The sequence below is a fragment of the Meles meles genome, chromosome X (genome assembly GCF_922984935.1).
Source record: "Meles meles chromosome X, mMelMel3.1 paternal haplotype, whole genome shotgun sequence".
In the NCBI taxonomy this organism is placed as follows: Eukaryota; Metazoa; Chordata; class Mammalia; order Carnivora; family Mustelidae; genus Meles; species Meles meles.
Window position 1 is genome coordinate 98,820,239 of NC_060087.1, and position 139,171 is coordinate 98,959,409.

At 55.2% G+C, this 139,171-nt stretch overlaps 2 protein-coding genes across 3 annotated transcripts; one reads left to right on the forward strand and one right to left on the reverse strand.

Annotated features, from left to right (window-relative positions):
- Window positions 1-1,700: 1,700 nt before the first annotated feature.
- LOC123934933 (translation initiation factor IF-2-like) lies at window positions 1,701-61,421 on the reverse strand. Of its 2 annotated transcripts, none has more exons than XM_045995173.1 (3): window positions 60,697-61,421; window positions 54,533-54,642; window positions 1,701-2,091 (listed from the first exon to the last, which is right to left on the reverse strand). In XM_045995173.1, the coding sequence occupies exons 1-3, from the start codon at window positions 61,419-61,421 to the stop codon at window positions 2,057-2,059; spliced, it is 870 nt and encodes a 289-aa protein (XP_045851129.1). In that variant the 3' UTR covers window positions 1,701-2,056. The 2 variants fall into 2 exon arrangements, with proteins under 2 accessions (XP_045851129.1, XP_045851130.1); XM_045995174.1 differs by lacking the exon at window positions 1,701-2,091 and adding an exon at window positions 2,798-3,117.
- Window positions 61,422-63,739: 2,318 nt separating this feature from the next.
- LOC123934729 (collagen alpha-1(I) chain-like) lies at window positions 63,740-71,982 on the forward strand. Its single transcript, XM_045994814.1, has 8 exons — window positions 63,740-64,287; window positions 64,602-64,791; window positions 66,155-66,452; window positions 66,899-67,056; window positions 68,069-68,664; window positions 68,979-69,168; window positions 70,532-70,829; window positions 71,276-71,982. The coding sequence occupies exons 1-8, from the start codon at window positions 63,740-63,742 to the stop codon at window positions 71,980-71,982; spliced, it is 2,985 nt and encodes a 994-aa protein (XP_045850770.1).
- The last annotated feature ends 67,189 nt before the right edge of the window (window positions 71,983-139,171 follow it).

A 139,171-nucleotide genomic window follows, 5' to 3' on the forward strand; every position in this document is an offset into this window, starting at 1 on the left:
TGCCCGCGGGCTGCACCGCCGCCGCCGACCTTGGTGTGTGGACGCTCGGAGGCCTCGGGGTCAGGCTGGCCTCTCGCTGAGTCCTGACTGAGGCCGGGCACGTACCTGTGGGGCGTGGCTGGGGTTCTGGGCCCCGGACCAGAGGAGCGTGTCTTCCCGGGTGTCTTGCAGAGCCGTGCGGGCCAAGATGGAGCCCCCGATGGGTTCGCGGCCACTGCCGGGAGCCTCGGTGACCCTGGCTGGGTCTTGCTGAGCTTCGCCCTTGTGTTTTGGATGCCACCCGGTCACGAGGACCTAGAGAGGAGCGAGGCTCCCTGCTCCCTGTAACCCCACAGGCTCCGCCCATGAGAGCCAGAGGAGGAGAAAGATGGAGGCCGCCATGTTGGAGCCAGGGTAGAGACGGCTTGGCCTTTTTTCTTAGGTGAAGGGAGGAGGAGAGGCCCTGGAGGAAGGGCCCCTTTGCACAGGTGGTGCTCTACTGCCATCAAACGGAAGTCATTGCAGATCTAGTTAGCATTGCTGTGGCTTTAAGTGGATAGCAGTGAATTATTCGAGGATTTTCTGGTTGTTCTAGTTGGGTCTAGAGACAGGGGTTTTGTCTTACCCTGTTTACTTGAGGTTTAGAGCTCTTATCTACCACTCCAGTATCCTGTTGAAAAGGGGCACAAGGGAAGCATCCTCATCACGTTCTGTTTTGGGGAAAGATGGTTTCGGTAGCTTGGTAATGACATTTTTTTTTCAGTCATTAAATATTTCATGTTTAGTGTGGGTGATGTAAAATGAGGCATTTTCAAGGTTGATATTTCTTTTTTATAAGAAGTGCTTAAATGTGTATGGTAATTGTCTTGCTATCCATTTTCTTTGTTTCAGTCCATTTTCATTCCCATTATCCAATGTAGTTTTGCAGTAGTTTTATGTATCACAAGCTGTGATTTTAAACAACATTCAGAAATATTTGTATATTTTATAAGAAATATAAAAATATTAAAATATATTTATAAATATATTTTTTATTTAGGTCATTTCAGTTGAGGGTGGATTGATTTTCATTCTTAGGTTGCATGTTTTATGAAGAAACTGCAGATATTATAGAATACACATATGCATTTGCAGAGAAACCAAGTTCTTTATTTCTTCGTTTTTCAAGCTGGAAAACTGTATTTTTGGAATATCCTTTGTAGGATAATCAGATAGCGTAAATGTAGTGTTGCTTTCCCAAAACTGCATTGTCTTTTTGAAGAATGGCTTATTCCACCAGTGAGTTCACAATCGCTTTAAATTATGCCATGTGAATAGTGTGTCTGGTTTACAAGAAGGTTTTGCTGTTAAATTGCTAAGTATACTTTACTATGTTGTGTTCACTTTTGCACACTTGGTGGCAGCAGATAGGTTATTAGTTGTTGATGGACACCATCTTCTGTGAATAGTCCACACTGACTTGGCAGTGTGCTCACATCACAAAAATAATAGAATCATTTCTGGGCACCAACTCTCACACATCACTTGGATGGAAAAAGATGTGTCAATTCCATACATTCAAATGCTACATGATCTTACTCTGGATTCTTAATTATCTTCAAAACTACTTCAGGTCATCAGCTGTTTGCACCCTGAATTTGTGTAAGACCTGAACCATGAGGTCACAAAGCAGTGTAAGTTTCCTGGAATTCAAGTCAGGGGGTCCATTTCAGCCAGCACATTCTTCTGTTTTGTATATAAACTAAAGCAACGCAGCTCGGTTCAGGGCACAGTCTACCAGAAAGCATCAGGAGATTCTGGTGAGCCATGTCCAGGCCCTCTCCCCAGAGTCACATCCATTCTTCAATAACGCAACTCATACTTGTCACAGTTTCATAGCTCAGCCATCTTCCTACCTTGATGGCCTCCAGACTAAGTCTTCAACCTCTGTTCTTCCTTCTTGCCCCAAGTCCAGGCTGCTTGGGCATCCTATAGTGATTTCTATTATACCGTTTGCTTCCTGAAAATTCATGAGGCTCATATCTTGTCTGTGTAAACATGCTATTAAAGCTTCACTACAGAAAATGACATTTTTATTTTAAATTTTAGGTGAAGTATCAATTTTCTCATTATCTGTGAATAAAGACAGAAAAGGATTATTCTTGTACCCACAGTACTATAATCTTAATAAAATATTAACCATGTTTTCTTCTAGCTGTTTTATAATTTTGCTTTTTATATTTAGGGCTTTAAAATAATCTGCATTAATTTTTATATCTAGTGTAGTATAAGTGTCCAACTTCTTTCTTTTATATGTGGATATCCAGTTGGCCAAACACTACTTGTTGAAGAGACTGTGTTTTCACCCTTGGGAGGTATTCATATTGTTGCTGAAAATGATTCGCTCATATACATGACTGTTGTGCGTCTGGCTCTGGTCTTCTCCATTGTTCTATATATCTGACTTCATGGCAGTTCCATGCTGTTTTGATTATTGCATAAAAATTTTCTAGCAAATTTTAAAATCAGGGTCTGTGAATCCTCCACCTTTGTTCTTTTTCAAGATTGTTTTGAGTCTTTGGTGGTCCCTTGAAATTCCTTTATGAATTTTTTTAAAAAGATTTTATTTATTTATATGGCAGGCAGAGAGGCAGGCAGAGACAGAGGAAGCAAGCTCCCCGCTGAGCAGAGAGCCTGATGCGGGGCTCTATCCCAGGATGCTGGGATCGTGACCTGGGCTGAAGGCAGAGGCTTTAACCCACTGAGCCACCCAGGCACCCCAAAATTCCTTTATGAATTTTAGGATGATTTCTATTTCTGCAAAAACACATCATGGTATTTTAATGGGGATTGCACTGAATCTGAAGATAGCCGTGGGTACTGCTGACATCTTATCCCACAGTACGTCTTTCCATACATTTGTGTATTCTTTACGTTTTTCATCAATATTTTGTAGTTTTAAGTATTCAACTTTTCTCCTCTTTGGTTAGGTTTATTAAACCATTAGTATTATTTTTGATGGTATTGTAAATAGAATTCTCTTCATAATTTCCTTTATAGAGTCTTCCTTTAGCCTAAATTTTAATTTCTTTAGCAAGCATCATTGTTTCATTAATTGATAAAGGGCATCCTCATTTCAGATCCTCCTATCTCACAGATCTGTAAAAAGATGAAAACATAAACAACTATTATTGTTATCACTTGCAGAAGGACCCAGAGAATTCTAGGGTTTTCATGTGTTGTTGCTACACATGGGAAAGAAGCTATAATTATTTTTGTTAAAAAATTCATTTCTGTGTTATGTTCTCTTAGGCAGCCATTTTCTTAATACAATGCTAATTTAAAAGTCATAATTAAAATTCCTTGTTTGTGTACCAGAAAAATGTCCCAGTATGGAGATCTGCCTGAAAGAACTTCCTCGAAATCCTATTGTCCAGTAGTAAACATAATGCATAGTCTGATCATTTAACCTTTTTTTTTTAACCATGTGTAAATGACTAAGAGGACATAGATATCTGGATATACATGCAAGAAACAAATATATGTGCATAGAGTAGACTTTTGTCCTTTATTTGTATAAATGTAATGATATAACCTACACTTTCTTCAGATTTGCTTAGAGCTTGAAACAAACATGAACTTTCTCATACATAACCAAATAAACACAGCATGGATTTATATTGAAGGGAGGCAGAATATGCAACCTCCAAATGTGCCACTTTGGTATAAAGACTATTGAGTTGAAGGCAATTAAGCAGACGCCTATACAAGCAAAGCTCCCAGCTGTCTCCCCATTTGCCTAAAAGTAGGGCATAAATTTAAAAAAGATGTCCTCTCCTCTATCTCTACCTGGAAGGAGAAAATTTATTCCCTGGAGAAAACATTAGTCCCTTAGCCTAGAGAGAGCACTGGAGAAATCTACATAATGGATTTTACCAGCTAACCCTTATCTACCATTAGTTTCTGATATATTTGCCTTCTCACAATTTATTGTCCTGGAGACTCAATGTCTTTTTCTATTATCATGTAATTACTCTAAAAGTTTGTTCCTCTGCTAAAATACTATGTAAACTCAAGTTGTAACCAAGCCTTTGTGTTGCTCACCTCTGGGGACCCCCAGGTGTCATAGGGAGGATACAAAGGTTAATAAACCTGTTTGTTTACTCTTGTTCATCTGTCTTAGGGTCCTGGGATCGAGCCCTGCATCAGATTCCCTGCTTCTCCCTCTCCCTCTGCCTACCCCTCCCCCCACTCATGCATGTGCTTTTTCAAATAAAATTATAAAATAAAATTTTCAAAAACAAAACAAAACAGGCATTTCTTGAAGCCCATTACCTCGTGCGCTTGATCTTGGTGTCATGAGTTTGAGCCCAATGTTGGGGTAAAGTTTACTTAAAAAAAAAAAAAAAAGCAAAACTCTTAAAAAAGCTTTTGTGCAAATAAAGGAAACTAACAAAACAACAAGGCAACATGCTAAATGGAGGAAGATATTTTCAAGTGATATATCTGATAAAGGGTTGATATCTAAAATATATAAAGAACTTAAACAACTCAACACCAGAAACCCAAATAATCTGATTAGCAATGAGCACAAGACCCGAATAGACATTTTTCCAAAGACATACAAATGGCCAACAGACAAATGAAAAGATGAACATCACTCATCAGCAGGGAAATGCAAATCAGAGCTACAATGAAATATCACCATACACCTATAAGAATGGCTACAATCAAAAACACAATAAATTACAAGTGTTATCAAGGATATGGAGAAAAAGGAATCCTGCTGCACTGTTCGTGGGAATATCAGCACAGGCCCCTGCCCACACTATGTCTCCTGAACAGAGAGTTCTGTAGGGCTTCAGTTCTGGTGTGGGTGGTGACTGGCCTCATTTCACAAGCAGACCAGAGCACAGCTAGTTAAAACTTGACATATTTAGGACAGGGGCCAGACACTGCCACCAGCAGGCAAGGAAAGCATCTGCAGATGATTGGCCTGAAGAACAGAGCGAGAACACAACAGCAGAACACATGAAGAACACACTGGAAACATTATTACCTGGAGCACCAGGACCTGGGAAAGACATGACCTCTTATTATTACTTTCAGAACTAGGAGACATGACTGGCTTTTCTAACACAGAGAAGGATGCAGAGACTTAGGGGGAAAAAAAGCAAACAGGAAAAAAAGAGGAATTTATCCCAAATGAAAGAACAAGATAAGGCCACAAGCAGAGATCTGAGCAAAACAGAAGTAACATGCCTGATGGAGAATTTAAAGCAATGATCATAAGGATGATCACTGAACTTGAGAAAAGAATGGAAGACATCATTGAGACCCTTACCATAGAGACCAAAGAGTTAAGAATCAATCAATCACAGATGAGTTCAATCAATGAGATTAGAAACAGGCTTGATGCAATGAACAGCAGGCTGGAAGAAGCAGAGGAACAAATTAATGACCCAGAAGACAACCTAATGGAAAGCAGTGAAGCTGAACAAAAGGGGGGAAAAGCATTATGCAAAATGAGACTAGACTTAGGGAACTCAGTGATTCCATCAAACGAAAAAACAGTTGTATTGTACGAGTCCTAGAAGAAGAGAGAGAAAAGAAGGCAGAAAATTTGAAGAAATAATAGCTGAAAACATCCCTAACCTGGGGAAGGAAACAGACATCCAGATCCAGGAGGCACAGAGAACTTCCAACAAAATCAACAAAAGCAGACCCACAGTAAGACATACTGTAATTAAATTCACAAAATATAATGATAAAGGAAGAAAACCTATTCTTTAAAAGATTTTATTTATTTGACAGAGATCACAAGTAGGCAGAGAGGCAGGCAGAAAGAGAGGGGGAGGCAGGCTCCCTGCTGAGCAGAGAGCCCAAACCGGGGCTTGATCCCAGGACTCTGGGATCATTACCTGAGCTGAAGGCAGAGGCTTTAACCCACTGAGCCACCCAGGCACCCCCAAAAATCTTTTTTTAACAAAGAAAAACCTTAGGGGTGCCTGGGTGGCTCAGAGGGTTAAGCCTCTGCCTTCGGCTCAGGTCGTGATCTCAGGGTCCTGGGATCAAGCCCCGCATCGGGCTCTCTGCTCAGCGGAGAGCCTGCTTCCCCATCTCTCTGCCTGCCTCTCTGCCTACTGTGATCTCTCTCTAAAAAAAAAAAAAAAATCTTAAAAGTAGGAAGACGAAATAAGTCAGTAACTTATAAGGGAAAACCCATGAAGCCAGGAGATTTTTCAAACAAACTTTGCAAGCCAACAAGCAGTGCCATGATGTATTCAAAGTGCTGAATGGGAAAAATCTGCAGCTAAGAATACTACATCAGCAAGGTTATCACTGAGAATAAAAGGACAGATAAGGAGTTTCCCAGATGCAACAAAAATTAAAGGAGTTCATGATCACTAAACTAGTCCTGCAAGAAACAGTAAAGAGGACTCTCTGAGTGGAAAGGAGACCAAATGTGACAGTATAAATGTAGGAAATACTAAAGAAGTAAAAACGAATATTTCTTTTTTTAAAGGAATATTTCTATAAAAAATTAAGGCAAGTAACTCACAGATAAAGGACATAAAAATATATACCTAAAACATGAGGAGGAGAGAAGAAAAGAATGGGTTCAAATTTAAACAGCCATCAACTTAATGAAGACTCTTAGATGCAGAAAAGGTTATATACAAACCTAATGGTTACCATATAGCAAAAACTACCAAAAAACATGCAAAGAACAGAGAAAAAAAATCCACATAGATCACTAAAGAAAATAAGCAAGACATGAAGGAAACACAAAAAAGGATCAGAGAAAATGTCCAGAAGCAATAAAACAAGTAATAAAAAGGCAATAAATATGTATATATCAATAATTAAATTGAATGTAAATGGACTGAATGCTCCACTCAAAAGACAAAAGGTGTCAGAATAGATAAAACAAACGAGACCCATGTATATGTTGCCTGTAAGAGGCTCAGTTTAGAACTAAAGACATCTTTAGATTGAAAGTGAAGGCATGGAGAAATATGAGTCATACAAATAGATGTCAAAAGAAAGCCAGAGTAGCAAAGCTTATGTGGGACGAACTAGACTTTAAAACAAAGACTGTAGAGCAAGAGACAAAGAAGGGCACTATGTAATAATAAAGGGGACAGTCCAACAAGAAGATATAACAATTGTAAATATATAAAACAGTAATAAACATGACGGAACTCATTGATAATACAATAATAGTAGAGGACTTTAACAACTCACTTACATCAATGGAAAGATAATGTAAACAAAATAAAAAAGGAAACAATGTTTTTGAATGACACACTGGACTAGATGGACTTAACAAATATACTGAGAACATTCTATCCTAAAACAGTAGAATACACATTCTTTTTAAGTACACATGGATCATTCACTAGAGTAGATCACTTATTAGGTCACAAAAGAGTTCTCAACAAATAAAAAAAGACTGAAAGGATACCAAGTACCTTTTCTGACCACAACACTATGAAACTAGAAATCAACCACAAAAAATCTGGAAAGACCACAAACATATGGAGGTTAAACAACATGCTATTAAACAATGAATTGGTTATCCAGGAAATCAAAGAAAAAAAAATTTTTTAAATACATGGAAACAACTGAAAATGAAAACAAAACAGTCCAAAAACCATTGGGATGCAGCAAAAGCAGTCCTAAGAGGAGAGTACATAGCAATATAAACCCTACATCAAGAAGCAAGAAAAACCTCAAATAACCTGATCACACACCTAAAGGAGCTAGAAAAGAACAACAAATGAAGCTTAAACTAGCAGGAGGAAGGAAATAATAAAGATTAGAGCAGAAATAAATGATACAGAAACTAAACAAATAATAGGTCAATGAAACCAAGAGCTGGTTCTTTGAACAAAATTAATAAAATTGAGAAACCTCCAGCCAGACTTATCAGAAGAAAAGAAAAAGGATCCAAATAAATAAGATGACAAATGAGAGAGGAGAAATTACAACCAACACCACAGAAATACAAACAACTCTAAGAGAAAATTAAGAAAATCTGTATGACAAATTGGAAACCTAAAAGAAATGGGTAAATTCCTAAAAATATATAAATTACCAAAACTGAAACACAAAGAAATAGAAAACATAAACAGACTGATAACCAGCAAAGAAATTGAATCAGTAATCGAAAAACTCCCAAAAACAAAGGACCAGTGCCAGATGGCTTCAGAGGCAAATCCTACCATTTTTTTTATTGTGTTACGTTAGTCACCATACAGTATATCATTAGCTTTTGTTGTAGTGTTCCATGATCCACTGTTTGTGTGTAACACCCAGTGCTCCATGCAATCCATGCCCTCCATAATACCCATCACCAGGCTTACCCATCCCCCTCCCCCCTCCCCTCTAAAACCCTCAGTTTGTTTCCCAGTGTCCATAGTCTCTCATGGTTTGTTCCCATTCTGATTTCTCCCCATTCATTTTTCACTTCTAACAAACGTTTATTTATTTTCTTATTTTTATTTGACACAGATCACAAGTAGGCAGAGAGAGAGAGAGAGGAGGAAGCAGGCTCCCCACCGAGTAGAAAGCCCAACAGGGGGCTTGATCCCAGGAGGTTGGGATCATGACCTCAGCCGAAGGCAAAGGCTTTAACCCACTGAGCCACCCAGGCGCCCCTCTACCAAACATTTAAAGAAAAGTTAATACCTATTCTTCTTAAACCATTCCAAAACATAGAAAAGGAAAGAAAATGTCCAACTCCATTCTATGAGACCAGCATTATGCTGATCCCAAAACCAGGTAAAGATACTAAAAAAAAAAAAAAAAAAAGAAAGAAAAGAAAGAGAGAGAGCAAGAGCAAGAGAGAACACCAAGGCCAATAGCTCTGGTGACAAAAATGTAAAAACTCTCAATAAAATACCAGCACACCAAATGTAACAGTAGATAAAAAAAAAAAAAAAAAAAAAAAAAAAAAAAAACATGCACTATGATCAAGTGGGATTTATTCCTGGGTTGCAAGGGTGGTTCAATATTTGCAAATCAATCAATGAGACACATCACACCAATAAGAGAAAGGATAAAAACCAGGTGATCAGTAGATATAGAAATAGCATTTCACAAAGTACAATATTCATTGATGATAAAAACCCTCAACAAAGTTTAGAGGGAACATACCTCAACATCATAAAGGCCATTATCATGCTAAATGGGGAAAAGCACAGCTTTTCCTTTATGGTCAGGAATAAAACAGGGATGTCCACTCTCAACACTTTTATTCAACATAGTAAGGGAGGTCCTAGTAATGGCAATCAGACAACAAAAGAAATAAAAGTCATCCAAACTGATAAGGACAGAGTAAACCTTTTACTATTTGCAGATGTCCTGGTACTATATACAGAAAACCAAAAGGACTCCACCAAGAAACTGCTAGAACTTATAAATGAATTCAGTAAATTTGCAAGATACAAATCAATATATAGAAATCTTGTATTTCTATACACCGATAATGAAGCAGCAGAAAAAGCAATTAAGTGATGAATATCATTTACAACTGCACCAAAAACAATGGAAAAAGATGACTACAAGTGACATAACTGATACAGGGTTAGGTTCCAAAATACATAAAGAACTAATAAAACTCAACACCCAGAAAATGAATATTCCAATAAAAAATGCGCAGAAGACATGAATAGAAATTTTTCCAAAGAAGACATATAGATGGCCAACAGACACATGAAAAGATGCTCAACGTCACTCATCATCAGGGAAATGCAAATTAATATTATAATGAGTATCTCCTCACACCTGTCAGAATGGCCAAAATCAACAACACAAGAAACAGGTGTTGGCCAAGAACCATAAGATACCTGGGAATAAACCTAACCAAAGAGGTAAAGGACCTGTACTCGAGGAACTACAGAACACTCATGAAAGAAATTGAAGAAGACACAAAAAGATGGAAGACCGTTCCATGCTCTTGGATTGGAAGAATAAACATTGTTAAAATGTCTATACTGCCTAGAGCAATCTATACTTTTAATGCCATTCCAATCAAAATTCCACCGGTATTTTTCAAAGAGCTGGAGCAAATAATCTAAAATTTGTATGGAATCAGAAGAGACCCCGAATTGCTAAGGAAATGTTGAAAAACAAAAACAAAACTGGCGGCATCACGTTAACCGATTTCAAGCTTTACTACAAAGCTGTGATCACCAAGACAGCGTGGTACTGGCATAAAAACAGACACATTGACCAGTGGAACAGAGTAGAGAGCCCAGATATGGACCCTCAACTCTATGGTCAAATAATCTTCGACAAAACAGGAAAAAATATACAATGGAAAAAAAAACAGTCTCTTCAATAAATGGTGCTGGGAAAACTGGACAGCGATATGTAGAAGAATGAAACTCGACCATTCTCTTACACCGTACACAAAGATAAACTCGAAATGGATAAAAGACCTCAAGGTGAGACAGGAATCCATCAGAATCCTAGAGGAGAACATAGGCAGTAACCTCTTTGATATCAGCCACAGCAAGTTCTTTCAAGATATGTCTCCAAAGGCAAAGGAAACAAAAGCAAAAATGAACTTTTGGGACTTCATCAAGATCAAAAGCTTTTGCACAGCAAAGGAAACAGTCAACAAAACAAAAAGGCAACCCACGGAATGGGAGAAGATATTTGCAAATGACAGTACAGACAAAAGGTTGATATCCAGGATCTATAAAGAACTCCTCAAACTCAACACACACAAAACAGATAATCATATCAAAAAATGGGCAGAAGATATGAACAGACACTTCTCCAACAAAGACGTACAAATGGCTATCAGACACATGAAAAAATGTTCATCATCACTAGCCATCAGGGAGATTCAAATTAAAACAACATTGAGATATCACCTGACACCAGTTAGAATGGCCAAAATTAGCAAGACAGGAAACAACGTGTGTTGGAGAGGACGTGGAGAAAGGGGAACCCTCTTACACTGTTGGTGGGAATGCAAGTTGGTGCGGCCACTTTGGAGAACAGTGTGAAGATTCCTCAAGAAATTAAGAATAGAGCTTCCCTATGACCCTGCAATTGCACTGCTGGGTATTTACCCCAAAGATACAGATGTAGTAAAAAGAAGGGCCATCTGTACCCCAATGTTTATTGCAGCAATGGCTACGGTTGCCAAACTGTGGAAAGAACCAAGATGCCCTTCAACAGATGAATGGATAAGGAAGATGTGGTCCATATACACGATGGAGTATTATTCCTCCATCAGAAAGGATGAATACCCAACTTTTGTAGCAACATGGACGGGACTGGAAGAGATTATGCTGAGCGAAATAAGTCAAGCAGAGAGAGTCAAGTATCATATGGTCTCACTTATTTGTGGAGCATAACAAATAACATGGAGGACATGGGGAGATGGAGAGGAGAGGGAATTGAGGGAAACTGGAAGGGGAGATGAACCATGAGAGACTATGGACTCTGAAAAACAACCAGAGGGTTTTGAAGGGGCGGGGGTGTGGGAGGTTGAGGAACCAGGTGGTGGGTAATAGGGAGGGTACATACTGCATGGAGCACTGGGTGTGATGCCAAAACAATGAACACTGTTATGCTGTAAATAAACAAATAATAAAAAATAAAAAATAAATAAAATAAAAAAAGAAACAGGTGTTGGTAGCGATGTGGAGAAAGGGGAACCTCTTGCACTGCTGGTAGGATTGCAGACTGATGCAGCCACTGTGGAGAACGGTAGGGAGGTTGTCCAAAAAGTTAAAAATAGAACTACCCTATGATTGATCTAGCAATTGCACTACTAGTATTTACCCAAGGAATACAAAAATACTAATTCAAAGGGGTATATGCACCCCAATATTTACAGCAGCATTATCTACAAAAGCTAAAATTATGGAAACAGCCCAAGTATCCATTGACTGATGAAAGGATAAAGAATTAGTCGTATATAAACATGAAGGAATATTACTCAGCCATAAAACTAACGAAATCTTTCCATTTGCATAGACATGGATGGAGCTAGAGAAGATTATGCTAAGTGAAATAAATCAACAGAGAGGGATAAATACCATATAATTTCACTCATATGTAGTTTAAGAAACAAAGCAAATGAGCAATAGGGAAAAAAAGAGGGGCAAACCAAGAAACAGACTCTTAACTGTAGAGAACAAACTGATGGTCACCAGAGGGAGAGGGGTGTGGGGTACAGGGGCTGGGGATTAAGGAGGGCACTTGCTGTGGGGAACACAAGGTATTGTATGGAGGTGCTGAATCACTGTATTGTACACCTCAAACTTCAAAACTTAAGAAGAAGGGATTAAGAGTACACTTATCTTGATGACCACTGAGTAATGTATAAAATTGCTGAATCATTATAGTGTATCCGGAAACTAACAGAACAGTGTATGTTAATTATACTTCAATTTAAAAGAAAAAGGAATGCACACCCTGCATGAACCGCAGAGCAGCACAACTGGCCTGTTGTCCACCTCTAATGTCACTGAGTCTCCTACCTCCATTCCACTCTTACAGAGGACCTGCACAGGCTCGGTAACCCACCCCATGACTGGTGACATGGGGTTCCTCCTAGCCTTGGCTCTGGCTCTGATTCACAGCCCTTTTATATACCCATTTCCCTGCTTTTTGAGCAGAAGTGGAGGGGAATTTCCAGGGCAGCAGGGAAAGAACAAAACTGGAACCTTGTGAGGTTTTTCCTGGCCAGACTTGCAATTTTCCATTTCAGGTCAATACAGAGAATCTCAAAAAACCCAGGTATCTTCTGAAAAGATGAAGAAAATTGATAAACCTTTAGCCAGACCTATAAGGAAGGAAAGATCATGCAAATAAATAAAATCAGAAATAAAAGAAGTTACAAGCGACAGCGCAGAAACAGAAAGGATTGAGACTACTACTCAAAATTATATGCCAACAAATTGGACAACCTAGATGAAATGGATAAATTCTTAGAAACACACAATCTTCCAATACTGAATCAAGCACAAACAAAAGATGTGAACAGACCAATTACTGCCAACCCAAATGAATCAGTAATCTGAAAACTTCCAACTACTAATTATATGTTGATTTGGTCATCAAAATGCTCCCAACACACAAAAGTCCAGGAACAGATGGCTTCACAGGTGAATTTTACAAAATATTTAAAGAAGAGTTAAGACATATCTTTCTTAAATTCCAAAAAATAAAAGAGGAAGGAGCATTTCCAATTTCATTCTACAAGGCCAGTGTTACCCTGGCTATAAAACCAGAGAAGGACACTACAAAAACAAAATTATAGATCACTATTCCTGATGAACTTAGATGCACAAATCCTCAGCAGAATGTTAGCAAATCAAATTTAACAATACATTAAAGAGATCATTCATCACAATCAAGTGGTATTTATTCAAGGGACGAATGAATGGCTTAGTATCCATAAATCGATCAACATGATTTAGCACATTAATAAGGAATAAAAATCATATTATCATCTTATTAGAAGTAGAAAAACATGACAACAGTCAACATCCTTTTTTTTTTTTTTAAAGTGGGAGCAGGACGAGGGGCAGAGTAAGAGAAAGTAAGAGAATCCTCTTTTTCTTTTTTAAAGTGTGTGTGTGTGGTTTTTTTTTTTAAAAAAAAAAGATTTTATTTATTTATTTGACAGATCACAAGTAGGCAGAGAAGCAGGCAGAGAGAGGAAACAGGCTTCCTGCTAGGCAGAGAGCCAGATGCAGGGCTCGATCCCAGGAGCCTGAGATCATGACCTGAGCCGAAGGCAGAGGCTTAAGCCGCTGAACCATCCAGGCACCCCAGAATCCTCTTCTTAAAAAAGACTTTATTTCAGAAAGAGAGAAAGAGAACCAAGTTTTGGTTGAGGGGGAAGGAAGAGAGGGAGAGGGACAAGCAGACTCTACACAGCATGGAGCCTGTTGCAGGGCTTGATCTCAGGACTCTGAGATCATGACCTGAGCTGAAATTAAGAGATGGATGTTTGGGGTGACTAGGTGGCTCGATCAGTTAAGCGTCTGCCTTCAGCCCGGGTCATGATCCTGGAGTCCTTGCATCAAGCCCCAAATCAGGCCCCCTGGTCAATGGGGTGTCTGCTTCTGCCTCTCACTCTGCCCCTCCCCCTGCTTGTGCTCTCTCTGTCTCAATTAAATAAATAAACCCTTAAAAAAGAAAAAGAGACACTTAACTGATTAAGACACCCAGGTATCCCTCAATATCCATTTCTGATAAAGAACTCAACAAAGTGGGTGTAGAGGGACCATATCTCAACATAATAAAAGCCATTTATTACCCACAACTAACATTGTACTCAATGGTAAAAAGCTGAAAGATTGGGAACAAGACAAGGATGCCCAACCTCACCACTTTTATTCAACACAGGACTGGAAGTCCTAGCCGCAGCATTCAGACAAGAAAAATGAAAGGCACCCAAACTGGTAAGGTAGAAAGAAAACGTTTACATTTGCAGATGACATGACACTACATATAGGAGGCCCTAAACTCTCCACCAAAAAATATTAGTATTAATTCAGTAATGCTGCAGGATACAAAAATCAATATACAGAACACTGTTGTGTTTCTATATGCTAACAGTGAACTACTGGAATGAAAAATTAAGAAAACAACCCCATTTACAATTGCATCAAAAAGAATAAAATGGGGATGCTTGGGTGGCTCAGTCGGTTGAGCGGCTGCCTTCGGCTCAGGTCATGATCCCTGCATCCTGGGATCCAGTCCCACATTGGGTTCCGTGCTCAGCGGGGAGCCTGCTTCTCCCTCTGCCTCTTCCTGCCACTCTGTTGGCCGGTACTCTATCTCTCTGACAAATAAATAAAATCTTAAAAAAAAAAAAAAGAATAAGATGCCTAGGAATGAATTTATCCACAGAGGGAGAGCTTTGTACTGTGAAATCTGTAAGACACATAAAAGAAATTAAGGATGACACAAATAAATGGAATAATATACCATGCTCATGGGTTAGAAAATCTTTGTTAAAATGCTCACATTGCACAAAGCAATCCAAAGATTTAATGTAATCCCTATCACAATACTAATTGTACTTTTTACAGAAATAGAATAATCCTAAAATTTGTATGGAAAGATAAAGATCCTAAATAGCCAAAGCAATCTTCAGAAAGCACAGAGGTGGAAGAAACACAACTCCAGATTTTAAACTATACTACAAAGTTACCATAATCAAAACAGTATAGTACTTGCACAAAAATAGACAAATAGATCAATAAAACAGGACAGATAGGCCAGAAGTAAACTTATGGTCAATTAATCCATGACAATAAGGCAAGAATATACAGTGAGGAAAAAGCAGACTTTGATAAATGGTGTTGGGAAAACTGGAAAGCTACATACAAAGCATGAAACTAAACTGTCTTATACCATACACAAAAATAAACTCAAAATGGATTAAAGCCCTAAATGTAAAAACTGAAACCATAGGGGCGCCTGGGTGGCTCAGTGGGTTAAAGCCTCTGCCTTTGGCTCAGGTCATGGTCCCAGCGTCCTGGGATCGAGCCCCGCATTGGGCTCTCTGCTCAGCAGGAAGCCTGCTTCCCTTCCTCTCTCTCTGCCCGCCTCTCTGCCTACCTGTGATCTCTGTCTGTCAAATAAATAAATAAAATATTTTTAAAAAAATGAAACCATAAAACTCCTACATGAAAACATGGACTGTAAACTCTTGGACATTGGCCTTTGCTATAGTTTTCCAGATCTGTTTCCCCAGGCAAGGGAAACAAAAGGAACAATAAACAACTGGGACTACATCAAACCAAAAAGCTTTTGCACAGCAAAGGAGATCATCAACAAAACACAAAGACAACCTACTAAATGGGAGAAGATATTTGCAATGATATATCCAATAAGGGTATAATATCCAATATATATACAGAACTCATACAACTCAATAGCAAAAAACTACTAATCCAATTGAAAAATGGGGTAGAAGACCTGAATACACATCTTTCCAAGAAGACATACAAATGACCAATAGGCACGTGTGAAAAGATACACAACAACACTCATCATCAGGGAAATGTAAATCAAAACCACAATAAGATATTATTCCTCACCAGCCAGAATGGCGAGTATCAAAAAGACAAGAAATAACCAGTGTTGGTGAGGATGTAGAGAAAAGGGCACCCTTGTGTACTGTTGGTGGAAATGCGATGTCATGCAGTCACTATGGAAAACAGTATGGTGGGTCTTGAAAACATTAAAAACACAAATACCCACATGACTCAACAATTCCACTTCTGGGTATTTACCCACAGAAAATGAAAACACTACTTCAAAAAGATGTTCAGTGCCCCATTATTTACAACAGTCAATATTTGGAAGCAATCTCAGCATGCACTGATAGATGAGTGAATAAATAAGATGTGGGCTATTACTATTATAAAAAAAAAAAACTAAATGTTACCATGCACAACAACATGGATGGGTATTGCAAAGTGAAATAAGTCCAACAAAGACAAAAACTGTATCACTTCATTTCCATGTGGAATCTTAATAAACCAAAAATGGAAAGAGACTCATAGTGGACAAACTAGTGGTTCCCAGAGGGGAGAGCCACTAGTTTGAGAGGCCAAATAGTGACGGGGAAATAAGAGATACTAACTTCCAGTTATGAAATAAGTCACGAGGATGACATGTGCTGCCTACGGAATATATGGTACATGAAGTTGTAGTAAGTCTGTATGGTGACAGATGGTAACTACACTTAACATGGTGAGCATTTCATAACGTATATAATTGTTGAACTGCTATGTTGTACACTGGAAATCAATTTGTCAACCATACTGCAATTTAAGATGAGAAAACAAAAACAAAAACAGAAAACCCTCCAAAGCTGTCTTCAACGGGGGCGGGGAGCCCATTGGGGGAACAGGAGAACAACAGGGGAAGAAGCTCTGCTAGATGTCCCGGCCTTCTGGACAGTGGAAAGTGAAAAGCCCTTCCGCCCCAGGTAGAATTACAAGACACAGCCTGCAGCCATGAATCTCCACTGTCCCACCCGGGATTCCTCCTTGTTTCTCTTGTCCTTCACTTTAGCTAATCACTGCTATTTCACTCATGCAGAGCTCCAAGTTCATGCTTGTTTCCCCTTTCCCTATTCCACGGCCTGACACATTTCATGAGTATTCATTGTGTGAAGTAACGGAGGTCCATGGAGATTAAGTGGCTTTGCCAAGGTGAAGCGGCTGCCACGAGGATGGACTCACACACAAGGCTCCTGGGCTGCATATCCATTACTCTTTAGGGGAGGATAAATATCTTTTTACTGTATGCTTAATTCTCCACTGGGACTCTAGTAACAAAAGACAGATGAGCAAGAGAAAAGAAATCAGATTTATTTAATAATTTAAATGACTTGGGTGTTATGAGAAAATGAGAACCTTAAGAATGATTAAAGCACAGTGTTTTTATGCTATGTCTGATGAAAAGCTGAAAGTCACAGAAAGTTATGATAGGACACAGTATAACTAAGTGTAGTAAAATGGGGGAAACATAGCAATCCCTGTTCATATTCAGGTTCCTCTCTGTGTCCCTTCTAATTCAGAGAGAAGGATGCTCCTTTCCTCCAGGTATGGAGGGCACCTCTCATATAAGGGATTCAGCAAAAGGTCAGAAAGTCCTTTGTGCATATGCAATTTCTCAAATTCCTTCAGCTTAAGAAATGCAGTATGCCAAGGGTAGTATGTCTTGAAACACTAATAAATGTAAGTTTAAAAACACCAATAAATATAAGAAAGGATGCTCAATATTTTTAGTCATTAGGGAAATAGAAGTTAAAAGTACATGGAAATACTACTTCATTTCTACTAGGATGCCGATAATAAAATTAAATAGACATGTTTTCACGTGACATTAGGGAATAACTAATATTTGTAAGATGCAGTGATGGTTTTTTTTTTTAAAGATTTTGTTTATTTAATGGAGAGAGACACAGCAAGAGAGGGAACACAAGCAGGGGAAGTGGGAAAGGGAGAAGCAGGCTTTCCGCTGAGCAGGGAGCCTGACCGGGGCTCGATCCCAGGATCCTGGGATCATGACCTGAGCCAAAGGTAGACACTTAATGACTGAGCCATCCAGGTGCCCCCAATCATGGTATTTTTTTTTAAGATTTTATTTATTTATTTGACACAGAGAGAAAGAGATCACAAGTACGCAGAGAGGCAGGCAGATAGAGAGAGAAGGAAGCAGACTCCCTGCTGAACACAGAGCCCAATGTGGGGCTTGATCCCAGGACCCTGAGATCATTACCTGAGCCGAAGGCAGAGGCTTTAACCCACTGAGCCACCCAGGCGCCCCCAATCATGGTACTTTTTTTAAAGCATTTTGTGTTAGAGTGTATGATACATTAGATTATATGGAGTATATATAATTTAGCACTTATAGGTGATATCAATATGCTTTGAAATAATACAGTAAAAATAATAAAAAAACAGAAAAATGGTGATTATTTTTGAAGCTGCTTTCTTGGTGGTGAAGATATTCAGAATATGCACCCCAAAATATGCCTGTTTGGCATACGGATTATTTTGAGCTAAAGACAATCAAACTATTAGGCACAAGAGAAACTCTACCTCTTCTAAAAGAAATTTACATTTTAAAAGGGAATTTCCATTAATAAAAATATCTGTGCTAAGAGCATTGCTCCTAGAGACTTGTGAAACTCCCCTTCCTCTCTGTACATAATTAAAATTGTTTTACTCTTCTTATTCTTAATTCAATTTGAGTTTTAAGCCAGCCACAGAAAATACAAGGGTAGAAGAAAGTGTTTTTACAGAGGGTAAAGGGAATTTTTGTTATGTTCTGTTTGCTTTAAGTATCCATATTAATGAGTAAACAATAATTACAAGAACAACTATGCCAACCCAAACTGATAAAATCAAGCCAGTATCTGCTGGCCTGCAAAATTTCTGCTGAAAGATCAGATGATAGCTTTATGGAAGTTCCTTGGTCTGTAGCTAGTTGTATTCTCTTGCTGCTTTTAAGATTCTTTATCTTTAAATTTTCACATTTTAATTATTATATCTTGTTGAGTACCACCTTGGATTCATCATATTAGGGGCCTCTGTGCTTCCTGCACCTGTTTCTGTCCCAGGTTAAGGAAGTTTTAAGCTATTATTTCTTCAAATATGTTTCATGCTCTTTTCTTTTTTTTCTGGAACCCCTACCAATAAATGTGAATGTTAATATACATGATGTCCAGAGGTCTCTTTAAAAAGAAAAAATAAAGTATCCTTACTTTAAAAAAGAAATTTACTGTTCAACTTCGATGATTTCTACCTAGTGGTAGATTTCTACCTCAGGAATGATTTCTACCTCAGGAATCTAAGCTGTTAATCTTCTCTGTTGAAGTTCTCACTGAGTTCATCCACTCTTCTCTCACTTCCAGCATCTTTATGACCATTATTAGGTAGATTGCTTATCTCCACTTCGTTTAGTTCTTTTTCTGAGGTTTTGTCTTGTTCTTTCATTTAGACATGTTCCTCTGTGCCCTTTTTTGCCTGACTCTCTCCTGTGTGTTTGTTTGTTTTTTGTTTGTTTAAGTAATCTCTACCTCCAGTGTGGGGCTCGAATTCACAACCCTGAGATCAAGTCACATGCTCCACTGACTGAGCCAGCCAGGCGCCCCTCTCCTGTTTGTTTTCGTGTATTAGGCAGATTGACCATGTCTCCTGGCTTCAAGGAGTGGTCTTATGTAGAAAGCATCCTGTGGGGGCCAAAAGCACAATCTTCCCTGTGCACCAGAACCAGGTGTCCCAGGGGTGTCCCACGTGGGCTGAATGCACCTATTTGCTGTGGCCATGACTGCTAGGGGTGCCCTGGGCCATGAGGCCCATTTATGCCAGTCATGGACACACTGGTGGTGAGTGCTGCCCCCCACTGTCCTGGGATAGGAGGTGTTTTGGAGGGCTGTCAGTCCCAGCCAAGGCTGCCCACCAGATGCTTCAGAGTGGCAGGTGCATTGAGAGGGCTGCTCTCCCAGCCAGTTACTGATGAGTGTGATGGGGCAGAAGCTGTTTTGGAGGTGCCGCTTTGGGCAGGGTGTGCAGTTCCAACAAGGGAGATGGAGAGTGGTGCCCATCCATTTCGGGCCAGCTAGGCAGGAGGCAAAAAAAAAAAAAAAAAAAAGGCACCCACCAATGCTCCCATTCTTGGCGAAAGTACCTACACATCCCTGTCCCTTTCACAAATACCCTCAAATTTGTCAGTAAACCTCCTTCACATATGGCCCAGGCACTTTTCAAAGTGCTGTCTCCCTGCTGGGTTTTGGAGTAAGTGAGTTTGTGCATGGGTCTTCCTTTTAAAAAGAAGAGTCACGTCTTCCGACCACCCTGTGGTGCACCCAGAGTGAAGTCCCACCCATGGCGTTAAGCACAGCTGATTGCAAAGACAAGTATTATGGGGCCTCATCTTTTTGTTCCAGGTCCCCAGGGTGTGTGTGTGGTGGGGGGGTGCCTGATGTGGACCTTGAAACCCTTGCTCTTCAGGGAGGACATGTGCAGGAGTGATTTCCCTCTCAGTGCCCCTCCCACCCTTCCTGATGTGGCTGCTTCTTTATATCTTTAGCTGTGATTAGTTCTGCTCCTGCTCAGGTGGCTCTCTGAGGGAGATGCCCTGCATGTAGTTGTAGCCTTATGTATCCATGGGAAGAGGCACGTGCTGGATCATCTTACGCTGCCCTCTTGATCAAGATTCCCAACTGAAATGGATAAAGAAATCATGGTTTGACTACTTATCTGAGGACTATGAGAGAAAATACAAAAACCACGAGTTGCGGGGCACCTGGGTGGCTCAGTGGGTTAAAGCCTCTGCTTTCGGCTCAGGTCATGAACCCAGGGTCCTGGGATCCAGCCCCGCATCTGGCTCTCTGCTCAGCAGGGAGCCTGCTTCCCTTCCTCTCTCTCTGGCTGCCTCTCTGCCTACCTATGATCTCTCTCTCTGTCAAATAAATAAATAATAAAATCTTAAAAAAAAAAAAAAAAAAGAAAGGGCACCTGGGTGGCTCAGTGGGTTGGGCCGCTGCCTTCGGCTCAGGTCATGATCTCAGGGTCCTGGGATCGAGTCCCGCATCGGGTTCTCTGCTCAGCGGGGAGCCTGCTTCCCTCTCTCTCTCTGCCTGCCTCTCTGTCTACTTGTGATCTCTCTCTGTCAAATAAAAAAAAAAAAAAAGAAAAAAGAAAAAAAAACACGAGTTCGTGACGGTTAGGTTTATAAGGGCTGTAATTGCTTCTGTCTTTAATTCTGACTGGAGACACGATATTTAACGCACTGAGGAAATATTCAAAATCTTAATTGATGTGAATGGAATCTATTTAGAAAGGGCTTTTGTGGGAGAATGCAATTATGTGGTAGGAGAACCTGAAAGGTGCCCACTACGCAATTAACAGGGTCAAGTCTGCAACGGCAGGAACTTTATGGCTGATGGCCAAAGCTGAATCATTTGCTGTTCTAATGTGTGCCAGACACTACTTTTTTTTTTTTAAAGCGATTTTTAAAAAAATTTTTTTTTTATTTGACAGACAGAGATCACAAGTAGACAGAGAGGCAGGCAGAGAGGAAGGGAAGCAGGCTCCCCGCTGAGCAGAGAGCCCGACGCGGGGCTCGATCCCAGGACCCTGGGATCATGACCTGAGCCGAAGGCAGAGGCTTTAACCTACTGAGCCACCCAGCCGCCCCCAGACACTACTTTTAAGAATAGAAACGCAGGCATTAAAGAGACAAAAACTGTCTGTGCTCACATGGGGCTCACGTTCTAGTGGGGGGGCATGAAAAAATAAGATCATTGAGACTCATGTCTATATCATGATGGATAGTGATCCAGCCCATGCACCAAGCTGAGTCAGGGGGTGTTAGGGCATAGGGAGGCCGTGGGAATTTGCACCTTTACGTAGATGGGACAGCAAAGGCCTCATTGAGAAGGTGACATAAGAGGTTCAGGGGTAGGGGGAGAGCCCTGGGGACAGCTGGGGATGAAAGCTGCAACAGGAGGGAATATCCTGTAGCTCTTACTGTTTGACCAATCGTCGTTTTCCCTCTAGTTTCGATGCAGCAGGGGCTGTGTCGTATTTTGGCAGCATGCAAGTGGGCAGATTTAGGGTCAGGATTACCTGGATGGTTTATGTAATCAAGATAGGGTTCAAGACCTTTGCTACTTTGAATAAACTGAAGCTCTAGCCTTGCGTACTAAGCATGTAGCTACTATAAATTGGGTCTTTCTCGAAAATGCATATAAATTGTTCCTTGCTTAGCATCTCAAGTGACTCAATTCAGTTTTATCTTATTTTTTTAAAAGATTTTATTTCTTTGTCAGAGAGAAAGCGCACAAGCAGGGGGAGCGGCAGGCAGAGGGAGAAGCAGGCTCCCCGCTGAGCAGGGGGCCTGACCTGGGACTCCATCTCAGGACCCTGGGATCATGACTGTAGGGGTGGGCCAGGCCAGCTAGATGGAGACGGCCAATCAGTGGGGCATGCATATATTTACTGAGGTGAGTTGCAATCCCATTGGCCGGGCTCAACCACCTCTATAAAGGCTGGTCTGTGAGGCTGCAGGGGTGGGGTAGCAGGAGCCCTTAGAGTAGCCATTAGGGGAGCCATTGGGAGCCGTTAGGGTAGTGGTAGGAGTGGTAATGTCGGGGTCGTGGAGAGTGACAGCGCCCTTTTCGTCATTGGGACCGTCGTGAGCGGCCTCGTCAGGAGCGGCCTCGTTGGCAGCAGCGCCGCCACTCGTGCTGTCACGAGCCCGGGGAGCGGCCTTGCCGCCCGGAGCAGCAGCGCCACCAGGGAGCAGCCTCATCAGGAGCCGGTGGTGGGCCTCGTCAGGAGCGGCCTGTGGTACAGTGAGGGTGAGGCAGGGAGCTTCCAGGAGGGACCCCAGGGCAAGGAGGTGGTGGCCCCCAGCAAGGCTCAGGCACCTACCGGTCAGTTTGGTTTCTAATGCATGGGGCTCGGGTACCTACCGGTCAGTTTGGTTTCTGATGCATGGCGCGAAATAAAGCTTTGCTTGATTTTCACTTTGTGTCAGTCTCGGACTGACAAAAGTCTTTGATCACGGACCCTAACAATGACCTGAGCCAAAGGCAGATGCTTAACCGACTGAGCCACCCAGGCGTCTCTCAGTCTAGTTTTATACAGACTGTTCACAGCTACTTGTGTGACAGTGCTGTGCAAAATCCAAACTGTCCCCTCCTAGTGCCAGGATATTCATCCCTCACTGGAACCATTAAATAGTGAGTGGGGAACAGTTCTGTATCCGTGGATATGGGGCTAACAGGATATTTATTTCATTAATCTCAGGGACAGTGGCTTAAATAAGCAGAGGGGCTGGTCAGTATCTTTGGCCACTGAATCCCAGCAAATTACAGTGTGAAGTCATGAAATGGTCACAGTGGATGACAGCACAAAAGGCTTGCAGGGTCTCAAGCCCAGACCATCTCTAGGTCCAGGCTTATTTCTCCCACGGGTGTGTGGTGACTGGAAGGGTTTCTGTTATAGGGCTAGTAAAAGACTGGTATATTTTCCTCTTTTTCATGCAGAATCTTTACTTGGAGAAGTTCATTTGCATCCACGGAAAGGGTAATCAAAAATCCTTTTTTTCCTTTTCAGGTCACAGTTTTAGAAGAAAACCGAAGAGGGTGATCTACAGTGCCTGCTGCGGACCCCGGAGTTCAAGTTTAGACCAGGAGCAGACGCTGCCCTCACACTTCTGATAGGTAAGTGAGTTGTCTCAGTTGTACCCCGATGCTGTGCTGTCCTTCTGCACATATGCTCCTTGGTCGAAGTCGGCCTCTCACTGACCTTCCTCTGTTCATATCTGGTTAGCACCATGTTCTCGTACGCTCAGTCTCTCTAATGGTTCGTTATGATGATCGTGAGAGATCACGAGCCTGGGAGACTGGAACTATTAACCCATCTGGTAAATTCCAAACTCAAAGCCCAGAAGAGGCCATGATTCGACCAGAGCTGATTTCATGCACCTGATAGGCGTGGAATGTAAATTATACCTTGTGTTTTATCCCCTTGATATTTGCAAGTGTGACTTTCTGAAAAATGCTTTAATCCAGTTTATCCTGATGCCAGGGAAGTCTTGGAGGAATCAGGTGTACATCAGACTTCAGTTAATATTATAGCTCAGTTTTTAGTGCTCAAGGTTGGGCAAAGAAAGGCAATGTTCTTTCAGTAACTTGAGACCTTCTAAAGGTGTTGGAGTAGCCTGATAATACTTGCAGTAACCCTAGAAGTAGGGAAGATTTGAGGTGATCCTGTTGTAAGGACCTATTTAGCCAGAGCGACTCCATCTTGGTTAAAAAGCCATTTTGTTGTTTGTGCAGTAAAACTTAAACCTACCCTACCCTCCACCCCCGAGAAACTTACTTAGAAACAAGTCTGGGAAACCAGTAAAATATGGTCAGCCAGTTCCTAATAGCAGAGCCCAGAATACAAGGCCAGGTCGGCCAGTTCCTGATAACAGATAGCAGAAGACAAGGACGAGTCAGGCCAGGTGGAGACATCCAATCAGTAAAAAGCACATATATTATCTCCCTAACCACCAAAAGAACGTAAACCCCACCTTTTGGGCGCCAAACTTGAGCACCAATTCTGACCAGAGTGATAGGTTAGTCAAATACTACTATAGGGGGAATTGTAATTCAACTGGCCACCTGCATGTGGCTTAACATGACTATGTAATCTTACAATCTCGTTGGCCACCTATGTGTGGCCAGGCTTTTGCTCTATAAAAGTTAGTCTGTGACAGCTATATGTAGAAGAATGAAACTCGACCATTCTCTTACACCATACACAAAGATAAACTCGAAATGGATAAAAGACCTCAACGTGAGACAGGAATCCATCAGAATCCTAGAGAAGAACAATGGCAGTAACCTCTTCGATATCAGCCACAGCAAGTTCTTTCAAGATATGTCTCCAGGGGCGCCTGGGTGGCTCAGCGGGTTAAAGCCTCTGCCTTCAGCTCAGGTCATGATCCCAGGGTCCTGGGATCGAGCCCCGCATCGGGCTCTCTGCTTGGCTGGGAGCCTGCTTCCTCCTCTCTCTCTCTGCCTGCCTCTCTGCCTACTTGTAATCCCTATCTGTCAAATAAATAAATCTTTAAAAAAAAAAAAAAAAAAAAGATATGTCTCCAAAGGCAAAGGAAACAAAAGCGAAAATGAACTTTTGGGACTTCATCAAGATCAAAAGCTTCTGCACAGCAAAGGAAACAGTCAACAAAACAAAAAGGCAACCCACGGAATGGGAGAAGATATTTGCAAATGACAGTACAGACCAAAGTTGATATCCAGGATCTATAAAGAACTCCTCAAACTCAACACACACAAAACAGATAATCATATCAAAAAAGGGGCAGGGGCGCCTGGGTGGCTCAGTGGGTTAAAACCTCTGCTTTTGGCTCAGGTCATGATCTCAGGGTCCTGGGATCGAGCCCCGCATCGGGCTCTCTGCTCAGCGGGGAGCCTGCTTCCCTTCCTCTCTCTCTCTCTGCCTGCCTCTCTGCCTACTTGTGATCTCTGTCAAATAAATAAAATCTTTTAAAAAAAATGGGCAGAAGATATGAACAGATACTTCTCCAACAAAGACATACAAATGGCTATTAGACACATGAAAAAATGCTCATCATCACTAGCCATCAGGGAGATTCAAATTAAAACAACATTGAGATATCACCTTACACCAGTTAGAATGGCCAAAATTAGCAAGACAGGAAACAATGTGTCTTGGAGAGGTTGTGGAGAAAGGGGAACCCTCTTACACTGTTGGTGGGAATGCAATTTGGTGCAGCCACTTTGGAGAACAGTGTGGAGATTCCTCAAGAAATTAAAAATAGAGCTTCCCTATGACCCTGCAATTGCACTGCTGGGTATTTACCCCAAAGATACAGATGTAGTGAAAAGAAGAGCCATCTGTACCAGCAATGGCCACGGTCGCCAAACTGTGGAAAGAACCAAGATGCCCTTCAACGGATGAATGGATAAGGAAGATGTGGTCCATATACACGATGGAGTATTATGCCTCCATCAGAAAGGATGAATACCCAACTTTTGTAGCAACATGGACGGGACTGGAAGAAATTATGCTGAGCGAAATAAGTCAAGCAGAGAGAGTGGAGTATCATATGGTTTCACTTATTTGTGGAGCATAACAAAGAACATGGAGGACATGGGGAGATGGAGAGGAGAAGGGAGTTGAGAGAAAATGGACGGGCAGATGAACCATGAGAGACTATGGACTCTGAAAAACAACCTGAGGGTTTTGAAGGGGCGGGGGGTGGGAGGTTGGGGAACCAGGTGGTGGGTAATAGAGAGGGCACGTATTGAATGGAGTACTGGGTGTGGTGGAAAAACAATGAATACTGTTGCGCTGAAAATAAATTAAAAAAAAAAAAAGTTAGTCTGTGAGGCTGGGAGGGGTCACTCTCTTCGGCGGCGGCCCTGACCGGTCAGTCAGTCAATTCTTGAGCCTGTAAGCTGGGGGTGGTCGCTCTCTTTGGAGACGGCCCTGGCTGATCAGTCTGAATTCTAATGCTTGGCACAGAATAAAGCTTTGCATAACTTTAACTTTGTTTCAGTCTCGTTCCCCTGGCCAATCAGTCTGACTTCTAAAACTTGTCATAAAATAAAGCTTTAAATAACTTTCACTTTGTCTCAGTCTTGTTTCGTTTAACAACGGACCTAACATTGTTTGTCTCCCTGGACTGCTGAGGAAAAGAGCTTCTGTCATCTTCTATGGGATTGAAAGGATGATGTTGAAACTTTCCCTGTGAAATAGAAGTCTGCTGGAGCATGAACTCGCTTGTCATTTCTTTCTAAGATGAAAGCTACACTTGTGAATGCCAACTCTATGTTCTTCTTTTGGTCTGTGACACAGGGCAGGCTCACAGTAATAGCAAAAGATGAGTAGCTTATGATAATGATATATTCTGTGATTTTAACAGTAACACACATGTAGGTGATTTAGAATGTTATATAAGTTTTTAAAAGATTGATTTACTTGAGAGAGTGAGGGAGCAAGAGAGCACAAGGAGGGGGAAGGGGCAGGGGGAGAAGCAGACTCCCCACTGAGCAGGGAGCCCGATGCAGGGCTCCATCCCAGGACCCCGGGATCACAACCTCAGTCAAAGGCAGACGCTTAACCCACTGAGTCGCCCAGGTGCCCCTCGTTCTACAGGTCTGATGAAGGAGTTCTAAGAGACTGTTTTCTAATGCTGGTACAGGTTTATCACCTCTTACGGACCATACCCTGGGCAGTCTCTCCTGCTGACATGGTGAGCCGTCAGGGTTCCACAGACACCGGCTTCATGTACCGTGTGTCAGTTCCTGAGCTCTGTGAACCCGCAGCTGGAGCAGGGAGAGAGGAGAGCACGTGGGGAGAGAGGGAGGCAGGACCCAAATCCCCCTGTGAGCTCCTCAACCTGCCAGCTCTGATTTTGAACAAATCTCTTTACTTCTTCAGGTTTTGATCTTCAACTAATATGTGGGGCAGTTAAATGAAGAGTTCTTAAAAATGCGTGGTCACGGATCTTTCCAGGATACTGATGTATATTGTGGAAATTAATTTTTAAAAGCGGACATGTGCAGAAGTTAGCAGATACCACAGGAAGTATAAAGGAAACTCTGGATTTCTTTTAGAAATTTTTTAATTGTATAATTAAAATGCAGTGTTGTATTAACTTTAGGTGCACAATATAATGATTCAACAATTTTATACATTACTCTGTGCTCAGCATGATTAAGTATAGCTCACCATGTGTTACCAAACATTATTTAACTCTTAGTGACTACATTCCCTATGCTATACTTTCATTTCCATGACTTATTTATTTAGAAGTCTTTCCCTCTTCATCCCCTTTATCTGTTTCTCCCACCTCCCAACCGACTCCCTTCTGGCGACCACCAGTTTGTTCTCTTTACTTAAAAGTCTAGTTTTCTGGGGCGCCTGGGTGGCTCATTAAGCATGTGCCTTTGGCTCGGGTCATAGTCCCAGAGTCCTGGGATTGAGCCCCACATCAGGCTCCCTGCTCAGCGGGAAGCCTCTGAGAGTGGGGAAAGAGAGGGGGAACCCTCTCCCACTCCCTCTGCTTGTGCTCCTGCTCTCACTGTCTCTGTCAAAAAATAAAATAAAAATCTGTTTGTTTTTCTGTTCATTTTTTTCTTAAATTATACATATGACTAAAATCATATGGTAGTTGTCCTTCTCTGATTTTTTAAATAATTTTTAAGAAAGATTTTATTTATTTTATGAAGAGAGAGGAACACAAGCAGGGGGAGTGGGAGATGGAGAAGAAGGCTTCCCGCTGAGCAGGGAGTCCAACACAGGACTCAATCCCAGGACCCCGGGATCATGACCTGAGCCGAAGGCAGACGCATAACGACTGAGCCACCCAGGCACCCCTGTCTTTCTCTGATTTTCTTATCTCAGCATAATATCCTCCAAGTCCATCAGTGTTGCTGCCAATGGAAAGATCCCACTTTTTAATGGCTGGGTAGTAATTCATTATATATATACACACACAAACACATATAAACTCACACACCACATCTTTATTCTTTCATCTATGGATAGACACTTGGTTTGCATCCTTATTGGGGCTGTTGTAAAATAATGTTGCAATAAACACAGTGCATCTATCTTTTCAACTTAGCATTTTTGCTTTCTCTGGGTAAATATCTTATAGTGGTAGTATTGGATCACATGGTATTTGTATTTTTTAATTTATATTTTAGATACTAACCCTTTATCAGATCAATCATTTGCAAATATCTTCTCCCATTCAATAGGTTGTCTTGTCATTTTGTTGATGGTTTCCCTGGTCATGCAAAAGTTTGTTTGTCTTAAGTATAATCCCAAGAGTTTATTTTTGTTTTCCTTGTCTGAGGAACATTAATTTGAAGAAACTATGTTTTCCCCATTTTGATAAGGGGTTAGTATCTAAAATATATAAAGAACTTAAAACTACACCAAAAAAAAAAAAAAAACCCTCTCAAGTAATCCAATTAAAGAGTGGGCAGAGGCTCTGAAAAGACATTTTTTCCAAATAAGGCATACAAATAGCCAACAGGCACATGACAAGATACTGAACATCACTCATCATCAGAGAAATACAAATCAAAATCACAGTGAAATATCACCCTACACCCATCAGAATGCCTGTTATCAAAAACACAGGAAATAACAAGTATTGCCAAGGATATGGAGAAAAAGGACCCTGTTGCAGTGTTGATGGAATGCAAAGTGGTGTACCTGCTATGGAAAACAGTATGGAGTATTCTCAAAATTAAAAAATGTGTCATGATGTAGACCTCCTTAGGCTCATCATGTTTTGAACTGTGATTCTTGGATTTGGATGTCTAATTCCTTCCCTAGGTTAGGGAGGTTTTCAGTTATTTCTTCAAGTAAGTTTTTAACACCTTCCTCTCTTCTTGTGGGACACCTGTAATGCAAATGTTTGTTCTATGTTGTCCAAGAGATCTCTTAACCTATCCTCATTTAAAAATTTGTTTTCCTTTTTGCTGTTCAACTAGCGTGCTTTCCATTGCCTACCTTCCAGATGGCTGATACATTCTTCTACAGCAGCTACTGTGTTGTTGATTCCTTCTAGTGTTTGTTATTGTATGCTTCAACTCTGATGGGTGCATTTTTGTATTTTCTACCCATTTTGAAAGTCTCATTTCATTCTTCCACTCTTTTCTCCAGCTCAGTGTCTTTACAATCACTACTTTAAATTCTGTTATCAGGCATATTGTTTATCTCTGTTTCATTTAGTTCTTTTTCTGAGGTTTCCCTTTTTCTTTGTTTTAGAGAATATTCCTCTGTCTCCCCATTTTGACTTTTTTTGTTTGTACGGATTAGATGGAACAGATACTTCTCCTAAACTTGAAGGGAATGGCCTTGTGTCTGGTGTCCCAAATGTAGACTGTGTGCCTGGTGACTTTTGCTGGCTGACTGGAGTTGTGGCTGTATATGCTAGTTGTTCCTTTAAACCAAAGCTTCTTATAGAAAGTAAAAATAATAACGAAAATGAAAAATAATATAGTTTGAGAAAAAGGAAAAAAAAAGAATAAAAACCAAAGAAGAAGAAAAATAAAAACAAGACAGGTTTAAAACAACTGTGGCTTACTTTCTGTGCCCCAGCATTACAGGGGCTGGTGTGGGCTTGTGAACTATGGACTCGCTAAGGTTGCAAGCTCCCTGTCAGCCAGATCCTGTTCTGGTCTGGGGTTTTAAGGTGAAGGGGAAGAAAGTATTCCTGCAAGTTCTTCTGGTCTTTTATTTATATTTTTTAAGATTTTACTTATTTATTTGACAGAGCACAAGCAGGGGGAGAAGAGGGCTACCTGCAGCCTGCTGCGGAACTCGATCCCAGAACCTTGGGATCATGACCAGAGCTAAAGGCATTCACTTAACCAGCTAAACCACCCAGGCTCCTCTCTCCAGGCCTTCTAAACTGTGGTTTTTTGTGTGTGTCCCAGCATGACTGGGACTGGTGAGAGCTTGTGACCCTGGGCTTTCTGATGGCACAAAATCACTGTACCAGACTTGTCCGTTATGGCATCTGGGCCCTGTTCCCATCTGGGTTTTTAAGGTAGAAGGGTAGAGCGTGTTTTATGTCTCTTTGTTTAAGGTCTCCCTGAGATCCCCACTCTTCTAAAGTCCAGTGAGTATGTTTATGACCATTATTTGGAATTCTTTATCAGATATATCACTTATCTCCATTTCAGAATTTAGTTCTTCTGCTAGGATTCTGTCATCTTCTTTCATTTGGGACCTATTCTTCGGTCTCATTTTTTTTTTTAAGATTTTATTTATTTATTTGACAGATATCACAAGTAGGCAGAGAGGCAGGCAGAGAGAGAGAGGAGGAAGCAGGCTCCCCGCTGAGCAGAGAGCCCAATGTGGGGCTCAATCCCAGGACCCTGGGATCATGACCTGAGCTGAAGGCAGAGGCTTTAACCCACTGAGCCACCCAGGCGCCCCCCGGTCTCCTTATTTTGTATGTACTTGTTTCTATGTATTAAGAAGGTCAGTTGGGGTGCCTCGGTGGCTCAGTGGGTTAACCCTCTGCCTTCGGCTCAGGTCATGATCCCAGGGTCCTGGGATTGAGTCCCAGATCTGGCTCTCTGTTCAGCAGGGAGTCTGCCCCCACCCCACTGTCTGCCTCTCTGCCTACTTGTGATCTCTGTCAAATAAATAAGTAAAATTTAAAAAAAAAGAAAAAGAAAAAGAAGGTCAGCTATGTCTCCTGAGCTTGAAAGTAGTGCGCTTATGGAGAAGAGGGCCTGTGGTGCTCCGTAGCACAATGCCCCATGGTCACCAGAACTGGGCACAGCAGTGGTGTCTCCTATGTGGGTCGACTGTGCCCTACTATTGTGTCTGAGCCACATTTGCTATTTGCATGCTTTGCATTTGCAGTTTTGAATGCTATGGATGCACCTGGTAGGGTTGTCCTGTGTTGTCGAGGGTTCTGAGGCCACCACCAGCTGGTGATTTGGCAGCGTCAGCATTCACGCTTGCTCTCCACACTTAAAGTCCATGTGCTACAGCTGCATGCACACCAAACTGCAATGTGCTCCCTGAGCTGCCCCTGCCCCCGAGGCTTTCATTGGTGGGTGTGGCCAGCAGTCAGACAGGAAGTCTGTCCCCAGTCTTTCTGCAGGGGCCGGCCTTTGCACCTGACAGCAGGGCACTCTCCCTGTGCTGCCAGCTAAGGGACTTGGCTGCTGGAACTTAAGCATGTTGGCTTGTGTGCTTATCTCTGCCCCCACCCAACCCAGGGCAGGAATCACTTTGGGTGGCATCAGTCCTCAGCACCCGGGGCTCCCTTTGGGGTGTGTCAGGGCAGCAGCCTATTTGGGAAGATGCCTGAGAAGTTGGGTGGCTCTTACAGGGTAGGTCTGCAAGGTAGCACAGGGGCAGGGTTTGTAGTCCTAGCAAGACAGGTGGAGTGTTTGCGCTGGTCTGAAAGCATCCCGCTACCTAGGATGGGGTAAGGGCAAAGAAATGCTGTCTGCCAACAGTTTTGTTCCTGAAGACATCTCCTAAAGCTCCCTATCCATCCAGCACATGCTTTGAGATGAGTAAATAAATATCCATCATGTATACTCAGGTGCTTCTCACACTCCTGCTTTTGTGTTATGTCTTGGCGCTGTTATTTGTTAAAGGTGGCTCTTTGAGGGCGGGGACTCAGTTTCCTGTTGTCCTCTGGCTCTCCCTAAGCGCAATAATTAAAATACACCAATTAAGACAAGTTAAGCCCCTCCTGATTTTCAAAGCCAAATGTTCTAAGGACTTGTCTTCCCCGCATGGGTCTGTCAGGCCTGGGGTGCCCAGAGCAGGTCCCATCCTCTCTTCTATGCTTGTGGTGTCTGTCCCATTTGTGGTTAGTCTCACCAGGGCTTTGGTTCCCTTTGACTTTGTCTTTCATCACTCAAATCATATAGACCCCTACTTGAAACTCTGCAATAATGTCGCATTAAAATTAGAATCATAGTAACTCACAAGCATGGTCAGCAACAAACAAGATCTGGTTGACAGGAAGCCTGCAACTTCAGTGAGCCCACAGGCCACAAACTCACACTAGTCCCTGTAGTGCTGGGGCACAGAAAGTAAGCCACAGTTGTTGTTTTTGTCTTCGTCCTGATCACTTAACCACCTTCCTCCTTGGTTGCTTTGCCCCAGATATACAGGTTTGGGGCTTTTTTCTTAACTAACTGCTCTATTTTAAATGTACAATCAATAAATATTGACATTACACCTGAGAAATGATCACCACCATCAAAATAACACATCCATCACATCTGAAAGTTCCCTCAGTATAATATACATAGTAATGAAAACTACAGTTTACTCTGAAGTGAATCTCTAGTTATTTGTTTCATCCTAACTAGCGATTTATTAAGGTGATTTCATATGTATTTTTAAAACATGCACCTGTTGTATTTGCACGTATAGGTTTAGTGCTTTCTCCTCCAGATCAAATATTAAGGGGATTTTGAGTCTTAATCATCATGTCTTTGGCACATTTGCACCCATAAAAAAAATCACCGAAGAAATTTTATAGAATTATAAAATTGCAGAAGTTTAAGCATTTGGAATCCTTTAAAGTGGTTAAGAATGTGATCAAAATATATACTGTGGATGCATAGTTATGGTACTCGACAAGCCTAGTGTTGTATTCAGGAAGTCAGCTAATTAAAGAGTATGTGTTAACTTATGCTTTGTGTGTGGTATAGTTCAATTTATCTTTAATAGCAATAGACATAGAATGAGATGACCTATAAAATTGTAAATTTCGGGGCGCCTGGGTGGCTCAGTGGGTTAAAGCCTCTGCCTTCAGCTCAGGTCATGATCCCAGTGTCCTGGGATCGAGCCCCGCATCGGGTTCTCTGCTCAGCAGGGAGCCTGCTTCCTCCTCCCTCTCTCTCTCTCTCTCTCTCTCTGCCTCTCTGCCTACTTGAAATCTCTGTCAAATAAATAAATAAAATCTTTTTAAAAAATTGTAAATTTCATGTTATGTATTTACGAAAGGAAAAAGCTTTCCTCAACTTTCTTGGGGTCCGTGGCTGGGTCTGAAAATAAAACTGACAAAGACATGTTAACAGAGCTTTTTTACAGATTTATTTAAGTTTCATATGATACAGGAATTCTGTAAGGAATTGTAGAGTTGTATATTTTTATGCTGGGTCTGATAGGTCAGGGCGCATGAGGTAATTGAAATAAACGGCGGTGGGGGTGGTAATTCTTGGCAGCCCTTCTTACTTAGAGATAATGATGCTTCTTGAGACCTGTTTCTGGGAAGCAAGGCAAGGGATGTGGGCGAGGTCAGAGACCAACCTGTTTCTGCCATTTTCTCAAACTTCTTCCTCTTCAAATATTCAATACGCCATGGTTCCATATTTTGGGGTGACATGTTTTAAGGCCCATCAGTATACTGTGCTGCAATAAAACAATACCCTGCATAGCAGAATTACAGGGATGGAAGCTACCTAATGCGTGGGATCTGATGGGATCATTAGTAATCACTTTGTTTAATTTAAATCAGTTCTTGTGCAGACTAAGCAAAAGGTAAAGCAAGCAAGCAAAAACAGCAGTTGGAATTTCAGGAGTGACAAGGCTCATTAAATGTTAGATAAAATAGCTTTAATTTAATCACACATCCTCTCCTTTTTTTTTTTTTAAAGATTTATTTATTTGACAGAGAGAGATCATGAGTAAGCAGAGAGGCAGGCAGAGAGAGAGGAGGAAGCAGGCTCCCCGCTGAGCAGAGAGCCTGATGTGGGGTTCGATCCCAGGACCCTGAGATCATGACCTGAGCTGAAGGCAGAGGCTTAACCCACTGAGCCACCCAGGTGCCCCCCTCTCCTTTCTCTTTTGCAAAACCTTTGAAATACTGTTTCCATTAGAGAGTACTTTATTTCTGGACCCCAAACACAACTCTGAATATTGATGTTTTTCCTAATAAGCTTACTATAATCTACTGTTGCTTCCTCATCACCTCTACTACATATGGGAGAAAAACACCAGCCTCACTAAAGAAATTATTTGGTTGCAGGAAGGATCTGGTTAGAATCAACGAACTTCTGAAAATCCCCACTGCCTTCCTTCAGTCTTCCCTTCCTGATAACAGGATTTTGGTGGAGAACGGTGGGGTGGCCACCTAGTTCTATACTTCATGGACTCGATTTTTTTTTTAAGATTTTGTTTATTTGACAGAGAGAGATCACAAGTAGGCAGAGAGTAAGGCAGAGGGGAAGGGGAAAACAGGCTCCCTGTTGAGCAGAGAACCCGATGAGGGGCTCAATCCCAGGACCCTGAGAGCATGACCTGAGCCGAAGGCAGAGGCCTAACCCACTGAGCCATCCAGGTGCCCCTACTTCATGGACTCTAAAGTTGGTCTTCTTGATACCAACAAAACCCAAACAGCAATCACACCTGTTCTCTGCTTAAAGTGAACTCAATTAACTTCTTTGGATTTTTTAAAAGTTCTGTATTTTAAAGATGTTATTTATTTATTTGACAGATCACAAGTAGGCAAGGAGGGGGGAAGCAGGCTCCCTGCTGAGCAGAGAGCCCAATGAGGGGCTTGATCCCTGGACCCTGAGATCATGACCTGAGCCGAAGGCAGGGGCTTAATCCACTGAACTACCCAGGCGCCTCTTCTGTGAATTTTCTACTTCACTTTTTAAAAATGATACTCCTACTTTGTAGAGGCTTGGTGAAATATGAGGGTGCCTTTTCATACCATGTTAGTGTCTCAGATGAATGTCTCTTTGAAGAAATGCCAGCTTTTTGAGTATAATGTTATTTACATTTAGATTGTCACTTATTTCATATAAGCTGCAATTACATAAGGTGCTATCCAGAGTTCCATTCTTTTGCATTGTAGAATCCTTAAAACTTTGGTATAGTTCTTTCTTTCCTGTTGGTGGGAAGGATGAAGGATTGAAGCACAAATCAAAACTAGTTTTCAGACTTCTGATAGGAAGGAAGATAAAGTACTTACTTACATACAGGAATTTAAAATACTCTTCAAAATGTATTTTTCATGGAGATGAAATAATCACCTTTCCTACTCACTCCTTACATTACAGAGCATCACAGAAATTACTTCAGGGCTTCTAAAGAAATGTCTTCACTCTTCCTGTTATTGGAACAGATGCTAAGAGCTTGAGCATAAAATGTTTGTGGGAAGCTGTCAGTTTCATTGGTGATAAAGTATGTGTCTAATGGTCTAATATTCTTGTTTTAAGTAGTAGCACATTCAAAATTTCCTTTGATAATTCATAATCCACTTAATTTGGGGCTGACATTTTCACTAGATAATCACAATGTGACCTAATTGTACGTATCTATCTACCAAAGCTTCCTGTAAATGTATATTTTGGCAAAAGCAGCACTAAAAATAATCAAGAGATTTCAGTACTCTCCTCACCAACATTTAGAATGTGTTGATCAATGAAGGGCAAAACCGCAATAAAATGTGTATGTTTCCTTGGGGGGGGTGGTTAGGGTTGTTTTTAAAGATTTTATTTATTTGCGAGAAAGCAAGCATGGGGCTGGGGGAGTGAAGCAGAGGGAGAGGGAAAAGCAGACTCTCGCTGAGCAGAGAGCCTGATGCGGGGCTTGATCCCATGACCTTGGCATCATGACCTGAGCCGAAGGCAGACACTTAACCTACTGAGCCACCGAGGCGCCCCAAGGTTAGGGTTTTTAAAGCAAAAGTTTTGAAGCCATTTTGAACGAAATGTGACTGGTGTTGGTATAGCTACAAGTTGGACTAATCTGTACATGATTGATTGTTATAACTAGTGCTAGGCAGAAAGTCCTTTTGGACCATTCTACCAATGCCATAGATGCCTTGGCTTTTAGTTAAGGTCAGCAACAATTCTGAGAATCTGAGACAGGAGACCTAAGTCCTACTTCCTCAATGTCCTCCTGGTTCCATTTTTAAATACCCCTCTTAGCAACTCCCAATTTATTCTCTCCATTATCATTTCCCTCTTCTGATCAAGATCGTTCTTTATGTAAGAAAGCATCAATGATCAACCTTGGCTTTGCAGCCCCATTGTGATCCCTGATTGGCCAAAAGCCTACTCAGGTCCATCAAAATCTCCGGGGTGGGGGTGGAAGTGGAGGAGTCTCCTGGTTGGGAGATATTTATCAAGCCTGCTGTGTGAGTCTTAAGGCTCCGTCTGAGCAAGAAGGAGGTTTAAGAAAGTGGATCTTAGGCTATGTCAACTGAAGTCTCACTTGTCATTGTTCCTGAGTGGGTCTGATGAATATTTTCCGATCTTTGAGCAACCATTATTTTGACATTTTGAGTAGAACGACAAAGGGAAAGGTGTAGCATAATTTGGTGATAATAAGTTGGGTACAAATTAAAACAACAACAATACAATTTGTAGACCTATTCTAGTTAAATTCTACAGTGTGATCTCATGTTAGAAGGTACCAACCTCCAGCCAGAAAAAGAAACCTCAAAGGATACAACAGTCACTGATAATTGATGGAGAAGCCTGCAGGGGATCACAGCTATTATCTTCATAATCAGAAGGATCTTCATCAGATAATCTGTTATGGATAAGTCTCTTTTCTTCATGTGATGGGAGATCAGATGGGATCTGAGAATTGTGAGGAGGAAAATAAGGAGGCCCAAAAGGCCTTGGCCAGTAATTCTCCAGCTATTTAAATGATCAAATGACCAAAGAGTGTTGGCATATGCACAAAGATGTATACTATGGGGGGTGCATGGAATGCCAAGGTCTCATTTTTGTAAAGGAGAAGGGGGAGAGCATCTAGCCAGGGATCAGAGAACTCTGAAGGTCCAATGGTTTGCTTAAAAGAACATATTTCTTTTAAAAGAGCACCACTGAGCTGCTGAAAGATAGCATGAGGTTTGGTGCATAACGGGTTGTTACATTCAAGTAGGAATATCTAAAAGACTTGACATAATGGCGATGAACAGTTGAAAAGGTTTCTGTTAGACTAAGTGGAAGATACACAATTTGTATAGAGGAAATCATAGGAAGGGAAGGAGTGGGTTTCCACTTTTTTTTTTTTTGTAATCAAAGTTCTATTGACCCAGGAGGTGCTCTTTAATTTAGGGGGAGTGAAGGGCACCTAAGTGGCCCAGTTGGTTAAGTGTCTGCCTTCAGCTCAGGTCATGATGCCAGGGGCCTGGGATTGAGCCCCACCTGGGGCTCCCTGTTCAGTAGGGAGTCTACTTGTCTCTCTCCCTCTCCCTCTGTGAGTGGGTTCTCTCTAGCTGGCTCTCTCAAATAAAATCTTTAAAAATAATGTAGGGGGAGGGAGCATAAAGCATGGAGGATTTTCTTAAGGCAAGAATATCTTGACATGAAAAGTGATAGAGGGAGGTGGTTTGCTGTAACTAATGGAAATATTTGGGACCATGGAAAAACTATACATAGGTAACATTATGGGACATTATTATCAATAAAGGACCCAGGGGGAGCATGGTAACAAATCCAACACAAAGGTCTCCAAAAGTAGCAAGGAATTTGGACATTTGAGTTATAGCATTGTTTTCCCAATCAGACGCTGAAATGAAAGGGAAGAGAAATAGGCCTCACAAGAATTGGTGTGACCTATCTTATGAACATAATACTGGCCTGACCCCGCCTACATCTCGTGAGGGCAGTCTACGCAGATGTCATCTGCTTCCTTTTCCAAGAAGGGGTTAGTCTGAGGTCGAGTTAGATGTTGAAGCCTTTTTAAAATAAGAAAAATGAGGGCACCTGGGTGGCTCAGTGGGTTAAAGCCTCTGCCTTCAGCTCAGGTCATGATTCCAGTGTCCTAGGATCAAGCCCTACATGGGCTCTCTGCTCAGCAGGGAGCCTGCTTCCCTTCCTCTCTCTGCCTACTTGTGATCTGTCTGTCAAATAAATAAATCTTAAAAAAAAAACAGAATAAGAAACATGAACCGACAAGTACATGCCTTCTACTTCAGCAGCACAATGACTGGCCAATAATACCTGCTCGGGTCTCCTGTAGCCAGACTGGAGGGAATCTTTATGGTGGTCTTTTCTAACAAACAATGTTTCCAGCCTTCAACCTGTTGATGTTCGAGATCTTTATCGCCTAGGAGTGCACTGTGAAAAGACTGTTTTATCACTCTCTCATTTCCTTGAAGGGTTTATATCTATACCTTACAAGAAGTCATCATCTTACCTTTAAGTAAAAGCTGGGTTCATATGCACCGTGAGCTAACCTCACTGGTCTTCCAGTTATTATTTCAAAGGGTTAGTGGATCTAAGATTCAGTCATACCAAGGGAAGAGCTTTTGGCCATTCAAGTGGGAAAAATCCTACTTGGGTTTTTATAATGCCACCAGCTCGTTCTAAAATGTTGGAGGATTAAGGATGGAGAGGCAATATAGAAATGTTGCATAATTAGCTAAATGTGGCAAATGGCCTGCAATATCTATCCAGTGAAATGGGTCCCTCCCTAGCTATGAAGTTCCAAGGGTATTCTCCAGGTGGGAATAATCTTTTCTAATAGGATTTTTCCTATTGCTGATAGTGTAGATCTGTGATAAGGGAAAGCTTCTACCCAGTGAGAAAACATACAAACCATTACTAAAACACATTTCTATCTTTGCAATGGTGACAGCTAGATGAAATGCAATTGCCACATCTCAAAGGGTCCAGAGGGTAAGGAAAAATGACCCCTAGAACTATGAAGGGGTTTCCAGGGTTATGTTTAGGGCAAGTCTGACATTTCTCATAAATTTGAGGGGCTCTATTTTTTTTTAAGATTTTATTTATTTGACAGACAGAGATCACAAGTAGGCAGAAAGGCAGGCAGAGAGAGTGAGGGGGAACCAGGCTCCCTACTGAGCATAGAGCCTGATGCGGGGCTCGATCCCAGTACCCTGGGATCATGACCTGAGCTGAAGGCAGAGGCTTTAACCCACTGAGCCACCAAGGTGCCCCTGAGGGGCTATTTTTAAAATTTTTTTTTGAGAGAGAGAGCATAAGCAGTGGATTAGGGGGAGAGGGAGAGAGAATCTCCAGCGGACTCCCCACTGAGCATGGAGTTCAATGTAGGACTCGATCTCGTGACCCTGAGATAATGATCTGAGCTGAAATCAAGAGTGTGATGCTCAACTGACTAAGCCATCCAGGTGCCCCTTGAGGGACTATTTTTAGAGATGGTTTCCAAAAATGTTGTTTTCCCAAAAGACCATCTTGCCAATATTTGAATGGGTAAGTTCATGAAGATAATTAAGAATTTGTTCTCTGACAGGAAACAACGTGTGTTGGAGAGGATGTGGAGAAAGGGGAACCCTCTTACACTGTTGGTGGGAATGCAAGTTGGTGCAGCCACTTTGGAGAACAGTGTGGAGACTCCTGAAGAAATTAAGAATAGAGCTTCCCTATGACCCTGCAATTGCACTGCTGGGTATTTACCCCAAAGATACAGATGTAGTGAAAAGAAGAGCCATCTGTACCCCAATGTTTATTGCAGCAATGGCCACAGTCGCCAAACTGTGGAAAGAACCAAGATGCCCTTCAACGGATGAATGGATAAGGAAGATGTGGTCCATGTACACGATGGAGTATTATGCCTCCATCAGAAAGGATGAATACCCAACTTTTGTAGCAACATGGACAGGACTGGAAGAGATTATGCTGAGTGAAATAAGTCAAGCAGAGAGAGTCAAGTATCATATGGTCTCACTTATTTGTGGAGCATAACAAATAACATGGAGGACATGGGGAGATGGAGAGGAGAGGGAGTTGAGGGAAACTGGAAGGGGAGATGAACCATGAGAGACTATGGACTCTGAAAAACAACCAGAGGGTTATGAAGGGGCGGCAGGGCTGTGGGGGGGGTGGGAGGTTGAGGAACCAGGTGGTGGGTAATAGGGAGGGCACGTACTGCATGGAGCACTGGGTGTGATGCCAAAACAATGAACACTGTTATGCTGTAAATAAACAAACGAATAAAAAAAAAAAGAATTTGTTCTCTGAGGCAATCAGGGAGGACTGGTCTGCTCTTTGACCCATACCAAGATTTCACTGAAGATCAAATCAACAGCCTTGATGAGACCATTTTTATCCTTTCCTGAGTCAATTTCTTGCGCCTCTCTACGTGTTTCTTCAAGCTTTTTGTAAAGTCTGCCAGTAAAAGTGGATTATAATTTCCAAAGGTGGCCTGTTGGGTGGCCACATTCCCTTTTGCTTCCTCCATGGTTGCCACTGAATGATCAGGAATTTTGATAATGGCTAAAGCCTTAGGGTTTTGTATAGAATCCAAGCCAAGAGTTCCAAGACGTAACTATTTTTTTTTTTTTGAGGACCCCTCCCCAGCACCACTACCTTCTTTTTTTTTTTCCATTTTATTTATTTTTTTCAGCGTAACAGTATTCATTGTTTTTGCACAACACCCAGTGCTCCATGCAAAACGTGCCCTATTACCCACCACCTGTTCCCCCAACCTCCCACCCCTGACCCTTCAAAACCCTCAGGTTGTTTTTCAGAGTCCATAGTCTCTTATGGTTCGCCTCCCCTCCCCAATATCCATAGCCTCCTCCCCCTCTCCCAATCCCATCTCTCCCCAGCAACCCCCAGTTTGTTTTGTGAGATTAAGAGTCATTTATGGTTTGTCTCCCTCCCAATCCCATCTTGTTTCATTTATTCTTCTCCTATCCCCCTAACCCCCCATGTTGCTTCTCCATGTCCTCATATCAGGGAGATCATATGATAGTTGTCTTTCTCTGATTGACTTATTTCACTAAGCATGATACGCTCTAGTTCCATCCACGTCGTCGCAAATGGCAAGATTTCATTTCTTTTGATGGCTGCATAGTATTCCATTGTGTATATATACCACATCTTCTTTATCCATTCATCTGTTGATGGACATCTAGGTTCTTTCCATAGTTTGGCTATTGTAGACATTGCTGCTATAAACATTCGGGTACACGTGCCCCTTCGGATCACTATGTTTGTATCTTTAGGGTAAATACCCAGTAGTGCAATTGCTGGGTCATAGGGTAGTTCTATTTTCAACATTTTGAGGAACCTCCATGCTGTTTTCCAGAGTGGTTGCACCAGCTTGCATTCCCACCAACAGTGGAGGAGGGTTCCCCTTTCTCCGCATCCTCGCCAGCATCTCAAGACGTAACTATTTTTAATCTGTTGTCACAGAGGTTAAAAATGCTCTTTGTTTCCTAAGCATATCAAAATCACATTTAATACCAAAAGCACAGTGGCTGTTAACATAAATGTTAGTGATCTGTCCTTCTGCCAATGTCAGGGTGGCAGCAGGGGGAGGGGCTTAGGTTGAGGCAAATAATTCAGCCTAATAATTCAGGTCATGGTCTCAGGGTCTTGGGATCAAGCCCCATGTCACACTCCTGGCTCAGCGGGAAGCCTGCTTCTCCCTCTCCCGCTCCCCCTGCTTGTGTACTCTTTCTCTTTCTCTCTGTCAAATAAATCAATACCTTTAAAAAAAGATATACTTATTTCAGAGAGAGCAAGCATGAGTGGGAGGGGAAGAGGGGGGCGAGAATCTCAAGCAGACTTCCCGCTGAGTGCGGAGCCCAACACAAGGCTTGATCCCATGACCATCACAACTTAAGCCAAAATCAAGAGTTGGACGCCTAACCGACTGCACCATCCAGGCGCCCCAGAACAGTAGGATTTAAGGAATGACAGCATGCAGGAGTATTTGGGGGTGAGAGGTTCATCTACTGGAGGATTAGTGCTGAAAGGGAACATATATAGTCAGAAAGGAACCCAAGACAATTTCTTCAGTGTTCTCAACTAATTCAGCAGGGGCAGGTGTAAGCTCTCATGTAGGGTGGCAGTCCCTTGGCTGTGGAATCCAACTGTTGGCAATAGGAGCCGAGAGGCCTGTACTGGTCCCCACCTCACTGCCTTAGAACGCCACGGGCATTCCCTTCTCTTTCATGCATGAAGAGAAAGAACAGTAGGTCATAGTTTGGGTGTCCCAGGGCTGGAGGAGTCAAGAGGCCATGCTTTATTTTTATGAGGGCTTCTTGACTTTCTTGGTCCCAAGTAAGGGCGGGTCAGGTTGGTCAGACTTGAGGAGAGAGAAAAGCGGTTGGGCCAGGGCTGAAACATTAGGTATCCGATTTCTGCAGTATCTAGCTAAGCCCCTAAGTCTGCACAGCTGGTATTTGGCGGTAGGCAGGACAACAGTCCTTGGGCTCTGTCTGGATCAAGGAGTAATCCCTGATTTGAAATAAGGTGTCCCAAGTATTTAACCTGGGCCAAACAAAATCACAGTTTTTCTTTAGACACCTTTACTCCTTTTTAGCCAGGGCCTTTAGAAGATGAAGGCTATCTTTGGTACAAGTCTCTTGAGAAGGAGAACAAAGGAACAGGTCATCCACATATTGTAAGAGGGAAGAGCCTTCAGCGAATTCTAGATCTAAAATGTCTACTCTCGGGGCGCCTGGGTGGCTCAGTCAGTTAAACATCTGCCTTTGACTCAGGTCACGATCCCGGTGGTCCTGGGATCAAGCCCCACGTCGGGCTCCCTATTTGGCAGAGAGCCTGCTTCTCTCTCTCCCCCTGAAGCTCCTCCTGTGTGTACACCACTCTGTCAAATAAATAGCAATCTAAAAAAAAGAAAGTCAGCTTTCAGCATTTGGAAAAATAAGTGGTGTAGCCCTGTGGCATAAATGTTTACGCATACTGCCCTTCCCAGATGAAATAAGAACGGGCTTTCAGGATCACCAGGTATGCTGAAGGCACTGCAAGGGTCTAACCTGGTAAAGGTTTTGCTGTTAGGAGGAATGGTTGTGAGCAAGGTGTGAGGGCTGAGGAATAACATTATTATTGCTTGCCCCGAGATCCTGTATAAAATTCTACCCTCTTCCATGTGGTTTATGGACAAGGAGGATGAGGGTGTTACAGGACTAACAACTAATCTTTTCTGTAAACAGTCCTCAATGGTAGGTTTAATTCCTCGGATGACCTTAGTGTGTACTTTTCATCAATTTCCATTTTGATGGGCAGTGCAGAATGAATGGACCTGATACTGGTCATATCTCAGGGACAGAGCCAGGTGAGGTTCTGGGGCAGGAGTTTTTGAGCAAGAATGGGGACAGATATTAAGGTTTTGGGATTTTCCTGAAGATTTGGATTTCAGGGTTCCGTATTTAAAAATATTTCCCCCTTTTGTGAAAAGGAGATGTGTGCCTGATGGGCTTCAAGATAATCCTGATCTAGTGAGTGAATGGGAGCCAAAGGTGTTGGGAGAAATGGATAATATTTCTGAATAGGTCCCTGCTAGATAGAATGGGATGGGAAAAGATGGTTAGAGCTAAAACTGATAAGTAAAGCCCTAAGAGAGACGGGGGATTTTTCCTCTCCTCCAAACCAATACTTTGGGGGAAACTGATGTAACTGTGGTGAGGGGAAAGGAATAAAGCCGCTTCTGTTAAGTCCTCAGAGCAGATCTACTGTTGAGATTGGTGAAAGGAGTACTTGAAATGGAAACGGGGAAAGCTGACTAACCTTGCCTTGAGTCAGTCTTATCAGATTTAGGCAATCTGTTTTTAAATGTTCCAGTTTTTTTATAGTAATGACAAGTACCTTTTGGAATAGTGCCACAACCCTGAAGTGGGGGTTTACTTTGGTTAGCTCTTAACTATTGGAATTGAAGGCTCATAATCTAGGTGGTTTTCTTTTTATTAGTCTTTGAATAAGTTCAATAGTGGATTTGCAGATTAATGTAGGAGTTTGCATAGTCTGCCAACTTAAATGAGTTTTCTTTATGAGGAATGGTAATAGTTCTTCAACTAAGCCATCAACAAAGATGGGATTAAAAATGGTGTAATTGGTTTGATCAATAGCAGAAAGGTCAGAGTTGTTGGCAAAGATCCTCTCTAGTTACAGTAATTGAGAACAGATTCTTCAGGTTTTTGAATACATTGCTGAACTTTTTTTTCCCCCCTAATCTATGGATTCTGGGAAAGCCTTAGGAATAGTTTCAGACTCTTTCTCAGTTTAAGGGCTTCTGTTCTGTCAGTGGCTCTCCATTTGGAGAAATCGTCTAGTGTTACCCCAATGGGCAAGATGCATGCAGTTCTTAGCCTGTCCTCCATCAACTAGCATTATGATTAGTTGATATAAATCAGAAAAAAAAAAAACAGGTTCATATTGGACCACAATGGCAAATTCCTCAGCAAATTTATGAAGATCTTCAGTGGCTTTGGGGAATTCTTTAGCCATGGTCCATAATTCAGCTTTTGACCAGGGAGGGAAGGAAGTCTAGGCAACTCCTGCTTCCCCAGGCTTAATCTTAAATGGGGCAGCAAGAAAGGGAGGGGGTAAAGGGGAGCTTTAGGTCCCATAGGATCTGAAGAGGGGTGAGGAGGGTCTCCAGCATAGAAGGGGAGTTGAGCTAAGGATGGATATAGAGGAAAAGGAGATGGTATAGTGCATGTGTGTGAAGGAAGGAGTTTATGAGGATTTGGCCTATTTTTCTAATTTTGAAAGCCTCTTGGAAAGATCTGAGTTGGAAGCTAACTGCCTGTGAGGGAAGCAAACTTCTGTTTTTCATTTTAAGGCCTCTAGATACCAATTAAAAGACGTTTTCTACTGGCTTTGTTTGGCTTTATAGCCTTTTCCCAATTGTGCATGCAAGTGAGCTAATTTTTACTCCATCTTTAGCCAGTGGAGTTTTTTTTTTTAAAGGTTTTATTTATTTGAGAGAGAGAGGGAGGCAAGAGCACAAGCAGGTGGAGAGGCAGAGGGAGAGGGAGAAGCAGACTCCCTGCCCAGCTGGAAGCCTGACATGGGACTCTATCCCAGGACCTGGAGATGATGGCTCGAGCTGAAGGCAGACCCTTAACCATCTAAGCCACCAGGCACCCTGCCAGTGTAGTTTTAAAAATCACCCCAAGGTAATAAGAATCCAACAGGGCAAAAATTTACAATAGTAAGGACAATATTCTTTAAACATAAAACCTGCAGGAGCCCCAGAAGAGGGTTGGTCATAAAAGCCTTTCTTAGAAGCAGGATTTCCCATGAATTAGTACTCAGAAGACTACTAAACAGGAATATTCCACTAGGAAACATGAGGACAGAATCCTCTCCTCAAATATGAGTGAGGATGGAAGCCAGCAAGACAGAACACCCAACTATAGGCCTGAACCGGAGGGAGGTTCAGGATGGAGAGGACTTAACCACCATGACCCAAAGCCACTGAGGAGACCAGTGAAATAGACTCTTGTAGGCACCTCACTCAAATCCACAGCGGTGCCAGAGATGGTGACTGGTCACTTTTGACGTCACTCCTGATGCCATGTAATAACTGAAAGGCAGAGCTGCAATCTGCAAAATAAAATTGGTACGTTTACTGGGGGTCTTAGGGTTTACAATCTGGGAGACACAGAGTCAACTGAAATCAAAAGTGTGCTCCAGGGCACCTGGGCGGCTCAGTCTTTAAGGTCTGCTTTCGGCTCAGGTCATGATCCCAGGTTTGCTTGGTGGGAAGTCTGCTTCTTCCTCTCCCACTCCTCCTACTTACATTTCCTCTCTCTTTCTGTTAAATAAATCTTTTTTATTTTTTTAAATGTGTGCTCTGAAGAGACAAAGCTAAAGGTTTTTAAGGAGGAAAGAGGGAATTTATGTAAGTTGTTTTGAATGAAATGTAACTGGTTGTTGAGAGTAGTGCCAGGAGGAAAGTCCATTTATGTTCAAGTGTTTTTTTTTTATTTTATTTATTTGACAGAGAGAGATCACAAGTAGGCAGAGAGGCAGGCAGAGAGAGAGGAGGAAGCAGGCTCCCCGCTGAGCAGAGAGCCCGACGCGGGGCTCGATCTCAGGACCCTGAGATCATGACCTGAGCTGAAGGCAGCAGCTCAATCCACTGAGCCACCCAGGCGCCCCTGTTCAAGTGTTTTTTAAAGATTATATTTATTTATTTTAGGGAGAGCATGTGCCCACGTGTGAGCAGGGTGTGGGAGGGTCAGAGGGAGAGAGAATCTTAAGCAGGCTCCATGCCCCCAATGCAGAGTTTGATCTCACGACGCTGAGATCATGACCTGAGCCAAAATCAAGAGCCAGACACTTAACCAAAGGAACCACCCATGTGCCCCCATATATGTTCAATCTGAACATGCAACAGACGCCTTGGCTTTTAGCTAAAGTCAGTGACATATTTTCTGTCTCAAACTCCCAGAACTAAGTCCCACTTTTTCAGTGTCCTCCTGGCTCCATTTAAATAACCTATAAGCTTGTGACTATCTGTATTCCTTCTCTTATTCTGAGTCCTTTAAAGAGGCGATAGAAAGTAGTAATAAAATAGTATGAATTCATTGTAAAATCTGAGCTCAGCTTTGCCACCAATTGGTTGTGGTTTTAAGACATTTATATTTCTTGGATCTTAGCTGCATCACTAAGGAGAGAGGATAGGATTAGTGGACTTCTAAAGACCTCTTTCCGTTCACATAGGACTTGTATGGTTAATTTTTAAATTACAAGTAGATTATGTGCCTCTCCACAAATGTAGCAATAAACCATTACAGAAGGAAATTGTGGACAGTGTGTTTGCTTGGGCACTATGCTCAAAAAGCACACAGGAGGGGCGCCTGGGTGGCTCAGTGGATTAATAAGCCTCTGCCTTTGGCTCAGGTCACGATCTCAGGGTCCTGGGCTTTCTGCTCAGCAGGGAACCTGCTTCCTCCTCTGTCTCTGCCTGCCTCTCTGCCTACTTGTGATCTCTCTCTCTCTGTCAAATAAAACCTTAAAACCACACACACACACACACGGAACTAATTTTAGGAGGGGAAATGGGAATATGGATTCAGAGAAATCTTTTATTTTTTTTTAAAGATTTTGTTTAGTCATTTGTCAGAGAGAGATAAAGAGAAGCAGGCTCCCAGCTGAGCAAGGAGCCCAATGCAGGACTTGATCCCAGGACCCTGGGATCAGACCCAAGCGAAGGCAGACACTTAACCCACTGAGCCACCCAGGTGCCCTGGATTTAGAAAAAATTTAAACATGGATAGCAGTGAAGCTGCTGACCAAGCTCATATCTTCTCGGTGAACCCAGAATCAAGGTCACTGACCATGAAGACTTTGGGGAGTGTTTGAAATTTCAACATACTAGAAAAGATTGGGATAAGCCACAGTGAGATATTTTCCAGGGTCCTGGAATTGAGTACTACATTGGGCTCCTTACTCAGCAGAGAGCCTGCTTCTCTCTCTGCCAATCCCCCTGTTTGTGCCCACTATGACAAAATATTTACAAAATAATAATAAAATTATTTATTCTGGGGATCTAATGTACAGCATGGTGATTGTAAAGTTGCTAAGAGATCTTAAAAAGTTCTCACCACACACAAAGTTAACTGTGTAGTGGTGATGCATGTTATCTAACTCTATTGTGGTAATCATATCATTAGATGTACATTTACCTCTGATGTATGTATATCAAATCTCATGGTACACCTTAAACTTAGACCATGTTACATGTCAATTAGATCTCAATAAATCTGGGGAAAAAAGGGGTGCCTGGGTGGCTCAGTGGGTTAAAGCCTCTGCCTTCGGCTCAGGTCATGATCTTGGGGTCCTGAGATCGAGCCCCACATCGGGCTCTCTGCTCAGCAGGGAGCCTGCTTCCTCCTCTCTCTCTGTCTGCCTTTCTGCCTACTTGTGATCTCTGTCTGTCAAATAAATAAATAAAAATTTTTAAAAAAATCTGGGGAAAAAAATTAAATAGTAATAGTCTTCCTCTCCCTGGTGAGGGAGAGAGAAATTCTTTACCAATAGAAATTTCCTTTATGAAAGAAAGCTTGTGTCATTTTTGGAAACTTTCCTATGTTGGCTGTTTCTCAACAGCCTTTAGCTTAGAACAGTCCCTGTTCCAAAGAGACATACTTTGGAGTGGTATATTCTGGAACCTGTCCTGGAACCTGTCACCCCCATCAGATGCTCCCTCTGGCCTAGTACTGTATTTTAACCTCCCACCTTTATTCTTATAACATTTCATACAAGTGATTTGCCTCAGCCATCTCAGAAGACATAACTATTTTATACACAGTTGCACCTCTTTTTGGATGCTAGACAATGAAGGCTGAAGTAGAAAGATTCTAATTTGCATTAATGTCCATTCATTTGAGCATTCTATCAGTACAATCTCTTTTCAAGGTTATACAGTAAAGAAATTGAACTGCTTGATAGTTCTTTAAAAAATTAATAGACTGTTTTTCTGAGTAGTTTCAGGCTTATAAAGAAATGACTAGAAAGTGCAGTGTTCACAGATAATCCCTCACCTACTCGCTCTTTCTAATTTCCTCTATTACTAACAGTTTGCATTACTGTGGTCCATTTGTTACAAGGGGTAATGAAGTCCACAGTTTACAGTGAACTTCAACATTTTCGGTGTATTTCTTTGGAGTTTCACAAATACATAAGGATATGTATCCACCATTACATTATCATATAGCAGAGTTCTACTGCCCTAAAAAAAAAAGTTCCTGCTTCCACCAATTCATCTCACCCCCACTGTGGAATCCCTCATAACTACTGGTCTTTTAAAAATATTTATTTGAGAGAGACTGCATGAGAGGAGAGGGAGAAGACGACTCCCCGCTGAGCAGGGAGCCTTATGTGGGACTCAATCCCAGGACCCTGGGATCAAAAACTTAAGCTGAAGTCAGACACTGAACTGAGACACCCAGGTGCCCTGTATCTTTTTGTAGCTTGATTGTTCATTTCTTTTATTCCATTTACATTCCATTGTCTGGAGGTACCACCATTCATTTATCCACTCACCTACTGAAGGACATCTTGGTTGCTTCCATGTTTTGGCAATTAGGAATCAAGCTGTTGTAAACATTTGTGTACAGGCTTCTGTGCAAACAGGTTTTCAACTCCCTAGGGTAAATACCAACAAGCACAATCGCTGGATCTTATGGTAAGAGGATGTTTACTTTTGGGTACCTGGGTGGCTCAGTCAGTTAAGCGTCTGCCTTCAGCTCAGATCATGATCCCAGGGTCCTGGGATCAAGCCCCACATCGGGCTCTCTGCTGAGGGGGAAGTCTGCTTCTCCCTCTGCCCTCCCCGAACTCATGCTCTCTCTCTCAAATAAAAAATAAAACCTTTGTAAAAGGTTTTGTATGAGAACTGTCTTCTGAAGTGGCACTGAGCATTGCCACTGGGAATGAATGAGAGTTCCTGCTGTGCCACAGCCTTACCAGCATTTGGTGTTAAGGGCTTATTATGAGGATTTGCTTTCTAATTAAGTCTTAGAAGTACAATCAATTTTCAACAGCAGAACAATAAATGTATTCATGCTATATAAAGAAAAACTACTCTGTCCTCTCATTGTTTTGTTTTTATTTTCCAGAAGTGAGAAGTGGTTTTTCACCTGAAGTTAGGGGCACAGTTCATCTTGCTACCACGGTGGCCACCAGCCCTGCCTCCGCAGAGAACTGTCATGAAAATAATCAGGAACGCTGAACTTCTGAGTGTCTGAGACTTCAGCAAGCAAAAAAATCCTCCATTTATTTAACATGGAATATTATTTAAGGCCTTCCTGAAACTATGTGTACATTCATAGTGGTAATTAATGCATAGAAGTGAAGAATTCAGAACCTGACCGCAAGTTCAAGATGAGCTGCAAGGAAAAAAAATTCAAAGGCCTTGGAACAGAATTCCAGCAACATCAGACCAAAGTAATGAAGCTACATAGACTTTTTGTCTTGTCACACTGAGTTCAATGGTAGAAAATAATCTAGAGGTGCCTGGGGTAGCTCAGTCATTTAAGTGTCCGATTTTTGGTTTTGGCTCACGTCATAATCTCAGGGTGGTAGGATCAAGGCCCATAGGGCTCTGCACTCAGTGGGGAGTCTGCTGGAGGTTCTCCTCCCTCATTTCCTGCCCGCTGCACCTCCCCCCACCCCCCCCTGCACACTCTCTGTCTCAAAATAAATAAATCTTTTTTAAAAAAAGAAAATGATCTTGTCAGAAGGAAAATGTGACCACAAGCAGACTTACTGGCATTTATGCATTTTAGTTTCAGTAACTCTATAAATAAGGTTTTTTCAAAACAATGTATCTTTCAGGTGGGGAAAAGCTCATTAAGTTGCCCTGGATATTGTGACAGAATAGGTTATAGAAGCAAAACTATTGAGAGGAAATTGTCATGATGATCTGAAAAATTGGGTCCATGGTATTTACTTGCAAAAAGAAACGGTAGGTTGGTATGTAAAGTTATCTATGCCAAAGTATCCCATTACGCTTAAAAAATCTTTATTAAGAAATCTAAACTTTAAAACTGATTAAATCCAAGACATTCCATCAGTCATTTAAATTTCTAGAGTTTGGTAACTCTTCTGTAAGTAGAGTTCTGAGATCAAACTACTTTTCCTAACGACATTATGGAGTTCTAACGAGGATCAAAAATGCAGAAAAAATTTTGATAAGTTGTAATGTTACTTATTATAATGTTATTGGTATTAGAAAACAGCTCAGTCCCCACTGCTATAAGACGGACTCTTGGTGCTCCGCTCCCTTGGGATCAGCCCATGACCTTGTTTTATCTATATGTGAACCAACTAGTCTAACAGTCCAAGGATTCTCCTTTGCATAGGTTTATCATGAAATCTAAGTTTTCATTATTTTGCAGTACTATTTCACAAGACCTTTGATAAAGAAGCCAACTCTCTTAGGATCAGAGTGCTAGCAGAACTAGTCATTGTGTAGTGTTTAAAGTGCTCATCAAATATCTATACAAGTCCTTTGCAAGTACCGTTATGTCACTGAATGCTGATAAATTAATATGCAGTATATAATCTATAAAAAGTTACAAGTGTCTACTGCTATGCACTCTGGGCTGCATATTCTATTAAAAGTATTTAAACACTGAATTATTTATAACATAGGAACATGGACTTGGATTTGAAGGTTGCTCATAATATTCCAGGACCTCTCCGCTACACCCAAAGGCAGATAGAGGGCCCTCCCACCACCAGCTCTCCTAGCACCACTTCTGCCCATAGGAATTGCTCCTCCTCTTCCAACTCTTTTACCTCTGCTAACTTGTAATATTATACCCACCACCATCACCTTTGTTCAGGGATGTCCTGCTCCATAGTCAGAGTCTCTGCTCTAAATTATGAAATGAAGCAGAAATAAATATATAAACCTGAACTCCATGTATTGATTCTTGAAACAGCAGCAACAGATTCTCCGGAGAGTCAAATAATCAAAGGCAAAAACCCTGACTAGAGGTTTTCCCACAGAGTCAAATGACCTAAGGGCACCTTCTAGGCACTGGTTGTCATTATTTGCACATTAACTGCATAGGTGTGTACAAGTACGGTATAATGTTAAAAGAATATGACTGCTGACTCTTTCCCTTTCCTTTGTGAACTCACCACCTTATGTATCTAAATAACTGGAAACACCATAGGGAATATGAAATTCATGTAGAAGATAAAAGGGAATTGAAGTGGTATAAGGATAATTTTATTAGTTTCTTAGGACTGCCATAACAAATTGCCACAAACTGAGTGATTTGTAACAACAAAAATTTCTCTCTCACAGTTTTGGGGGTCGAAGTCCACTATCGAAGTGTTGGTAGGGCTATACTCCATAGAAGCTACAGGAGACCATTTTTTTCTTGCCTTTTCTACCTTCCAGAACTTTTGATATCCCTTGGTTCATGGCCACATATCTCTGTTGTGTTTTCACACTGCCTTCTCTTTCTTGTGTCTATGTGTACACTTTCCTCTGCCATAAGCAGAGATGGCCAACACAAGTGATGTCTGCATATTGATCTTAACATTCTGCACCTTTGCCAAATTCATTAAGTGTGTGTATGTATTCTTGGGATACTTAATGTTATCTGCAAAAAGACATTCCAATTTGGATGGCTTTTATTTTTCTCACCTAATTTTGCTATGGCTAGAATTTGGAAGAGGCAATCATGGGCATCCTTCTCTTCCTCATGGGAAAGATTTTAGTCCTTCACCATTGAGTATGACATTGGCTGTGGGGTTTTCACATATGCCCTTTATTGTGCTGCAGAAGTTCCTAATTTTGTTGTTCTCATAAAAGGGTATTTTGTTAAGGAGTTATTCTGCATCAATAGAAATGATCAGGGGCGCCTGGGTGGCTCAGTGGGTTAGGCCTCTGCCTTTGGCTCAGGTCATGATCTCAGGGTCCTGGGATCGAGCCCCACATCGGGCTCTCTGCTCAGAAGGGAGCCTGCTTCCCCCTCTCTCTCTGCCTGCCTCTCTGCCTACTTGTGATCTCTGTCAAATAAATAAATAAAATCTTTTTTAAAAATTAAAAAAAAAAGAAATGATCATGTGGGTTTTCACCTCCATTCTATTTATGTGTATATTACACGGATTAATTTCTTCATGCTATCCACCCTTGCATTCCTGGGTAAAACTCACTTGTTCCTGGTATATAATCTTTATATATGCTTGGATTATGTTTGCTAGCATTTTGGAGAAGATTTTTGTGTATAGTCAGACAAGATATGGGTCTGTAGTTCTCTTGTACTATTTCTGCCTGGCTTTGGTACCAGGGTAATGCTAGTCTCAAAGAACGACATAGGATATTAAGACAATTAATCTTATGTGTTAATGTGGCTAAGCCATGGCACCTAGATATTTCATCCAACACCAGTCTAAATTGTGAAGAGAAGGTATTTTTAGATGAGATTAATATTTCAGTCATTAAATCAGATTACTATCCACAAGACAGGTGGGCTTTATCCAATCAATTGAAGGTCATACAAGGAAAATGACAGAAGTCCCACAAGGAAGACAGAATTCTACCTCCTCTCTGCTGTAACACTCCTATCTCATGGATCTCAAGCATGCCAGTCTACCATGCAGATTTTGTACTTCCCAGCCTCAACTACCACATGAGCCAATCTCATAAAATAAATCTCTCTGCCTCTCTATCTGGCTCCATTTCTCTGAAGGACCCTAATACAGATGTGTTCCTGATTTATTAGAAAATTTGAGGATTAGTGCCAATTCCTCTTTAAGTGGTAAAATTTCCCAGTGATGACATCTTGTCCTGGAATGGTATGTGATAGGAGATTTTTAACTACTTAATCAAAATATGGAACTGCTACAGGTCTATTAAGATCATCTATACCTTCTTGAGTCAGTTTTGGGTAACCTATATGTTTCTACTAATTTTACCTTATTATTTAATTGTTAGGTACAGTTGTTCATAATACAATCCAATCACCCATCTGATTTCTCTGGCATAGATAGACCATAATTTCCCCCTGCCTTACATTTTTAACTTCAGTTATTTCTATTTTCTCCATTCAGCCTAAAGATCTATCAATTTAATCAATCTTTCCAAAAAACTGATGTTTAGTTTCCTTCTCCTATTCTGTATTTCCTTTATCCTTACCTTATTTCTGCTTTTGCTTTGTGTTAGTTTGCTGATCTTCTGATTTTTAGAAGTGAGCAGGTTGTTGATTTAAGGTCCCCTCTTTTAAAAAAATACATGTTCATACAATTCACTTCTTTCAAGTGAACAATTCAATGGTTTTTAGCATATTCAGAGTTGTATACACATCAGCAAAATCAATTTTATAACATTTTCATCATGACGGAAAGAACCCCTCTATCCCAGACTAATTACCAGGTTTCCCCATTTCCCACCAGCCCAATTTTATTGCCAAACGATATGGACATTTCAAGCCCTAAACACTGGCCCACAATGATGAAGGCCATTTTTCTTTGGAACTGCCTTACAAGCTCTATCAGCCGAAGGCTTATTTTCTTCTAGGTACCACTCTCTCTGCCTAACTTACCTAATAAGCTTTAAAATAAGACCTACACCCCTAGTCCCCTATCAATGGCATATCCTGACCCAGAGAATTCAGAGTCCTGTATCCTTAGGATCCTCTACACATCGATCCTCAACTGACCAGCGGCTCGTGTAACATGGGGAAATGGGCACCAACTTTCTCCTCTCTGGCCCAAACAGACGCACCACATTGACTTTCTGGTGATAAAGGCATTTACTCTAGGATGTGGCTGACTTACGGTTTGACAAACTGATTTCTTCTGGGTGGACACTGACACTGGAAAATGTATTCCGGTCACACACACTCAAACTCTGGTAAAGACACCTGTACGCAGCCTCAGAGCCACTCCTGTCATAGAAGAGGAAGAAAAGAGAAATCGAATGTCCAAAGAGAAGAGACACATGAAATAACTTCTCTTCCTGCCCCCCACAGGCATCCTACCCAGGTAGTTTCTTTCTTTTCTTAGAAACTAAGAAACAAACAGGGGTGCCTGGGTGGCTCAGTCGGTGAAGCGTCTGCCTTCGGTTCAGGTCATGATCCCAGGGTCCTGCGATCAGCCCCAGGTCGGACTCCCTGCTCAGCAGGGAGTCTGCTTCTCCCTCTTCCCCTACTGCTTCCCTAGCTTGTGCTCACTCTGGCTCTCTTTAAAAAGAAAAGGACAGGTTCCAGCAGAATAGGGCGTTTACTTTGGCACAGATGTGCCAAGACTCCCTATATGCTCGGACAGCAGCCAAAAACAAAAGAATGTTATTATTCTGTGAGCACTGTGGGAACAAAAAATGGTGAAATGTAGATGGCCCTCTGTGTCTCATTGTTGTCCATGGCATTCAATACTAAAACATACACAATGAAAAATGACAAGATGTTCCCGGTGCAGAAAGGGAATTAGAACACAGATGGACAAATAGGGAATGATTACCAAGCCATGTTAAAAGTTTTTGCTTTGACTGGGAGAAATTTCTACCCATGGTAGCCTCTCTAAGGCAGTTACGGAAAATAGAGGACTTGGAAATACATATTTCCATATATGTGTACATATTTCCACATATATGTACAAATAAACAAATGACTAGGGGTTTGATGGTAGAGTACATTCTCTCAAGAACAGTTTCTTAGAAAAGGCTGCTGAACAAATGATCCTTACTAAGGTCATAACTGCGGAGCCACGGGGCCACTGTCCCATGGACCCCTACCCACCCACAACCATCCTGGGGGCACACAACGGCTGAATGACTGCCTGAGGCTCCTGGAGGTGAGCCTGGGCAACCCATCTCCCCTTTTCTAACCAGACCTGGACCCTGTAATTTCTTCCTGCTGCCACAATGGCCTACACATTCTAGGGCCTGCTCCTGAGACCTTAAGTCAGATACAGTACCAGCGCCTGCTCCTGAGCCCTTAAGTCAGATACAGTACCTGGCTGAGCACAGAAGAGAGGCAATACCTCAAGAACAGGGGATCATCCGGGTCATCACGACACCTATTGCTATAAATCAGTGTCCTTGGAAAACTAGGATTCTGCCCCAGAACATCCACATGGATCTCCATTCAATAAGAATACAGGGAAAACAGAGTCCCTTTTGCCAAGAAATGCAAGCTTAAAACTCTGAGATGTGGTGATATGTGTATTCCTTTAGTGTCTCTATGTATATTCCTACTGCCAGCAAGAAACCCAAAGGAAAAAACCAGGACCGCCTTAACAGCCCAGGAGAGTCAACCCCATTTAAAGAGCATGGACAGCTTTTAACAGGAACCCTCCCCACCCCCGCACCCTTTTTCTGATTCTTGAAAGGCTGAGAGGCCACACTTGGAAGCTTGTGCTGGCATTTCCGGAGCAACAATGCCATCAAGTGGACACTTTTTGAGTGAAGCTTGGAGATGCTGTCTGTGGCTCTCTCTTGAAATCTTGATAGGAAGATGGGTGGGATTGGGGCACAACAGAACATTCTGGATCAGATGCAGCAACCTGACAACCTCCAATATCAGTGAGAAACAACACAGGATGGAGAGAGCCCAGCTCCAGCTGCAAAGAATGCAGGGCTCCGAGGCTATGGGGGCGTGGCCTCAGCAGCCGCCATGTTAGGAACCCAGGCGCTGAAGCTCATAGGCCAGGTCATCTGGCCTGTGGATCCCCACTTTCAGTCCAAAGCAAGTTCGGCCTGTGGAGTCCTTAGGGTCTCAGGGCAACAAGGAACCGAGGACTGGTGTGTCCAGGCCAAGACACCACAGGAACAAGACAAAGGGGAGGCGACAGCCACCTTGTCAGGGCAGCATTCTACAGACAGAATAAAGAATTTCCTGATGATTTTGGTACTAGACGCAGACAAGGCAGAGTAATGCTGGTGCACCACAAGTTAGAGCTAGAGTTTTTTGGTATACTTTGGTTCCCACTAAAAAGAATCTGAGTCCCAGGCCCCATGGCATCCCAGATAGCCCTACCTGCCCCATATGACAAAGGGTGTGGCTATGCACTAAGAAGGGGAGGGAACAGGAGCAAATGTGACCAGGATTGGTACCTTGAGGTGGACATCATGTCCCACAATGAGAGAATCCAGGTATTCTCCTCACACTGTTCAGGAACTTTGCAGCCCAGAACACCATATTCCACGGCAACCTCCCAACATATAGGTATATGAACTGGATCCTCTTTGTGGACACTCCTGGGGTTTCCCATGTCGGGTCTAGTGCAGCCATCGGCCTGCAGCAGGAGCAGACAGAAACCACTTTACTTTTCTATTATATTTTATTTATTATCACTCTTTTTCTAGAAAGAGCATGAGAGAGAGCAGGAACGGGTGGGGGGGGGGGGTAAAGAAGAGGAAGAGAATCTTATTAAGCAGGCTCTACACCCAGGAGAGCCCAACATGGGACTCGATCCCCCGACCTGAGATCATGACTCGAACCAAAAATCAAGAGATGGACCCTTAACCAATTCAGCTGCTCAGACACCCACAGAGAGTCTAAATGGGAGACATCTAGCAGCTAGACACGTCGGTGTGCAGCAGCCCACTGTCTCTGACAGTGGAGTCAAGAGGAAGATGAACCACCCCATAGCAAGAGACAACGGACAGGGCATGAGGACCTAGTTCTTCTTCAGTGATGGCCCCCGCGTTCTGGAGTGGACGGTGACACACGCAGGCCAGATGGGAGGGCAGACTGACACTGTACCACAGATGCCAAAGCCCCAGGTTGAAGAGAGAAGAGTAGCAAGAAAGAAAGGAGAACCTAGTGTCCAAAGAGAAAGAACAACTAAAATAGCCTATGCCTTGGCCCCCAGGAAGAATCCAATGCACTGGAAATATAAATGACAACACGGCATTGGCTTTGTACAGATGTGCCAAGACCAGGGGACTTCTAGGCTATGAGAGCAGTCAAATGCAAAAAGTATTATTACTACAGGAGCTTTAGGGGGTGAGAGCAATGGAAATGGAGAATGTCCTCTATCTATGCACTTCATTATTGTTGAACACAAAAAAATTTCATGACAAAAATTACATGGTCCCCACTGTCCCACCGTGGGGCAGAGGATCAAAGAGGAAGACAACTTGGGAGTGGTCATCACACAGGGGTAAGGATTTCTCCTTTGATTTGACTGCCTGAGGCTCCCGGAGGTGAGCCTGTGCAACCCACCTTCCTTCTTCTAACCAGACCAGGGCCCTGTCATTTCTTCCTACTGCCACAATGGTCTACACCCTCTTGGGCCTGTTCCTGAGCCCTTAAACTGGATGAAGATGCTGGAGGAGCATGGAAGAGACAGGCAATACCTCAAGGAGAAAAGGGGACATCAAGAACTTGTGCCACCTATTGCCTTGAAGCCATGTGCTCAAAAAGCAAGGATTCTGCCCAAACACTGCCACATGGAGGTCTATTCACAAGCGTACCAAAACAATAACAAAAACCACAGGGTCCCTGTTACCAGGAAATGTGCACTTAAAACTCCTGGAGAGATGTCGAACTGGATCCAAACGTGCGTGGATTCCTTTGGATGTCATTACAGGTACCTTCCTACTGCCAGTAGGAAGCCCAACAGGAAAAGCCACTACCTCCCAACACCCCAGTAGAGCAACCCTATTTGGGATTAGATGGCTTTGGGGCCTACATGAGCCCTTTTTCCTACACAAGGGAGGAGGGCAGGCCCCACAGCAACCAAGAATGTCATTTCTGGAGCAACAGTGCCATCAAGTGGAATCTTTTTGAGCAAAGCTTGCAGTATCTGTCCCTGCTGCAACCCAGAAAGGCCAGAAAGACCCATAAGATTCTGGACTGGACACAGCGAATGGGCATGCCTCCAGAATTGGTGAGGGAAGTGACACAGGGTGGATGCAGCTAGGAGGCTCACCCAACAAGGAGACCCAGTGTACCAGGTTGCCTACCACAGGCCTCCAGCCTCCCCACACTGCATGGGCATGGCCTCAGCAGCCACCACGTTGAGGGAACAAAGAGCTGAGGCTCCTACTCCCAGGACATCTGGCCTGTGGAAACTTGCCTCTGATGAATAAGAGGCAAGCATGGTCAGTGTGGGGTCTCAGGGCCATGGGAAACCCAAGCCTGGAAGATCCAGGCTCAAAAACCACATAAACCAGGGAAAGGCAGGAGGTGGTCACCCTTTCCGGGGCAGCACTTCCCAGGAAAGATGATGAATTTGATTATTTGGTACTAGACCCAGACAAGGAAGAACAATTCAGATTGCAGGTTAGAGCTAGAGTTGTATTTTTTGTATTCTGTATTTTGTCTCCCACTTAGAAGAGCCTGGATGCCATGCTCAACAGTATCTGATAAGGCCTAACTTGTCACATGTGACACAAGGTGTCGATACCCACTCTGGATATGGTGGGATGGCACAGAAAATGGGACAAGTTTCACTACATCATATTCCCGACTGGGTGGATCTAGGACTCTTTTGTGCACTAGCTATCAGAAATGTTATAGTCCAGAAACACCCTATTTCTTGGCCTCCCTCCCAGTGTAGGGGCATATGACACAGGTCCTTTTCTTTGGGGAAGACACACATGGTCCATGTTCTGTGGGTGCAGCTATCAGCCTGTGCAGAATAGCACACTTAGACCATGTTTTTAAAGCTCTCCACCCAATGTGGGGCTTGAACTCACAACCCTGAAATCAAAAGACACATGTTCCACTGACTGACCTAGCCAGGTTCCCCAAGGCCACTTTGAACTGGGACCAGTCAGCATATGTTGGGACCTGGATCCAAGGCTTGGTAAAGAAGGTTGACCCCCAAAGCATAAGCTCACATAAGAATACCTAGACACATGTTCAAGTGACTCACAAGTATGAAAGGAAGGGGCAGGGAGCAGGTTTCAACACCCAACAAGGAGGGTTGAAACCAAGGGGTGTGTGTGAAAGGAGAAACTGAGCCTGGAGACTTGCTCCCCTACTAAAACCCAACAGGTAAGAGCTAGGCAAAGAACACCAGCCACCCCAGAGGGTTTTCCAGAAGTGGACAATAAGGACTGTCAGGGTCTAGAAGAAAAGGCTGTGTGTGTGCCTGGGAGGATGCACCTGAATTCTGTCCTTGACAGACAGTCTTCATCTGTGGCCCAACTCAGAGAGAGAAGGACTGGGTTCCCTCAACCCAACAGCTCTGAGTTTTAGGGAGTGTCTTCAGATCTCTTGGTGATTCCCCAGTGGTGGGGCAAGCATGGGGTTGAGGCCTGGAGAACCAGGTGTGAATGGAAGCCAGGGCCATGCCTTCTCCAGATGAGAGTCTCGGGAATTCTTGGGGGAAGGTGGCTAAGAAAGGTAAAGAATGCAAATGACTGGCCTTGATGTCCTCAATTCTCTGCTCCTCTCCTGCCCTCTACACTGAGAGAACTAGCTCAAAGAGCTCTGCAGAAAGGCCTGAGCCAGAATCCTTGGAGACCCCAGGATATGGCACCTTAGTTACTGAATCTATTTCAGGCTCAGAAGAAGGCCTCCTTCAACCTGACTCCTTGATCCTGAGGGTAGTTCTCTTCTGGACTCTGAGGGGTCTCATTCTGTGTCAGATCCCTTTGTCACTGGGTAGTCAGGAACCATCTCTAATCATGAGTACAACTAACGTTAGTCACTTACCCAGTCTCTGTAACAGCAAGAGAAATCCCACTCTATATAGCACTTAGTACTCTTTGCATTGGCTTTTGGGCACGAAGAGAAACATCAAAAGCACTGCAAACAAAAAGGGCAAACCTACTTTTACACTGAGAGAAAGTTGAATGTGGTCAAAGACAGAAAAAACACTATCCAGGACACATTCACAGAGAATTCCTAGAGAAAAGGAAAGATAAAGCAGCCCCAAGATTCCGATTGCTTGGCTCCCTAGGAAGACCGAAAAGAACCCATGCTATGTGATTATGTTTAAGATTATACGGAATTTCCAAGACTCCACAAGACTTTGGGTTTCGTTACCTCCAGGGCTCCCCAACCAAGTCAAGGAAGAGGCAGAGGCGACCCTGACCGACCGTGGGTCGCTCTGGGACAACGTGGCTGGGCCCGCTGCCCAGGGGACCAGGCTCAGCTCCCAGCAGCCTCAGAACGCGGAATGCTCCGCACCACCCCGCCAGAGTGGGGCCGAGGCGCGGGAGCCACCTTGCTGGGCGCAGGGAGGACGGACACTGGCCTGGCCACTGGGTTTTGGTTTTGCTTTTATTTCTTGCCCCATTCTGGCGTGGCCTTTTTCCTTCGGCAAAGGGCGGAGGGAGAGGCTGTGGGGGAAGGGGCGGTTGGCATACGTGGTGCAATACTGCCATCAAGCGGAACTCCTCGGCGGACCCGTGAGCCCCGCGCTGCTGGGCCTTTCCGGAGTCGGGAGGCCCAGGAGTGACGTGGGAGTCCCAGGCGGGACGGGCGACGGGCCCACCGTCGGCCTGTCCCCACAACGGCCCCGCGCTGCAGCGATCCCCCGCGCCCTGGGCAACCTGGGAGGCTCGAAGACGAGCAGCGGGACAGAGCGCCAGGCCCGGGGGCCCTGCGGGTCGGGCACGGGAAGCCAATGCTGGGCACCCTGGTGGCCGCCATGTCTGGGCGGGACCAGAGGAGTGGAAGCCCGCCCGGAGCGGGAAGGAGCACCCAGCCGGCCCGGGGCGCCGGGCCTTTGGCCCGGGGACGGGCGTTCCCTGGCCGCCGGGCCCCATCCCCAAGGAGCTGGAGCAGGATGGGTTGGGTGGGCCCAGGGCCCTGCAAGCCTCGCCAACCACCAGCACGGGAACGGGGAGGGCTGCTGCAATTGTCGGTGGGGACGGAGGAGGGACCCTGATGTCCCGTCCCCGTGCCCGCTTCTGGGGATCGGGTGTGGAGCCCGGCCACCCGGTGTCGAGGGACCTGGAGGGTGCGTTGGTCTCGGGAGGCGGCGGGGGAGATGGTGGTGGCGCCTGCCGAGAGGAGCAGAGTCTAGGAGGGACAGGCCCCCACCCGGGTACGAGACAAAGTGGAAGCAGCAGCACCAGCCTCCTTCCTCACGCACGGCAACACCCCTCCCCCCGCCAACCAGATCTGGGCCCAGGAAGCCGAGGCCCGAGACACACGGGGCAGGTGCAGTGCCAACTCTCCGGGCTTCCCTGCCTCTGACGTCCGGCGGAGGCCTGGCCCCAGGGCTCCCCGACCCGAGGCGAGGCAGAGCCGTCCGCCCAGGGCCTCCGAGTCGGAGTTTGCACACTTCACGTTCTGGGCCGCCTTCGCCAACAGCTCACCGGAGCGGGCGGGGCAACGACAAGAGAACGGCGCCGGCTGGCTCCCGCCTCCGCGTCCCAATGCCACGCTAGCTTCGGGGGTTGGTCACCGAAGGACCGGTGTGCAACTGCCTGCCCAGAGGGCCAGGCACCTTGGGATCGCAGGGCCCCTTCTGTCCCGCCCGGGACGCCCACTTCCCTCCCAGGCCGGCCACAGCCGGGGGCTCCCGGGATCGCAGAAGAGTTCCGCTTGATGGCAGTATTGCACCACGAATGCCAAGTGGCCCTTCCCCCAGGGCCTCTCCCTCCGCCCTTCGCCAAAGAAAAAAGGCCAAGCCCTGTCCACCCTGGCTGCAACATGGCGGCTCCCAGGTCTCCGCCGCTCTCCTGGGGGAGACCTCCCGCTTCTCAGGTTGGCTGGAGCGGGGAGCCTCGTCTCCTCTGGCTCCTCGCAGCCTGCCCAAAAGCAAGCACGAGGCTCACGAGGCCCAGCGAGGGTCAGCGAGGCTCCCGGCCCCGGCCACGAACCCATCCGGGGCTCCACCTTGGCCCGCGCCACTCTGCAGGACACCCGGGGACACGCGCGGTTCTGCTCCTGGGCCCGGAGCCCCAGCCACGCCCCGACGGCCGGTGCCCGATCCTCAGTCGGGACCCCCCCGAGGCCTCCGAGGGCCCAGGCACCAAGGTCGGCGGCGGCCCGCGGGCACCGGCCGTGGGGTCAACAGTGAGGTCCCACCTCCCGCGGCCAGACTCAGAGGGGTCCCGGACACCGGGACCCTCGCCACCGCCTCTCCTGCCGGCCCAGGCTCCAACTCTGGACAGCTCCCTCCGGAGGGGCAGGCCGGGGAGGGGCACCCCCCAGGGGCGCCCCTGCGCCTCCGGACCCGGGCCGTTCCCAGCCGACCGGGACACCAGGCCCACGCACGACACTGCTGCTCCTCTTCCCCGTCCATCGGCTCAGATCCCAGAGTGGACACCTCCCCGGTCACATCCACTGCACCCTCACGACCGGCCTCTCGGACCTGGGGCACAAGAGAAGGGAAAACAAGCGCGCGCGCAGAGATGCCACACGCGCACACACGCTACGCACGCTCAAGAAAACGCACTTGAAATCACACAGACCCACGCTCGTGCGAATTCACTCCAACGCACGCACGCACGCACCCGCTCACAGAGGCCGCCGTCCCCCGGAAAACGTGGCAGACCACAGCCAGATGTCACCCTTTCCCAACCCTCAGCTGGTGGCCCACACGCCCCACGGCACGCGCCGCTAGCGGTCAAGGACAGGCGTCCCAATCGACCCCAGTCCCTGCGCCCAAGGCCCTTACAGGGTGCTCCTTTCAGGCACGCGGAGCCCTCTGCCTCCTCGAGAATGGCACGAGACTCGACGCCTTCAACCCTCGGGGAACATTTTTGCTTCCCGCCCCGCAAACAGGAGAGGCTGCTTCTCCCGGGCCTCTGGCCCGAGAGGCCCAGCACCTCACTCTTAACAGGGCATGAAGCTGACGCTCGGTCCCTCCGGTGGTGAGCAAAAGCCCTGACTCGCAACACCCCCACCCCAAGCCCCGGGGACAGCTCCAGCTCCAGCTCCAGCTCCAGCTCCAGCTCCAGGGGGTCCTTCCGGTCCCTTCCCTCGCTTCGGTCCTACGAACGCTGGCTGAATGACACCCTGTTGGATACACACCCCCACCCACCGCTCCCCCCCGCCCGCCCCCCCCCCCCTCCCGCGCCCGCAGACTCCCGTCCCGAGGCCTGAGGCCCGGTCTGGGGATAGGGGGAGAAAGATGACGCACCCGTCGGCCTCTGCTCTCTCAACCCGGTGCCAAGCGGCCCCGCAAAGAGACACGTCCTCCCAAGGACGGCCGGGCACGGGCCATGTCTGTCGTGGCCCCGGGGCACCGGTACGGGCACGCACGCCCGCCTGCCTGCCTGCCCGTCTCCCGGGCCCAGGGCAAGGGAGCCAGAGCGGCCGGAGCCCCTCTCAGGGGTTGCCAGCGCCCGCGCGCTACTCCCCTGACAAGGGCCTGGCCCGGGCCGCCCTCAAGTCCCAAGGGTCATCCCGGACACTCTCACCTGCCCGGCCTTGCAAGCGGGCTGACCGACAGTTGCCCACCGGCACCCCCAACTCCGCCGCGCCCCGGCGGAAACCGCCAGTCTCCATTCTCCGGGGCCTGCCACCCGTTGCAGGGATCCCCTCCCGCCCACAAAGTGAAGGCCTGAGCACCCTCGGAGCCGCAGACCACAGCCACGGGAAGACCCCCAACGGGGATGCGCCGCCCCGGGAAGGAAGGGCCTGGCTCCAAGAGCAGTCACCTGCCCGCACGGTCCGACGGTCGGGGTGGCGACAAGGGAGGGTAACGGGGCGGGGGCTGGGGCATCAGCTGCGTTGGGCTGGCGGTCGGCTCGCCAAGCACAGCCCGGGCACGGGCCCCACGGGGCCCCACGGTACCCCGCGGCGCCCTTCTCGGCACCTGCCGCACAGGCTACACGTACCCTGCCCGGGCCCTGCCCCAACCCTCAAGGACCTCCTCCTGCGGTGTCACCGCAGCGACACCCACCCTCCCCGCGTGCAGTCAAGACGAGGCCAGCGAAGACCGGCTCCCCGGCCTCGGGCCCGGGGTGACCCACTCGCTCCCCTCCGGGTAGGCCCCTAGGGGACGGCAAGGCAAGCACGGTGGCCGACGGGTCCGGGGACCCAGCGCTCCGCGGGGGACCCCTGTGGGCGCCGCGGCCCAAGCCGCGCGGATGCCGCCGGGCTCGCGGGCAAGGGCTGGGGGACAAGGAGATCCAGGTTGTCAACACCCCGGTGCCCCGGGGGGGTCTGGCCAACAAGCAGGTGAGCCTGCACAGCCACTGGCTCTCCCCTACCCCACCCCAACCCCCGCCCGCCACCGAAGCACACAAATACTGAGGGCCTTCCTGGGAGCTGACACCTGTGAGGACAAGAGGCACGAGCCCCCACTTCAAGCACGCGTTCGGGGTGCCGGTGTGCGGCATCGTGTGCGGATGCTTGGGGACACGTGTGGAGGAGGAGAAGGCATGACCCATCCCGGGCCCTCTTGCACACGTGGGCTACCGGGACAGCCGGGGGCCTCCGCTATGCTCGGTCCCAGTGATGCAGACCGTGAGCCTCCTTCGTGGCCCCGGCACACCGGTGACCGACCGTGGGTCCCTCTGGGACAACGTGGCTGGGCCCGCTGCCCAGGGGACCAGGGGACCAGGCTCAGCTCCCAGCAGCCTCAGAACGCGGAATGCTCCGCACCACCCCGCCAGAGTGGGGCCGAGGCGCGGGAGCCACCTTGCTGGGCGCAGGGAGGACGGACACTGGCCTGGCCACTGGGTTTTGGTTTTGCTTTTATTTCTTGCCCCATTCTGGCGTGGCCTTTTTCCTTCGGCAAAGGGCGGAGGGAGAGGCTGTGGGGGAAGGGGCGGTTGGCATACGTGGTGCAATACTGCCATCAAGCGGAACTCCTCGGCGGACCCGTGAGCCCCGCGCTGCTGGGCCTTTCCGGAGTCGGGAGGCCCAGGAGTGACGTGGGAGTCCCAGGCGGGACGGGCGACGGGCCCACCGTCGGCCTGTCCCCACAACGGCCCCGCGCTGCAGCGATCCCCCGCGCCCTGGGCAACCTGGGAGGCTCGAAGACGAGCAGCGGGACAGAGCGCCAGGCCCGGGGGCCCTGCGGGTCGGGCACGGGAAGCCAATGCTGGGCACCCTGGTGGCCGCCATGTCTGGGCGGGACCAGAGGAGTGGAAGCCCGCCCGGAGCGGGAAGGAGCACCCAGCCGGCCCGGGGCGCCGGGCCTTTGGCCCGGGGACGGGCGTTCCCTGGCCGCCGGGCCCCATCCCCAAGGAGCTGGAGCAGGATGGGTTGGGTGGGCCCAGGGCCCTGCAAGCCTCGCCAACCACCAGCACGGGAACGGGGAGGGCTGCTGCAATTGTCGGTGGGGACGGAGGAGGGACCCTGATGTCCCGTCCCCGTGCCCGCTTCTGGGGATCGGGTGTGGAGCCCGGCCACCCGGTGTCGAGGGACCTGGAGGGTGCGTTGGTCTCGGGAGGCGGCGGGGGAGATGGTGGTGGCGCCTGCCGAGAGGAGCAGAGTCTAGGAGGGACAGGCCCCCACCCGGGTACGAGACAAAGTGGAAGCAGCAGCACCAGCCTCCTTCCTCACGCACGGCAACACCCCTCCCCCCGCCAACCAGATCTGGGCCCAGGAAGCCGAGGCCCGAGACACACGGGGCAGGTGCAGTGCCAACTCTCCGGGCTTCCCTGCCTCTGACGTCCGGCGGAGGCCTGGCCCCAGGGCTCCCCGACCCGAGGCGAGGCAGAGCCGTCCGCCCAGGGCCTCCGAGTCGGAGTTTGCACACTTCACGTTCTGGGCCGCCTTCGCCAACAGCTCACCGGAGCGGGCGGGGCAACGACAAGAGAACGGCGCCGGCTGGCTCCCGCCTCCGCGTCCCAATGCCACGCTAGCTTCGGGGGTTGGTCACCGAAGGACCGGTGTGCAACTGCCTGCCCAGAGGGCCAGGCACCTTGGGATCGCAGGGCCCCTTCTGTCCCGCCCGGGACGCCCACTTCCCTCCCAGGCCGGCCACAGCCGGGGGCTCCCGGGATCGCAGAAGAGTTCCGCTTGATGGCAGTATTGCACCACGAATGCCAAGTGGCCCTTCCCCCAGGGCCTCTCCCTCCGCCCTTCGCCAAAGAAAAAAGGCCAAGCCCTGTCCACCCTGGCTGCAACATGGCGGCTCCCAGGTCTCCGCCGCTCTCCTGGGGGAGACCTCCCGCTTCTCAGGTTGGCTGGAGCGGGGAGCCTCGTCTCCTCTGGCTCCTCGCAGCCTGCCCAAAAGCAAGCACGAGGCTCACGAGGCCCAGCGAGGGTCAGCGAGGCTCCCGGCCCCGGCCACGAACCCATCCGGGGCTCCACCTTGGCCCGCGCCACTCTGCAGGACACCCGGGGACACGCGCGGTTCTGCTCCTGGGCCCGGAGCCCCAGCCACGCCCCGACGGCCGGTGCCCGATTCTCAGTCGGGACCCCCCCGAGGCCTCCGAGGGCCCAGGCACCAAGGTCGGCGGCGGCCCGCGGGCACCGGCCGTGGGGTCAACAGTGAGGTCCCACCTCCCGCGGCCAGACTCAGAGGGGTCCCGGACACCGGGACCCTCGCCACCGCCTCTCCTGCCGGCCCAGGCTCCAACTCTGGACAGCTCCCTCCGGAGGGGCAGGCCGGGGAGGGGCACCCCCCAGGGGCGCCCCTGCGCCTCCGGACCCGGGCCGTTCCCAGCCGACCGGGACACCAGGCCCACGCACGACACTGCTGCTCCTCTTCCCCGTCCATCGGCTCAGATCCCAGAGTGGACACCTCCCCGGTCACATCCACTGCACCCTCACGACCGGCCTCTCGGACCTGGGGCACAAGAGAAGGGAAAACAAGCGCGCGCGCAGAGATGCCACACGCGCACACACGCTACGCACGCTCAAGAAAACGCACTTGAAATCACACAGACCCACGCTCGTGAGAATTCACTCCAACGCACGCACGCACGCACCCGCTCACAGAGGCCGCCGTCCCCCGGAAAACGTGGCAGACCACAGCCAGATGTCACCCTTTCCCAACCCTCAGCTGGTGGCCCACACGCCCCACGGCACGCGCCGCTAGCGGTCAAGGACAGGCGTCCCAATCGACCCCAGTCCCTGCGCCCAAGGCCCTTACAGGGTGCTCCTTTCAGGCACGCGGAGCCCTCTGCCTCCTCGAGAATGGCACGAGACTCGACGCCTTCAACCCTCGGGGAACATTTTTGCTTCCCGCCCCGCAAACAGGAGAGGCTGCTTCTCCCGGGCCTCTGGCCCGAGAGGCCCAGCACCTCACTCTTAACAGGGCATGAAGCTGACGCTCGGTCCCTCCGGTGGTGAGCAAAAGCCCTGACTCGCAACACCCCCACCCCAAGCCCCGGGGACAGCTCCAGCTCCAGCTCCAGCTCCAGCTCCAGCTCCAGGGGGTCCTTCCGGTCCCTTCCCTCGCTTCGGTCCTACGAACGCTGGCTGAATGACACCCTGTTGGATACACACCCCCACCCACCGCTCCCCCCCGCCCGCCCCCCCCCCCCTCCCGCGCCCGCAGACTCCCGTCCCGAGGCCTGAGGCCCGGTCTGGGGATAGGGGGAGAAAGATGACGCACCCGTCGGCCTCTGCTCTCTCAACCCGGTGCCAAGCGGCCCCGCAAAGAGACACGTCCTCCCAAGGACGGCCGGGCACGGACCATGTCTGTCGTGGCCCCGGGGCACCGGTACGGGCACGCACGCCCGCCTGCCTGCCTGCCCGTCTCCCGGGCCCAGGGCAAGGGAGCCAGAGCGGCCGGAGCCCCTCTCAGGGGTTGCCAGCGCCCGCGCGCTACTCCCCTGACAAGGGCCTGGCCCGGGCCGCCCTCAAGTCCCAAGGGTCATCCCGGACACTCTCACCTGCCCGGCCTTGCAAGCGGGCTGACCGACAGTTGCCCACCGGCACCCCCAACTCCGCCGCGCCCCGGCGGAAACCGCCAGTCTCCATTCTCCGGGGCCTGCCACCCGTTGCAGGGATCCCCTCCCGCCCACAAAGTGAAGGCCTGAGCACCCTCGGAGCCGCAGACCACAGCCACGGGAAGACCCCCAACGGGGATGCGCCGCCCCGGGAAGGAAGGGCCTGGCTCCAAGAGCAGTCACCTGCCCGCACGGTCCGACGGTCGGGGTGGCGACAAGGGAGGGTAACGGGGCGGGGGCTGGGGCATCAGCTGCGTTGGGCTGGCGGTCGGCTCGCCAAGCACAGCCCGGGCACGGGCCCCACGGGGCCCCACGGTACCCCGCGGCGCCCTTCTCGGCACCTGCCGCACAGGCTACACGTACCCTGCCCGGGCCCTGCCCCAACCCTCAAGGACCTCCTCCTGCGGTGTCACCGCAGCGACACCCACCCTCCCCGCGTGCAGTCAAGACGAGGCCAGCGAAGACCGGCTCCCCGGCCTCGGGCCCGGGGTGACCCACTCGCTCCCCTCCGGGTAGGCCCCTAGGGGACGGCAAGGCAAGCACGGTGGCCGACGGGTCCGGGGACCCAGCGCTCCGCGGGGGACCCCTGTGGGCGCCGCGGCCCAAGCCGCGCGGATGCCGCCGGGCTCGCGGGCAAGGGCTGGGGGACAAGGAGATCCAGGTTGTCAACACCCCGGTGCCCCGGGGGGGTCTGGCCAACAAGCAGGTGAGCCTGCACAGCCACTGGCTCTCCCCTACCCCACCCCAACCCCCGCCCGCCACCGAAGCACACAAATACTGAGGGCCTTCCTGGGAGCTGACACCTGTGAGGACAAGAGGCACGAGCCCCCACTTCAAGCACGCGTTCGGGGTGCCGGTGTGCGGCATCGTGTGCGGATGCTTGGGGACACGTGTGGAGGAGGAGAAGGCATGACCCATCCCGGGCCCTCTTGCACACGTGGGCTACCGGGACAGCCGGGGGCCTCCGCTATGCTCGGTCCCAGTGATGCAGACCGTGAGCCTCCTTCGTGGCCCCGGCACACCGGTGACCGACCGTGGGTCCCTCTGGGACAACGTGGCTGGGCCCGCTGCCCAGGGGACCAGGGGACCAGGCTCAGCTCCCAGCAGCCTCAGAACGCGGAATGCTCCGCACCACCCCGCCAGAGTGGGGCCGAGGCGCGGGAGCCACCTTGCTGGGCGCAGGGAGGACGGACACTGGCCTGGCCACTGGGTTTTGGTTTTGCTTTTATTTCTTGCCCCATTCTGGCGTGGCCTTTTTCCTTCGGCAAAGGGCGGAGGGAGAGGCTGTGGGGGAAGGGGCGGTTGGCATACGTGGTGCAATACTGCCATCAAGCGGAACTCCTCGGCGGACCCGTGAGCCCCGCGCTGCTGGGCCTTTCCGGAGTCGGGAGGCCCAGGAGTGACGTGGGAGTCCCAGGCGGGACGGGCGACGGGCCCACCGTCGGCCTGTCCCCACAACGGCCCCGCGCTGCAGCGATCCCCCGCGCCCTGGGCAACCTGGGAGGCTCGAAGACGAGCAGCGGGACAGAGCGCCAGGCCCGGGGGCCCTGCGGGTCGGGCACGGGAAGCCAATGCTGGGCACCCTGGTGGCCGCCATGTCTGGGCGGGACCAGAGGAGTGGAAGCCCGCCCGGAGCGGGAAGGAGCACCCAGCCGGCCCGGGGCGCCGGGCCTTTGGCCCGGGGACGGGCGTTCCCTGGCCGCCGGGCCCCATCCCCAAGGAGCTGGAGCAGGATGGGTTGGGTGGGCCCAGGGCCCTGCAAGCCTCGCCAACCACCAGCACGGGAACGGGGAGGGCTGCTGCAATTGTCGGTGGGGACGGAGGAGGGACCCTGATGTCCCGTCCCCGTGCCCGCTTCTGGGGATCGGGTGTGGAGCCCGGCCACCCGGTGTCGAGGGACCTGGAGGGTGCGTTGGTCTCGGGAGGCGGCGGGGGAGATGGTGGTGGCGCCTGCCGAGAGGAGCAGAGTCTAGGAGGGACAGGCCCCCACCCGGGTACGAGACAAAGTGGAAGCAGCAGCACCAGCCTCCTTCCTCACGCACGGCAACACCCCTCCCCCCGCCAACCAGATCTGGGCCCAGGAAGCCGAGGCCCGAGACACACGGGGCAGGTGCAGTGCCAACTCTCCGGGCTTCCCTGCCTCTGACGTCCGGCGGAGGCCTGGCCCCAGGGCTCCCCGACCCGAGGCGAGGCAGAGCCGTCCGCCCAGGGCCTCCGAGTCGGAGTTTGCACACTTCACGTTCTGGGCCGCCTTCGCCAACAGCTCACCGGAGCGGGCGGGGCAACGACAAGAGAACGGCGCCGGCTGGCTCCCGCCTCCGCGTCCCAATGCCACGCTAGCTTCGGGGGTTGGTCACCGAAGGACCGGTGTGCAACTGCCTGCCCAGAGGGCCAGGCACCTTGGGATCGCAGGGCCCCTTCTGTCCCGCCCGGGACGCCCACTTCCCTCCCAGGCCGGCCACAGCCGGGGGCTCCCGGGATCGCAGAAGAGTTCCGCTTGATGGCAGTATTGCACCACGAATGCCAAGTGGCCCTTCCCCCAGGGCCTCTCCCTCCGCCCTTCGCCAAAGAAAAAAGGCCAAGCCCTGTCCACCCTGGCTGCAACATGGCGGCTCCCAGGTCTCCGCCGCTCTCCTGGGGGAGACCTCCCGCTTCTCAGGTTGGCTGGAGCGGGGAGCCTCGTCTCCTCTGGCTCCTCGCAGCCTGCCCAAAAGCAAGCACAAGGCTCACGAGGCCCAGCGAGGGTCAGCGAGGCTCCCGGCCCCGGCCACGAACCCATCCGGGGCTCCACCTTGGCCCGCGCCACTCTGCAGGACACCCGGGGACACGCGCGGTTCTGCTCCTGGGCCCGGAGCCCCAGCCACGCCCCGACGGCCGGTGCCCGATCCTCAGTCGGGACCCCCCCAAGGCCTCCGAGGGCCCAGGCACCAAGGTCGGCGGCGGCCCGCGGGCACCGGCCGTGGGGTCAACAGTGAGGTCCCACCTCCCGCGGCCAGACTCAGAGGGGTCCCGAACACCGGGACCCTCGCCACCGCCTCTCCTGCCGGCCCAGGCTCCAACTCTGGACAGCTCCCTCCGGAGGGGCAGGCCGGGGAGGGGCACCCCCAGGGGCGCCCCTGCGCCTCCGGACCCGGGCCGTTCCCAGCCGACCGGGACACCAGGCCCACGCACGACACTGCTGCTCCTCTTCCCCGTCCATCGGCTCAGATCCCAGAGTGGACACCTCCCCGGTCACATCCACTGCACCCTCACGACCGGCCTCTCGGACCTGGGGCACAAGAGAAGGGAAAACAAGCGCGCGCGCAGAGATGCCACACGCGCACACACGCTACGCACCCTCAAGAAAACGCACTTGAAATCACACAGACCCACGCTCGTGCGAATTCACTCCAACGCACGCACGCACGCACCCGCTCACAGAGGCCGCCGTCCCCCGGAAAACGTGGCAGACCACAGCCAGATGTCACCCTTTCCCAACCCTCAGCTGGTGGCCCACACGCCCCATGGCACGCGCCGCTAGCGGTCAAGGACAGGCGTCCCAATCGACCCCAGTCCCTGCGCCCAAGGCCCTTACAGGGTGCTCCTTTCAGGCACGCGGAGCCCTCTGCCTCCTCGAGAATGGCACGAGACTCGACGCCTTCAACCCTCGGGGAACATTTTTGCTTCCCGCCCCGCAAACAGGAGAGGCTGCTTCTCCCGGGCCTCTGGCCCGAGAGGCCCAGCACCTCACTCTTAACAGGGCATGAAGCTGACGCTCGGTCCCTCCGGTGGTGAGCAAAAGCCCTGACTCGCAACACCCCCACCCCAAGCCCCGGGGACAGCTCCAGCTCCAGCTCCAGCTCCAGCTCCAGCTCCAGCTCCAGGGGGTCCTTCCGGTCCCTTCCCTCGCTTCGGTCCTACGAACGCTGGCTGAATGACACCCTGTTGGATACACACCCCCACCCACCGCTCCACCCCCCCCCCGCGCCCGCAGACTCCCGTCCCGAGGCCTGAGGCCCGGTCTGGGGATAGGGGGAGAAAGATGACGCACCCGTCGGCCTCTGCTCTCTCAACCCGGTGCCAAGCGGCCCCGCAAAGAGACACGTCCTCCCAAGGACGGCCGGGCACGGGCCATGTCTGTCGTGGCCCCGGGGCACCGGTACGGGCACGCACGCCCGCCTGCCTGCCTGCCCGTCTCCCGGGCCCAGGGCAAGGGAGCCAGAGCGGCCGGAGCCCCTCTCAGGGGTTGCCAGCGCCCGCGCGCTACTCCCCTGACAAGGGCCTGGCCCGGGCCGCCCTCAAGTCCCAAGGGTCATCCCGGACACTCTCACCTGCCCGGCCTTGCAAGCGGGCTGACCGACAGTTGCCCACCGGCACCCCCAACTCCGCCGCGCCCCGGCGGAAACCGCCAGTCTCCATTCTCCGGGGCCTGCCACCCGTTGCAGGGATCCCCTCCCGCCCACAAAGTGAAGGCCTGAGCACCCTCGGAGCCGCAGACCACAGCCACGGGAAGACCCCCAACGGGGATGCGCCGCCCCGGGAAGGAAGGGCCTGGCTCCAAGAGCAGTCACCTGCCCGCACGGTCCGACGGTCGGGGGTGGCGACAAGGGAGGGTAACGGGGCGGGGGCTGGGGCATCAGCTGCGTTGGGCTGGCGGTCGGCTCGCCAAGCACAGCCCGGGCACGGGCCCCACGGGGCCCCACGGTACCCCGCGGCGCCCTTCTCGGCACCTGCCGCACAGGCTACACGTACCCTGCCCGGGCCCTGCCCCAACCCTCAAGGACCTCCTCCTGCGGTGTCACCGCAGCGACACCCACCCTCCCCGCGTGCAGTCAAGACGAGGCCAGCGAAGACCGGCTCCCCGGCCTCGGGCCCGGGGTGACCCACTCGCTCCCCTCCGGGTAGGCCCCTAGGGGACGGCAAGGCAAGCACGGTGGCCGACGGGTCCGGGGACCCAGCGCTCCGCGGGGGACCCCTGTGGGCGCCGCGGCCCAAGCCGCGCGGATGCCGCCGGGCTCGCGGGCAAGGGCTGGGGGACAAGGAGATCCAGGTTGTCAACACCCCGGTGCCCCGGGGGGGTCTGGCCAACAAGCAGGTGAGCCTGCACAGCCACTGGCTCTCCCCTACCCCACCCCAACCCCCGCCCGCCACCGAAGCACACAAATACTGAGGGCCTTCCTGGGAGCTGACACCTGTGAGGACAAGAGGCACGAGCCCCCACTTCAAGCACGCGTTCGGGGTGCCGGTGTGCGGCATCGTGTGCGGATGCTTGGGGACACGTGTGGAGGAGGAGAAGGCATGACCCATCCCGGGCCCTCTTGCACACGTGGGCTACCGGGACAGCCGGGGGCCTCCGCTATGCTCGGTCCCAGTGATGCAGACCGTGAGCCTCCTTCGTGGCCCCGGCACACCGGTGACCGACCGTGGGTCCCTCTGGGACAACGTGGCTGGGCCCGCTGCCCAGGGGACCAGGGGACCAGGCTCAGCTCCCAGCAGCCTCAGAACGCGGAATGCTCCGCACCACCCCGCCAGAGTGGGGCCGAGGCGCGGGAGCCACCTTGCTGGGCGCAGGGAGGACGGACACTGGCCTGGCCACTGGGTTTTGGTTTTGCTTTTATTTCTTGCCCCATTCTGGCGTGGCCTTTTTCCTTCGGCAAAGGGCGGAGGGAGAGGCTGTGGGGGAAGGGGCGGTTGGCATACGTGGTGCAATACTGCCATCAAGCGGAACTCCTCGGCGGACCCGTGAGCCCCGCGCTGCTGGGCCTTTCCGGAGTCGGGAGGCCCAGGAGTGACGTGGGAGTCCCAGGCGGGACGGGCGACGGGCCCACCGTCGGCCTGTCCCCACAACGGCCCCGCGCTGCAGCGATCCCCCGCGCCCTGGGCAACCTGGGAGGCTCGAAGACGAGCAGCGGGACAGAGCGCCAGGCCCGGGGGCCCTGCGGGTCGGGCACGGGAAGCCAATGCTGGGCACCCTGGTGGCCGCCATGTCTGGGCGGGACCAGAGGAGTGGAAGCCCGCCCGGAGCGGGAAGGAGCACCCAGCCGGCCCGGGGCGCCGGGCCTTTGGCCCGGGGACGGGCGTTCCCTGGCCGCCGGGCCCCATCCCCAAGGAGCTGGAGCAGGATGGGTTGGGTGGGCCCAGGGCCCTGCAAGCCTCGCCAACCACCAGCACGGGAACGGGGAGGGCTGCTGCAATTGTCGGTGGGGACGGAGGAGGGACCCTGATGTCCCGTCCCCGTGCCCGCTTCTGGGGATCGGGTGTGGAGCCCGGCCACCCGGTGTCGAGGGACCTGGAGGGTGCGTTGGTCTCGGGAGGCGGCGGGGGAGATGGTGGTGGCGCCTGCCGAGAGGAGCAGAGTCTAGGAGGGACAGGCCCCCACCCGGGTACGAGACAAAGTGGAAGCAGCAGCACCAGCCTCCTTCCTCACGCACGGCAACACCCCTCCCCCCGCCAACCAGATCTGGGCCCAGGAAGCCGAGGCCCGAGACACACGGGGCAGGTGCAGTGCCAACTCTCCGGGCTTCCCTGCCTCTGACGTCCGGCGGAGGCCTGGCCCCAGGGCTCCCCGACCCGAGGCGAGGCAGAGCCGTCCGCCCAGGGCCTCCGAGTCGGAGTTTGCACACTTCACGTTCTGGGCCGCCTTCGCCAACAGCTCACCGGAGCGGGCGGGGCAACGACAAGAGAACGGCGCCGGCTGGCTCCCGCCTCCGCGTCCCAATGCCACGCTAGCTTCGGGGGTTGGTCACCGAAGGACCGGTGTGCAACTGCCTGCCCAGAGGGCCAGGCACCTTGGGATCGCAGGGCCCCTTCTGTCCCGCCCGGGACGCCCACTTCCCTCCCAGGCCGGCCACAGCCGGGGGCTCCCGGGATCGCAGAAGAGTTCCGCTTGATGGCAGTATTGCACCACGAATGCCAAGTGGCCCTTCCCCCAGGGCCTCTCCCTCCGCCCTTCGCCAAAGAAAAAAGGCCAAGCCCTGTCCACCCTGGCTGCAACATGGCGGCTCCCAGGTCTCCGCCGCTCTCCTGGGGGAGACCTCCCGCTTCTCAGGTTGGCTGGAGCGGGGAGCCTCGTCTCCTCTGGCTCCTCGCAGCCTGCCCAAAAGCAAGCACAAGGCTCACGAGGCCCAGCGAGGGTCAGCGAGGCTCCCGGCCCCGGCCACGAACCCATCCGGGGCTCCACCTTGGCCCGCGCCACTCTGCAGGACACCCGGGGACACGCGCGGTTCTGCTCCTGGGCCCGGAGCCCCAGCCACGCCCCGACGGCCGGTGCCCGATCCTCAGTCGGGACCCCCCCGAGGCCTCCGAGGGCCCAGGCACCAAGGTCGGCGGCGGCCCGCGGGCACCGGCCGTGGGGTCAACAGTGAGGTCCCACCTCCCGCGGCCAGACTCAGAGGGGTCCCGAACACCGGGACCCTCGCCACCGCCTCTCCTGCCGGCCCAGGCTCCAACTCTGGACAGCTCCCTCCGGAGGGGCAGGCCGGGGAGGGGCACCCCCCAGGGGCGCCCCTGCGCCTCCGGACCCGGGCCGTTCCCAGCCGACCGGGACACCAGGCCCACGCACGACACTGCTGCTCCTCTTCCCCGTCCATCGGCTCAGATCCCAGAGTGGACACCTCCCCGGTCACATCCACTGCACCCTCACGACCGGCCTCTCGGACCTGGGGCACAAGAGAAGGGAAAACAAGCGCGCGCGCAGAGATGCCACACGCGCACACACGCTACGCACGCTCAAGAAAACGCACTTGAAATCACACAGACCCACGCTCGTGCGAATTCACTCCAACGCACGCACGCACGCACCCGCTCACAGAGGCCGCCGTCCCCCGGAAAACGTGGCAGACCACAGCCAGATGTCACCCTTTCCCAACCCTCAGCTGGTGGCCCACACGCCCCACGGCACGCGCCGCTAGCGGTCAAGGACAGGCGTCCCAATCGACCCCAGTCCCTGCGCCCAAGGCCCTTACAGGGTGCTCCTTTCAGGCACGCGGAGCCCTCTGCCTCCTCGAGAATGGCACGAGACTCGACGCCTTCAACCCTCGGGGAACATTTTTGCTTCCCGCCCCGCAAACAGGAGAGGCTGCTTCTCCCGGGCCTCTGGCCCGAGAGGCCCAGCACCTCACTCTTAACAGGGCATGAAGCTGACGCTCGGTCCCTCCGGTGGTGAGCAAAAGCCCTGACTCGCAACACCCCCACCCCAAGCCCCGGGGACAGCTCCAGCTCCAGCTCCAGCTCCAGCTCCAGCTCCAGCTCCAGGGGGTCCTTCCGGTCCCTTCCCTCGCTTCGGTCCTACGAACGCTGGCTGAATGACACCCTGTTGGATACACACCCCCACCCACCGCTCCCCCCCGCCCGCCCCCCCCCCCCTCCCGCGCCCGCAGACTCCCGTCCCGAGGCCTGAGGCCCGGTCTGGGGATAGGGGGAGAAAGATGACGCACCCGTCGGCCTCTGCTCTCTCAACCCGGTGCCAAGCGGCCCCGCAAAGAGACACGTCCTCCCAAGGACGGCCGGGCACGGGCCATGTCTGTCGTGGCCCCGGGGCACCGGTACGGGCACGCACGCCCGCCTGCCTGCCTGCCCGTCTCCCGGGCCCAGGGCAAGGGAGCCAGAGCGGCCGGAGCCCCTCTCAGGGGTTGCCAGCGCCCGCGCGCTACTCCCCTGACAAGGGCCTGGCCCGGGCCGCCCTCAAGTCCCAAGGGTCATCCCGGACACTCTCACCTGCCCGGCCTTGCAAGCGGGCTGACCGACAGTTGCCCACCGGCACCCCCAACTCCGCCGCGCCCCGGCGGAAACCGCCAGTCTCCATTCTCCGGGGCCTGCCACCCGTTGCAGGGATCCCCTCCCGCCCACAAAGTGAAGGCCTGAGCACCCTCGGAGCCGCAGACCACAGCCACGGGAAGACCCCCAACGGGGATGCGCCGCCCCGGGAAGGAAGGGCCTGGCTCCAAGAGCAGTCACCTGCCCGCACGGTCCGACGGTCGGGGTGGCGACAAGGGAGGGTAACGGGGCGGGGGCTGGGGCATCAGCTGCGTTGGGCTGGCGGTCGGCTCGCCAAGCACAGCCCGGGCACGGGCCCCACGGGGCCCCACGGTACCCCGCGGCGCCCTTCTCGGCACCTGCCGCACAGGCTACACGTACCCTGCCCGGGCCCTGCCCCAACCCTCAAGGACCTCCTCCTGCGGTGTCACCGCAGCGACACCCACCCTCCCCGCGTGCAGTCAAGACGAGGCCAGCGAAGACCGGCTCCCCGGCCTCGGGCCCGGGGTGACCCACTCGCTCCCCTCCGGGTAGGCCCCTAGGGGACGGCAAGGCAAGCACGGTGGCCGACGGGTCCGGGGACCCAGCGCTCCGCGGGGGACCCCTGTGGGCGCCGCGGCCCAAGCCGCGCGGATGCCGCCGGGCTCGCGGGCAAGGGCTGGGGGACAAGGAGATCCAGGTTGTCAACACCCCGGTGCCCCGGGGGGGTCTGGCCAACAAGCAGGTGAGCCTGCACAGCCACTGGCTCTCCCCTACCCCACCCCAACCCCCGCCCGCCACCGAAGCACACAAATACTGAGGGCCTTCCTGGGAGCTGACACCTGTGAGGACAAGAGGCACGAGCCCCCACTTCAAGCACGCGTTCGGGGTGCCGGTGTGCGGCATCGTGTGCGGATGCTTGGGGACACGTGTGGAGGAGGAGAAGGCATGACCCATCCCGGGCCCTCTTGCACACGTGGGCTACCGGGACAGCCGGGGGCCTCCGCTATGCTCGGTCCCAGTGATGCAGACCGTGAGCCTCCTTCGTGGCCCCGGCACACCGGTGACCGACCGTGGGTCCCTCTGGGACAACGTGGCTGGGCCCGCTGCCCAGGGGACCAGGGGACCAGGCTCAGCTCCCAGCAGCCTCAGAACGCGGAATGCTCCGCACCACCCCGCCAGAGTGGGGCCGAGGCGCGGGAGCCACCTTGCTGGGCGCAGGGAGGACGGACACTGGCCTGGCCACTGGGTTTTGGTTTTGCTTTTATTTCTTGCCCCATTCTGGCGTGGCCTTTTTCCTTCGGCAAAGGGCGGAGGGAGAGGCTGTGGGGGAAGGGGCGGTTGGCATACGTGGTGCAATACTGCCATCAAGCGGAACTCCTCGGCGGACCCGTGAGCCCCGCGCTGCTGGGCCTTTCCGGAGTCGGGAGGCCCAGGAGTGACGTGGGAGTCCCAGGCGGGACGGGCGACGGGCCCACCGTCGGCCTGTCCCCACAACGGCCCCGCGCTGCAGCGATCCCCCGCGCCCTGGGCAACCTGGGAGGCTCGAAGACGAGCAGCGGGACAGAGCGCCAGGCCCGGGGGCCCTGCGGGTCGGGCACGGGAAGCCAATGCTGGGCACCCTGGTGGCCGCCATGTCTGGGCGGGACCAGAGGAGTGGAAGCCCGCCCGGAGCGGGAAGGAGCACCCAGCCGGCCCGGGGCGCCGGGCCTTTGGCCCGGGGACGGGCGTTCCCTGGCCGCCGGGCCCCATCCCCAAGGAGCTGGAGCAGGATGGGTTGGGTGGGCCCAGGGCCCTGCAAGCCTCGCCAACCACCAGCACGGGAACGGGGAGGGCTGCTGCAATTGTCGGTGGGGACGGAGGAGGGACCCTGATGTCCCGTCCCCGTGCCCGCTTCTGGGGATCGGGTGTGGAGCCCGGCCACCCGGTGTCGAGGGACCTGGAGGGTGCGTTGGTCTCGGGAGGCGGCGGGGGAGATGGTGGTGGCGCCTGCCGAGAGGAGCAGAGTCTAGGAGGGACAGGCCCCCACCCGGGTACGAGACAAAGTGGAAGCAGCAGCACCAGCCTCCTTCCTCACGCACGGCAACACCCCTCCCCCCGCCAACCAGATCTGGGCCCAGGAAGCCGAGGCCCGAGACACACGGGGCAGGTGCAGTGCCAACTCTCCGGGCTTCCCTGCCTCTGACGTCCGGCGGAGGCCTGGCCCCAGGGCTCCCCGACCCGAGGCGAGGCAGAGCCGTCCGCCCAGGGCCTCCGAGTCGGAGTTTGCACACTTCACGTTCTGGGCCGCCTTCGCCAACAGCTCACCGGAGCGGGCGGGGCAACGACAAGAGAACGGCGCCGGCTGGCTCCCGCCTCCGCGTCCCAATGCCACGCTAGCTTCGGGGGTTGGTCACCGAAGGACCGGTGTGCAACTGCCTGCCCAGAGGGCCAGGCACCTTGGGATCGCAGGGCCCCTTCTGTCCCGCCCGGGACGCCCACTTCCCTCCCAGGCCGGCCACAGCCGGGGGCTCCCGGGATCGCAGAAGAGTTCCGCTTGATGGCAGTATTGCACCACGAATGCCAAGTGGCCCTTCCCCCAGGGCCTCTCCCTCCGCCCTTCGCCAAAGAAAAAAGGCCAAGCCCTGTCCACCCTGGCTGCAACATGGCGGCTCCCAGGTCTCCGCCGCTCTCCTGGGGGAGACCTCCCGCTTCTCAGGTTGGCTGGAGCGGGGAGCCTCGTCTCCTCTGGCTCCTCGCAGCCTGCCCAAAAGCAAGCACGAGGCTCACGAGGCCCAGCGAGGGTCAGCGAGGCTCCCGGCCCCGGCCACGAACCCATCCGGGGCTCCACCTTGGCCCGCGCCACTCTGCAGGACACCCGGGGACACGCGCGGTTCTGCTCCTGGGCCCGGAGCCCCAGCCACGCCCCGACGGCCGGTGCCCGATCCTCAGTCGGGACCCCCCCGAGGCCTCCGAGGGCCCAGGCACCAAGGTCGGCGGCGGCCCGCGGGCACCGGCCGTGGGGTCAACAGTGAGGTCCCACCTCCCGCGGCCAGACTCAGAGGGGTCCCGGACACCGGGACCCTCGCCACCGCCTCTCCTGCCGGCCCAGGCTCCAACTCTGGACAGCTCCCTCCGGAGGGGCAGGCCGGGGAGGGGCACCCCCCAGGGGCGCCCCTGCGCCTCCGGACCCGGGCCGTTCCCAGCCGACCGGGACACCAGGCCCACGCACGACACTGCTGCTCCTCTTCCCCGTCCATCGGCTCAGATCCCAGAGTGGACACCTCCCCGGTCACATCCACTGCACCCTCACGACCGGCCTCTCGGACCTGGGGCACAAGAGAAGGGAAAACAAGCGCGCGCGCAGAGATGCCACACGCGCACACACGCTACGCACGCTCAAGAAAACGCACTTGAAATCACACAGACCCACGCTCGTGCGAATTCACTCCAACGCACGCACGCACGCACCCGCTCACAGAGGCCGCCGTCCCCCGGAAAACGTGGCAGACCACAGCCAGATGTCACCCTTTCCCAACCCTCAGCTGGTGGCCCACACGCCCCACGGCACGCGCCGCTAGCGGTCAAGGACAGGCGTCCCAATCGACCCCAGTCCCTGCGCCCAAGGCCCTTACAGGGTGCTCCTTTCAGGCACGCGGAGCCCTCTGCCTCCTCGAGAATGGCACGAGACTCGACGCCTTCAACCCTCGGGGAACATTTTTGCTTCCCGCCCCGCAAACAGGAGAGGCTGCTTCTCCCGGGCCTCTGGCCCGAGAGGCCCAGCACCTCACTCTTAACAGGGCATGAAGCTGACGCTCGGTCCCTCCGGTGGTGAGCAAAAGCCCTGACTCGCAACACCCCCACCCCAAGCCCCGGGGACAGCTCCAGCTCCAGCTCCAGCTCCAGCTCCAGCTCCAGGGGGTCCTTCCGGTCCCTTCCCTCGCTTCGGTCCTACGAACGCTGGCTGAATGACACCCTGTTGGATACACACCCCCACCCACCGCTCCCCCCCGCCCGCCCCCCCCCCCTCCCGCGCCCGCAGACTCCCGTCCCGAGGCCTGAGGCCCGGTCTGGGGATAGGGGGAGAAAGATGACGCACCCGTCGGCCTCTGCTCTCTCAACCCGGTGCCAAGCGGCCCCGCAAAGAGACACGTCCTCCCAAGGACGGCCGGGCACGGGCCATGTCTGTCGTGGCCCCGGGGCACCGGTACGGGCACGCACGCCCGCCTGCCTGCCTGCCCGTCTCCCGGGCCCAGGGCAAGGGAGCCAGAGCGGCCGGAGCCCCTCTCAGGGGTTGCCAGCGCCCGCGCGCTACTCCCCTGACAAGGGCCTGGCCCGGGCCGCCCTCAAGTCCCAAGGGTCATCCCGGACACTCTCACCTGCCCGGCCTTGCAAGCGGGCTGACCGACAGTTGCCCACCGGCACCCCCAACTCCGCCGCGCCCCGGCGGAAACCGCCAGTCTCCATTCTCCGGGGCCTGCCACCCGTTGCAGGGATCCCCTCCCGCCCACAAAGTGAAGGCCTGAGCACCCTCGGAGCCGCAGACCACAGCCACGGGAAGACCCCCAACGGGGATGCGCCGCCCCGGGAAGGAAGGGCCTGGCTCCAAGAGCAGTCACCTGCCCGCACGGTCCGACGGTCGGGGTGGCGACAAGGGAGGGTAACGGGGCGGGGGCTGGGGCATCAGCTGCGTTGGGCTGGCGGTCGGCTCGCCAAGCACAGCCCGGGCACGGGCCCCACGGGGCCCCACGGTACCCCGCGGCGCCCTTCTCGGCACCTGCCGCACAGGCTACACGTACCCTGCCCGGGCCCTGCCCCAACCCTCAAGGACCTCCTCCTGCGGTGTCACCGCAGCGACACCCACCCTCCCCGCGTGCAGTCAAGACGAGGCCAGCGAAGACCGGCTCCCCGGCCTCGGGCCCGGGGTGACCCACTCGCTCCCCTCCGGGTAGGCCCCTAGGGGACGGCAAGGCAAGCACGGTGGCCGACGGGTCCGGGGACCCAGCGCTCCGCGGGGGACCCCTGTGGGCGCCGCGGCCCAAGCCGCGCGGATGCCGCCGGGCTCGCGGGCAAGGGCTGGGGGACAAGGAGATCCAGGTTGTCAACACCCCGGTGCCCCGGGGGGGTCTGGCCAACAAGCAGGTGAGCCTGCACAGCCACTGGCTCTCCCCTACCCCACCCCAACCCCCGCCCGCCACCGAAGCACACAAATACTGAGGGCCTTCCTGGGAGCTGACACCTGTGAGGACAAGAGGCACGAGCCCCCACTTCAAGCACGCGTTCGGGGTGCCGGTGTGCGGCATCGTGTGCGGATGCTTGGGGACACGTGTGGAGGAGGAGAAGGCATGACCCATCCCGGGCCCTCTTGCACACGTGGGCTACCGGGACAGCCGGGGGCCTCCGCTATGCTCGGTCCCAGTGATGCAGACCGTGAGCCTCCTTCGTGGCCCCGGCACACCGGTGACCGACCGTGGGTCCCTCTGGGACAACGTGGCTGGGCCCGCTGCCCAGGGGACCAGGGGACCAGGCTCAGCTCCCAGCAGCCTCAGAACGCGGAATGCTCCGCACCACCCCGCCAGAGTGGGGCCGAGGCGCGGGAGCCACCTTGCTGGGCGCAGGGAGGACGGACACTGGCCTGGCCACTGGGTTTTGGTTTTGCTTTTATTTCTTGCCCCATTCTGGCGTGGCCTTTTTCCTTCGGCAAAGGGCGGAGGGAGAGGCTGTGGGGGAAGGGGCGGTTGGCATACGTGGTGCAATACTGCCATCAAGCGGAACTCCTCGGCGGACCCGTGAGCCCCGCGCTGCTGGGCCTTTCCGGAGTCGGGAGGCCCAGGAGTGACGTGGGAGTCCCAGGCGGGACGGGCGACGGGCCCACCGTCGGCCTGTCCCCACAACGGCCCCGCGCTGCAGCGATCCCCCGCGCCCTGGGCAACCTGGGAGGCTCGAAGACGAGCAGCGGGACAGAGCGCCAGGCCCGGGGGCCCTGCGGGTCGGGCACGGGAAGCCAATGCTGGGCACCCTGGTGGCCGCCATGTCTGGGCGGGACCAGAGGAGTGGAAGCCCGCCCGGAGCGGGAAGGAGCACCCAGCCGGCCCGGGGACGGGCGTTCCCTGGCCGCCGGGCCCCATCCCCAAGGAGCTGGAGCAGGATGGGTTGGGTGGGCCCAGGGCCCTGCAAGCCTCGCCAACCACCAGCACGGGAACGGGGAGGGCTGCTGCAATTGTCGGTGGGGACGGAGGAGGGACCCTGATGTCCCGTCCCCGTGCCCGCTTCTGGGGATCGGGTGTGGAGCCCGGCCACCCGGTGTCGAGGGACCTGGAGGGTGCGTTGGTCTCGGGAGGCGGCGGGGGAGATGGTGGTGGCGCCTGCCGAGAGGAGCAGAGTCTAGGAGGGACAGGCCCCCACCCGGGTACGAGACAAAGTGGAAGCAGCAGCACCAGCCTCCTTCCTCACGCACGGCAACACCCCTCCCCCCGCCAACCAGATCTGGGCCCAGGAAGCCGAGGCCCGAGACACACGGGGCAGGTGCAGTGCCAACTCTCCGGGCTTCCCTGCCTCTGACGTCCGGCGGAGGCCTGGCCCCAGGGCTCCCCGACCCGAGGCGAGGCAGAGCCGTCCGCCCAGGGCCTCCGAGTCGGAGTTTGCACACTTCACGTTCTGGGCCGCCTTCGCCAACAGCTCACCGGAGCGGGCGGGGCAACGACAAGAGAACGGCGCCGGCTGGCTCCCGCCTCCGCGTCCCAATGCCACGCTAGCTTCGGGGGTTGGTCACCGAAGGACCGGTGTGCAACTGCCTGCCCAGAGGGCCAGGCACCTTGGGATCGCAGGGCCCCTTCTGTCCCGCCCGGGACGCCCACTTCCCTCCCAGGCCGGCCACAGCCGGGGGCTCCCGGGATCGCAGAAGAGTTCCGCTTGATGGCAGTATTGCACCACGAATGCCAAGTGGCCCTTCCCCCAGGGCCTCTCCCTCCGCCCTTCGCCAAAGAAAAAAGGCCAAGCCCTGTCCACCCTGGCTGCAACATGGCGGCTCCCAGGTCTCCGCCGCTCTCCTGGGGGAGACCTCCCGCTTCTCAGGTTGGCTGGAGCGGGGAGCCTCGTCTCCTCTGGCTCCTCGCAGCCTGCCCAAAAGCAAGCACGAGGCTCACGAGGCCCAGCGAGGGTCAGCGAGGCTCCCGGCCCCGGCCACGAACCCATCCGGGGCTCCACCTTGGCCCGCGCCACTCTGCAGGACACCCGGGGACACGCGCGGTTCTGCTCCTGGGCCCGGAGCCCCAGCCACGCCCCGACGGCCGGTGCCCGATCCTCAGTCGGGACCCCCCCGAGGCCTCCGAGGGCCCAGGCACCAAGGTCGGCGGCGGCCCGCGGGCACCGGCCGTGGGGTCAACAGTGAGGTCCCACCTCCCGCGGCCAGACTCAGAGGGGTCCCGGACACCGGGACCCTCGCCACCCGCCTCTCCTGCCGGCCCAGGCTCCAACTCTGGACAGCTCCCTCCGGAGGGGCAGGCCGGGGAGGGGCACCCCCCAGGGGCGCCCCTGCGCCTCCGGACCCGGGCCGTTCCCAGCCGACCGGGACACCAGGCCCACGCACGACACTGCTGCTCCTCTTCCCCGTCCATCGGCTCAGATCCCAGAGTGGACACCTCCCCGGTCACATCCACTGCACCCTCACGACCGGCCTCTCGGACCTGGGGCACAAGAGAAGGGAAAACAAGCGCGCGCGCAGAGATGCCACACGCGCACACACGCTACGCACGCTCAAGAAAACGCACTTGAAATCACACAGACCCACGCTCGTGCGAATTCACTCCAACGCACGCACGCACGCACCCGCTCACAGAGGCCGCCGTCCCCCGGAAAACGTGGCAGACCACAGCCAGATGTCACCCTTTCCCAACCCTCAGCTGGTGGCCCACACGCCCCACGGCACGCGCCGCTAGCGGTCAAGGACAGGCGTCCCAATCGACCCCAGTCCCTGCGCCCAAGGCCCTTACAGGGTGCTCCTTTCAGGCACGCGGAGCCCTCTGCCTCCTCGAGAATGGCACGAGACTCGACGCCTTCAACCCTCGGGGAACATTTTTGCTTCCCGCCCCGCAAACAGGAGAGGCTGCTTCTCCCGGGCCTCTGGCCCGAGAGGCCCAGCACCTCACTCTTAACAGGGCATGAAGCTGACGCTCGGTCCCTCCCGTGGTGAGCAAAAGCCCTGACTCGCAACACCCCCACCCCAAGCCCCGGGGACAGCTCCAGCTCCAGCTCCAGCTCCAGCTCCAGCTCCAGGGGGTCCTTCCGGTCCCTTCCCTCGCTTCGGTCCTACGAACGCTGGCTGAATGACACCCTGTTGGATACACACCCCCACCCACCGCTCCACCCCCCCCCGCGCCCGCAGACTCCCGTCCCGAGGCCTGAGGCCCGGTCTGGGGATAGGGGGAGAAAGATGACGCACCCGTCGGCCTCAGCTCTCTCAACCCGGTGCCAAGCGGCCCCGCAAAGAGACACGTCCTCCCAAGGACGGCCGGGCACGGGCCATGTCTGTCGTGGCCCCGGGGCACCGGTACGGGCACGCACGCCCGCCTGCCTGCCTGCCCGTCTCCCGGGCCCAGGGCAAGGGAGCCAGAGCGGCCGGAGCCCCTCTCAGGGGTTGCCAGCGCCCGCGCGCTACTCCCCTGACAAGGGCCTGGCCCGGGCCGCCCTCAAGTCCCAAGGGTCATCCCGGACACTCTCACCTGCCCGGCCTTGCAAGCGGGCTGACCGACAGTTGCCCACCGGCACCCCCAACTCCGCCGCGCCCCGGCGGAAACCGCCAGTCTCCATTCTCCGGGGCCTGCCACCCGTTGCAGGGATCCCCTCCCGCCCACAAAGTGAAGGCCTGAGCACCCTCGGAGCCGCAGACCACAGCCACGGGAAGACCCCCAACGGGGATGCGCCGCCCCGGGAAGGAAGGGCCTGGCTCCAAGAGCAGTCACCTGCCCGCACGGTCCGACGGTCGGGGTGGCGACAAGGGAGGGTAACGGGGCGGGGGCTGGGGCATCAGCTGCGTTGGGCTGGCGGTCGGCTCGCCAAGCACAGCCCGGGCACGGGCCCCACGGGGCCCCACGGTACCCCGCGGCGCCCTTCTCGGCACCTGCCGCACAGGCTACACGTACCCTGCCCGGGCCCTGCCCCAACCCTCAAGGACCTCCTCCTGCGGTGTCACCGCAGCGACACCCACCCTCCCCGCGTGCAGTCAAGACGAGGCCAGCGAAGACCGGCTCCCCGGCCTCGGGCCCGGGGTGACCCACTCGCTCCCCTCCGGGTAGGCCCCTAGGGGACGGCAAGGCAAGCACGGTGGCCGACGGGTCCGGGGACCCAGCGCTCCGCGGGGGACCCCTGTGGGCGCCGCGGCCCAAGCCGCGCGGATGCCGCCGGGCTCGCGGGCAAGGGCTGGGGGACAAGGAGATCCAGGTTGTCAACACCCCGGTGCCCCGGGGGGGTCTGGCCAACAAGCAGGTGAGCCTGCACAGCCACTGGCTCTCCCCTACCCCACCCCAACCCCCGCCCGCCACCGAAGCACACAAATACTGAGGGCCTTCCTGGGAGCTGACACCTGTGAGGACAAGAGGCACGAGCCCCCACTTCAAGCACGCGTTCGGGGTGCCGGTGTGCGGCATCGTGTGCGGATGCTTGGGGACACGTGTGGAGGAGGAGAAGGCATGACCCATCCCGGGCCCTCTTGCACACGTGGGCTACCGGGACAGCCGGGGGCCTCCGCTATGCTCGGTCCCAGTGATGCAGACCGTGAGCCTCCTTCGTGGCCCCGGCACACCGGTGACCGACCGTGGGTCCCTCTGGGACAACGTGGCTGGGCCCGCTGCCCAGGGGACCAGGGGACCAGGCTCAGCTCCCAGCAGCCTCAGAACGCGGAATGCTCCGCACCACCCCGCCAGAGTGGGGCCGAGGCGCGGGAGCCACCTTGCTGGGCGCAGGGAGGACGGACACTGGCCTGGCCACTGGGTTTTGGTTTTGCTTTTATTTCTTGCCCCATTCTGGCGTGGCCTTTTTCCTTCGGCAAAGGGCGGAGGGAGAGGCTGTGGGGGAAGGGGCGGTTGGCATACGTGGTGCAATACTGCCATCAAGCGGAACTCCTCGGCGGACCCGTGAGCCCCGCGCTGCTGGGCCTTTCCGGAGTCGGGAGGCCCAGGAGTGACGTGGGAGTCCCAGGCGGGACGGGCGACGGGCCCACCGTCGGCCTGTCCCCACAACGGCCCCGCGCTGCAGCGATCCCCCGCGCCCTGGGCAACCTGGGAGGCTCGAAGACGAGCAGCGGGACAGAGCGCCAGGCCCGGGGGCCCTGCGGGTCGGGCACGGGAAGCCAATGCTGGGCACCCTGGTGGCCGCCATGTCTGGGCGGGACCAGAGGAGTGGAAGCCCGCCCGGAGCGGGAAGGAGCACCCAGCCGGCCCGGGGCGCCGGGCCTTTGGCCCGGGGACGGGCGTTCCCTGGCCGCCGGGCCCCATCCCCAAGGAGCTGGAGCAGGATGGGTTGGGTGGGCCCAGGGCCCTGCAAGCCTCGCCAACCACCAGCACGGGAACGGGGAGGGCTGCTGCAATTGTCGGTGGGGACGGAGGAGGGACCCTGATGTCCCGTCCCCGTGCCCGCTTCTGGGGATCGGGTGTGGAGCCCGGCCACCCGGTGTCGAGGGACCTGGAGGGTGCGTTGGTCTCGGGAGGCGGCGGGGGAGATGGTGGTGGCGCCTGCCGAGAGGAGCAGAGTCTAGGAGGGACAGGCCCCCACCCGGGTACGAGACAAAGTGGAAGCAGCAGCACCAGCCTCCTTCCTCACGCACGGCAACACCCCTCCCCCCGCCAACCAGATCTGGGCCCAGGAAGCCGAGGCCCGAGACACACGGGGCAGGTGCAGTGCCAACTCTCCGGGCTTCCCTGCCTCTGACGTCCGGCGGAGGCCTGGCCCCAGGGCTCCCCGACCCGAGGCGAGGCAGAGCCGTCCGCCCAGGGCCTCCGAGTCGGAGTTTGCACACTTCACGTTCTGGGCCGCCTTCGCCAACAGCTCACCGGAGCGGGCGGGGCAACGACAAGAGAACGGCGCCGGCTGGCTCCCGCCTCCGCGTCCCAATGCCACGCTAGCTTCGGGGGTTGGTCACCGAAGGACCGGTGTGCAACTGCCTGCCCAGAGGGCCAGGCACCTTGGGATCGCAGGGCCCCTTCTGTCCCGCCCGGGACGCCCACTTCCCTCCCAGGCCGGCCACAGCCGGGGGCTCCCGGGATCGCAGAAGAGTTCCGCTTGATGGCAGTATTGCACCACGAATGCCAAGTGGCCCTTCCCCCAGGGCCTCTCCCTCCGCCCTTCGCCAAAGAAAAAAGGCCAAGCCCTGTCCACCCTGGCTGCAACATGGCGGCTCCCAGGTCTCCGCCGCTCTCCTGGGGGAGACCTCCCGCTTCTCAGGTTGGCTGGAGCGGGGAGCCTCGTCTCCTCTGGCTCCTCGCAGCCTGCCCAAAAGCAAGCACAAGGCTCACGAGGCCCAGCGAGGGTCAGCGAGGCTCCCGGCCCCGGCCACGAACCCATCCGGGGCTCCACCTTGGCCCGCGCCACTCTGCAGGACACCCGGGGACACGCGCGGTTCTGCTCCTGGGCCCGGAGCCCCAGCCACGCCCCGACGGCCGGTGCCCGATCCTCAGTCGGGACCCCCCCAAGGCCTCCGAGGGCCCAGGCACCAAGGTCGGCGGCGGCCCGCGGGCACCGGCCGTGGGGTCAACAGTGAGGTCCCACCTCCCGCGGCCAGACTCAGAGGGGTCCCGAACACCGGGACCCTCGCCACCCGCCTCTCCTGCCGGCCCAGGCTCCAACTCTGGACAGCTCCCTCCGGAGGGGCAGGCCGGGGAGGGGCACCCCCAGGGGCGCCCCTGCGCCTCCGGACCCGGGCCGTTCCCAGCCGACCGGGACACCAGGCCCACGCACGACACTGCTGCTCCTCTTCCCCGTCCATCGGCTCAGATCCCAGAGTGGACACCTCCCCGGTCACATCCACTGCACCCTCACGACCGGCCTCTCGGACCTGGGGCACAAGAGAAGGGAAAACAAGCGCGCGCGCAGAGATGCCACACGCGCACACACGCTACGCACCCTCAAGAAAACGCACTTGAAATCACACAGACCCACGCTCGTGCGAATTCACTCCAACGCACGCACGCACGCACCCGCTCACAGAGGCCGCCGTCCCCCGGAAAACGTGGCAGACCACAGCCAGATGTCACCCTTTCCCAACCCTCAGCTGGTGGCCCACACGCCCCATGGCACGCGCCGCTAGCGGTCAAGGACAGGCGTCCCAATCGACCCCAGTCCCTGCGCCCAAGGCCCTTACAGGGTGCTCCTTTCAGGCACGCGGAGCCCTCTGCCTCCTCGAGAATGGCACGAGACTCGACGCCTTCAACCCTCGGGGAACATTTTTGCTTCCCGCCCCGCAAACAGGAGAGGCTGCTTCTCCCGGGCCTCTGGCCCGAGAGGCCCAGCACCTCACTCTTAACAGGGCATGAAGCTGACGCTCGGTCCCTCCGGTGGTGAGCAAAAGCCCTGACTCGCAACACCCCCACCCCAAGCCCCGGGGACAGCTCCAGCTCCAGCTCCAGCTCCAGCTCCAGCTCCAGCTCCAGGGGGTCCTTCCGGTCCCTTCCCTCGCTTCGGTCCTACGAACGCTGGCTGAATGACACCCTGTTGGATACACACCCCCACCCACCGCTCCACCCCCCCCCGCGCCCGCAGACTCCCGTCCCGAGGCCTGAGGCCCGGTCTGGGGATAGGGGGAGAAAGATGACGCACCCGTCGGCCTCTGCTCTCTCAACCCGGTGCCAAGCGGCCCCGCAAAGAGACACGTCCTCCCAAGGACGGCCGGGCACGGGCCATGTCTGTCGTGGCCCCGGGGCACCGGTACGGGCACGCACGCCCGCCTGCCTGCCTGCCCGTCTCCCGGGCCCAGGGCAAGGGAGCCAGAGCGGCCGGAGCCCCTCTCAGGGGTTGCCAGCGCCCGCGCGCTACTCCCCTGACAAGGGCCTGGCCCGGGCCGCCCTCAAGTCCCAAGGGTCATCCCGGACACTCTCACCTGCCCGGCCTTGCAAGCGGGCTGACCGACAGTTGCCCACCGGCACCCCCAACTCCGCCGCGCCCCGGCGGAAACCGCCAGTCTCCATTCTCCGGGGCCTGCCACCCGTTGCAGGGATCCCCTCCCGCCCACAAAGTGAAGGCCTGAGCACCCTCGGAGCCGCAGACCACAGCCACGGGAAGACCCCCAACGGGGATGCGCCGCCCCGGGAAGGAAGGGCCTGGCTCCAAGAGCAGTCACCTGCCCGCACGGTCCGACGGTCGGGGTGGCGACAAGGGAGGGTAACGGGGCGGGGGCTGGGGCATCAGCTGCGTTGGGCTGGCGGTCGGCTCGCCAAGCACAGCCCGGGCACGGGCCCCACGGGGCCCCACGGTACCCCGCGGCGCCCTTCTCGGCACCTGCCGCACAGGCTACACGTACCCTGCCCGGGCCCTGCCCCAACCCTCAAGGACCTCCTCCTGCGGTGTCACCGCAGCGACACCCACCCTCCCCGCGTGCAGTCAAGACGAGGCCAGCGAAGACCGGCTCCCCGGCCTCGGGCCCGGGGTGACCCACTCGCTCCCCTCCGGGTAGGCCCCTAGGGGACGGCAAGGCAAGCACGGTGGCCGACGGGTCCGGGGACCCAGCGCTCCGCGGGGGACCCCTGTGGGCGCCGCGGCCCAAGCCGCGCGGATGCCGCCGGGCTCGCGGGCAAGGGCTGGGGGACAAGGAGATCCAGGTTGTCAACACCCCGGTGCCCCGGGGGGGTCTGGCCAACAAGCAGGTGAGCCTGCACAGCCACTGGCTCTCCCCTACCCCACCCCAACCCCCGCCCGCCACCGAAGCACACAAATACTGAGGGCCTTCCTGGGAGCTGACACCTGTGAGGACAAGAGGCACGAGCCCCCACTTCAAGCACGCGTTCGGGGTGCCGGTGTGCGGCATCGTGTGCGGATGCTTGGGGACACGTGTGGAGGAGGAGAAGGCATGACCCATCCCGGGCCCTCTTGCACACGTGGGCTACCGGGACAGCCGGGGGCCTCCGCTATGCTCGGTCCCAGTGATGCAGACCGTGAGCCTCCTTCGTGGCCCCGGCACACCGGTGACCGACCGTGGGTCCCTCTGGGACAACGTGGCTGGGCCCGCTGCCCAGGGGACCAGGGGACCAGGCTCAGCTCCCAGCAGCCTCAGAACGCGGAATGCTCCGCACCACCCCGCCAGAGTGGGGCCGAGGCGCGGGAGCCACCTTGCTGGGCGCAGGGAGGACGGACACTGGCCTGGCCACTGGGTTTTGGTTTTGCTTTTATTTCTTGCCCCATTCTGGCGTGGCCTTTTTCCTTCGGCAAAGGGCGGAGGGAGAGGCTGTGGGGGAAGGGGCGGTTGGCATACGTGGTGCAATACTGCCATCAAGCGGAACTCCTCGGCGGACCCGTGAGCCCCGCGCTGCTGGGCCTTTCCGGAGTCGGGAGGCCCAGGAGTGACGTGGGAGTCCCAGGCGGGACGGGCGACGGGCCCACCGTCGGCCTGTCCCCACAACGGCCCCGCGCTGCAGCGATCCCCCGCGCCCTGGGCAACCTGGGAGGCTCGAAGACGAGCAGCGGGACAGAGCGCCAGGCCCGGGGGCCCTGCGGGTCGGGCACGGGAAGCCAATGCTGGGCACCCTGGTGGCCGCCATGTCTGGGCGGGACCAGAGGAGTGGAAGCCCGCCCGGAGCGGGAAGGAGCACCCAGCCGGCCCGGGGCGCCGGGCCTTTGGCCCGGGGACGGGCGTTCCCTGGCCGCCGGGCCCCATCCCCAAGGAGCTGGAGCAGGATGGGTTGGGTGGGCCCAGGGCCCTGCAAGCCTCGCCAACCACCAGCACGGGAACGGGGAGGGCTGCTGCAATTGTCGGTGGGGACGGAGGAGGGACCCTGATGTCCCGTCCCCGTGCCCGCTTCTGGGGATCGGGTGTGGAGCCCGGCCACCCGGTGTCGAGGGACCTGGAGGGTGCGTTGGTCTCGGGAGGCGGCGGGGGAGATGGTGGTGGCGCCTGCCGAGAGGAGCAGAGTCTAGGAGGGACAGGCCCCCACCCGGGTACGAGACAAAGTGGAAGCAGCAGCACCAGCCTCCTTCCTCACGCACGGCAACACCCCTCCCCCCGCCAACCAGATCTGGGCCCAGGAAGCCGAGGCCCGAGACACACGGGGCAGGTGCAGTGCCAACTCTCCGGGCTTCCCTGCCTCTGACGTCCGGCGGAGGCCTGGCCCCAGGGCTCCCCGACCCGAGGCGAGGCAGAGCCGTCCGCCCAGGGCCTCCGAGTCGGAGTTTGCACACTTCACGTTCTGGGCCGCCTTCGCCAACAGCTCACCGGAGCGGGCGGGGCAACGACAAGAGAACGGCGCCGGCTGGCTCCCGCCTCCGCGTCCCAATGCCACGCTAGCTTCGGGGGTTGGTCACCGAAGGACCGGTGTGCAACTGCCTGCCCAGAGGGCCAGGCACCTTGGGATCGCAGGGCCCCTTCTGTCCCGCCCGGGACGCCCACTTCCCTCCCAGGCCGGCCACAGCCGGGGGCTCCCGGGATCGCAGAAGAGTTCCGCTTGATGGCAGTATTGCACCACGAATGCCAAGTGGCCCTTCCCCCAGGGCCTCTCCCTCCGCCCTTCGCCAAAGAAAAAAGGCCAAGCCCTGTCCACCCTGGCTGCAACATGGCGGCTCCCAGGTCTCCGCCGCTCTCCTGGGGGAGACCTCCCGCTTCTCAGGTTGGCTGGAGCGGGGAGCCTCGTCTCCTCTGGCTCCTCGCAGCCTGCCCAAAAGCAAGCACGAGGCTCACGAGGCCCAGCGAGGGTCAGCGAGGCTCCCGGCCCCGGCCACGAACCCATCCGGGGCTCCACCTTGGCCCGCGCCACTCTGCAGGACACCCGGGGACACGCGCGGTTCTGCTCCTGGGCCCGGAGCCCCAGCCACGCCCCGACGGCCGGTGCCCGATTCTCAGTCGGGACCCCCCCGAGGCCTCCGAGGGCCCAGGCACCAAGGTCGGCGGCGGCCCGCGGGCACCGGCCGTGGGGTCAACAGTGAGGTCCCACCTCCCGCGGCCAGACTCAGAGGGGTCCCGGACACCGGGACCCTCGCCACCGCCTCTCCTGCCGGCCCAGGCTCCAACTCTGGACAGCTCCCTCCGGAGGGGCAGGCCGGGGAGGGGCACCCCCCAGGGGCGCCCCTGCGCCTCCGGACCCGGGCCGTTCCCAGCCGACCGGGACACCAGGCCCACGCACGACACTGCTGCTCCTCTTCCCCGTCCATCGGCTCAGATCCCAGAGTGGACACCTCCCCGGTCACATCCACTGCACCCTCACGACCGGCCTCTCGGACCTGGGGCACAAGAGAAGGGAAAACAAGCGCGCGCGCAGAGATGCCACACGCGCACACACGCTACGCACGCTCAAGAAAACGCACTTGAAATCACACAGACCCACGCTCGTGCGAATTCACTCCAACGCACGCACGCACGCACCCGCTCACAGAGGCCGCCGTCCCCCGGAAAACGTGGCAGACCACAGCCAGATGTCACCCTTTCCCAACCCTCAGCTGGTGGCCCACACGCCCCACGGCACGCGCCGCTAGCGGTCAAGGACAGGCGTCCCAATCGACCCCAGTCCCTGCGCCCAAGGCCCTTACAGGGTGCTCCTTTCAGGCACGCGGAGCCCTCTGCCTCCTCGAGAATGGCACGAGACTCGACGCCTTCAACCCTCGGGGAACATTTTTGCTTCCCGCCCCGCAAACAGGAGAGGCTGCTTCTCCCGGGCCTCTGGCCCGAGAGGCCCAGCACCTCACTCTTAACAGGGCATGAAGCTGACGCTCGGTCCCTCCGGTGGTGAGCAAAAGCCCTGACTCGCAACACCCCCACCCCAAGCCCCGGGGACAGCTCCAGCTCCAGCTCCAGCTCCAGCTCCAGCTCCAGGGGGTCCTTCCGGTCCCTTCCCTCGCTTCGGTCCTACGAACGCTGGCTGAATGACACCCTGTTGGATACACACCCCCACCCACCGCTCCCCCCCGCCCGCCCCCCCCCCCCTCCCGCGCCCGCAGACTCCCGTCCCGAGGCCTGAGGCCCGGTCTGGGGATAGGGGGAGAAAGATGACGCACCCGTCGGCCTCTGCTCTCTCAACCCGGTGCCAAGCGGCCCCGCAAAGAGACACGTCCTCCCAAGGACGGCCGGGCACGGGCCATGTCTGTCGTGGCCCCGGGGCACCGGTACGGGCACGCACGCCCGCCTGCCTGCCTGCCCGTCTCCCGGGCCCAGGGCAAGGGAGCCAGAGCGGCCGGAGCCCCTCTCAGGGGTTGCCAGCGCCCGCGCGCTACTCCCCTGACAAGGGCCTGGCCCGGGCCGCCCTCAAGTCCCAAGGGTCATCCCGGACACTCTCACCTGCCCGGCCTTGCAAGCGGGCTGACCGACAGTTGCCCACCGGCACCCCCAACTCCGCCGCGCCCCGGCGGAAACCGCCAGTCTCCATTCTCCGGGGCCTGCCACCCGTTGCAGGGATCCCCTCCCGCCCACAAAGTGAAGGCCTGAGCACCCTCGGAGCCGCAGACCACAGCCACGGGAAGACCCCCAACGGGGATGCGCCGCCCCGGGAAGGAAGGGCCTGGCTCCAAGAGCAGTCACCTGCCCGCACGGTCCGACGGTCGGGGTGGCGACAAGGGAGGGTAACGGGGCGGGGGCTGGGGCATCAGCTGCGTTGGGCTGGCGGTCGGCTCGCCAAGCACAGCCCGGGCACGGGCCCCACGGGGCCCCACGGTACCCCGCGGCGCCCTTCTCGGCACCTGCCGCACAGGCTACACGTACCCTGCCCGGGCCCTGCCCCAACCCTCAAGGACCTCCTCCTGCGGTGTCACCGCAGCGACACCCACCCTCCCCGCGTGCAGTCAAGACGAGGCCAGCGAAGACCGGCTCCCCGGCCTCGGGCCCGGGGTGACCCACTCGCTCCCCTCCGGGTAGGCCCCTAGGGGACGGCAAGGCAAGCACGGTGGCCGACGGGTCCGGGGACCCAGCGCTCCGCGGGGGACCCCTGTGGGCGCCGCGGCCCAAGCCGCGCGGATGCCGCCGGGCTCGCGGGCAAGGGCTGGGGGACAAGGAGATCCAGGTTGTCAACACCCCGGTGCCCCGGGGGGGTCTGGCCAACAAGCAGGTGAGCCTGCACAGCCACTGGCTCTCCCCTACCCCACCCCAACCCCCGCCCGCCACCGAAGCACACAAATACTGAGGGCCTTCCTGGGAGCTGACACCTGTGAGGACAAGAGGCACGAGCCCCCACTTCAAGCACGCGTTCGGGGTGCCGGTGTGCGGCATCGTGTGCGGATGCTTGGGGACACGTGTGGAGGAGGAGAAGGCATGACCCATCCCGGGCCCTCTTGCACACGTGGGCTACCGGGACAGCCGGGGGCCTCCGCTATGCTCGGTCCCAGTGATGCAGACCGTGAGCCTCCTTCGTGGCCCCGGCACACCGGTGACCGACCGTGGGTCCCTCTGGGACAACGTGGCTGGGCCCGCTGCCCAGGGGACCAGGGGACCAGGCTCAGCTCCCAGCAGCCTCAGAACGCGGAATGCTCCGCACCACCCCGCCAGAGTGGGGCCGAGGCGCGGGAGCCACCTTGCTGGGCGCAGGGAGGACGGACACTGGCCTGGCCACTGGGTTTTGGTTTTGCTTTTATTTCTTGCCCCATTCTGGCGTGGCCTTTTTCCTTCGGCAAAGGGCGGAGGGAGAGGCTGTGGGGGAAGGGGCGGTTGGCATACGTGGTGCAATACTGCCATCAAGCGGAACTCCTCGGCGGACCCGTGAGCCCCGCGCTGCTGGGCCTTTCCGGAGTCGGGAGGCCCAGGAGTGACGTGGGAGTCCCAGGCGGGACGGGCGACGGGCCCACCGTCGGCCTGTCCCCACAACGGCCCCGCGCTGCAGCGATCCCCCGCGCCCTGGGCAACCTGGGAGGCTCGAAGACGAGCAGCGGGACAGAGCGCCAGGCCCGGGGGCCCTGCGGGTCGGGCACGGGAAGCCAATGCTGGGCACCCTGGTGGCCGCCATGTCTGGGCGGGACCAGAGGAGTGGAAGCCCGCCCGGAGCGGGAAGGAGCACCCAGCCGGCCCGGGGCGCCGGGCCTTTGGCCCGGGGACGGGCGTTCCCTGGCCGCCGGGCCCCATCCCCAAGGAGCTGGAGCAGGATGGGTTGGGTGGGCCCAGGGCCCTGCAAGCCTCGCCAACCACCAGCACGGGAACGGGGAGGGCTGCTGCAATTGTCGGTGGGGACGGAGGAGGGACCCTGATGTCCCGTCCCCGTGCCCGCTTCTGGGGATCGGGTGTGGAGCCCGGCCACCCGGTGTCGAGGGACCTGGAGGGTGCGTTGGTCTCGGGAGGCGGCGGGGGAGATGGTGGTGGCGCCTGCCGAGAGGAGCAGAGTCTAGGAGGGACAGGCCCCCACCCGGGTACGAGACAAAGTGGAAGCAGCAGCACCAGCCTCCTTCCTCACGCACGGCAACACCCCTCCCCCCGCCAACCAGATCTGGGCCCAGGAAGCCGAGGCCCGAGACACACGGGGCAGGTGCAGTGCCAACTCTCCGGGCTTCCCTGCCTCTGACGTCCGGCGGAGGCCTGGCCCCAGGGCTCCCCGACCCGAGGCGAGGCAGAGCCGTCCGCCCAGGGCCTCCGAGTCGGAGTTTGCACACTTCACGTTCTGGGCCGCCTTCGCCAACAGCTCACCGGAGCGGGCGGGGCAACGACAAGAGAACGGCGCCGGCTGGCTCCCGCCTCCGCGTCCCAATGCCACGCTAGCTTCGGGGGTTGGTCACCGAAGGACCGGTGTGCAACTGCCTGCCCAGAGGGCCAGGCACCTTGGGATCGCAGGGCCCCTTCTGTCCCGCCCGGGACGCCCACTTCCCTCCCAGGCCGGCCACAGCCGGGGGCTCCCGGGATCGCAGAAGAGTTCCGCTTGATGGCAGTATTGCACCACGAATGCCAAGTGGCCCTTCCCCCAGGGCCTCTCCCTCCGCCCTTCGCCAAAGAAAAAAGGCCAAGCCCTGTCCACCCTGGCTGCAACATGGCGGCTCCCAGGTCTCCGCCGCTCTCCTGGGGGAGACCTCCCGCTTCTCAGGTTGGCTGGAGCGGGGAGCCTCGTCTCCTCTGGCTCCTCGCAGCCTGCCCAAAAGCAAGCACGAGGCTCACGAGGCCCAGCGAGGGTCAGCGAGGCTCCCGGCCCCGGCCACGAACCCATCCGGGGCTCCACCTTGGCCCGCGCCACTCTGCAGGACACCCGGGGACACGCGCGGTTCTGCTCCTGGGCCCGGAGCCCCAGCCACGCCCCGACGGCCGGTGCCCGATCCTCAGTCGGGACCCCCCCGAGGCCTCCGAGGGCCCAGGCACCAAGGTCGGCGGCGGCCCGCGGGCACCGGCCGTGGGGTCAACAGTGAGGTCCCACCTCCCGCGGCCAGACTCAGAGGGGTCCCGGACACCGGGACCCTCGCCACCGCCTCTCCTGCCGGCCCAGGCTCCAACTCTGGACAGCTCCCTCCGGAGGGGCAGGCCGGGGAGGGGCACCCCCCAGGGGCGCCCCTGCGCCTCCGGACCCGGGCCGTTCCCAGCCGACCGGGACACCAGGCCCACGCACGACACTGCTGCTCCTCTTCCCCGTCCATCGGCTCAGATCCCAGAGTGGACACCTCCCCGGTCACATCCACTGCACCCTCACGACCGGCCTCTCGGACCTGGGGCACAAGAGAAGGGAAAACAAGCGCGCGCGCAGAGATGCCACACGCGCACACACGCTACGCACGCTCAAGAAAACGCACTTGAAATCACACAGACCCACGCTCGTGCGAATTCACTCCAACGCACGCACGCACGCACCCGCTCACAGAGGCCGCCGTCCCCCGGAAAACGTGGCAGACCACAGCCAGATGTCACCCTTTCCCAACCCTCAGCTGGTGGCCCACACGCCCCACGGCACGCGCCGCTAGCGGTCAAGGACAGGCGTCCCAATCGACCCCAGTCCCTGCGCCCAAGGCCCTTACAGGGTGCTCCTTTCAGGCACGCGGAGCCCTCTGCCTCCTCGAGAATGGCACGAGACTCGACGCCTTCAACCCTCGGGGAACATTTTTGCTTCCCGCCCCGCAAACAGGAGAGGCTGCTTCTCCCGGGCCTCTGGCCCGAGAGGCCCAGCACCTCACTCTTAACAGGGCATGAAGCTGACGCTCGGTCCCTCCCGTGGTGAGCAAAAGCCCTGACTCGCAACACCCCCACCCCAAGCCCCGGGGACAGCTCCAGCTCCAGCTCCAGCTCCAGCTCCAGCTCCAGGGGGTCCTTCCGGTCCCTTCCCTCGCTTCGGTCCTACGAACGCTGGCTGAATGACACCCTGTTGGATACACACCCCCACCCACCGCTCCACCCCCCCCCGCGCCCGCAGACTCCCGTCCCGAGGCCTGAGGCCCGGTCTGGGGATAGGGGGAGAAAGATGACGCACCCGTCGGCCTCAGCTCTCTCAACCCGGTGCCAAGCGGCCCCGCAAAGAGACACGTCCTCCCAAGGACGGCCGGGCACGGGCCATGTCTGTCGTGGCCCCGGGGCACCGGTACGGGCACGCACGCCCGCCTGCCTGCCTGCCCGTCTCCCGGGCCCAGGGCAAGGGAGCCAGAGCGGCCGGAGCCCCTCTCAGGGGTTGCCAGCGCCCGCGCGCTACTCCCCTGACAAGGGCCTGGCCCGGGCCGCCCTCAAGTCCCAAGGGTCATCCCGGACACTCTCACCTGCCCGGCCTTGCAAGCGGGCTGACCGACAGTTGCCCACCGGCACCCCCAACTCCGCCGCGCCCCGGCGGAAACCGCCAGTCTCCATTCTCCGGGGCCTGCCACCCGTTGCAGGGATCCCCTCCCGCCCACAAAGTGAAGGCCTGAGCACCCTCGGAGCCGCAGACCACAGCCACGGGAAGACCCCCAACGGGGATGCGCCGCCCCGGGAAGGAAGGGCCTGGCTCCAAGAGCAGTCACCTGCCCGCACGGTCCGACGGTCGGGGTGGCGACAAGGGAGGGTAACGGGGCGGGGGCTGGGGCATCAGCTGCGTTGGGCTGGCGGTCGGCTCGCCAAGCACAGCCCGGGCACGGGCCCCACGGGGCCCCACGGTACCCCGCGGCGCCCTTCTCGGCACCTGCCGCACAGGCTACACGTACCCTGCCCGGGCCCTGCCCCAACCCTCAAGGACCTCCTCCTGCGGTGTCACCGCAGCGACACCCACCCTCCCCGCGTGCAGTCAAGACGAGGCCAGCGAAGACCGGCTCCCCGGCCTCGGGCCCGGGGTGACCCACTCGCTCCCCTCCGGGTAGGCCCCTAGGGGACGGCAAGGCAAGCACGGTGGCCGACGGGTCCGGGGACCCAGCGCTCCGCGGGGGACCCCTGTGGGCGCCGCGGCCCAAGCCGCGCGGATGCCGCCGGGCTCGCGGGCAAGGGCTGGGGGACAAGGAGATCCAGGTTGTCAACACCCCGGTGCCCCGGGGGGGTCTGGCCAACAAGCAGGTGAGCCTGCACAGCCACTGGCTCTCCCCTACCCCACCCCAACCCCCGCCCGCCACCGAAGCACACAAATACTGAGGGCCTTCCTGGGAGCTGACACCTGTGAGGACAAGAGGCACGAGCCCCCACTTCAAGCACGCGTTCGGGGTGCCGGTGTGCGGCATCGTGTGCGGATGCTTGGGGACACGTGTGGAGGAGGAGAAGGCATGACCCATCCCGGGCCCTCTTGCACACGTGGGCTACCGGGACAGCCGGGGGCCTCCGCTATGCTCGGTCCCAGTGATGCAGACCGTGAGCCTCCTTCGTGGCCCCGGCACACCGGTGACCGACCGTGGGTCCCTCTGGGACAACGTGGCTGGGCCCGCTGCCCAGGGGACCAGGGGACCAGGCTCAGCTCCCAGCAGCCTCAGAACGCGGAATGCTCCGCACCACCCCGCCAGAGTGGGGCCGAGGCGCGGGAGCCACCTTGCTGGGCGCAGGGAGGACGGACACTGGCCTGGCCACTGGGTTTTGGTTTTGCTTTTATTTCTTGCCCCATTCTGGCGTGGCCTTTTTCCTTCGGCAAAGGGCGGAGGGAGAGGCTGTGGGGGAAGGGGCGGTTGGCATACGTGGTGCAATACTGCCATCAAGCGGAACTCCTCGGCGGACCCGTGAGCCCCGCGCTGCTGGGCCTTTCCGGAGTCGGGAGGCCCAGGAGTGACGTGGGAGTCCCAGGCGGGACGGGCGACGGGCCCACCGTCGGCCTGTCCCCACAACGGCCCCGCGCTGCAGCGATCCCCCGCGCCCTGGGCAACCTGGGAGGCTCGAAGACGAGCAGCGGGACAGAGCGCCAGGCCCGGGGGCCCTGCGGGTCGGGCACGGGAAGCCAATGCTGGGCACCCTGGTGGCCGCCATGTCTGGGCGGGACCAGAGGAGTGGAAGCCCGCCCGGAGCGGGAAGGAGCACCCAGCCGGCCCGGGGCGCCGGGCCTTTGGCCCGGGGACGGGCGTTCCCTGGCCGCCGGGCCCCATCCCCAAGGAGCTGGAGCAGGATGGGTTGGGTGGGCCCAGGGCCCTGCAAGCCTCGCCAACCACCAGCACGGGAACGGGGAGGGCTGCTGCAATTGTCGGTGGGGACGGAGGAGGGACCCTGATGTCCCGTCCCCGTGCCCGCTTCTGGGGATCGGGTGTGGAGCCCGGCCACCCGGTGTCGAGGGACCTGGAGGGTGCGTTGGTCTCGGGAGGCGGCGGGGGAGATGGTGGTGGCGCCTGCCGAGAGGAGCAGAGTCTAGGAGGGACAGGCCCCCACCCGGGTACGAGACAAAGTGGAAGCAGCAGCACCAGCCTCCTTCCTCACGCACGGCAACACCCCTCCCCCCGCCAACCAGATCTGGGCCCAGGAAGCCGAGGCCCGAGACACACGGGGCAGGTGCAGTGCCAACTCTCCGGGCTTCCCTGCCTCTGACGTCCGGCGGAGGCCTGGCCCCAGGGCTCCCCGACCCGAGGCGAGGCAGAGCCGTCCGCCCAGGGCCTCCGAGTCGGAGTTTGCACACTTCACGTTCTGGGCCGCCTTCGCCAACAGCTCACCGGAGCGGGCGGGGCAACGACAAGAGAACGGCGCCGGCTGGCTCCCGCCTCCGCGTCCCAATGCCACGCTAGCTTCGGGGGTTGGTCACCGAAGGACCGGTGTGCAACTGCCTGCCCAGAGGGCCAGGCACCTTGGGATCGCAGGGCCCCTTCTGTCCCGCCCGGGACGCCCACTTCCCTCCCAGGCCGGCCACAGCCGGGGGCTCCCGGGATCGCAGAAGAGTTCCGCTTGATGGCAGTATTGCACCACGAATGCCAAGTGGCCCTTCCCCCAGGGCCTCTCCCTCCGCCCTTCGCCAAAGAAAAAAGGCCAAGCCCTGTCCACCCTGGCTGCAACATGGCGGCTCCCAGGTCTCCGCCGCTCTCCTGGGGGAGACCTCCCGCTTCTCAGGTTGGCTGGAGCGGGGAGCCTCGTCTCCTCTGGCTCCTCGCAGCCTGCCCAAAAGCAAGCACAAGGCTCACGAGGCCCAGCGAGGGTCAGCGAGGCTCCCGGCCCCGGCCACGAACCCATCCGGGGCTCCACCTTGGCCCGCGCCACTCTGCAGGACACCCGGGGACACGCGCGGTTCTGCTCCTGGGCCCGGAGCCCCAGCCACGCCCCGACGGCCGGTGCCCGATCCTCAGTCGGGACCCCCCCAAGGCCTCCGAGGGCCCAGGCACCAAGGTCGGCGGCGGCCCGCGGGCACCGGCCGTGGGGTCAACAGTGAGGTCCCACCTCCCGCGGCCAGACTCAGAGGGGTCCCGAACACCGGGACCCTCGCCACCGCCTCTCCTGCCGGCCCAGGCTCCAACTCTGGACAGCTCCCTCCGGAGGGGCAGGCCGGGGAGGGGCACCCCCAGGGGCGCCCCTGCGCCTCCGGACCCGGGCCGTTCCCAGCCGACCGGGACACCAGGCCCACGCACGACACTGCTGCTCCTCTTCCCCGTCCATCGGCTCAGATCCCAGAGTGGACACCTCCCCGGTCACATCCACTGCACCCTCACGACCGGCCTCTCGGACCTGGGGCACAAGAGAAGGGAAAACAAGCGCGCGCGCAGAGATGCCACACGCGCACACACGCTACGCACCCTCAAGAAAACGCACTTGAAATCACACAGACCCACGCTCGTGCGAATTCACTCCAACGCACGCACGCACGCACCCGCTCACAGAGGCCGCCGTCCCCCGGAAAACGTGGCAGACCACAGCCAGATGTCACCCTTTCCCAACCCTCAGCTGGTGGCCCACACGCCCCATGGCACGCGCCGCTAGCGGTCAAGGACAGGCGTCCCAATCGACCCCAGTCCCTGCGCCCAAGGCCCTTACAGGGTGCTCCTTTCAGGCACGCGGAGCCCTCTGCCTCCTCGAGAATGGCACGAGACTCGACGCCTTCAACCCTCGGGGAACATTTTTGCTTCCCGCCCCGCAAACAGGAGAGGCTGCTTCTCCCGGGCCTCTGGCCCGAGAGGCCCAGCACCTCACTCTTAACAGGGCATGAAGCTGACGCTCGGTCCCTCCGGTGGTGAGCAAAAGCCCTGACTCGCAACACCCCCACCCCAAGCCCCGGGGACAGCTCCAGCTCCAGCTCCAGCTCCAGCTCCAGCTCCAGCTCCAGGGGGTCCTTCCGGTCCCTTCCCTCGCTTCGGTCCTACGAACGCTGGCTGAATGACACCCTGTTGGATACACACCCCCACCCACCGCTCCACCCCCCCCCCGCGCCCGCAGACTCCCGTCCCGAGGCCTGAGGCCCGGTCTGGGGATAGGGGGAGAAAGATGACGCACCCGTCGGCCTCTGCTCTCTCAACCCGGTGCCAAGCGGCCCCGCAAAGAGACACGTCCTCCCAAGGACGGCCGGGCACGGGCCATGTCTGTCGTGGCCCCGGGGCACCGGTACGGGCACGCACGCCCGCCTGCCTGCCTGCCCGTCTCCCGGGCCCAGGGCAAGGGAGCCAGAGCGGCCGGAGCCCCTCTCAGGGGTTGCCAGCGCCCGCGCGCTACTCCCCTGACAAGGGCCTGGCCCGGGCCGCCCTCAAGTCCCAAGGGTCATCCCGGACACTCTCACCTGCCCGGCCTTGCAAGCGGGCTGACCGACAGTTGCCCACCGGCACCCCCAACTCCGCCGCGCCCCGGCGGAAACCGCCAGTCTCCATTCTCCGGGGCCTGCCACCCGTTGCAGGGATCCCCTCCCGCCCACAAAGTGAAGGCCTGAGCACCCTCGGAGCCGCAGACCACAGCCACGGGAAGACCCCCAACGGGGATGCGCCGCCCCGGGAAGGAAGGGCCTGGCTCCAAGAGCAGTCACCTGCCCGCACGGTCCGACGGTCGGGGTGGCGACAAGGGAGGGTAACGGGGCGGGGGCTGGGGCATCAGCTGCGTTGGGCTGGCGGTCGGCTCGCCAAGCACAGCCCGGGCACGGGCCCCACGGGGCCCCACGGTACCCCGCGGCGCCCTTCTCGGCACCTGCCGCACAGGCTACACGTACCCTGCCCGGGCCCTGCCCCAACCCTCAAGGACCTCCTCCTGCGGTGTCACCGCAGCGACACCCACCCTCCCCGCGTGCAGTCAAGACGAGGCCAGCGAAGACCGGCTCCCCGGCCTCGGGCCCGGGGTGACCCACTCGCTCCCCTCCGGGTAGGCCCCTAGGGGACGGCAAGGCAAGCACGGTGGCCGACGGGTCCGGGGACCCAGCGCTCCGCGGGGGACCCCTGTGGGCGCCGCGGCCCAAGCCGCGCGGATGCCGCCGGGCTCGCGGGCAAGGGCTGGGGGACAAGGAGATCCAGGTTGTCAACACCCCGGTGCCCCGGGGGGGTCTGGCCAACAAGCAGGTGAGCCTGCACAGCCACTGGCTCTCCCCTACCCCACCCCAACCCCCGCCCGCCACCGAAGCACACAAATACTGAGGGCCTTCCTGGGAGCTGACACCTGTGAGGACAAGAGGCACGAGCCCCCACTTCAAGCACGCGTTCGGGGTGCCGGTGTGCGGCATCGTGTGCGGATGCTTGGGGACACGTGTGGAGGAGGAGAAGGCATGACCCATCCCGGGCCCTCTTGCACACGTGGGCTACCGGGACAGCCGGGGGCCTCCGCTATGCTCGGTCCCAGTGATGCAGACCGTGAGCCTCCTTCGTGGCCCCGGCACACCGGTGACCGACCGTGGGTCCCTCTGGGACAACGTGGCTGGGCCCGCTGCCCAGGGGACCAGGGGACCAGGCTCAGCTCCCAGCAGCCTCAGAACGCGGAATGCTCCGCACCACCCCGCCAGAGTGGGGCCGAGGCGCGGGAGCCACCTTGCTGGGCGCAGGGAGGACGGACACTGGCCTGGCCACTGGGTTTTGGTTTTGCTTTTATTTCTTGCCCCATTCTGGCGTGGCCTTTTTCCTTCGGCAAAGGGCGGAGGGAGAGGCTGTGGGGGAAGGGGCGGTTGGCATACGTGGTGCAATACTGCCATCAAGCGGAACTCCTCGGCGGACCCGTGAGCCCCGCGCTGCTGGGCCTTTCCGGAGTCGGGAGGCCCAGGAGTGACGTGGGAGTCCCAGGCGGGACGGGCGACGGGCCCACCGTCGGCCTGTCCCCACAACGGCCCCGCGCTGCAGCGATCCCCCGCGCCCTGGGCAACCTGGGAGGCTCGAAGACGAGCAGCGGGACAGAGCGCCAGGCCCGGGGGCCCTGCGGGTCGGGCACGGGAAGCCAATGCTGGGCACCCTGGTGGCCGCCATGTCTGGGCGGGACCAGAGGAGTGGAAGCCCGCCCGGAGCGGGAAGGAGCACCCAGCCGGCCCGGGGCGCCGGGCCTTTGGCCCGGGGACGGGCGTTCCCTGGCCGCCGGGCCCCATCCCCAAGGAGCTGGAGCAGGATGGGTTGGGTGGGCCCAGGGCCCTGCAAGCCTCGCCAACCACCAGCACGGGAACGGGGAGGGCTGCTGCAATTGTCGGTGGGGACGGAGGAGGGACCCTGATGTCCCGTCCCCGTGCCCGCTTCTGGGGATCGGGTGTGGAGCCCGGCCACCCGGTGTCGAGGGACCTGGAGGGTGCGTTGGTCTCGGGAGGCGGCGGGGGAGATGGTGGTGGCGCCTGCCGAGAGGAGCAGAGTCTAGGAGGGACAGGCCCCCACCCGGGTACGAGACAAAGTGGAAGCAGCAGCACCAGCCTCCTTCCTCACGCACGGCAACACCCCTCCCCCCGCCAACCAGATCTGGGCCCAGGAAGCCGAGGCCCGAGACACACGGGGCAGGTGCAGTGCCAACTCTCCGGGCTTCCCTGCCTCTGACGTCCGGCGGAGGCCTGGCCCCAGGGCTCCCCGACCCGAGGCGAGGCAGAGCCGTCCGCCCAGGGCCTCCGAGTCGGAGTTTGCACACTTCACGTTCTGGGCCGCCTTCGCCAACAGCTCACCGGAGCGGGCGGGGCAACGACAAGAGAACGGCGCCGGCTGGCTCCCGCCTCCGCGTCCCAATGCCACGCTAGCTTCGGGGGTTGGTCACCGAAGGACCGGTGTGCAACTGCCTGCCCAGAGGGCCAGGCACCTTGGGATCGCAGGGCCCCTTCTGTCCCGCCCGGGACGCCCACTTCCCTCCCAGGCCGGCCACAGCCGGGGGCTCCCGGGATCGCAGAAGAGTTCCGCTTGATGGCAGTATTGCACCACGAATGCCAAGTGGCCCTTCCCCCAGGGCCTCTCCCTCCGCCCTTCGCCAAAGAAAAAAGGCCAAGCCCTGTCCACCCTGGCTGCAACATGGCGGCTCCCAGGTCTCCGCCGCTCTCCTGGGGGAGACCTCCCGCTTCTCAGGTTGGCTGGAGCGGGGAGCCTCGTCTCCTCTGGCTCCTCGCAGCCTGCCCAAAAGCAAGCACGAGGCTCACGAGGCCCAGCGAGGGTCAGCGAGGCTCCCGGCCCCGGCCACGAACCCATCCGGGGCTCCACCTTGGCCCGCGCCACTCTGCAGGACACCCGGGGACACGCGCGGTTCTGCTCCTGGGCCCGGAGCCCCAGCCACGCCCCGACGGCCGGTGCCCGATTCTCAGTCGGGACCCCCCCGAGGCCTCCGAGGGCCCAGGCACCAAGGTCGGCGGCGGCCCGCGGGCACCGGCCGTGGGGTCAACAGTGAGGTCCCACCTCCCGCGGCCAGACTCAGAGGGGTCCCGGACACCGGGACCCTCGCCACCCGCCTCTCCTGCCGGCCCAGGCTCCAACTCTGGACAGCTCCCTCCGGAGGGGCAGGCCGGGGAGGGGCACCCCCCAGGGGCGCCCCTGCGCCTCCGGACCCGGGCCGTTCCCAGCCGACCGGGACACCAGGCCCACGCACGACACTGCTGCTCCTCTTCCCCGTCCATCGGCTCAGATCCCAGAGTGGACACCTCCCCGGTCACATCCACTGCACCCTCACGACCGGCCTCTCGGACCTGGGGCACAAGAGAAGGGAAAACAAGCGCGCGCGCAGAGATGCCACACGCGCACACACGCTACGCACGCTCAAGAAAACGCACTTGAAATCACACAGACCCACGCTCGTGCGAATTCACTCCAACGCACGCACGCACGCACCCGCTCACAGAGGCCGCCGTCCCCCGGAAAACGTGGCAGACCACAGCCAGATGTCACCCTTTCCCAACCCTCAGCTGGTGGCCCACACGCCCCACGGCACGCGCCGCTAGCGGTCAAGGACAGGCGTCCCAATCGACCCCAGTCCCTGCGCCCAAGGCCCTTACAGGGTGCTCCTTTCAGGCACGCGGAGCCCTCTGCCTCCTCGAGAATGGCACGAGACTCGACGCCTTCAACCCTCGGGGAACATTTTTGCTTCCCGCCCCGCAAACAGGAGAGGCTGCTTCTCCCGGGCCTCTGGCCCGAGAGGCCCAGCACCTCACTCTTAACAGGGCATGAAGCTGACGCTCGGTCCCTCCCGTGGTGAGCAAAAGCCCTGACTCGCAACACCCCCACCCCAAGCCCCGGGGACAGCTCCAGCTCCAGCTCCAGCTCCAGCTCCAGCTCCAGCTCCAGGGGGTCCTTCCGGTCCCTTCCCTCGCTTCGGTCCTACGAACGCTGGCTGAATGACACCCTGTTGGATACACACCCCCACCCACCGCTCCCCCCCGCCCGCCCCCCCCCCCCCCCCGCGCCCGCAGACTCCCGTCCCGAGGCCTGAGGCCCGGTCTGGGGATAGGGGGAGAAAGATGACGCACCCGTCGGCCTCTGCTCTCTCAACCCGGTGCCAAGCGGCCCCGCAAAGAGACACGTCCTCCCAAGGACGGCCGGGCACGGGCCATGTCTGTCGTGGCCCCGGGGCACCGGTACGGGCACGCACGCCCGCCTGCCTGCCTGCCCGTCTCCCGGGCCCAGGGCAAGGGAGCCAGAGCGGCCGGAGCCCCTCTCAGGGGTTGCCAGCGCCCGCGCGCTACTCCCCTGACAAGGGCCTGGCCCGGGCCGCCCTCAAGTCCCAAGGGTCATCCCGGACACTCTCACCTGCCCGGCCTTGCAAGCGGGCTGACCGACAGTTGCCCACCGGCACCCCCAACTCCGCCGCGCCCCGGCGGAAACCGCCAGTCTCCATTCTCCGGGGCCTGCCACCCGTTGCAGGGATCCCCTCCCGCCCACAAAGTGAAGGCCTGAGCACCCTCGGAGCCGCAGACCACAGCCACGGGAAGACCCCCAACGGGGATGCGCCGCCCCGGGAAGGAAGGGCCTGGCTCCAAGAGCAGTCACCTGCCCGCACGGTCCGACGGTCGGGGTGGCGACAAGGGAGGGTAACGGGGCGGGGGCTGGGGCATCAGCTGCGTTGGGCTGGCGGTCGGCTCGCCAAGCACAGCCCGGGCACGGGCCCCACGGGGCCCCACGGTACCCCGCGGCGCCCTTCTCGGCACCTGCCGCACAGGCTACACGTACCCTGCCCGGGCCCTGCCCCAACCCTCAAGGACCTCCTCCTGCGGTGTCACCGCAGCGACACCCACCCTCCCCGCGTGCAGTCAAGACGAGGCCAGCGAAGACCGGCTCCCCGGCCTCGGGCCCGGGGTGACCCACTCGCTCCCCTCCGGGTAGGCCCCTAGGGGACGGCAAGGCAAGCACGGTGGCCGACGGGTCCGGGGACCCAGCGCTCCGCGGGGGACCCCTGTGGGCGCCGCGGCCCAAGCCGCGCGGATGCCGCCGGGCTCGCGGGCAAGGGCTGGGGGACAAGGAGATCCAGGTTGTCAACACCCCGGTGCCCCGGGGGGGTCTGGCCAACAAGCAGGTGAGCCTGCACAGCCACTGGCTCTCCCCTACCCCACCCCAACCCCCGCCCGCCACCGAAGCACACAAATACTGAGGGCCTTCCTGGGAGCTGACACCTGTGAGGACAAGAGGCACGAGCCCCCACTTCAAGCACGCGTTCGGGGTGCCGGTGTGCGGCATCGTGTGCGGATGCTTGGGGACACGTGTGGAGGAGGAGAAGGCATGACCCATCCCGGGCCCTCTTGCACACGTGGGCTACCGGGACAGCCGGGGGCCTCCGCTATGCTCGGTCCCAGTGATGCAGACCGTGAGCCTCCTTCGTGGCCCCGGCACACCGGTGACCGACCGTGGGTCCCTCTGGGACAACGTGGCTGGGCCCGCTGCCCAGGGGACCAGGGGACCAGGCTCAGCTCCCAGCAGCCTCAGAACGCGGAATGCTCCGCACCACCCCGCCAGAGTGGGGCCGAGGCGCGGGAGCCACCTTGCTGGGCGCAGGGAGGACGGACACTGGCCTGGCCACTGGGTTTTGGTTTTGCTTTTATTTCTTGCCCCATTCTGGCGTGGCCTTTTTCCTTCGGCAAAGGGCGGAGGGAGAGGCTGTGGGGGAAGGGGCGGTTGGCATACGTGGTGCAATACTGCCATCAAGCGGAACTCCTCGGCGGACCCGTGAGCCCCGCGCTGCTGGGCCTTTCCGGAGTCGGGAGGCCCAGGAGTGACGTGGGAGTCCCAGGCGGGACGGGCGACGGGCCCACCGTCGGCCTGTCCCCACAACGGCCCCGCGCTGCAGCGATCCCCCGCGCCCTGGGCAACCTGGGAGGCTCGAAGACGAGCAGCGGGACAGAGCGCCAGGCCCGGGGGCCCTGCGGGTCGGGCACGGGAAGCCAATGCTGGGCACCCTGGTGGCCGCCATGTCTGGGCGGGACCAGAGGAGTGGAAGCCCGCCCGGAGCGGGAAGGAGCACCCAGCCGGCCCGGGGACGGGCGTTCCCTGGCCGCCGGGCCCCATCCCCAAGGAGCTGGAGCAGGATGGGTTGGGTGGGCCCAGGGCCCTGCAAGCCTCGCCAACCACCAGCACGGGAACGGGGAGGGCTGCTGCAATTGTCGGTGGGGACGGAGGAGGGACCCTGATGTCCCGTCCCCGTGCCCGCTTCTGGGGATCGGGTGTGGAGCCCGGCCACCCGGTGTCGAGGGACCTGGAGGGTGCGTTGGTCTCGGGAGGCGGCGGGGGAGATGGTGGTGGCGCCTGCCGAGAGGAGCAGAGTCTAGGAGGGACAGGCCCCCACCCGGGTACGAGACAAAGTGGAAGCAGCAGCACCAGCCTCCTTCCTCACGCACGGCAACACCCCTCCCCCCGCCAACCAGATCTGGGCCCAGGAAGCCGAGGCCCGAGACACACGGGGCAGGTGCAGTGCCAACTCTCCGGGCTTCCCTGCCTCTGACGTCCGGCGGAGGCCTGGCCCCAGGGCTCCCCGACCCGAGGCGAGGCAGAGCCGTCCGCCCAGGGCCTCCGAGTCGGAGTTTGCACACTTCACGTTCTGGGCCGCCTTCGCCAACAGCTCACCGGAGCGGGCGGGGCAACGACAAGAGAACGGCGCCGGCTGGCTCCCGCCTCCGCGTCCCAATGCCACGCTAGCTTCGGGGGTTGGTCACCGAAGGACCGGTGTGCAACTGCCTGCCCAGAGGGCCAGGCACCTTGGGATCGCAGGGCCCCTTCTGTCCCGCCCGGGACGCCCACTTCCCTCCCAGGCCGGCCACAGCCGGGGGCTCCCGGGATCGCAGAAGAGTTCCGCTTGATGGCAGTATTGCACCACGAATGCCAAGTGGCCCTTCCCCCAGGGCCTCTCCCTCCGCCCTTCGCCAAAGAAAAAAGGCCAAGCCCTGTCCACCCTGGCTGCAACATGGCGGCTCCCAGGTCTCCGCCGCTCTCCTGGGGGAGACCTCCCGCTTCTCAGGTTGGCTGGAGCGGGGAGCCTCGTCTCCTCTGGCTCCTCGCAGCCTGCCCAAAAGCAAGCACGAGGCTCACGAGGCCCAGCGAGGGTCAGCGAGGCTCCCGGCCCCGGCCACGAACCCATCCGGGGCTCCACCTTGGCCCGCGCCACTCTGCAGGACACCCGGGGACACGCGCGGTTCTGCTCCTGGGCCCGGAGCCCCAGCCACGCCCCGACGGCCGGTGCCCGATCCTCAGTCGGGACCCCCCCGAGGCCTCCGAGGGCCCAGGCACCAAGGTCGGCGGCGGCCCGCGGGCACCGGCCGTGGGGTCAACAGTGAGGTCCCACCTCCCGCGGCCAGACTCAGAGGGGTCCCGGACACCGGGACCCTCGCCACCGCCTCTCCTGCCGGCCCAGGCTCCAACTCTGGACAGCTCCCTCCGGAGGGGCAGGCCGGGGAGGGGCACCCCCCAGGGGCGCCCCTGCGCCTCCGGACCCGGGCCGTTCCCAGCCGACCGGGACACCAGGCCCACGCACGACACTGCTGCTCCTCTTCCCCGTCCATCGGCTCAGATCCCAGAGTGGACACCTCCCCGGTCACATCCACTGCACCCTCACGACCGGCCTCTCGGACCTGGGGCACAAGAGAAGGGAAAACAAGCGCGCGCGCAGAGATGCCACACGCGCACACACGCTACGCACGCTCAAGAAAACGCACTTGAAATCACACAGACCCACGCTCGTGCGAATTCACTCCAACGCACGCACGCACGCACCCGCTCACAGAGGCCGCCGTCCCCCGGAAAACGTGGCAGACCACAGCCAGATGTCACCCTTTCCCAACCCTCAGCTGGTGGCCCACACGCCCCACGGCACGCGCCGCTAGCGGTCAAGGACAGGCGTCCCAATCGACCCCAGTCCCTGCGCCCAAGGCCCTTACAGGGTGCTCCTTTCAGGCACGCGGAGCCCTCTGCCTCCTCGAGAATGGCACGAGACTCGACGCCTTCAACCCTCGGGGAACATTTTTGCTTCCCGCCCCGCAAACAGGAGAGGCTGCTTCTCCCGGGCCTCTGGCCCGAGAGGCCCAGCACCTCACTCTTAACAGGGCATGAAGCTGACGCTCGGTCCCTCCCGTGGTGAGCAAAAGCCCTGACTCGCAACACCCCCACCCCAAGCCCCGGGGACAGCTCCAGCTCCAGCTCCAGCTCCAGCTCCAGCTCCAGGGGGTCCTTCCGGTCCCTTCCCTCGCTTCGGTCCTACGAACGCTGGCTGAATGACACCCTGTTGGATACACACCCCCACCCACCGCTCCACCCCCCCCCGCGCCCGCAGACTCCCGTCCCGAGGCCTGAGGCCCGGTCTGGGGATAGGGGGAGAAAGATGACGCACCCGTCGGCCTCTGCTCTCTCAACCCGGTGCCAAGCGGCCCCGCAAAGAGACACGTCCTCCCAAGGACGGCCGGGCACGGGCCATGTCTGTCGTGGCCCCGGGGCACCGGTACGGGCACGCACGCCCGCCTGCCTGCCTGCCCGTCTCCCGGGCCCAGGGCAAGGGAGCCAGAGCGGCCGGAGCCCCTCTCAGGGGTTGCCAGCGCCCGCGCGCTACTCCCCTGACAAGGGCCTGGCCCGGGCCGCCCTCAAGTCCCAAGGGTCATCCCGGACACTCTCACCTGCCCGGCCTTGCAAGCGGGCTGACCGACAGTTGCCCACCGGCACCCCCAACTCCGCCGCGCCCCGGCGGAAACCGCCAGTCTCCATTCTCCGGGGCCTGCCACCCGTTGCAGGGATCCCCTCCCGCCCACAAAGTGAAGGCCTGAGCACCCTCGGAGCCGCAGACCACAGCCACGGGAAGACCCCCAACGGGGATGCGCCGCCCCGGGAAGGAAGGGCCTGGCTCCAAGAGCAGTCACCTGCCCGCACGGTCCGACGGTCGGGGTGGCGACAAGGGAGGGTAACGGGGCGGGGGCTGGGGCATCAGCTGCGTTGGGCTGGCGGTCGGCTCGCCAAGCACAGCCCGGGCACGGGCCCCACGGGGCCCCACGGTACCCCCGCGGCGCCCTTCTCGGCACCTGCCGCACAGGCTACACGTACCCTGCCCGGGCCCTGCCCCAACCCTCAAGGACCTCCTCCTGCGGTGTCACCGCAGCGACACCCACCCTCCCCGCGTGCAGTCAAGACGAGGCCAGCGAAGACCGGCTCCCCGGCCTCGGGCCCGGGGTGACCCACTCGCTCCCCTCCGGGTAGGCCCCTAGGGGACGGCAAGGCAAGCACGGTGGCCGACGGGTCCGGGGACCCAGCGCTCCGCGGGGGACCCCTGTGGGCGCCGCGGCCCAAGCCGCGCGGATGCCGCCGGGCTCGCGGGCAAGGGCTGGGGGACAAGGAGATCCAGGTTGTCAACACCCCGGTGCCCCGGGGGGGTCTGGCCAACAAGCAGGTGAGCCTGCACAGCCACTGGCTCTCCCCTACCCCACCCCAACCCCCGCCCGCCACCGAAGCACACAAATACTGAGGGCCTTCCTGGGAGCTGACACCTGTGAGGACAAGAGGCACGAGCCCCCACTTCAAGCACGCGTTCGGGGTGCCGGTGTGCGGCATCGTGTGCGGATGCTTGGGGACACGTGTGGAGGAGGAGAAGGCATGACCCATCCCGGGCCCTCTTGCACACGTGGGCTACCGGGACAGCCGGGGGCCTCCGCTATGCTCGGTCCCAGTGATGCAGACCGTGAGCCTCCTTCGTGGCCCCGGCACACCGGTGACCGACCGTGGGTCCCTCTGGGACAACGTGGCTGGGCCCGCTGCCCAGGGGACCAGGGGACCAGGCTCAGCTCCCAGCAGCCTCAGAACGCGGAATGCTCCGCACCACCCCGCCAGAGTGGGGCCGAGGCGCGGGAGCCACCTTGCTGGGCGCAGGGAGGACGGACACTGGCCTGGCCACTGGGTTTTGGTTTTGCTTTTATTTCTTGCCCCATTCTGGCGTGGCCTTTTTCCTTCGGCAAAGGGCGGAGGGAGAGGCTGTGGGGGAAGGGGCGGTTGGCATACGTGGTGCAATACTGCCATCAAGCGGAACTCCTCGGCGGACCCGTGAGCCCCGCGCTGCTGGGCCTTTCCGGAGTCGGGAGGCCCAGGAGTGACGTGGGAGTCCCAGGCGGGACGGGCGACGGGCCCACCGTCGGCCTGTCCCCACAACGGCCCCGCGCTGCAGCGATCCCCCGCGCCCTGGGCAACCTGGGAGGCTCGAAGACGAGCAGCGGGACAGAGCGCCAGGCCCGGGGGCCCTGCGGGTCGGGCACGGGAAGCCAATGCTGGGCACCCTGGTGGCCGCCATGTCTGGGCGGGACCAGAGGAGTGGAAGCCCGCCCGGAGCGGGAAGGAGCACCCAGCCGGCCCGGGGCGCCGGGCCTTTGGCCCGGGGACGGGCGTTCCCTGGCCGCCGGGCCCCATCCCCAAGGAGCTGGAGCAGGATGGGTTGGGTGGGCCCAGGGCCCTGCAAGCCTCGCCAACCACCAGCACGGGAACGGGGAGGGCTGCTGCAATTGTCGGTGGGGACGGAGGAGGGACCCTGATGTCCCGTCCCCGTGCCCGCTTCTGGGGATCGGGTGTGGAGCCCGGCCACCCGGTGTCGAGGGACCTGGAGGGTGCGTTGGTCTCGGGAGGCGGCGGGGGAGATGGTGGTGGCGCCTGCCGAGAGGAGCAGAGTCTAGGAGGGACAGGCCCCCACCCGGGTACGAGACAAAGTGGAAGCAGCAGCACCAGCCTCCTTCCTCACGCACGGCAACACCCCTCCCCCCGCCAACCAGATCTGGGCCCAGGAAGCCGAGGCCCGAGACACACGGGGCAGGTGCAGTGCCAACTCTCCGGGCTTCCCTGCCTCTGACGTCCGGCGGAGGCCTGGCCCCAGGGCTCCCCGACCCGAGGCGAGGCAGAGCCGTCCGCCCAGGGCCTCCGAGTCGGAGTTTGCACACTTCACGTTCTGGGCCGCCTTCGCCAACAGCTCACCGGAGCGGGCGGGGCAACGACAAGAGAACGGCGCCGGCTGGCTCCCGCCTCCGCGTCCCAATGCCACGCTAGCTTCGGGGGTTGGTCACCGAAGGACCGGTGTGCAACTGCCTGCCCAGAGGGCCAGGCACCTTGGGATCGCAGGGCCCCTTCTGTCCCGCCCGGGACGCCCACTTCCCTCCCAGGCCGGCCACAGCCGGGGGCTCCCGGGATCGCAGAAGAGTTCCGCTTGATGGCAGTATTGCACCACGAATGCCAAGTGGCCCTTCCCCCAGGGCCTCTCCCTCCGCCCTTCGCCAAAGAAAAAAGGCCAAGCCCTGTCCACCCTGGCTGCAACATGGCGGCTCCCAGGTCTCCGCCGCTCTCCTGGGGGAGACCTCCCGCTTCTCAGGTTGGCTGGAGCGGGGAGCCTCGTCTCCTCTGGCTCCTCGCAGCCTGCCCAAAAGCAAGCACAAGGCTCACGAGGCCCAGCGAGGGTCAGCGAGGCTCCCGGCCCCGGCCACGAACCCATCCGGGGCTCCACCTTGGCCCGCGCCACTCTGCAGGACACCCGGGGACACGCGCGGTTCTGCTCCTGGGCCCGGAGCCCCAGCCACGCCCCGACGGCCGGTGCCCGATCCTCAGTCGGGACCCCCCCAAGGCCTCCGAGGGCCCAGGCACCAAGGTCGGCGGCGGCCCGCGGGCACCGGCCGTGGGGTCAACAGTGAGGTCCCACCTCCCGCGGCCAGACTCAGAGGGGTCCCGAACACCGGGACCCTCGCCACCGCCTCTCCTGCCGGCCCAGGCTCCAACTCTGGACAGCTCCCTCCGGAGGGGCAGGCCGGGGAGGGGCACCCCCAGGGGCGCCCCTGCGCCTCCGGACCCGGGCCGTTCCCAGCCGACCGGGACACCAGGCCCACGCACGACACTGCTGCTCCTCTTCCCCGTCCATCGGCTCAGATCCCAGAGTGGACACCTCCCCGGTCACATCCACTGCACCCTCACGACCGGCCTCTCGGACCTGGGGCACAAGAGAAGGGAAAACAAGCGCGCGCGCAGAGATGCCACACGCGCACACACGCTACGCACCCTCAAGAAAACGCACTTGAAATCACACAGACCCACGCTCGTGCGAATTCACTCCAACGCACGCACGCACGCACCCGCTCACAGAGGCCGCCGTCCCCCGGAAAACGTGGCAGACCACAGCCAGATGTCACCCTTTCCCAACCCTCAGCTGGTGGCCCACACGCCCCATGGCACGCGCCGCTAGCGGTCAAGGACAGGCGTCCCAATCGACCCCAGTCCCTGCGCCCAAGGCCCTTACAGGGTGCTCCTTTCAGGCACGCGGAGCCCTCTGCCTCCTCGAGAATGGCACGAGACTCGACGCCTTCAACCCTCGGGGAACATTTTTGCTTCCCGCCCCGCAAACAGGAGAGGCTGCTTCTCCCGGGCCTCTGGCCCGAGAGGCCCAGCACCTCACTCTTAACAGGGCATGAAGCTGACGCTCGGTCCCTCCGGTGGTGAGCAAAAGCCCTGACTCGCAACACCCCCACCCCAAGCCCCGGGGACAGCTCCAGCTCCAGCTCCAGCTCCAGCTCCAGCTCCAGCTCCAGGGGGTCCTTCCGGTCCCTTCCCTCGCTTCGGTCCTACGAACGCTGGCTGAATGACACCCTGTTGGATACACACCCCCACCCACCGCTCCACCCCCCCCCCGCGCCCGCAGACTCCCGTCCCGAGGCCTGAGGCCCGGTCTGGGGATAGGGGGAGAAAGATGACGCACCCGTCGGCCTCTGCTCTCTCAACCCGGTGCCAAGCGGCCCCGCAAAGAGACACGTCCTCCCAAGGACGGCCGGGCACGGGCCATGTCTGTCGTGGCCCCGGGGCACCGGTACGGGCACGCACGCCCGCCTGCCTGCCTGCCCGTCTCCCGGGCCCAGGGCAAGGGAGCCAGAGCGGCCGGAGCCCCTCTCAGGGGTTGCCAGCGCCCGCGCGCTACTCCCCTGACAAGGGCCTGGCCCGGGCCGCCCTCAAGTCCCAAGGGTCATCCCGGACACTCTCACCTGCCCGGCCTTGCAAGCGGGCTGACCGACAGTTGCCCACCGGCACCCCCAACTCCGCCGCGCCCCGGCGGAAACCGCCAGTCTCCATTCTCCGGGGCCTGCCACCCGTTGCAGGGATCCCCTCCCGCCCACAAAGTGAAGGCCTGAGCACCCTCGGAGCCGCAGACCACAGCCACGGGAAGACCCCCAACGGGGATGCGCCGCCCCGGGAAGGAAGGGCCTGGCTCCAAGAGCAGTCACCTGCCCGCACGGTCCGACGGTCGGGGTGGCGACAAGGGAGGGTAACGGGGCGGGGGCTGGGGCATCAGCTGCGTTGGGCTGGCGGTCGGCTCGCCAAGCACAGCCCGGGCACGGGCCCCACGGGGCCCCACGGTACCCCGCGGCGCCCTTCTCGGCACCTGCCGCACAGGCTACACGTACCCTGCCCGGGCCCTGCCCCAACCCTCAAGGACCTCCTCCTGCGGTGTCACCGCAGCGACACCCACCCTCCCCGCGTGCAGTCAAGACGAGGCCAGCGAAGACCGGCTCCCCGGCCTCGGGCCCGGGGTGACCCACTCGCTCCCCTCCGGGTAGGCCCCTAGGGGACGGCAAGGCAAGCACGGTGGCCGACGGGTCCGGGGACCCAGCGCTCCGCGGGGGACCCCTGTGGGCGCCGCGGCCCAAGCCGCGCGGATGCCGCCGGGCTCGCGGGCAAGGGCTGGGGGACAAGGAGATCCAGGTTGTCAACACCCCGGTGCCCCGGGGGGGTCTGGCCAACAAGCAGGTGAGCCTGCACAGCCACTGGCTCTCCCCTACCCCACCCCAACCCCCGCCCGCCACCGAAGCACACAAATACTGAGGGCCTTCCTGGGAGCTGACACCTGTGAGGACAAGAGGCACGAGCCCCCACTTCAAGCACGCGTTCGGGGTGCCGGTGTGCGGCATCGTGTGCGGATGCTTGGGGACACGTGTGGAGGAGGAGAAGGCATGACCCATCCCGGGCCCTCTTGCACACGTGGGCTACCGGGACAGCCGGGGGCCTCCGCTATGCTCGGTCCCAGTGATGCAGACCGTGAGCCTCCTTCGTGGCCCCGGCACACCGGTGACCGACCGTGGGTCCCTCTGGGACAACGTGGCTGGGCCCGCTGCCCAGGGGACCAGGGGACCAGGCTCAGCTCCCAGCAGCCTCAGAACGCGGAATGCTCCGCACCACCCCGCCAGAGTGGGGCCGAGGCGCGGGAGCCACCTTGCTGGGCGCAGGGAGGACGGACACTGGCCTGGCCACTGGGTTTTGGTTTTGCTTTTATTTCTTGCCCCATTCTGGCGTGGCCTTTTTCCTTCGGCAAAGGGCGGAGGGAGAGGCTGTGGGGGAAGGGGCGGTTGGCATACGTGGTGCAATACTGCCATCAAGCGGAACTCCTCGGCGGACCCGTGAGCCCCGCGCTGCTGGGCCTTTCCGGAGTCGGGAGGCCCAGGAGTGACGTGGGAGTCCCAGGCGGGACGGGCGACGGGCCCACCGTCGGCCTGTCCCCACAACGGCCCCGCGCTGCAGCGATCCCCCGCGCCCTGGGCAACCTGGGAGGCTCGAAGACGAGCAGCGGGACAGAGCGCCAGGCCCGGGGGCCCTGCGGGTCGGGCACGGGAAGCCAATGCTGGGCACCCTGGTGGCCGCCATGTCTGGGCGGGACCAGAGGAGTGGAAGCCCGCCCGGAGCGGGAAGGAGCACCCAGCCGGCCCGGGGCGCCGGGCCTTTGGCCCGGGGACGGGCGTTCCCTGGCCGCCGGGCCCCATCCCCAAGGAGCTGGAGCAGGATGGGTTGGGTGGGCCCAGGGCCCTGCAAGCCTCGCCAACCACCAGCACGGGAACGGGGAGGGCTGCTGCAATTGTCGGTGGGGACGGAGGAGGGACCCTGATGTCCCGTCCCCGTGCCCGCTTCTGGGGATCGGGTGTGGAGCCCGGCCACCCGGTGTCGAGGGACCTGGAGGGTGCGTTGGTCTCGGGAGGCGGCGGGGGAGATGGTGGTGGCGCCTGCCGAGAGGAGCAGAGTCTAGGAGGGACAGGCCCCCACCCGGGTACGAGACAAAGTGGAAGCAGCAGCACCAGCCTCCTTCCTCACGCACGGCAACACCCCTCCCCCCGCCAACCAGATCTGGGCCCAGGAAGCCGAGGCCCGAGACACACGGGGCAGGTGCAGTGCCAACTCTCCGGGCTTCCCTGCCTCTGACGTCCGGCGGAGGCCTGGCCCCAGGGCTCCCCGACCCGAGGCGAGGCAGAGCCGTCCGCCCAGGGCCTCCGAGTCGGAGTTTGCACACTTCACGTTCTGGGCCGCCTTCGCCAACAGCTCACCGGAGCGGGCGGGGCAACGACAAGAGAACGGCGCCGGCTGGCTCCCGCCTCCGCGTCCCAATGCCACGCTAGCTTCGGGGGTTGGTCACCGAAGGACCGGTGTGCAACTGCCTGCCCAGAGGGCCAGGCACCTTGGGATCGCAGGGCCCCTTCTGTCCCGCCCGGGACGCCCACTTCCCTCCCAGGCCGGCCACAGCCGGGGGCTCCCGGGATCGCAGAAGAGTTCCGCTTGATGGCAGTATTGCACCACGAATGCCAAGTGGCCCTTCCCCCAGGGCCTCTCCCTCCGCCCTTCGCCAAAGAAAAAAGGCCAAGCCCTGTCCACCCTGGCTGCAACATGGCGGCTCCCAGGTCTCCGCCGCTCTCCTGGGGGAGACCTCCCGCTTCTCAGGTTGGCTGGAGCGGGGAGCCTCGTCTCCTCTGGCTCCTCGCAGCCTGCCCAAAAGCAAGCACGAGGCTCACGAGGCCCAGCGAGGGTCAGCGAGGCTCCCGGCCCCGGCCACGAACCCATCCGGGGCTCCACCTTGGCCCGCGCCACTCTGCAGGACACCCGGGGACACGCGCGGTTCTGCTCCTGGGCCCGGAGCCCCAGCCACGCCCCGACGGCCGGTGCCCGATTCTCAGTCGGGACCCCCCCGAGGCCTCCGAGGGCCCAGGCACCAAGGTCGGCGGCGGCCCGCGGGCACCGGCCGTGGGGTCAACAGTGAGGTCCCACCTCCCGCGGCCAGACTCAGAGGGGTCCCGGACACCGGGACCCTCGCCACCCGCCTCTCCTGCCGGCCCAGGCTCCAACTCTGGACAGCTCCCTCCGGAGGGGCAGGCCGGGGAGGGGCACCCCCCAGGGGCGCCCCTGCGCCTCCGGACCCGGGCCGTTCCCAGCCGACCGGGACACCAGGCCCACGCACGACACTGCTGCTCCTCTTCCCCGTCCATCGGCTCAGATCCCAGAGTGGACACCTCCCCGGTCACATCCACTGCACCCTCACGACCGGCCTCTCGGACCTGGGGCACAAGAGAAGGGAAAACAAGCGCGCGCGCAGAGATGCCACACGCGCACACACGCTACGCACGCTCAAGAAAACGCACTTGAAATCACACAGACCCACGCTCGTGCGAATTCACTCCAACGCACGCACGCACGCACCCGCTCACAGAGGCCGCCGTCCCCCGGAAAACGTGGCAGACCACAGCCAGATGTCACCCTTTCCCAACCCTCAGCTGGTGGCCCACACGCCCCACGGCACGCGCCGCTAGCGGTCAAGGACAGGCGTCCCAATCGACCCCAGTCCCTGCGCCCAAGGCCCTTACAGGGTGCTCCTTTCAGGCACGCGGAGCCCTCTGCCTCCTCGAGAATGGCACGAGACTCGACGCCTTCAACCCTCGGGGAACATTTTTGCTTCCCGCCCCGCAAACAGGAGAGGCTGCTTCTCCCGGGCCTCTGGCCCGAGAGGCCCAGCACCTCACTCTTAACAGGGCATGAAGCTGACGCTCGGTCCCTCCCGTGGTGAGCAAAAGCCCTGACTCGCAACACCCCCACCCCAAGCCCCGGGGACAGCTCCAGCTCCAGCTCCAGCTCCAGCTCCAGCTCCAGCTCCAGGGGGTCCTTCCGGTCCCTTCCCTCGCTTCGGTCCTACGAACGCTGGCTGAATGACACCCTGTTGGATACACACCCCCACCCACCGCTCCCCCCCGCCCGCCCCCCCCCCCCCCCCCGCGCCCGCAGACTCCCGTCCCGAGGCCTGAGGCCCGGTCTGGGGATAGGGGGAGAAAGATGACGCACCCGTCGGCCTCTGCTCTCTCAACCCGGTGCCAAGCGGCCCCGCAAAGAGACACGTCCTCCCAAGGACGGCCGGGCACGGGCCATGTCTGTCGTGGCCCCGGGGCACCGGTACGGGCACGCACGCCCGCCTGCCTGCCTGCCCGTCTCCCGGGCCCAGGGCAAGGGAGCCAGAGCGGCCGGAGCCCCTCTCAGGGGTTGCCAGCGCCCGCGCGCTACTCCCCTGACAAGGGCCTGGCCCGGGCCGCCCTCAAGTCCCAAGGGTCATCCCGGACACTCTCACCTGCCCGGCCTTGCAAGCGGGCTGACCGACAGTTGCCCACCGGCACCCCCAACTCCGCCGCGCCCCGGCGGAAACCGCCAGTCTCCATTCTCCGGGGCCTGCCACCCGTTGCAGGGATCCCCTCCCGCCCACAAAGTGAAGGCCTGAGCACCCTCGGAGCCGCAGACCACAGCCACGGGAAGACCCCCAACGGGGATGCGCCGCCCCGGGAAGGAAGGGCCTGGCTCCAAGAGCAGTCACCTGCCCGCACGGTCCGACGGTCGGGGTGGCGACAAGGGAGGGTAACGGGGCGGGGGCTGGGGCATCAGCTGCGTTGGGCTGGCGGTCGGCTCGCCAAGCACAGCCCGGGCACGGGCCCCACGGGGCCCCACGGTACCCCGCGGCGCCCTTCTCGGCACCTGCCGCACAGGCTACACGTACCCTGCCCGGGCCCTGCCCCAACCCTCAAGGACCTCCTCCTGCGGTGTCACCGCAGCGACACCCACCCTCCCCGCGTGCAGTCAAGACGAGGCCAGCGAAGACCGGCTCCCCGGCCTCGGGCCCGGGGTGACCCACTCGCTCCCCTCCGGGTAGGCCCCTAGGGGACGGCAAGGCAAGCACGGTGGCCGACGGGTCCGGGGACCCAGCGCTCCGCGGGGGACCCCTGTGGGCGCCGCGGCCCAAGCCGCGCGGATGCCGCCGGGCTCGCGGGCAAGGGCTGGGGGACAAGGAGATCCAGGTTGTCAACACCCCGGTGCCCCGGGGGGGTCTGGCCAACAAGCAGGTGAGCCTGCACAGCCACTGGCTCTCCCCTACCCCACCCCAACCCCCGCCCGCCACCGAAGCACACAAATACTGAGGGCCTTCCTGGGAGCTGACACCTGTGAGGACAAGAGGCACGAGCCCCCACTTCAAGCACGCGTTCGGGGTGCCGGTGTGCGGCATCGTGTGCGGATGCTTGGGGACACGTGTGGAGGAGGAGAAGGCATGACCCATCCCGGGCCCTCTTGCACACGTGGGCTACCGGGACAGCCGGGGGCCTCCGCTATGCTCGGTCCCAGTGATGCAGACCGTGAGCCTCCTTCGTGGCCCCGGCACACCGGTGACCGACCGTGGGTCCCTCTGGGACAACGTGGCTGGGCCCGCTGCCCAGGGGACCAGGGGACCAGGCTCAGCTCCCAGCAGCCTCAGAACGCGGAATGCTCCGCACCACCCCGCCAGAGTGGGGCCGAGGCGCGGGAGCCACCTTGCTGGGCGCAGGGAGGACGGACACTGGCCTGGCCACTGGGTTTTGGTTTTGCTTTTATTTCTTGCCCCATTCTGGCGTGGCCTTTTTCCTTCGGCAAAGGGCGGAGGGAGAGGCTGTGGGGGAAGGGGCGGTTGGCATACGTGGTGCAATACTGCCATCAAGCGGAACTCCTCGGCGGACCCGTGAGCCCCGCGCTGCTGGGCCTTTCCGGAGTCGGGAGGCCCAGGAGTGACGTGGGAGTCCCAGGCGGGACGGGCGACGGGCCCACCGTCGGCCTGTCCCCACAACGGCCCCGCGCTGCAGCGATCCCCCGCGCCCTGGGCAACCTGGGAGGCTCGAAGACGAGCAGCGGGACAGAGCGCCAGGCCCGGGGGCCCTGCGGGTCGGGCACGGGAAGCCAATGCTGGGCACCCTGGTGGCCGCCATGTCTGGGCGGGACCAGAGGAGTGGAAGCCCGCCCGGAGCGGGAAGGAGCACCCAGCCGGCCCGGGGACGGGCGTTCCCTGGCCGCCGGGCCCCATCCCCAAGGAGCTGGAGCAGGATGGGTTGGGTGGGCCCAGGGCCCTGCAAGCCTCGCCAACCACCAGCACGGGAACGGGGAGGGCTGCTGCAATTGTCGGTGGGGACGGAGGAGGGACCCTGATGTCCCGTCCCCGTGCCCGCTTCTGGGGATCGGGTGTGGAGCCCGGCCACCCGGTGTCGAGGGACCTGGAGGGTGCGTTGGTCTCGGGAGGCGGCGGGGGAGATGGTGGTGGCGCCTGCCGAGAGGAGCAGAGTCTAGGAGGGACAGGCCCCCACCCGGGTACGAGACAAAGTGGAAGCAGCAGCACCAGCCTCCTTCCTCACGCACGGCAACACCCCTCCCCCCGCCAACCAGATCTGGGCCCAGGAAGCCGAGGCCCGAGACACACGGGGCAGGTGCAGTGCCAACTCTCCGGGCTTCCCTGCCTCTGACGTCCGGCGGAGGCCTGGCCCCAGGGCTCCCCGACCCGAGGCGAGGCAGAGCCGTCCGCCCAGGGCCTCCGAGTCGGAGTTTGCACACTTCACGTTCTGGGCCGCCTTCGCCAACAGCTCACCGGAGCGGGCGGGGCAACGACAAGAGAACGGCGCCGGCTGGCTCCCGCCTCCGCGTCCCAATGCCACGCTAGCTTCGGGGGTTGGTCACCGAAGGACCGGTGTGCAACTGCCTGCCCAGAGGGCCAGGCACCTTGGGATCGCAGGGCCCCTTCTGTCCCGCCCGGGACGCCCACTTCCCTCCCAGGCCGGCCACAGCCGGGGGCTCCCGGGATCGCAGAAGAGTTCCGCTTGATGGCAGTATTGCACCACGAATGCCAAGTGGCCCTTCCCCCAGGGCCTCTCCCTCCGCCCTTCGCCAAAGAAAAAAGGCCAAGCCCTGTCCACCCTGGCTGCAACATGGCGGCTCCCAGGTCTCCGCCGCTCTCCTGGGGGAGACCTCCCGCTTCTCAGGTTGGCTGGAGCGGGGAGCCTCGTCTTCTCTGGCTCCTTGTAGCCTGGCCAAATCAAGGAGAAGGCTCACAAAGCCCAGGGAGCATCACAGAGGCTCTGAGTCTCTGGGTAATGGCCTCGAACCCACCACTATTGCTGGTTCTTTGGAAGCCTGGGTAGGCATGCTATTTACTTGCTCTGAGTCGACTCCACTGCCAGTCTTTGGTTTCCCTTGGGGCACATCAAGACTTGGTCATTCTATTTTAACTCCTTAAAGATGGCCATATGACGTTGTAGCCTCTGGCGGATAATCACAATGGTTTGCAGCATTCATTAGGCATTAATATTATGTGAATTATGAGGTATATACACTTTCGGCAGAGAATGAGCATTTTGAGAGTGTGCACTACAGGGGTTACTTGCCATTCATTGTGAATGGTGGCACACAGGAGTTAGTGTGGAGAGTAGTTTTATGCTACCTGTGAGATGGCAATTTCCCCCATGTCAGGATCTGGGTCAATCTTTGTTATTCCATCTGGGGTTGGTACACAGCTAGGTGTGGGTAGGCTATCACGGACTTCCCTAGTTTATACCTTAAATTGTTTGTCTTAGCTCCTAGAAATGACTTTTGTTTCACTGTGGTCAATCCAGAAATAGGTGTGGAGTTATGTCAGTGATCTTAATTGGTCCCTTAGTGCTTCATTTGCTGTTAGGCAAAGAGGTAGGGAGAGCAACCGCTTCTGAGCTACACATCGTTTGACGGACATCTCTCCTAATGACGTGAGTACGGACAAGAGTCAGAGGACTTGAAGAGCACTACATGTCAGCTTCCAGGAGCACTGCACTTCACCATATGCTCCATGTTGAGAAGAAATGACAATGGGGGCGCCTGGGTGGCTCAGTGGGTTAAAGCCTCTGCCTTCGGCTCAGGTTATGATCTCAGGGTCCTGGGATCGAGCCCTGCATGGGGCTCTCTGCTCAGCGGGGAGCCTTCTTCCTCCTCTCTCTGCCTGCCTCTCTGCCTACTTGTGATCTCTGTCTGTCAAATAAATAAAATCTTAAAAAAAGAAAGAAAGAAAGAAAGAAAGAAAGGGAATCAGATGCCCAACTGACTGATCCACCCATCGCCCCCTCCCTCCCTGAATCTCAACTTTTGAGACTCCTAATTTTTGTCACTTACAACACGACAGAAGTTGCACACAGAATCACACCCAAGGTTCTCATTACCTCTTTTTCGAATATGGCAGTTATCAGGGAGCATAATCATTCCCTGTTCCTTAAGTGTTGCACAGAAAGTCTTACTGGGGAAGGTGGGGGGTGTCATGGCCCAATGCTCCTTTTACAGACTCCAGGTGGCACCTTCCCTCCTAGAAGATAGAAGAACTTGACTTGAACACACAGCTCTCTGTCCAGGATGTACTGTAAAAGGGTCATAGGATTGCCAAACAAGTTCCTTTTCAAAGCAGAGCTCCCACAAAACTGGCACCTTGCCCTTGCTGCTTGGACCCTACTTCTGCCCTTTTCTAAGGCAGGAACATTGACCAGACTAGTATCCAACCCTACCTAAGCATGGTGCTACAAGTTCCCTAGCCCTCCTGTAGAAGCCTTCAATTATTTTGAGCTGCAGTAAGAAGTGTCATCCTCATGGCATTTGTATGAAGGCACATGAGTAAGAAGAAAGAAAACATGTCTGGTTTCTGGCCATACCTTCACGCAACATTTTCACCTGGAGGAACGGAAGTACACCTCTTTGAGACTTCACGCTTTCAAGTTTCTTGGTTTATCAAGAGAGAAAATTAGAGCTCATAGAGAGATTTATATTTGGCTGTCCTAATATGCTCCCCAAACCCCACACCCCCTAACACATGTACTCTCTTAATATTCTAGCAAGCATTTGTTCCCAAGTATTCTCTGACCTGGCAGGAGGACATGGTGCAGCGAGCTAGACCCAAAAGCAATCAGGAAATGATGGGAAGAACAGGTATGAAAGGATCCACTGAAAGCAAAGATGGCAACAGGCATTACAGGCCTGGCTCTCCTGAAAAGGTCTCCAGTGACCTCTCTCCACATGGCACTGGGACTGCTCCTTCCCATGAGTGGAGTGGGGAGCCAAATGTTCTGTTCTCTAGTAGCTGGCTTCACAGGAACTGGGGCCCAATCCTTTTCTACTCTCCCTGGTCCTGTAGGAACTGAGCTCGAATTCCTCCTATGGATTGCAGTAAGTACTATACAGAGATGATCTAGATGCTCATGCCTGCATCTCCTTTTTCCTGCTCCACAATCAGGAACTGACTTGAGAGCCTTTTTTACCATGGTTGAAACTCAGGTACATATAGCACACAAGTGTCTTGGTGTCAGGAACCTGCCTGGGGAGCCTGTCCTTAAGCATTGCTGAAATACCACAATCACTGTGTTTTTCCTATGGTTAAATAAACTCCCTTGAAAAAGGAGAAAGAAGAAAACAAAGGCCACTCACTCATTCAGTACATCAGCACTAGCTTCTTCGTTTTCATTTCTCTTTCTTTCCTTTCACTCTGTCCCCACTGCAACAACAGAGAGAGCACATTCAGTATGGGGTCACCACAGTTCTGGGTAACAGGATGCTGTGTACATCCAACTCAAGCAACCGAGTGTTTCTGGCTACTATGCCTACCACCTCTGGGGTCAACCAAAACTTCTGAACAGGGTGTATACATCAATTTCACTCACTCTTCAAAAACTGTATGGATTGTCATTCAGGGGTGTCAGGAAGCAGCTCATCTACAATGCACTAGGTGAAAACTGAAGATATCTTCCACAATCTCTTTTCTGAGCCACAGCCATCACCTTCGCATTTATACTCATAGCTTTCCCCCTCAGTTCTGGACCTGAATGACTATGAAGGGATATTGATGGGTATCTTGGCAGGTCTGCATCCTCCTCCAGAGTGTAGTAACAGCTCCTTTACTGAGCAGCAACTCATTTGACTCAAAGGGGTACCAGGTATCTCCTCTCTGGCTGTACTGAGATCCATCACACTGACTTTCCAGGGATGTGGACATTTTCCCTTAAGGATGTTGCAAGTTACAATTTACCATCCTCTTTCCTCTACGTGGACACTGACACAAGAGAATGTATCCTGGTCACAAACACCCATACTTCAGTAACCATGACTCAGTATGCTGGATGAAGACGGAAGGAGACAAGAAGTAGAGAAACCCAGTGTCTGAAGAGACGGGACAAGTAGAATAACCTATGCTCTAGCCCCCTGGCAGAAATAAGGGTACCCTACACTGGGTAGCTATGAGAAAAGAAATGGGGAGGGTCGAGCAGGCCAGGACCTTCACTTAGCACAAATGCACCAAAGTCAGGATACCTAAGTGCTGGGAGAGCAGCCAAATGTGGAAGTGTATAAAGTACTATGTAGGACATGTGGGGTCAGAGAACAGAACGTAGCATGCCCTCTGTGCCTGTTAGATTTCTTTTGCATGCAATCCCTGTAGCATACAGGAAGAAAAACTACAGAAAGAAGGCAGAGAGAAAACTTGGGAACAGTGGCCAAGCAACGCGAAGGGCTTTTCTTTGGACAAAATTTCTATCCAACATGGCATCTCCAAGGCAGTTACAGGGAAAAATACAGAGGGGAAATTTTATACATACACAAACACATGCAGGACACATAAATATATTTATGTGTCTATTATGAAGGAAAAAGAATCCCGAATGAATGAGTGGGTATTCTGAGGGTAAAATACAGAGACACTCCAAGGACGACTTCCTAGGAGGGGTTGCTAAACAGTGGCCCTCACCCAGGTCATCTGACTGTGTGGATGAAGACCCTGGACTCCACCTCTTATACCCCCACCCACACAACCCACCTGGGGCACTCAGTGGCAGAGTGACTGAGGCTCCTGGAGGTGAGCATACCTAACAGGGTCCCCATCACTTTCTCCACAATGGCCTACCCCTGAGCCCTTAAGCTGGATGAAGTAGCTGGATAAATGCAGACAAGAAGCAATAACTCCCAGAGAAGACAGGAAATCCAGGTCCTGGTGACAGTTACTGCTATGGAATCAATGTCCTCAGAAAGTAAGGATTCTGCCCCCAAAAGAACCAAATGGGTATTCATACAAAAGCGTGCAGAGAAAACAATGTCCCAGTTCCCAGGATATCCACATTTAAAACTCTTAGATGTGGGATGAATCCACAGATGTATATATTCCTTCGGATGTTATTAGAAGTATATTCCTACTGCCATCAAGAAGCCAGATTTAAGATACTACTTCCCCCAACATCCCAGTACAGTTAACCCCATCTGGGGACTTCGTTGGCCTTAGAGTCTTCAGGAACCTTTTTTGATCCTTAAGGGCAGAGACAGAAACCTCATAGGCAGGCATGCATAGCATTTCTGGAGCAACAGTGCCATCAGGTGGACACTTTTTGAGCAAGCCTGCAGCACCTCCTCTCTTCTGGGGAGGAAGGCCTGTGAGGGGACAAAGGGTGGGGTTGGGGCACCACAAGATTCTGGGTCACACCCAGAACACCCCCAGATTCAGTGGGGAAACAACAGAGGGTGGATAGAGACAGACTTGACCATCAAGCAGCATTGGGCTGCCAGGATGCAGGCCTCTCCCCTCCCCCGCTATGGGGGCGTGGCCTAAGCAGCAGCCATATTGCGGAACCAGGAGCTGAAGCTCCATTCCAGGGCATCTGGCCTATGGATCCTTGCCCTTGGTTCAGGACAAGCTCATCTGGTAAGGTCCCTGGGCTCTCAGAGCCATGAGGAACCCAGAACCAGAGGCTCCCAAGCTCAGGTGCCACTCCTTGGCGGGGGAAAGCATCTTGCAGACAGGATGGAAATTTTCCTGATTATTTGGTACTAGACCCAGACAAAGAGTAATACAGGTAAACTGCAGGTTTGAGTTAGAAATGTGATTTGTTTACTTTGCTCCCTCTATAAAGAGAATCTGGGTTTCAAGCCCCAAAGTATCCCAGAAAGCCCTACTTGTTTCATCCAACAGAGGGTATAGATAGATGATGAAACAGGATGGGATCAGTATACTGAGATAGATGGACATCCTCCTCCAGAATGAAGGGATCCAGGTCTGGTTTTCTTGTTGTTTGTTTTTTTGTTGTTGTTGTTGTTTTTAAAAACAAAAAGAAAAACAGAACGTTTACTGTGAGACTAATCGCTGAAATCCTTAAGATGAACTGGATGCTGCAACAGCTGCCCTCTCGGGCTTAGGTGTTGTTCCTTCATGGAATCCATGTCTTAATCTGCGGTATACAATTTTTAGGTGCCTCATTCGACCGGTCCCAGTGGTGTTTTTTCTTTTAGCCTTGGCACTCCAGTTATACTTTCTCTTATGCTTGGCAGGATAGCCGCATTTGCCACAGGAAAGCGTATTGCAACGCTTTCCAAACAATGACGTCCCTTTCAGCATCTCGTTTCTGCAGCAGACCCCAAAGAGCCCAGGTCTGTTTTCTGCACTACTGGTTGGGAACGTCACCGCTCAGAAGCACCCAATTCTTCAACTTTCCTCCCAGTGTATGAGTATATGGCCTGGGTCCTCTTGTCTGGGGACTCTCCTGGGATTTCCTGTACGGGGTCCATGTTCTGTAGGTGGCCAGAGGGATACACTGAGACCACCTTGGTCCGGGGAACAATCAGACCATGTGGTCAGGACCTGGCCCTGGGAGCTCAGGAAAAAGTTCAACCCCAAAAGGCTATACCTACGTAAGTCCACAGGTATAAAATGAAGGGGCAGAGAGTGGATTTCCCAACACCCTTCCAGGAGGGGTGAAATCAAGCAGTATGTGTGGAGGGAAGAGCTGAGCCTGGAAACTTGCTCCCAGAACACCCTCCTCAGAAGGTAAAAGATAGGCAAATAGCATGAGCTATCCCAGAGGTTCTTCCAGAAGTAGGCTATCAGAACAGCTGAAGTCTAAAATGAATTGCTGTATGCCCAGGAGTATGTGCCTTGTTCCTTTGAGAGACAGGAGCAATGATCTACGATGCATATGGGGGAAGGGGGGTGTCTCTCAACCCAATAGCTTTACGCTATTGAGCTTTAAGCACCATCTTCAGACCTCTTGATTCCCCAGCTTTGGGAGCAAGAGTGGGGTTGAGACCTTAGAGATCTAAGAGCGAATGGAAGCCAAAGCCATTCCTTCTCATCACTGAAGTGAGTCTCAGGGATTCTTGGGGAAGGTGGCCAAGAGTGCCAAAGACTGCAAATTACTGGCTAGGGAATCTGCAATGCTCTGCTAAACCAAAAGTTGGGTCTATGAGTCCTGGATCTAGAGACCTCAGCAAATGACACCACAGTTGCTGATCAGATTCTTTAACTCAGGCAAAGGGCTCCTTCAGCCTGGCTCCTTTTTCCTGGTGTGGGCTGGTCCCTTCTAGACTCTGCTTGCTTGATTTCACTGGGCATCACACCCTTTAGCACAAGGTAGCCAGGTTCCACATCTCATCTCTGAGCTGGACAGAGGAAGGTCACTGTCCTGTCTCTAGGACTGCCAATGGTAGCAGCCCTCCAGTGCCCACAGTGGTGTTTGGCTGGGCTTTACTCAGCCCAATAGAGGCTTTCAGGGCCCTGCTCTGTCTAGGCCAAACCTGCTCTTGCTCCAAAAGGAAGGGGCACATGGCCAAAGGCCTATAGCCTTCTGGCTGCGGCTCCTTCTGAAGGCTTCCTCTACTCCAGTCCAGACATATTCACCACTAGGGTGCCAAGCCTTGGTTTCCTGTGCCAGACCCACCAGTCTCCTAGACTTATCACAGTCTAGGATCCTTATCACAGTGCCAGTCTCTGGAGCTTCCCCAGCCCAATTTGGTCTTGGGTCATACTTACCCCCCTGCCTAGTGGGTCTCCTGACCTCCTAGGGACACAATTCCTTTGTTTCCTACTTCACCCTTGTTACTCCTCCCCCAGGAAGTGATGGTACATGGTTGGTGGGATTTGCAAAGTATTTCCTCTTGGTGGCAGTACTGCACCAGAAATGCCAATGTGCCTCTCTACCCCAAGTCCTCTCCCTCCACCCTTTCCCAAGGAAAAAACACCAACTTATGCTCAGTCTGGCTAACAAAAGGTGGTTCACCATCTTGGCCACTTTAGGGTAAAGGGGTAAACATCTCAAAATCTGGCACTCCATCCTGCAAGGCCTGGTCTTTGTAGTATCTTCTTAGACTGCCTTCGGGACACAAAAGCAGTGACTCCCCATCTAGGCACCCTAGCAGTGGATCTGAAAATTATCTCTGTTATTTCTTTAGCACTCCACATCTGCCATCCCCTCCAAAAACCTCCTGACCATGAGGTCTCATATTGCCTGATACAAAGAGAGTTGGTCCACAGGCACCAAGAGAGGTCCAGTAAGGTAAATTTCTAGTTCGCAATACAATAATCTTGTTAATGTGGTTTATGTTATGTGACTGTTCATAGTTTTCAGATATGGATTATTATATATTGGTCAGAAATGGAACTACATGGTATTCTAAAGACACCTGTCCTTGTATCTGGGCCTATACTTTTCCCCAATGCTTCACATAAGAAGGTTTTTAATGAAAAACACACACGATTTCTGTATGCTTGTGAGAATTTGTGCATTTTAGCGTGAAGCATTTCATATGAAGGCACAAGCCTTTGGTCCTGTTTCTGAGCAATGGGCACATGCCATATAATGAAGACTTTACCTGATGTCAGGTACACCTCTAGAATCCACTTTTCATGACTGTGGCAGATGCAAGGGGGGATAATTTCCATTGTGTACTGAAGGAACACACTGGCCAGGTAAAAGTTTCTGAAGACAATATAATCAGAAGGAAATGCATTCTGCTGGTACGTCCACCTCCCAATTCCCCAACTGCCCCCACATTGTTCTGGCTGAGAATATCCAGACAAATCACGTTTTCATTTGTGGTTTTTTTTTTTTCTTTTTCGTTTTTTTTCCTCTTGATCTACACATTGTGATGTATTGCTCCAGAGGCCCCATGTGACTGAAGGCTATTAGAAATCTTTCAAATCAATTGAGAAAATCAAGCAAAATTCTACAGAGCCTCCACTGGCCTCCAAAGAAAAGCAAGTCACAATCTCATGTTATCCTTTTCATCCTCAAAAGACTGTCCCATGCTTGACAGCAAACAACTGTTTAGGTGGACAGTAAATTGTCTGTTTCTACCTCAGTCTACATGTGTACTGACACAGAGGTGTACGCGTATCCACCTGGGTATTTCTGGTTTCATATTGAAGGAGAGTCATCAAACTTCAGCCCTTCGGGAACCTTTCTGCTTGTTTCCCCTCAAAAGAGGACACACTTCTCCCAGGGATTCAGACCCACGAGGACCACCATCTCATTCTTTCTATGACAGGCATGTATATTCCCTCCCATAGCTGAATAACAGGACATCCCATTATTTACCTCTAGAGGGTCCTTCTGGTCCCTTTCTACCTCTCAATTCTACAAATCCTGAGTGAAAGATACTCTCTTGGATGCCCTCCTCTGCTCATTTATATGTGAATATAATTCCCCACTGCATTTTCAGAGAAGCAACAGAATGAACCAAAATTCTCATGAACTTTAAATTTTTGAATCAATGTTGCCAAAAGGTTTTCCAAGAGGCTCCTACCTAAATGCATCCTGCCCAGTATTAGATGTCCCAATTCTAACAAAACTGGCTAGTCTTTTTCACTGAGCTCAATATAAAATGTAAAAGGGGTATATACTGATGATTATACAAATGCCTGTCTCCACTCCTTATGTTTCCTTGGCTAAAGTAGGTTTACAATGAGACAGAATCCAACCGATCAGTCTAAAGCTTCGTGGATGCTTGGATTTTAATCAGGTTTAGAAAGCCCCCTTTCGTGCCATCCTTTGAACTAGATTCTCCAATTTTCAAACAGTTTATTAGCTATCATCAGCAAATAAGTGCCTATGTACAATCAAAACACAAATAGGTAAAAAAGACCCTAAAGAACATGACTAGTATTTAGTATTCCATAGTTTGAAGAGAGCCACTGTATATCATGTTTAACTAGGCCTTGAAAAGAAAAGGCAATAAATATTTAGAGTTTTATTTCGATCCTCTTAAATTCTGGTTTACAGGCTCCACAGTACTCCAAACTTAGGCCACCTCGTTAGGTACACTAGGGTATCTATGCCCTTTTCAAATTAACACAGGATTAATGTCTATTGCCCACACGTCTTATCTGCAGTGGTCAAGCAAGCCTGCTCTCCTTGGCTTCCAGTTAGATTACCAAAATCCTCTTATTTGGAAAGATACCTGGGACCCCAAGTGGGAGGTTCACTTTATGGTCATGTCAGTGTGAACCCTTGTTAAAAGGGTACAGAGACCACCATGCTCACAGTATTGGGGTAGAGACCACATGGGATTGTGTGGGTCAGGATGTTGGCCTGTGCTCTGCATATAAGGTCTCAGTCAGCATCATTCCCACATAACATTAACTTTCAAAATCTTTACAAATTCAGCAAATGTGTTAAAGAAGGAGAAATGCAAGGGATTCAGCACCCTCCAATGATACACACACACATATATATACACACGTATATATATATACACACACACACATATATATATAGTGATAACATTTGAATTGTTTGTAACACTACAGGTAAGAGAAAATAAATATTTTAGAAAAATTGATTTGTAACATTTTACCCAACTTTTACCCACCCAGTGATGAAAAATCCAGAGGCTATGCTTTAAATTTTTTCACCTTTCCTAGGGTTGATAAGAACCAATATGGAAAATACTTAATATCCTTCACTGACACCTGGAGGGTTAACAAAATTCTTTTCTTTTTTTTAAGATTGCATTTATTTATTTATTTATTTGACAGACAGAGATCACAAGTAGTAGGCAGAGAGAGGAAGAAGCAGGCTCCCTGCTGAGCAGAGAGCTCGATGGGGGGGGAGGGGCGGGACCTCAATCCCAGGACCTTGAGATCATGACCGGAGCAGAAGGCAGAGACTTTAACCCACTGAGGCACCCAGGCACCCCAACAAAATTCTTAATAGTCAAGGACTCTATCAATAAATTTTTTTTCAGCCCAATTCGATAGACAAATATCCCATTACTAAACAGAATAAAGTGATTTATATTACCAACAATTAAAGATTATATGCCTAGGAATAATCTAACAAAAGCATGAAAAACTTACATGAGGTAAACTATAAAATGTCCTGAAAGACAGAATAGCACACTTAAACCACAGTAAAGAGGTATTATATTCTTGAATAAAAAGATTCAACCTCTTGAATGTGTTAATTCATCATCAATTAATTACTCAATCTATTCTAATCCCATGAAAAATCCAAAAGGCTTTAAAAGATCTTGTTGTTGTTTTCCATTATTCATAAGGGAAAACAAAATAAACAGGTAGGAATATCAGGAGAGTTCTGATAAGGAACAGCCATGTGGTAGGATGATTAGCTCTACCATATACACAGAACACAAAGACCAAGAACAGACCCCAAAATGGGCCACTTTCTTACATCATACACAAAAATAAACTCAAAATGGATGAAAGATCTAAATGTAAGAATTGAAACCATAAAACTCCAAACACACACACATGCAGTAAACTCTTAAGACATCAATCTGGGCAATATTTTTCTGGATCTATATCCCAGTGCAAGGGCAACAAAAGCAAAAATAAGCAATTGGGACAATGGCAAACTAAAAAGCTTTTGCACAGCAAAGGAGACAACAGACGAAAAAGCAACCTACTGAACGGGAGAAGATATTTGCTAATCATATATCCAATAAGGGGTTAATACCCAAAATTATATAAAGAACTCATACAATGCAATAACAAAAAAACAATCTTATTAAAAAATGGTCAGAGGACACAAAGAGATATTTTTTCAAAGACATACAGATGGCCAACAGACATATGAGAAGATGCTCAACATCACCTAACATCAAAGAAATGCAAATCAAAACTACAATGAGATATCACCTCAAATCAGTCAGAATGGCTAGTACCAAAAAGACAAGGAATAACAAGTGTTGGTGAGGATGTGGAAAAAGAAGAACCCTCATGCACTACTGAAGGGAATGAATGTAAATTGGTGCAGCCACTATGGAAAATATGGAGGTTCCTCAAAAAATAAAAAATTGAAATATCATACAATCCAATAATTCTACTACTGAGTATTTACCTGAGGAGAACAAAAGCACTAATTCAGAAAAATATATGCGCCCTATGTTTACTGCAGCATTACTTAAAATATCCAAGATACGGAAGCAACCCAAGTGTCCACTAATAGATCAACGGATAAAAATGTGGTATACATATACACAATGGAATATTACTCACCATAAAAAGAATGAAATCTTGCCATTCACGACAACACAGATGGACTTAGTGTATTAACTAAATGAAGTCAGACAGAGAAAGACAAATACCATATGATTTCACTTACATGTGGAATCTAAAAAACAAAACAAAACAAAAAACAAGCATTCTCAAGAATACAGATGACAAATGGGTGGTTGCCAGAGGGGAGGAGGATAGGGTAATGGATGAAAAGGTGAAGGGAATTAACAAATACAAACTTCCAGTTATAAAATAAGTTACGGGAATGAAAAGTACGGCATAGGGTATATAGTCAAGAATAACTATAGTAACTTTGTATGTGACAGATCGTAACTACACTTATTATGGTGAGAATTTCACAATGTAAATCATTGAATCGCTATGTTATATACCTGAAAGTATTTTTTTTAAGATTTTATTTATTTATTTGAGAGAGAGCACAAGTAGGCAGAGCAGCCGGCAGAGGGAGAGGGAGAAGCAGGCTCCCCGCTGAGCCTAGAGCCCAATGCAGACCTCAACTGCAGGACCCCAGGATCAGGACCCAAGCCAAAGGCAGATGCTTAACCAACTTAGCCACCCAGGTGCCCCGAAAACTATTTTTTAAATGTATTTATTTTTAGTAATTTCTACACTCAATGTGGGCTCAAACTCACAATTCTAAGATCAAGAGTTCCATGCTCTTCTGACTGAGCCAAGGCACCCCTACCTAAAACTAAATACTGTATATCAATGACACTTCAATTAAAAAAAAAAAGACCCAAAGACAAAAATTTTGCATACGGGGCACCTGGGTGGCTCAGTCAGTTAAGCATCTCTCTTCTGTTCAGGTCATAATCTCGGGGTCCTGGGATCAAGCCTGCATCAGGTTCTATACTGGGCAGGGAGGGGACTTGTCCCTCTGCCCAGCCACCCCCCCCCCCCCGCCAGCTTGTGCGCACATTCACTCTCTCTAGTGAATACATAAATAAAATATTTATTTTTTAAATATTTTATTTATTTATTTGACAGACAGAGATCACAAGTAGGTAGAGAGGCAGGCTGGAGTGGGGGGGGGGAAGCAGGCTCCCCGCTGAGCAGAGAGCAGGATGTGGGGCTCGATTCAAGGACCCCCGAGATCATGACCTGAGCCGAAGGCAGAGGCTTTATTTAACCCACTGAGCCACTCAGGCACCCCACAATAAATAAAATATTTAAAACCAAACAATTTAGCATACAAAATAGCCTCCCAAATCAGTGGAGGTAAAGACATATTTGGGACAAAGCGGTACCCATTTGGAAAAGGTTCTTGGTTCTACACTTCATGCACTTAAGCCAGGATAAACTCTACATGGATCCAAGAATTAAATGTGCAATGAACAGAATTATTCATCTACTAAAAGAAAGCATGGGCTGATTCCATGGTAACTGTGCAGGAGGGAAAGCCTTTCGATCTTTGATTCAAAACTCGTCAAAGGAAACATGGATATATATGAAAAGACAAAATGTACCATATTAAAAAAAAAACCTCAGGGGGCGCCTGGGTGGCTCAGTGGATTAAGCCGCTGCCTTCGGCTCGGGTCATGATCTCAGGGTCCTGGGATCGAGCCCCGCATCGGGCTCTCTGCTCCGCGGGGAGCCTGCTTCCTCCTCTCTCTCTGCCTTGTGACCTCTCTCTCTGTCAAATAAATAAATAAAATCTTAAAAAAAAAAAAAAAAAAAACCTCATAATCAAAATCAGAAAAGCAATGATAAAGAGGAAAAAATATTTTCTTTTCTTTTTTTTTTTTTAAAGATTTTATTTATTTGACAGACAGAGATCACAAGTAGGCATAGAGGCAGGCAGAGAGAAAGGGGGAAGCAGGCTCCCTGCTGAGCAGAGAGCCCAATGTGGGGCTCGATCCCAGGACCCTGAGATCATGACCTGAGCCGAAGGCAGCGGCTTAACCCACTGAGCCACCCAGGTGCCCCAAGAGGAAAAAATATTTTCAATTCACACTAGTCTTACTAAAACATAGAGGACGCTTTAGAAATAATTTTGGTAGCACCCAATACTAAAAGATGTTAACAGCTCACAGGAGAAGAAATACAAAAATATCCTAAATATACAAAAAGGGTTCCCAACCAACTCAAGGAAAATCTAAACAAAAATGGCACTGTTGTACAATTTCTTACACATCAAAGGTTTCTACTTGTGACCTGCCCCTCTGAGGGGCCTGTAATACCAGTTTATTGTATTAACTTTTTATGTATTAACTATTTTTTGGCTTATGTTGAATCTGGCTCATCTTAAAAAAAAAAAGCGGGGGCACCTGGGTGGCTCAGTCGTTAAGCATCTGCCTTCGGCTCAGGTTGTGATCCCAGGGTCCTGGAATGAAGCCCCGCATCGGGGGGTGGGGGGTGTCCCTGCTCTGCCGGGGCCTGCTTCTCCCTCTCCCACTACCCCTGCTTGTGTTCCTGCTCTCACTGCCTATCTCTCTCTGTCAAATAAATAGATAAAATCCTTTTAAAAAATTTTTAAAAAGATTTATTTACTTTAAAAAATTTTTTTAAAAAGATTTACTTTAGAGAGAGAAAACAGGAGGGGGAGAGAGAATCTCAAGCAGACTCCCCACTAAGCATGGAGCCTGCTGTGGGGCTCCATCCCAGGACCCAGAGATCATGCCCTGAACTGAAACCAATAGCATGCTTAACGCACGACCCCACCTAGGCACCCTGTATCTGGCTCGTCTTAAGTGGTCTCAACTTGTCACTTACTATTTTCTTGCAAGGATTTGTCCTATATATGCAGAGAGCAAAATGCCATTTCACAGGCTGATGGTTTCACACAAAGTGTGGAGCCAATCTCTTTGAATACTTAAAATGGGCGCTGTCCCTCATGTGAAAATCCCTAACCCTCACGTTTCAATTGCTATCTTATGCCATCCAATCTTCTTGGCAGAACTTAACATGAGTTGTTAAACTGTGGAAATAAGATCAAACATTTGCCTCAGTACCAGTAACAAGAAACACAAGTACACACCATCATCCAGAAATACCCAGCACAAATGTGTTTGCCTTTACTCTGGACATTTTTGTCTGCATCTAATTATTCACTTCATACATAATTTTGTATTTCGAGTATCCCCTGCTTCCCAAAAGTCTGACTTACACCACTTCACTTTTATGGAAGACCAACACCAGTACGATAACAGCTTTCTTCCAGAAAGCGACAATCCTCTTATTTCCTTCAGTTAGCAAAAACAGGTACTAGTCTCAGACTTTCTAAAAGGCGATGTGGCATAAAAACTTTCAAATTTTCAGAACATGTGGGAAACTCTTGGCTTTAGGCCATTTCAGCTTAGGATAGGTTTCAGAGGAATGTTCTTTAATTTCTGATAGCAGGGGAAACCTGTATTGATGCTAGCCTTCATTATCTTTGATTACCTAAAACTACTTCTTTAAAAAGTTTGTTTCTGGGGTGCCTGGGTGGCTCAGCGGGTTAAAGCCTCTGCCTTCAGCTCAGGTCATGATCCCAGGGTCCTAGAATCAAGCCCCATGTCCTGCTCTCTGCTCAGCAGGGAGCCTGCTTCCCTTCCTCTCTCTCTGCCTGCTTCTCTGCCTACTTGTGATCTCTGTCTTTCAAATAAACAAATAAAATCTTTTAAAAAAAAGTCTGTTTCTTTCAGATCCTTCTATTGCACAGAGAACTGTAAAAAGATGAAAATGTAAACCACCAGTAACCCCATCCCTTGGGGAAAGCCCCTGAAAATTTGGGGGCTTGGTTAAATGCATAGGTGGAAACATAATTATTTTAGGTTAGAAATTCATTATTAATATCTGTGCTGTTTGATAACCATCAACTTTTCCAAAAAATTGTGTTTAAAAATCACAATTTAAATGTTTATTTTGTCCTTAAAAAGAACAGAGATGTGGTTAAAATATGGTCTGAAAGAGTTTCATCAAAATTCCACTCCCTCAGGGTCGCCTGGGTGGCTCAGTGGATTAAGCCTCTGCCTTCGGCTTGGGTCATGATCTCAGGGTCCTGGGATCGAGCCCCGCATCGGGCTCTCTGCTCCGCAGGGAGCCTGCTTCCTCCTCTCTCTCTGCCTGCCTCTCTGCCTGCTTGTGATCTCTCTCTCTGTCAAATAAATTTAAAAAAAAAATTCCACTCCCTCAGAGTAAATACGATCAACAGCACAGTCCTTCCACCTACATTTTTTTGTTCATGAACAGACAAAAAGACGTGTATCTGGATAGGCACGTGACACACAAACACATGTACATAAGGTAAACTTTGTCCTTTGTTCATTTCTATAAATATAATTATATAACCTACTTTTTTTTCAGATTTTACTAGGGACCGAACAAGGTGTGACATATGTCATAAATAATCAAACGT

Coding starts and splice junctions, on each gene's coding strand:
- LOC123934933 (XM_045995173.1), bottom strand. CDS start 61,421: ATGGGGCCCGGCGGCCAGGGAACGCCCGTCCCCGGGCCAAAGGCCCGG. Junction 54,643..60,696: donor TTGGTTGGGGAGCCCTGGAG/GTAACGAAACCC, acceptor CTTCTATGACAG/GAGTGGCTCTGAGGCTGCGT. Junction 2,092..54,532: donor AGAAATCAGTTTGTCAAACC/GTAAGTCAGCCA, acceptor CTTTATTCACAG/ATAATGAGAAAATTGATACT.
- LOC123934729 (XM_045994814.1), top strand. CDS start 63,740: ATGACGCACCCGTCGGCCTCTGCTCTCTCAACCCGGTGCCAAGCGGCC. Junction 66,453..66,898: donor GGTTGGTCACCGAAGGACCG/GTGTGCAACTGC, acceptor GCCACTCTGCAG/GACACCCGGGGACACGCGCG. Junction 67,057..68,068: donor CACCGGCCGTGGGGTCAACA/GTGAGGTCCCAC, acceptor CCGCGCCCGCAG/ACTCCCGTCCCGAGGCCTGA.